Source organism: Amia ocellicauda, chromosome 13 (assembly GCF_036373705.1).
Source record: "Amia ocellicauda isolate fAmiCal2 chromosome 13, fAmiCal2.hap1, whole genome shotgun sequence".
Taxonomy (NCBI): Eukaryota; Metazoa; Chordata; class Actinopteri; order Amiiformes; family Amiidae; genus Amia; species Amia ocellicauda.
This window is the reverse complement of record NC_089862.1, coordinates 32,526,703-32,631,121: the sequence shown is the minus strand read 5'-3', so window position 1 is coordinate 32,631,121 and position 104,419 is coordinate 32,526,703. Positions and strand designations below refer to the sequence as shown.

The 104,419-nt window shown below is 45.8% G+C and overlaps 4 protein-coding genes across 7 annotated transcripts in view; 1 reads left to right on the top strand and 3 right to left on the bottom strand.

Annotated features, from left to right (window-relative positions):
* Window positions 1-11,055: 11,055 nt before the first annotated feature.
* On the bottom strand, window positions 11,056-21,605 carry LOC136766819 (myozenin-2). The gene is made up of 6 exons (XM_066720643.1): window positions 21,480-21,605; window positions 19,626-19,741; window positions 17,408-17,577; window positions 15,688-15,835; window positions 12,564-12,747; window positions 11,056-12,092 (listed from the first exon to the last, which is right to left on the bottom strand). The coding sequence occupies exons 2-6, from the start codon at window positions 19,702-19,704 to the stop codon at window positions 11,858-11,860; spliced, it is 816 nt and encodes a 271-aa protein (XP_066576740.1). The 5' UTR covers window positions 19,705-19,741; window positions 21,480-21,605; the 3' UTR covers window positions 11,056-11,857.
* Window positions 21,606-27,402: 5,797 nt separating this feature from the next.
* synpo2a (synaptopodin 2a) lies at window positions 27,403-67,616 on the bottom strand. Its single transcript, XM_066720642.1, has 5 exons — window positions 67,463-67,616; window positions 48,216-48,367; window positions 43,666-44,429; window positions 38,495-40,878; window positions 27,403-31,767 (listed from the first exon to the last, which is right to left on the bottom strand). Exons 1-5 carry the CDS (start codon window positions 67,580-67,582, stop codon window positions 31,210-31,212), a joined length of 3,978 nt encoding a protein of 1,325 aa, XP_066576739.1. The 5' UTR covers window positions 67,583-67,616; the 3' UTR covers window positions 27,403-31,209.
* A 1,710-nt stretch (window positions 67,617-69,326) lies between these two features.
* sec24d (SEC24 homolog D, COPII coat complex component) lies at window positions 69,327-94,822 on the top strand. Of its 2 annotated transcripts, none has more exons than XM_066720637.1 (23): window positions 69,327-69,397; window positions 71,226-71,429; window positions 71,940-72,039; window positions 72,237-72,379; window positions 72,659-72,937; window positions 75,801-75,922; window positions 77,519-77,630; window positions 78,815-78,942; window positions 81,174-81,312; window positions 82,298-82,413; window positions 83,850-83,974; window positions 87,189-87,380; window positions 87,867-87,960; window positions 88,368-88,484; window positions 88,946-89,116; window positions 89,335-89,431; window positions 89,706-89,851; window positions 90,008-90,146; window positions 90,436-90,554; window positions 91,664-91,843; window positions 92,088-92,279; window positions 92,514-92,603; window positions 92,985-94,822. In XM_066720637.1, exons 2-23 carry the CDS (start codon window positions 71,279-71,281, stop codon window positions 93,123-93,125), a joined length of 3,093 nt encoding a protein of 1,030 aa, XP_066576734.1. In that variant the 5' UTR covers window positions 69,327-69,397; window positions 71,226-71,278; the 3' UTR covers window positions 93,126-94,822. The 2 variants fall into 2 exon arrangements, with proteins under 2 accessions (XP_066576734.1, XP_066576735.1); XM_066720638.1 differs by lacking the exon at window positions 69,327-69,397 and adding an exon at window positions 69,746-69,808.
* A 6,408-nt stretch (window positions 94,823-101,230) lies between these two features.
* LOC136766817 (Kv channel-interacting protein 4) overlaps window positions 101,231-104,419 on the bottom strand; it is a 237,829-nt gene continuing 234,640 nt past the window's right edge. For all 3 annotated transcript variants that reach the window (XM_066720641.1, XM_066720639.1, XM_066720640.1), the window contains 2 exons: window positions 102,909-102,971; window positions 101,231-101,611 (listed from right to left, as the gene is read on the bottom strand). In XM_066720641.1, the coding sequence (XP_066576738.1) occupies window positions 101,564-101,611; window positions 102,909-102,971 (111 nt within the window). In that variant the 3' untranslated portion in view covers window positions 101,231-101,563. The remainder of the gene's footprint in view (window positions 101,612-102,908; window positions 102,972-104,419) is intronic.

Sequence of the window (104,419 nt, the reverse complement as noted above, 5' to 3'; positions counted from 1 at the left end):
AATAATTCACAGAAAAACTACTTAAAAGTTTTTTTTTTTAAGTTTCTTATCACAGGGAACTGTGTATCTCAGAAGATTTGAAGCATAAGTAGGTGAGACACTGAACCTGTCCTATGCTCCCTATACACACACACAGTGCCACAGAAAGTCTACACCCCTTGTATTCATGTCACATGTTGTTGAGTCAGTGCCTCAGAGTTTCATACATTTAAATGAGGATTGTTGTTACCTACACGCCAGACCACACTGTTCAGGGGGAAATTTATATACTGGTTAAAGCAGTCAGCCGTGCGATATTAGGGACGGCCACCTTTTCATGGAATCAATTTGAATTTGAATATGAATGACCTGGACCTGGTATTATTTTCAATGACCATGTCAGGGGGTTGTCTTTTTTTCTCCTCTTGGTTCTAGAACTCACCCGACCTCCGTTCACTCGGACGCTCCACTGCGTCCAGGGATCATGTCTCGCCTACCTGCTCCGCTTCTGTTATTTTACAGCCCAATAATCATCTCATTAGCGCATCTCCTCCATGTCCCGGGGATTGCGTACAGCGCAGATCCCCCCCTGCGTTGTGCACCTGGATAGGGCAGCATTCCTTCTGGAACAATGAGTCCACAGATCCAGGCCTTCGCTGCAGAGTTCACAGGGCCGGGCTTTGCTGGAGAGATGAGTAAGTCCTGGTTGAACCCTCTGGAGGAATGTTTATCCCTCAGGTTTACACAGCTAATGGGGTTTACAAGCTGTGAGGAATCTGCAGGACAGCATGAGGAATCGGTGAGATATTTATAAAGGGAAGTGAAATAGAGAAACAGAGTCACGGGATTCACAGGTTCTGAGTCCAGAGTAAACCAAGATCATGGTCATCAGTAGATTAGTAATTAATATTAATGTCAGTGGATTAATATGCAGGTCTAACAGTTTATATATTTTATGCAAAGGCAAGTCAGTTCAGCCTGTGTTTACTAAATAAACTGTAACGAAACATGAATGTTAAAGTTAATGATGATACAATTACAAATGCATATCACAAAATCTGTAGCCTCGCAGTGGTGGAGAAGAGTTTTGTGTTTGTTGTGCACACGGGGTTTAGTCCATGCATGCTTTTAAAATCCAACTGTCAATCTTTCTTTTCTTCTTCTTTTCCCTGTCTTGCTGGGGACCTGTAAACTGGCTTTCCCACCATCTGTTGCTGCTTAATGCCCGGCTTGCAAGTCCTTGAATTGTGTTTTAATTCTGCGGGCAGTGGGCAACGAAAGGAGGAACAGTGTGTTCAGCTCAAGTGGGGCTGTGACATCGTGCACGTGTGTCTCCTGTCCATTGAGGGACAATATCACGACTTGTGATTCTCTGCCTCCGTCAGGTTAGGTGCTTATGCAACGTAAGCAGGTGGCCTTGTGTTGCTGTTTTGATGGTTGTTTTTTCCATTTTTGAGTGAATCTGAATGTGGCGAGAGAGAGAGCAGTCAAGGTTTCCTGGAGAAAAGGGGTGTTGTGGTTTAGATGACAGCAGCTGTGCTGTGAGCTTGTGTGTTGGAGACAGAAACGATCTGACCCTGAAATGTAACGATTGTGACTCTCTTCTCCCAGTCAAACCTGACACATGTATTTATATAGCAGAACATTGTAATGAGAGACCTGTCTAGCTTTTTTGATTGCTTGCCAAGTCCAAGTCCGAGCACTTCTGAGATGAGACTTATCATACAGACATATTGTTCTGTTGTTGTTGTTGTCCTGATCTTCTCACCACTGGTTCATAAAGGTCTCCCAGCTCCCAGTCACTGGGGTCCATAACTCCCACTACAGATAGTGTGAGTATCTGGGACCAGACGGACATTGAACCCCTGAGCCATGATTCATTGGCTCTGTTCTCAAATTGAGCCCCTTGGCCTCTGTAAATCATTATTATTATTATTATTATTATTATTATTATTATTATTATTATTATGATGATGATGATGATGATGATGATGATGATGATGATGATGATGATTAATATGAACTTCCTATACTTAATTGTTTCATATTCTACCTGGTCAAAGGTCCAGGGGTCTTATCAGAGGAAAACATGTGTGTCTTTCGAATACACAAAGCTGACAGGGAAGCTGTGCCCCCGTAACAGCATGCAGAGCAAACCAAAGCAGAGTGTATCTCGGCATTTCAGGTTTTCCTCAGGAAGCATTTGTAGGAACTAAAGAAAATAAAGTGCTTGCTTCCCTCGGCCGGCCTTTCCTGCAGGGACACAGAATGACTTCACGCCAAACATGACTCAAACCATCGAAGGATATTCCTGATTGTATTGTGGGTTGTGGCAAACAGAAGGGTTCCAAAGACTATAGAACTGCCAGAACTGTTCCAGAAAGGTGACGCACATTCCATCGCTTTCCAACTTCCCAACGAGCGGTAAGACCTCTCGGGAAGTCAAGTGCGATCGCTTTCAGGCGGCCAGCGTCCATTGACTGGTCGCTGGGCCATGTCCCGCAGGCGGCTGTCTGTGCCCGTGTGTGTTTGTGTCTGACAACGCCTTCGTCCGAACCTCGCTCTGTGCAGCAGCTGCGGGCGACGTCACCCGGCCAGACAGCCAGACAGCTGACCCCCGCTGCACGAACGCGAGCTGACATCTTGAAAGAGCGTGCACGGGAGTTACAACTTATATAAGTGTTAAAAGCTCGTTGGGATGTAAACACAGTGAAGGAAATGACAGGCAAGGCGACATTTTCCTGTCCGATATTCCTCAATGCACCCTTTAATCCGTCAATGTCAACTGTTTATTTAAATGGAGCTGCCCAACTTTACATGAGACACATGTAAGTCCCCTGATCGTCGCCTCCTTCTCTGAAGCATTAATTACAGGTTTTACACAATCCTTTTAAACTGAGAGGCCGTCCGTTAGGCCGAGGAGAGGATTCACATCTCTTTCACCAAACCCCTTCTGCGAACTTCTCTTCATTACTTGAAGGATATGCTCAACTAGCTTCAGTGCATTCACTAATATTTAAATGAACACTTACATTTTTTTTTTTACACAGACCAGTTCTTGCTTGCATCTGAGAGTTGTTGAATTGGACGCTGCAGGTCTTTAGGTGTTTGGGCAAAGGTGACAGACAGACAGAGAGTCTATAGAGGCTGATGGCTTTTATTGTGCCATGAAAACCCGTCAGTATTGACTGTTTCTGTGTGGAATAAATCATCTCATGTTTGTTGGGGCTGAAAGCTCAGTGAGTCAGTGACCTGGGCCCCAGTTTGCAGTTTGTCAGACTCGGTCTCACCCTGATCACAGAAAGACATTTGAAGGACATATCAGTTCAGCATCAGTGTCTCTTTGCTGCTTTGGAGGCAAGTTAGATCTATATCACGTCTATAATTAGCCGTGACCAGATATTGTTCTCTGACTGATGAATTTATAGAGAGGAAACATGTGGGTCAATCTATTAATAATAATATAAAAATAGAACTGTGGACAGTAAAGAAAATAGACTTTTTTTAAATTAGGGCTTGTCTGATAATAATAATGTTTTATTTTAATCAATGTGCAGTTCAAGGCTATCCGGTATGTACTTTATTAACTACTGTACCATTCCACAGAAGCCAAACGCCTTGAATATGCATTGGTCATCTCAGTACCTTTATAAATTGAACTCGAGTATGAAGATGATCTGTTTTGTTACTTGATAAAATAAAACAGGTTTGGTTCCATTGCAGTTTCATCACACCACAAACCGTTTTGCCACATGGCTGCAGAATCTCCCGAGTGTCTGTTTGCAGACTTCAAACGGGATTCAGGGTGGGCTTTCTTGAGTAAAGTCTTCCTTGTTAGAAACCCTAACATATGAGCCAGATTTGTGGAGTGCCGGGATATTGCTGTCACATGCACACTTTGACCAGTCTTGTCCATAAAAGCCTGTAGCTCCTGCAAAGTTGTCATTGGCCTCTTAGTGCCTCTCTGATCTTCTCGCTCGGTCATCCAGTTTGGAGGGATCTGATCTAGGCAGGGTCTTGTTGGTGCCAAACACCTTCCACTTCTTAACAAAAGTCTTGCCCGTGCTCCAATGGATATTCAAGGCCTTTGATATTGTTTATACCCATCCCTCATCTGTCTTTTTCAAATACTTTGTCCTGGATTTATTTTGAAAGCCCCTTGGTGCTCATGGTTGCGTCTTTGCTTTGAAATGCACAACCCAACAGAGGAACCTACAGGCACTGCTGAAATTACCCTGGAATCATATGAATCACTACAGTTTAGCACAGGTGGAGCCACTTAACTGGGTGTGTGATTGTGCATGTGAAGAAAGGGGGTGCAGATGTTCTACAGGCACTGTATATATTTATTTTTATATATTTTTATGTCATCACATTTAACAATATAACAAAGCATCAGCTCATGGTAGTGAGATAAATAAAGAATATTAAACCAGACATATTAGATACTATTGCACTTTTAAAATATGGACTACTTAGTGGCCCAGTAGAGGCTGACAGTCTTTATTTTGACCTGAAAAACCCGTCAGTATTGACTGTTTCTGTGTGGAATAAATCATCTCATGTTAGTTGGGGCTGAAAGCTCAGTGAGTCAGTGACCTGGGCCCCAGTTTGCAGTTTGTCAGACTTGGTCTCACCCTGATCACAGAAAGACATTTGAAGGACATATCAGTTCAACATCAGTGTCGCTCTGGATCTATATCCCATCTATAATTAGCTGTGACCAGATATTGTTCTCTGACTGACGAATACGTAAAGGAAACATGTGGGTCACTAGAATTAAAGGGGGAAGCACTTCACTATAACACTACACAGCTATCTGCCACATCGAGGGCCAGATTGTATTAAATATCAGTAACATACGACCATAAGAGAAGACTTCAATCATCATTTTCTTTATTGGCTTCAGATAACAATGTGCATTTCTGTTTCATTCGTCTCGTATAAACCTGTGGTCTCTACCTCAACTACAGAGTAAAAAATGGTCTGTAAGGTAGACTTTGGTAGAAGGTCATGTGAGTAAAATGTAAAGCAAACCACTCCATGTTGTTTTAAACAAGCCGTGTCAGGCACTCAACCTATACTCCCAATGGAGGTGCAGTCTCTATGTCCCGGTGCAAAATTATGCAAGTTTCAGTGTTGTAAGCAGAATGCAATTAAGGCAGGTATCGTTTCAAAAAGCTCGTTTGACAGGTTCCTAAAGGTTTCTGATTAGAAATCCCTGTCAGTATTGCTAATCTTGTCTGAAGATATGCTGAACCCGTGTGTGATTGCAGAGAGAATGCTGGCGTGAGTCTGGAATTAAAAGAATGACACGGATTGCGCATCCCAACCTTATATCATACATGTGGCAGTGAAGCTTGCTTGTTCTGCTATGAAATACACCTGTGATCTGCTGAAAAACATTAGGCCACCAACACAATCACAATCACAATCACACAACAAGGAAAAGATGATCCAGGATTGTTTTCCGTGGAGATTGGAGGGTGTGAACTGCCTTTCAGTTTCAGTTTCAGTTCAACTGGAATGGCAAAGGCTCAGAATATTTATGACTTGAGATGTTACACTGCAGTTGATGAGACAAAGAGTGAGAGCAACAATTCGCAGTCACTGTGAGGGTGGGGAAAGTGGGGTGTAGAAAACCAGCTAATGTCAGCTACTCTGCAGCAAACACATCAGGGGAGAGGGACACGGCTGAAGAGACTGAAGGAGGACTTTAGCAATGGACGCCTGAAGGAAATAAACAAGATGCAGTCAGCAAGATTAGATTCAAACGTTGAAGCTGCATGGAACCAGACGCCAGACAGGAAGAGGAGGAAGACATGTCCGAGTGTGAAGAGGAGGCTGTGCTTTTAGGACTGGAAACAGGAGGTGTTTTCCGACACAAACGGATGTGAGGGACTAGACCAATATGCCCAGCAATGGTGCTGGAGCGGGGAAACTTCAATAAACAGGTAGAATAAGATCTTCAGATCAATGAGCCACCAGCAACCAAGCAAGCAAGACAGTCAGAAAGATCTCCTCTGATTTCATCTCACTCTGAGCTCAGACCAGGGAAGAACCATTGTTACGATTAATATGATTTGTAATCTTCTTGTTTCTTTAGATAAATATCAAACGGGCCAGCTTCAGATTGGGCTGTGTTTGCAAACCCCACTGGGCAAGAGTCAAGGACATGGAAAATCTTCTGTGACAGGAGAGCTTCATCATATCATATCCACACGGCGGCACAGCCACAATAAATCTGTTTCTGAAAAGCTGAACATCATTTTTTTCTATTCCTCTGCTCAACATTTCCTTATTATTACTGACTGAGGCCCCCAAACAGCCAGCTAGGGTGACGGACGGCCTGGCCGAAGAGGGGGATTTGCGGGGCGCTTTCAGGGATGGGGTGGTGTCATGGTGAAACCCTTTTCCCCAGACTCAGCAGTGAGTTTACCATTGACTTGATTGAACACTGTATCCCAGGCTTGGGTTATTAAGATATAAATCCCTGCGCACCAATGCCAGGCAGGACGATGGGTGGCACACATATACCAATCCAAAAAAGCCAGATCCAAGTCGACTAAGAGTGACATCATCACACAGCGAGACTGGCTACGTACGCAGTCTATGTGGGCCTGAATTTCCTCCCAGGGGAATGAACAGTACGTTGCCTTTCCCTTTGCTGTCCACATCTGTGGGTCAAGAACAGATGTTACATTCTGTTGCCAAAAAGGGCATTCCGAGATCCCGACCCCCCCGTGAAACAGCTTGGACCGATTTTGGCTCAGCTTGTCTTTCCGTAGGATTTCTCCTGCTCTGGAAATGGAAGCGTGTCTCAATGCTTTGGGAACAACAAGAAGATTCTTCAAAATTCATTATAAACAGTTATTATTGTTGTTTTAGTTCAGTTGTAGCAGTTTTTATCACTAGCCATGCATGTTATATGTGTTTGTCAATAATAAGTTCTACAGGCAATCACAGGGAAGAAATGTATTTGCAGAATCACTACATAGTATATTTTGCACATTCATAAAATTAGAAGGGTTGCTTTCATGCTAATAGTACATATGCATTACAGAAAGAGCAGTACAGTATTGATTTGTGTTGCATTCTGCAGAGCTGTCTGTTGTCTTCTATTCCGTACCGTATTGCAATGATACGGACGGCACGGTCTTCCCACCACTTGACCATGAAGTGCTCCATCCAAATAAACCTTTCTTATAGACAAAACTTTCAATTTTATGAGAGATTTCTCACAGAGCATTTCCACAAATAACCTTTGCTCAGATCTTTAAACATTGCGCTCTCAGCAGTAGTGGCTCTGTGCCTTCAAGACCCACACCTCTCGTGCTTTCAATTGCTTTTTGTCAGTGTTCCAACAAACACTAATCAATAAGCAAAAATCCCCAATTACAGGGTCTATAAATCTGTTCTTCTCTGTCTTTAAATCAATCCTATTTGTAAGACATTTAAATAAGGTCTATTACGTGTTTGAAGGCACAACAGTGGTGTATGAACAGTATGCATGTCTTAACATATCAATTTACAATAAAGTTGGAGAAAAAAATCTAACAATAATAATAATAAAGAGACTATGGGCAATTAGAGAACACAGAGAAGGAAATTCCAGTCCAGTAAGGACCCTGAAACCAGAGGCTGTTTGGTGTGACCGGTGTTAGACTTGGACTTTGACACCAAGCCGTTGACACGCCCTCGACTCCGCTTAATCGGTAACCCAATACAAAACCAGGGACCTCTGAGTTTTGTCAGTATATTTTGGGACTCTATAATCTGTCAAGTCTTCTTCCAGTGTCAGCTTTAACCGCACGTTACTGTTTGTATGCATGTCTGTCAAAGCAGCTGTTGTGTCCTTTTACTGCTGCTGAATTTGACTGTGAGAAATGGAGGGACAAGAACTCCGACAATCCAATAAAAGAGCCATATAACCAATAAACGAGCCTAAAGGCCTAGTCATTTAGTGACTGAGCTGAACACGATGGCACTGTTATTGGTTCAACAAACACCTGAAGCTGTCTCACCATCGCACAGGAACCCTTACACCGAGAGGGGGCACATTGAATCTTCTGGCCCAGGATGACTGGAGAGGTGTGGAGGGGATGTACGGAGGGATGAGGGTCTGAAGGTAAAGGTGCAGTCTGGACATGGAGAGATCAGCAGAAGGTGAGGAGGAGGAGGAGGAGGAGGAGGAGGAAGGAAGAGGAGATCAGATTTGGAGAGGTTGAGTTTGATGTGGTGTGAGAGCACCCAGGAGGAAAAAGCAGACAGACAGGAAGAGATGAAGGGGGTCAGAAGAGGGAAGAGACAGGAAGATCTGGGCATCATCTGCATACAAATGAATCCATGGGATGTGATGAGGGGGCACAAATGTCAAAAATATAATGACAAACACATAAAAACATACTTAGCTGACCTAGTTAAGATTGTACCAGTCATTCTCTCTCTTCTGTTTTGAAGTGATCCAGCCAATTGTAAACAACACAGTATTTTCTTCCCATACATGGATCGGTTCTGTGATTCCTAGCCAACAATCTTTTGCAAAATTATATATTATGTGTGTTATATAGCAGATACCAGCTTCACAATATAATAAACGATCCATATTAAAGTTCAGTCATGTGACGGATTATTGTTGATTAATCCTGCGACACCGAACTCCACTCTGAATGACAGTGAAGTAAGAGAGCACTTCAGAACTCAGATCTTACACATCAGTGGAAAAATACAGCTCATGAGCGGTTCTCGCAGTCACGGACACTGACAGGTAGTTTGTCATTTAAGGAAGCAGCCTACGGACAGAGGTGCTAAACAGAGGTGTTAGAGCAGTTTATAAAAGGGCTGGGAGCGGAACTCAGATGTCCACCCCCCTCACAGACGTCCGGTCATGAGTTTGAGTTGGACACGGGCACAGAAGACACACATACCTGCGCCCCCTGAGTGTGGTGTCATCCGTCTGTGAGCAGGAAACACAGAAACCAGACAGTGTTATTTAAGGAAGTCGCTCCTCATGCTGTTTAACATTTTTATTTCCATCGCAGTAACTCACTCTATAGAAGCACTGTGCGATGATTCAGCTTTTCATCTTTCTATTTAAAGGAATATATATATATAATTACTTGAATGAATATGCTTGATGTGACTTTGTTCAGTTCAGTTTCCTGGGTTTTGAAGAACTAATTAAAATACATTTTCACTTCTGGGGCATGAAACGATACTTATTACTTACAAACTAAGGCCTGAATTAAATCAAGACTTTGACACCGAGATGCTGACGGACTCTGAGGATGGAAACGTTCTGCTTACCTTATTTTGGCCACCCAACAGAAGGCTGCTTTCAAAAGTGTGAACCTGGAGTTTGTGTTGTCCAGTCTGCTAAAACCAAGCAGTTATATTTGCTAAAATGTTATTTGGAGTTGGGGTTGGCTTATAAATCCAATGGGAGATATATAAACACATACACAACATATTTCTTACGCCACATGTTATTTATGATCTATAAACTAATTCAATGAGGTTACGTCCATTTTCCCAAGGATACATTTACCCTTACAGCACAAACGCTGTGCCCAGTATACAAACAAACAAGGTTATCAGTCTCTTTTTCACTCACTTATTTATTAATTAGCAGATGCCCTTATTCAGGGTGACTTACAATTCACATGTAACAAAATTACCAGACGCTGTAATACAATCAGTACAAAATACAATAAGCACACATCACAGGACAACGAGCTAAGGGCAGATATAATACATTTAAGACCTAGATATGTGCTTAACTGATCCAGAAATGTGGTTTTAGAAAATAACATTGTTGGCCCTTTTGAGAGTCACGCTGTACAGCAATGAATGTGGTTTAATCAGCAACACAAAGTCACAGAGCTTTGGCCAAGTATTAAATCATTATTTTACCAAATTTGTACCAGATTTTACCACATTACCAAGTAACAGTGGGGGGGTAGAGGCGCTGGGTATTTGGGAACATAAACATTGTATGACTACACCTAAATTAGTTCCCAATTAATTCCCAATTTTCAGTTTAAGTTATTGGTGGGTCCCTCAGTGGCAAAGCAGTAACACCATTGTGCAATAAAGCAATTTTATTTAACCACTAGCAAAAAAGTCACTTCAAAAGGACAACCACACATTAACCATATATAACATAAACCTCAATAAATAATTCTTAAAACACTCCATATAAATTCTGGCTGAAGCATATAAAGAAACAATTTAAAAGACTTAAAAACCTCAAGCGACCTACTTGGTATCAGTTAGACTCTCTGTACGAAGTTGTGCAGCCCAAACACTGTCGGAGGAGCAGGAGTTCTGCATTTTCACACCATGCAGTATAATAACAACAACAACAGCCTTCAAACACAGTTTCCCAACGGCCTCTGCCCGCCGTTGTTTCCACGTCGGCCGCAGTGTGGGTCTGTCCCCGAGCCGGCAGTGTTTCCAGAGAGCCGGCAATGCGATCTGGTGCCGCTGCAGGAATCCTCTGATTGTGTAACACTAGACACCCAGCTACACTGCCATTGTGAGCTCATGTCATGGGCACACCTGTGTGGGGGAGTCACTGGGAGCTGTGTGGATCGGTGGGGGGTGTGGTGAGAGGCTGCGCTACTTGTAAATGTTAAGATGTAATGAATCTAAAGCTGCCATTTTCTTTGGTTCCATGTTGTCCTCTCTGTCATTTGTTATCATTGTGTCTTGCCAGTCTGTGTGAGACCAGTCTCTTCTGATATGTATTAATTCCCTCAGATGATCTAAAGCTGAAGATGTATCTGTATTTGTGTAATGGGGCTCATTGTGTGCATGGGCTCGTTGCGATGATGTAACCCCTCCGTGATGCCACATATTTATGTCTGTTCTCTCTCTCTCACACACACACACACACACACACACACACACAATGTAAGCTGCTGAGCCACAATATTGACCTGATGTCTTTGACTGTGCTTGCCATGAGGTGGAGACCACGTCTGTCATTTGACTCAATTGGTTTCAGAGGCACCAATAGAAGAATGAGGTTTATCAGTCTGTCAGCCGAGGTTTAAATACACATGATTCTGTTCATGGGTGTGACAGGAAACCATTTATTGCCAGGGATTCGTTCACAAGACACATCTAGTAGATAAAAAGGTAAACCTCGTTTATCAAACTCCCCTCTCTATATTTGTCATTCATGATCTCTGTCATGGTGCACATATTCAGTCTCCGATAGAAGTCTACTGGCTTAAACACTCAAATTTTCACTTTATTTCTCTTTTGTTCTCGTTGTTTAGCAATAGTTACCCAGAATGCAACCCGTGTCTTCCTCAGCTCGGCGGTCACCCATCTGTGTTCAGTAAAAGTGTTGCGTCTATCTGTACTGGTCAGTTGTGTTTAGTGAAATCACGACAGACACACCTGTACAAGTTTGTCGTATCTCGACTCTACTGACGAACACTTTAAACACCTGTCCTTCGCAACCGCAAATACACAACACACAGAGATCCTATTTGCTTGTCCTTTTCTTGTGTATAAAAAGCAAGTTGAAATCTTCTGTCGTTTTTTCAGTTTTCGTCTTTCACACACCCTGCCAGTTTTACAGGCACTTACATATTTACAAAGCATTTTAGCATGATGATTTAATGGTGTAGATTAGTAATTACAGGAGTTTAATAGCAGTACACAGTAAGCACAGTCGGACCCTTTGGATGCAGAATTTAAAAATGAAAGTGCGATACCCTCTACCCCTGTGTCAGCAGTCTGTCGTCGTACGTTTCAATTAGAGCGTTAATTCGAATCTCGCCGTGGGAGCCGCGCGTCACGAGCTTGTGACACCGCGTGTACGAGCCGTCCTACTCCTTGCCCCGGTTACGCGCGTCGTGTCAGTTCAAAGGTCATCCGACTCGGGGATGACGGGTTCCAGGGACACGAGGGGGATGACCAGCGCGCTCCCATCCGACACCCAGCCCTGGGCCGTCCTGTTGAAGGTGGGACGCTTGGCCACGGGGTCTTGGAGTTCAGGGTATCGGGGCATGGCACCGATGGGGTTCAGGTCCTTCTCGGGCAGCTTGAAGGTGATGACCCTGGACGCTTTCTCGAAGCCCCCGAATGGGGTGGCCACCCTGGGGGTCAGAGCAGAAAGGAGACAGGACCGTGACATCAGGAACAGGGATGCGAGGAAAGGCAAGTGGGGATGAGTCACAGTTGGGACCGCGGCCAGATTTCACAGCACAGGCCTGGCACAGAGACAGCACGGCAGGGGCTTTAGCAGATACACAGCTCATGAATGTGTGTGAGCTGAGACTGGTGCTTCAAGACTGAACGGGCTGATGTTTCTTCAATGGGCGGAGGATTCATTTTAGAAAACTGGTCATTTTAGCATCTCGCTGAGACCCCAAAAACCCCAGAGCAATAGACTTGAATTTCAGACACTTGTTTATCAAGACCAAAAGGTCTTACCAAGCTTAAAAGTACGCAAGTGGGCTGTGTGAGATAAACGAGGGCACTGAGATCTTAATAGTGATCATTGATTGACTTGTGAGCCGGTGGAAGGCGGTAGTAGAAGCCACCGCCCGTGAAGCAAGCACACATACCTGTTGAAGCTCTTGAAGTCCGGCCCATCGGTCCTGGGCTCTGGCAGGGGCATCTTGGCGTGCAGGGTCTCCATCAGGGCGGGGTCGTTGATGATGGCCTGTTCCCAGGGTGAGTGGTACGACCTGGGCACGGCGGTGCTGTTGAACCTCTCCGGAGGAATGTCCTTCAGAGGGACACCGTAGCCTGCGCCCAGGGGGCAGGGGAGACATGGCCGTTTCAGGGTCAGAGTCACGGCTTACAGGCTTACTGTCCTTGTCATAATAGTTATAATTTTAATGTTTTCTTTATCTCATCCATTTAAACCACTTAGGAAACAGATTCACAAGCCAACTTCAAATCTTTATTGACACAAAGCCTCGTCACTCAGCTCAGTCACAGAGCACTGAAAATAAATGGCCGGTAATGGACTTGTTTAATTACTATTACATTACTATGATCCGTACTCGAAAAATACTCCAGATGTGTGATTTGTGCAGAGGTTGGTGTCATGAGGGACAGATTTCCCAGATTCTCAGGTAAGTCCTGGGAAGCCCAGTGTCCTTTAACTGGGATTGCAGAGTTAACACTCATTTTATTATCACCGCACTTGCATTTGCTTTTCATTTGGGGCAGAGATGTCTAACCCTGGTCCTGGAGAGCAACAGGGCCTACAGGTTTTTGTTTTATCCAGATCATTAACTGCTTAATTGAGCCAATTGTGGGTCTTAATTAGGCAAAATGTCCCTGTGTTGCAGATATCTAGTAATTGGTGATTTAGAGAGAACTGGGAAACATGCAGGATTGTGTCTCTCCGGGAACAGGGTTGGCCGCCCCCTGATTTAGGGCCTAGTTTTGGCATTGCTTTAAATCATTGTGCGCCAAGATGAACAAAAAAAGGTTTTGAAACGCACTAATGAAACGCTCATTTGGTCAAACATGAGGGTCTCATCGTAGTCCTGGAAGAGCGGTCTTTACACACACGCTTCCAGAGAAACAGGGCATCCTGAGTGCCTGACCCTCTCGCTCAGATTACACAATTGTTTTCCTGAGCGTTTCATGCTAAAGGAAACAGGAAGGAACGGCCACCTCCCCTTTGGCCCGCAATCTCCACAATCTGCCCTAATGCGCTCGATACCGGAGACCCTCCCCCGAACCGCGGCGCTCATCTCACTGCACAGACGCTGCTCTGCATTATCAGCTGTGGGGGGGATACGTTGTGACGGCAGTAGCTGCAGGAAACAATGAGCATTCATAAAAAAAAATGCTGGGCTATTGACTTTATGAATAATAATAAGAAATACTCCAAAGATATATATTTATTACGCATAAAGGAATGCTAGTCTTGACATAGGAGAGAATTTATAACAAACTTAATACTATATCAACATAATCCTCTATTATTCATCTACTTATAGAGATTCAAACGACAATCTGTCTGCAAAAATTGCGGGATGTGTGAGATGAAACCGTGACACTGTCCTTAATTTGACAACGTAAATAAGACTACATACAGATTGAGTCCATAGTTTTCACATGGCTCGTACAAATACTTTGATTTGATGCAAATTTCTTTTATATATTAAAAACAACAACAACTACTACTAATAATGTTCTAATAGTTCCTTAAGCATTGTGTATTACATGTCCCTCATCCTGGATTATTTACTTAAAGTGAATCTTAAAAAAGGAACATGTCAAATAGAAATGAAGCCCTATACAAACAGTAGATATTTTTCCCGATAAGCCAAAATTGTATTATCCCTGGGAAACATACTACGACACGTCTGTGTTTTTAAGTCTTATTTCTATCCAGACATGGACCCTGTTTCTGTGTGAAGCTAATACCATGCATTCAGGACAGCTCCTGTTAGAAAAATGTTAACCCCCTCCTCCCTGTTTATGCCAGTTTCAGCCTTTTCGCACGAATGCAGAAATGTGTTATTGACCACAGACGACGTCAGCTGAACACTTGAAGACCAACCCACTGGGGGATTTTCCAGGAAAACTGCCATTATGTGAATGAACTTCCCACACGATCCTCCAGCCCTGCTGTCGATGACTGTGGTCTGAGCCATGTGTGAAGCGGCTCTGGGCACTTGTGGACTGCTTCTGTAAAAGTAGAGTTGAGGGACATGTTCTCTGTGAATTAAACCGGGTGGGTAGGTGTTTGGATGGGAAAGAGAAGGCTGCTGGGAGTGAAGCCCCCCAGCCCAGTGTCCCACCATGTCGTCCAAAGACGGCACCACTGAAACATCTGTGTCAGCTACAGCACAACTGCCTCCGTGAGGGTTAAAGGGTTTAAAGGGTAAAGTGCACTTCCTACTGGATGCCAACCCCCCCCCCACACTCCCTGGCTCCCGCTTGTAAACGAGATCTTAATCTCAGTGCGGATGGAGTTCCTGTTTAAATAATTACACCGATACAGGAATGAAGGAAGAAATATGTAAAAGAAGAAAGAAGAAAGGAGAAATAGACAGATAGAGAGAGAAGGAAAGAAGGGAAAGGACAGCCTGTCGACAATGCTGAGAGCTGGAGTCGTCGGGTCAGGCTGGGCCAGGAGGACGCCGCGTTCCCCATTGTCTCTGTCTACATAAGCGGCCGCAGATGACATAACAGATAGCGCGGCTGTTTGGATTGTGTGGGGACTGGGGAAATGCCTGGCATGCCTTCGGTACAAATAGCAGACCGTTACGCAACAGTTTCCATCGCCGCCTGAAGAGCACACCCCCCCTCTCCGCTCTTCCCCGGCTAATATTTAATTCAGACGAATCGCAGAGACACTGCTGCCCAGATGCTGCACTCGACTCCATCCGCTAACTTCTCCTCACATTTAAATAACGATCGCAGAAAAAAAGAGCAGTGTATATTATTATACGCAAGAAGAGCATATAAACACAAAAACACTCATATATACGTGTCTGAACACTTCTCCCTGGATCTGCTGATAATTAGTTGCGTAAAAATAAGGAAAATTGATTTAAATTGCGTCTGAAAGTGTGTGTGCTCTCAGCCTGAATCGTAAGAGCTGTGCGGCTGATTTAAGCCCTTTTCTCGGGTGGGATAAGGATATGTCACTGCGAGACCCCCCAATTCTCATGTTGATTGACAGTGTGGCCCCCAGTCTATTCCTCTGCGTTCACCCACCTGGGGCGATGCTGTCGGGGTTCGGGGGGTTCTTGGGGTCGGGCGTGTTTGGGGGTGTTTTCGGTGACTGTTCCACCTCCAGGCTGGTCCCGTCGGCTTTGTTTCTCTCTGCTGTTTCGCTGTCCTGAGGCTGAAGAGACACACAGTTCTGGCGGAAGGAACAAGAAGTAAATAAGGACCCCCAGATCGGTCAGAGCCCAGAGCTTCCTCACATCGTCTCTCTCAAGTGGGAAGCGGTCTGGGCCTTTGTTTCTGGGCTCACATGGGCACATTTAATAAGAATAAACCCCACAAGGTCCAAATAAATAGTGGTATTAGCAACACTTTCCACACAGCAGGGTTAATATGCACCAGTTCTGTTGGAGAAGGTCAGTAATTCTTCCACAATCAGATTATGTAAGAGACTTGAATTTGTCGCTTTATTCGAATGCTTGTTATATAATGACAATTAACTTTTCCTCCTGCTGTGTGTGTCGATACACAAATGTTGCACTGTTTTTATTTCATAGTTCAAGCACAAATCCACTTACAGGCTGTTACATAAGAATCATAATAGTGAGTGTAATATGATTTATTTTTGACCCTTAATCTGCAAAGACAAAAATAGATGGATAGGTCTGTTAATAATAATCTAAAAAAAGAAAAAACCTCCACAGGGAACAGGACTTTATTTTCAAAATGGTCCCCAACCAGACCGGCCCTCAGTGATCTGTGAAGCAACAGACTGTATTTTGTTATGACCATCGTTGCTAAGGTTTCATCCCTAAGAATAACAGCAGCAGCTGCTCACGGCCTTTTGCATCAATAGTGAAACTAGACATCGAGGAAAATAAACAAATCGAGATGCTTTTTGTCAAGTGAAGTTTGGTCAATGATATCCACACATTCTGCTCCTGCCCCCCAAGGCCAGTGAGGAAAAATACGTCATCCAGTCAGAATTGTATCAACTGTGAGGTTTGTCTGGTCCACTTGGATCCTACAAGTGTCAAAACATGTTGTACTTTTATTTCTTCTGCAGTATCAATCTCATCTTACTTTTCTTCCTATTCTCTCTTACTAGGGCAGTAGTGTGGACTAGTGGTCAGGGCTCTGGACTCCAGAGTTTGTGGGTTCAGTCCCTGATAGGGAGTATGGTACTTTACCTAGATTGCTCCAGCAAATGCCCAGCTGTATAAATGGGTAAAATGTAAAAATAATGTCATATATTGTAACACTTGTAAGTCAAGCTGGAGAAGGGTGTCTGCTAAGAAATCAAGTAGTACTGTGAGTCATTCTGAGACACACTGACAGATTAAAAGCTGAAACTCTATGCTGTCTCACAACGCCAAAAATGAATCGTAAATTTGCCACCATCCGGAGAACGCTGCCCCCCGCCCGTTTCCTCTCATCGCACTGCTGACACGCCGGGGACAGAAAACAACATTTTTCTGTCAAGCAAGCCCATAGTATAACCATAGTAATGTCAAGTTGAGAAAGGAATGTTCAAATCATGATAAGGCACTGTAAATGGCCAATGATGTTGACAAGAACAAGCATGTCGAATCTTGGGAAGAGGGTGGAGGAGAGGTCTCCAGTTACTGCACTAGTTCACTGCGGGATACTGTCCTACATTGTCTGTCCTCCCTGCCTTTCTGGGGCCACGCGAAGACAAGGAGGACCCGTTTCATATGCTCCCCCTCCGTCAGACGGCTCTGTGCCCCACGCAGCGCCCGACACTCACGTTCATCTGCACGTTGGCCTCGTTCTGGAAGTTCTCAAAGGTGTACTTCTCCGACCTCCGCTGGCGCATCTTGAAGAGGCGTGATCCCCGGTTGGACTGCAGGGACAGCTCCTCCAGCATGATGTCCTTGGGGATGCTGATCTTCTTGCCCAGGTCCATGGGGTCGGACTCTGTGGAAGAGGCAGAAGGGGTGTTACCGCTACCAGAGGGGGTCTCCTGAATTCAAAGATGATCTTCCTATTTGTGCAGTAAACTCTTTCAGATGTAATTTATGTAAAGAAGTGAACATACAGTTAGTAGATAATTGATGGCAGGTGAACACAGGGCTGTCCTGGAGGATCACAATCATCGCAAACCAACCAAATAATTACAATGAATGTGAAACTGCAGAGGAGGACAGAACAATACCTGGGAATGGAACCTCTAATATCCAGGATCTGTGAAAATGAAGATCCTATGAACAGTTAAAACTATTTTAATTATCAAACTTAATTCAGTACAGAAATGGCTTTTCCTTGATTTACTTAAATGTCAGTGTCTATTCCTGGTGAATTAATCTCATAACTATTGTTTTATGAAAGTTTGTCATTTAAACCTTAATTGAATAGTTCATTGTAAGCTTAATTATATATATATATATATATATATATATATATATATATATATATATATTTAAATCTCATGTTCAGGTGCTACAAATTAGCATAACATTTATTTACATCATTTGTGTAATTAAGCATAGTTCATTCATATTAAGGATCATTTATTTCAAGTGTAGTGAATAATCACTTGTCAAGATCAATCTTATTTGAGTCAATCAGTGTTATCTTAAATAGAAGACATTTAGTGGCCTAGCTTTCGGTTAACGAGGTGTGAAGAAGTTCTCACGGTGCCTTTGTTAAATTCAGTAGGTCCCACCTGAGAGAGAATTATTGAACAGGGAGGTAAGACTATAAACTGAGCTTTTAACCGAAACAGGCACTTTGGCATTGCCCTCCTCAGAGCTTGTATGTCTCGCTGCAGTTTCTGTGCAGACAATGGGGATTGTTATCCGACTGGGTCACAGAACAATACAGCGCATGACGCCTCGTGCCCTGACCTTTACTGCACTGCGTGGCTCTGCAGTATTTAATACCCCCCCTGAGAAACAGTGGGATCAAACCTAAACCAGCAGGCAGCTCTTCTTTCTCCTGTAGCTCTGCCTCGGCAGCACAAATAACACCTCCTTCCTGTGAGCATTGCTGAGTCTCGTTCGCGGGGGGGAGAACAGAGTAGCACTTTATATTCTACTAGAAATGCACTTGTTTTTTAAAGCAGAATTACGTGCATCTTGATTGATATTTGCATAGAGATATTCATCAAGTTCTCTGTATTCCCTTCCATCAAATCAATTTAAATAGATAACAATAGATACAAAATCTGTAAGAAGCTTAGTAGCTAAACTTCTGAGTTGGCTGGCAGTTGCGTGTCTTTAACAGTTTGCTTTCTTGACTCTGACCAGCCTGTTTTTGTCAAGTGGTTCATGAATTAAAACGATAAAGTACGCAACAGTTCCACAGACAAGGATATTGATGTTCGTACCCTTAGTGGCACGTAATGATTAGCTTTGATACTTCATGCTGGCATAGGTGTCGAATCTTTTGTAAAACAGCATAAGCAGTATGTTCACCTGTCTATTTATATCTCTATCAATACAGCGATCGCACAAAACACTGACAGTGGGACTCCACACGAGCACCATAACGAGAAATGGAGCAGCTGTCCCTGGGATCTGTGTAGCGCACGTTGTGGACACAGCTAACTTCAGCAGATCCATATGAATATCTAAGATATATTTTGTGTACAAAACAAGTTTTCTGGGTGCTTTTCTGCTGTGCTTGTTCACTTGTTGTTCGTGAGCCCAAAATGCAACCCGGCTCACGGAGATGTCAACCTCCAATCAAACACTGAAAGAATATCCAGCAGGAATGCTCCTCAGCTGTCAGGGATCTTCATTCCTTCCCAACAGCTACACACAGTTGTTCCCACCAGAAATAGCTTTCAAAAGGACAACTACAAAAGGCTTGGTTACCATAGGTAGTAAAACATCCCATTGACTTATTTATGGCCAGCCACACAGAGAGGCTGTGACTCTGGGGGCACGGAGCAGCAAACTCCATTTTTTATTTGTCACGGAGGTAGAGGTTGTGGTCCATGACAGGTTTGCTAAACTTCATACCATTGGATCCATGCATTTCCCTCAAGATGGCAGCCGCCTGCATCTTCCTCTCCTTGGTGGACATCATGGTGTGTGACATGGCGGTCTCGGGTTCCTGGCACGCTGACCCTCAGAAGCTGGGAGGGACACAAGCACAGGACACAATGTTGGAGGATCTCTGTGCCCCGATATGCCAGTGGGGGTCTCAAACAGACACACACACACACACACACACACACACACACACACGTTCTAGTTCAGCAGGGTGATGGGCTGTTTCATTGGTGAAAAGAATGACAAAGTTAGAAATCCCTCTTGAATAACCTTTTAGCAGCAGGTGCGTGCCCCAAGTGTGACACTGCGCTGCCACGGCCGCCTCATGTGATATGTCTGCTGTTGTTGTGTTGCGTGTGAAGAGGTGACATCATGAGTGACACCCCAAGCTCGCAGCGCCGCCACCCTGTTCTTAATTGTCTGCGTTGGCACTTTGAGTCACCAGGTGCGGCTTAATCCTCTCCAAGAACCCCACCAAGTGCCATTTCTTCCATACTTTGCTACACTTTGTGGCATATTTAATTAAACATGATCTTTAACCTGATGTTTAATATATATATATGTATATAATTGAATGACTTAATGAATATGTACATTAGTTAATTAGCAAATGTGATGAAAGGTATTTCTCACATCCGTAGGGACGTTCCGGATATCAATCCATACCGAGAAAGCGCGCGTCTCTGGGGTGTGAAGGTAATAAAGTCTGATGACCAGCCAAACCCAGAGGAAGACGCAGGCTGAGGAGGTAGAGACTTACACAGGAACCTCCTGTCCAAATAATATTATTAATGCTATCATTCCTGCATCTGCATTAATGCGGATACCAAGGAAAGGATATTACAGTTTCTGGTAACAGTTAAAAGAAAAAACAGACTTTCATTGGAATGTCTTTTTTTCATTCTGTAATGGAACATATAGGGTTTAACACAAATCACAGTCATAAAATATTCAGATTTTCACAATGCAGCAGATATACATATACGTATACATATATTAGCATTAACTTCAGGGCTATTAACTTCAGCATTATCGAAAGGTCAGAGGAGGGTTATTTAAATTGTTGGCTGGTAGGCTAATGAAGCAGACCAGAGCAGCTGTCTGTTGTTGTTACATTAATGAACAATAACTGCTGGCTGCAAGAAACCCTCAGCTGATATAAACCACAGAGAAACCATTAGACACAAAGCCCGATCAAGCACCGATGCCATTCTGCCTGGAAAGAATAAGACAGAGAAGTGACGTTAAAAAAGTCTACATAAAATCCCAGTGGCATTTGCCATCGATGAGAGCTGCAGTGTTTCTGAAGCAGATTTATTCAAACAAAGATAAATAAATACACATCTCTGAAGAGTGTACAGCACTGTTCTGCACATCGTGTTTTGTTTCAGATTGACTTGTTGAAGGTGAAAGAAATGATTTCGCTCAGTTCCCTGTTCTTGTGATACAGCTTCACACAGACAATACAATTTCACTGTAAAAGAAGCAATAGCATCTTAACTAGAGTGTGTGTAAAATTAGTATTAGAAACCAGTTAGACAGCAAACACCAATAGAATTGCTATTCAAATGGTATTTTTTTTTTTTAAACACGGCATTGGAAAGTGTCCTGCAGATCATTTATGGGACACGGCACCAAAACATCTCTTAATGTGAATCAATATCCAGAAACCACAGCTACTGTATTAGGATAAACAGAAAATAAAAAAATAAAATCCATTCTGAAGAATCCAAGCCTGCAGGTCAACACAATACCACACTGCAGCATTTTTCCCGAAACACATTCTAGCAGACACAGCTGGACGGGCGACAAGTTGCGTACCTGGGCGAAGGTCCCGGGCTCTGTGTCTGTGTGGAGGTGAGGCGCTCAGGGGCCAACCTGGCCGGGTCTATCTGTCCAGGTCTCCGCGATACCCAGGACTGAGGGGAGCTGGGGGGGTGTCTCTGTGTCTGTTTTCGCTGGTATGCAGCTTACATCAACCAGCTAAATATAGCGCCAATCACTCCAACCACTCACATTGCTCCGGCACAAGGGCAGGACATGGGGAGCGCTGGGCTGCAGCTCCATATCTGTCTTCAGAGGTGGGACTGCTCTCCGGCGATGCCCCGGGAACATTGGCCCCCCCAAGGGCCATGGGCTTCTCTCTGTGTCTCTGCCGCGAGAGGGAGAGCCCACCGTGGGGCTGGACACAGGCGTTGCACTCAAACCTGGTGGCTGACACACAACCTGTGGGTGTTCTACTAAGGTCACTCGGCTGCTGGACTGTTTCTGTGGTCTTGTACAGTGGCCCCTGTGCTGTGTTTCTGTGGCCTTTTACAGAGGCCCCTGTTCCGTTTCTGTGGTGTTTTACAGCGGCCCCTGTGCTGTGCTTTCTGTGTTGTTTTCTGCTCATCTACTGTCTTTGCTTTTCACTGAGCAGTAGTAGGTCCACTGCTGTAGTGAAGCGAGATGGCTCATGATTCGTCTTCATTGGAGAGGACAGAAACTGAAAGATGCCAGTCCTTTGTCATCAATCAAACAATAACCATTTCCCACAGATGCATTTAGTAAATAAGAACGGAGTCTGTAGGTGTATCACACACACATCAGATCTGAGGTGAAACTGTTGTAGCCTTGACTTTTTAATTTGATGAAGCTTTTACTGTCTGATGATTATATTCAGATATAAAAACTGTCAAACCCAACCTCTGACAGGACAATTGTTAAAGCTTTCTAACCCCTAACTCAACTGCAATGGTTAAAATCTGTGTTACGATGAAAATTACACTTATTATTATTTATTAATTAGCAGATGCCGGTACCCAGGGTGATTAATTGTGTATTTGTGTCCTCAAGAGCTTCCATCTCCTATTAATTCTTCTTCTGAGTCAGTTGCCATCACCTGAGATGTAACCCGGTGTCATCTTGGTCCAGCGGTGTTCCACTCTCCTGGGTGTCCTGAGACCAGTTTAGTCCACACACTCCTGCTCGTGTACTAACCCTGCTGGTTTGCTTTTCTCTCTCTTTCTGGGGGTTTATTTGAGCAGACGTGTATCCATGTTTTTAGAGGCCGTCTGTAGTATCTGTGTCCTTTTTTAATTCAGGGGTGAGGTTTTGCCTGTATGTGTTAATACTGGCAGAACATATTGTTCCGTCTTTCCTCATAATACGAGGTCCCCATTAGAATTAAACTCATTCTTCCAAAAGCACTCCAGGGCTCTTTACAGCTGATGCTATTACTGAGCCAATACATCTGATCCATGACTTCTCCTAGCCTGATGCCATTAACTTCAATAAACTTCGGAGGAAATGACATTTGTGAAACCTCGAGTTGGCTTACAGGCTTAAATATATTGATAAGGACCAGCTTCACTATAATGCCGAAACCTGGAAAAACACACACAGGTATATGTGGAAATTACATGGCATGTATTAATCGTAATCACAAACATAAACATACAAATATAAACCTAATCCCTCTCTGGGTCCTCAAATATACACAAATTAAATAAACGGACCAGGGACAGCAGCCATCACTGCTATTGAGGCAATTCTGAGGAGAGCAACCAGACTTATTCCAGGTCTGAAGGGGACGTCCTACTGAGAGACTGAGGACCTGAACCTTTTCACCCTGGAACAGTGGAGACTACATGGGGACTTGTTTCAAGTCTTCAAAATCATGAAAGGCATCGACCACATCAAACCAGAGGAGCTTTTCCAGATCAGCAGGGACACACGCACCCGGGACACAAATGGAAATTGGGCTTCAAGGCATTCAAGACAGAAAACAGGAGACACTTCTTCACACAGAGAGGCGTCACAATCTGAACAAATTCCCCAGCGATGTGTCTGAAGAGACAATTTGGGAACATTCAAAAACAGACTGGATAGGATCCTTGATGACTTAGTTATTAATGGACACCAAACAAGCATGATCCTCTCCTTTCTTATGTTTGTTTTAAAAAAGAAAACACCTTTGTTTCTTCCCAAAGCCACACTTTTTCATTTTTCTTTTTCCTCAGGTTCTCCCTTTTCTCTTTTCCTCCCCCACTCCCCACTTGCTTTTAAATAATTCTCACCAAGTATCTCCAATTATCCCATTAAGCCCATCCCACATCAACAAATTACACCCTGAAGAAGCCATACCAACATGGCCGCCCTCACTTCAACTTCCTTACCCAAGATGGAGTGCATCTTCCTCAACCCCCAGGGTCCTAGAGCCTCCTAATTCAACTCTAGGAATATACACGTGCAGATGAGTTGGTAAAAGGACCTGTAGTGCTGAAGGCCCTGACTTGACAAACAGGAAGGGTTTTCTGCCAAATCATATTAACTATAAGATAAAATATATAAAATATAGAAACTATAAGCAATCAGAGAAGTGGTCCATGTTTAATTATGAACTAAAGCACGTGTACAGAACCGGAGACATGAAACTTCTCTTTTTAAATGTTTTTTCTCCTGGTGTTCTCCACCGGCAGTTGAATATCCGAGCGCTTATGCAACGAGACGCCTGCGCAGCGGATCTGCTGAACACGGACAGATTGTCCGAACAGAAACTGACAACTAAGACAGGCTGCTGGGAAGAGGAGGCCGGGATGGCGTGCGTGGCTTTTCTCGGCATTAGTTGCTCTATTAATGGCTATTATTTAACCTAAGTATCTAAATAAATAATTTGGAATGAATGGTCCGCATTTAAAAGCCACCACTCTTGGTGCTTCTTCATTTTTTCTCCTTCTGTTTCTTGTTCTATTGATCCTCCTTTGATGTTTTTCTTTTCTCGACTGGCTGGACTGAGTGAGTCTTCCAGTCGGGGTTGTGACGGAGAATGATTGACAGGAACGTCTTTGTACAGAGACACCAGACACCAGACACACAACCCCTCACACAGGGTGTGACGGGAGACCTATAGCACAACTTCTGTTTAGATCTCAGGGCTACAGTCTGTGGGTCAGAGGTTTGCAAAAAGGGCTTATTTAACTTAAACAGCCCCAAATATCACAACAAAAATAACACTAAATAATAAAGATGTTTGAACATAATGTGTCATGATCTTGTTAAAGTACAGATCAATCTATTGTAGAAGAAAACACCTTATAGCAGATGTTTACACAAAATACATTGGTTATTAATTCTATTATTTGTTTGTTTGTTTATTTAAAGTTTAAAGATAGTTATTTTAATATATATATATATATATATATATATATATATATATATATATCAGTTTATTCTGTATCTTGGTCTTTGTGTTGCTTGAATCTCTCTTTTCCACGGGGAAGAAGGCCAGATCTCTTGGCCGGCGGGGGGGTCAGTGTTTTCATTTGTCGTTTGCCAAAGTCTCTAATAGAAATGCAGTCAGACAGCAGCCTAAATCAAGTGCAGTATAACTTAATCCTCAACCCCCCGTCCCGCTGAAGGCAACCAGCTGTTAACCCAGCTTTAATGGAAGTGACACGAGTACCTATAATCCTCGCTGTGAAAGATGCGATGCTCCGGGTCGGGGGTTGGTCACTGATTAGCAATATCTAGGCCCTGCAGGTCCAAGCGCATTGTACACGGAAACATATGCACTTCCTTTAGGGACGGACAGACACATGGTCAGCAGTGGTGACTACATTTCAGGCGACACCCAGAAGTAAAATGAGCCGTGGAATCGTATGGTTAGATGGGCTTGTGTTCTGGTTGTTCGGTTGATGTTGTTGTTGTCGGTTTCTCACATCATTATAGGCATTGACATTATAAATACGGTAATTCAATAAGGAAGTCATTTGTGCCGAGATCTTTTTTTCCCTTCGACAAGAAACAACCGCATTCTTAAAAGCAATGACAACAAACAAACAAAAACTTGAAGGATGGGTCATATTTTAGCTCCTCTCTTCCATTCGCTGCTGGTTGAGGTTTGTTTCACACACCAAAAGACTACCGATGAGAGGAGCTGAAATGTGATGTACGTTGTCTTTAGTATAAAGAAAAAGTTGTTTTGGTTTTTGAGTAAATTGTGACGGGCTTGTGTAGCGCTGCAATATTTTGCTCAATAATAACTAGTGGATGGAGATGCCCAACAGCACTGGAAGAACAATATCCGTGCAGAACTGGAACAATCAGCACTTCAGATATAACGCTGGCCTTTAAGACTTGTCAGTCACTGCCAATCAGACTCAATCCAAAATACATTAAAAAAGGACAATCGATTATAAAAAGCCATCTATCTGCAAACTCCTTGTGTGTTTTCTTAAACATCAGATTTGACGACTGTGCTGTATTTGTACTCTATTCTACAAATGCCATTATTTTGCTTGTTTGTTTGTTGTTTATCCACTGATAGCGGCAGATCAATTGAAAGAGATTAGAATCAATTTTTAATGAAACAGTTAAAACAAACTGCACAGAGAGCAGCGCACATCAGCTGAAGAATATGTGTCAGTAACCAGCTGTATAAAACCCTCATCCAAATTACTATAACACTTTTTATCTCGGTGTCTTTAATAAATGATTGGTAAATAGTTTATAAAACAGTTCGGGAACCATCAATAATTGCATTCATGAATGATCAATAAACCTTTATAACATATGATCAATCACTAATAAAGATTTGAAACACAATAGTGTTCTGGCAGCTCCCAAAGTTTAAATTAATGATAAATTGTATCTTATAAAGGTTTATTGATCATTTATCTATAAACAGATGTATAAACTATTTCATAATCCATGACGTATTTGAAAGTAAGTGTGGTGCTGAACCCTGAATGAGACCAATCTCCCGGAGAGTCACGTGGTCTGCTCCTTCACTTTCCCATCTGTGAGCGTGACGCCTCGAGTCGCCAGCGGAGGAGGGAGGCTGCGGACACAGAGGGTATCAATACGCAGCGACTGAAACAGCCCTGAAATAGATGACAGCAGACAAATGGCTTTTTAAATCAGGACCCTCACATCAGGATGACTTCATGCTGTGGAACTTCAGAGCCACTTCGCTCGGCTAAGAGTAGAGGGACTTTGTTTCCGTGAAATCTAATGGCAGATACGAATGTGTCCCATTATCCAGTGCTGCTTAAATCAAGGCAAGAAAGGTACATGGAGCCAATACCAGCAGCTGGGCCGTAGAGAGGGGCGGCCTGTCCCATTGTCAGTGCTACTTTATATACATTTCTCAATCACAGTGTTTTATTTTCAATATCAGACATCCTGAGCAAGTTCTCCTAGTGTTTTTAGTGTTAAGTAAGTAAGTAGGTGATCTCCCACAGGGACTTTGACCCGACCGATCCTCTAATCTGCGGGGGATGGGACTCCAGCCAACTTCTCGGGGGTGTTTTTAAACAGATTGCAGTTCCATCCCCCTGAAATAGGGTTAATTGGATGATGTGAAAACTTGACAAGGAAGAATGTGCAAGACTCATAGAAGTGGAGATATCTTAAGGATGCCTTCATCCAGCAGTGGATAGATAACGTATAGCATAAATAAACACAAATATAGTTGCTGTTCAGTTTGTGTTGTGGATATGCTGTGTTTATAGATGTTTTGTAAGCAGTGAGATCATGAACAAAACAATCCAATACAAAGCTAGAAACATCGACACCTCATGGCACGCTGAGCTGTTAGAATTAGTCATTTATGATCAAATCAAAACAATATCTCTGCATTACACCCTTATCCGTATTCATCCCATAACACTGCTTGATTTGAAACTGATTCAGAGCAAGACTTGGGTTCTCACTACAGTTCAGCCTGGCGCACCACCCGAAACAGAAACCACACAGAGACAAGTCAGTGGGTACATCTGTCACGCGTTTAATGACCAACAGTGAAAAAGTTTTCTTTATTGAGGTGATATTCCTTAACATGTAAAAACACCAGCTGTATAAATATTATAACAATACACATGTTCCAAATGCTTTCATTTCATATATATTTGACTTATTTTCATCTCCAAGTATTCATCATTAGTTATGACGCTGCAAACAGACATTTAGTGCGTTAGTGCATGTCTGTCATGCTTTCACAACCGGCACATCTCAAACAGGCACGAGCAAAACCGCAATAAGTGTTGAAAACTCTGAACCTCTCAATGGTGCCGCTGAAATCTCCAAATCCGGTGGCAGACAAACCTAAAGGAAGACCTGAGTACCGCAGTAATCAGGTGATAGACGTCCTAAAAATAGAGGCAGAGAATAAAAACAACAACACACAATGTCTGTTGCATAATCATGGACGCGGTACTGGAGACAGCAATTCAAATCAGATGTATCTTATAGGTGTTACAGCTCATGAGGATACTTTGTGCTCATTGTGTCTTTTAAAAGAGAAATACTAGGGTGAAGTGGTGTGTCAACAACATTTAGCAAAGATTATGGAAGAAGAGAAACAAAACCATCTAAAAACTCAACGTTTACTTACAACTTAAGCGATTTTAGTTTCTAAGCAACACGCTAAAACGTGTGAAAATCATTTTGTATTTAATTGACTCAAAAAAGAAGGCAGAAAATAAAATTTGCTATTTAAATGTGCACCTAAAGCCTTAATTATAGTCTAAATAGTCACCTCCCGTATATATAAAAATACAAACTACTGAAGTGTTTTATAACCTGCAATTTCACTCTCTGTATTTTCACCAGTTTACGAAACATGTCCCTTAAAAATAAACACAGATTCTCTGCAATATGAATCTCATCTAGAACTTTAGGAAGATCTTTCATTTTACAATTTCAATATATTATTAATTGAAATACAAAGCTTAAATCATGTACAACGTGAATCAGTGTGAGAGACAACCTACCAACCTGCAAAGTGTAGGATAAAAACATGTCGTTTTGGTTTAGTAGACTGGAAATTCACTGCAATAATGTGTTTAAAATTTTAGCTGACACACACACACACACACACACACACACACACACACACACACACAGGAAACTTGTCACACAATCTTAGAGGTCATACATTTGAAGCACACAAACTCCAACAACAGTTAATATATATAGTGTCCTATTCCCTCCTTTGTTAAATGTGATTTTGAAATGGGTATATTGTGTGACCTCTATGGGCAGCGCTGAGTAAAGGCTGTTTGCTAACAAATAAATAACAATGCAAACAATAAGAGTGAAGGCAATCATTTTGAATAGATGGCAACAGAATCGGAAATAGAAGAAAAGGGCTTTTTGCTGGAGTTCAGTTATAAATACAGTCTATCAGATACACACTGTCACAATAAATACAGCTTCTTAAGAACCATTCAATCTCTGTAAAAGAATTTAAGACAATAAGCGTAAATCATAATAAAGCACATTTTACGTGTTTGCTGATCTCACACCACATCTTAGTGCTCTGATACTCCGACTCACACCAACAGGATAAAAATAACACCCCTGTGTAACCAAATCCACTGCACTCTCACTTACCAAACTATCCTTCATTAATCACAGCAGCCGCAGTGACAAAACCCCTCCTATATATTGGAATAATCTTCCACACAAAGTCTTAACTACACATAGCATGTTGTGTACAGCAAAATCCACCCTGACAATGAAGTTACATGATTCCTACGTGTGTCAATCATACTCTTAAAAACAACAAAGTTTGCTCCCTGCATACAATATTTTCTGCTTTATTTAAATTATTAGAGAGAATTTCTGTGTAGATAAAACCGGTTCAGATTTGAATCTGAACATAATTATAGTTCTGAATCTCTAAATAATAACCTCCATAGTGTAGCCAAGACACAGCGGCCTAAGACGTCCTGCTCTGTGAAAGCACGTTGCGCAGCTTGTGTCTCACACGGACGCAGCGCTTGGCCGTGTCACATGTGATTTGGGTTTCTCTGGTGACCCATGACCCATGACCCAGGGTATTTATCACACTGTGTTTTTGTGGTGCAGTGTTGCCACAGAAAAGTTGTGCTTTTTATTAATTTAATATCACTTTTGTATTATTGTGTTACATTGTGTTGTAATCCAATGAAGCCACACATGTATAGCTGGCCTGTATCAACAGCACATTGGTGAAAACTTCGCTCTATTCCTATTCATTACTAACTTAAACATAAACATCTGATCACTGGCATGTTTCTTCCACCCTGACCACGGAGTGTAAACTAACATGTCCTCTGAAACACACTGCAGTCCTTAGACGCACAACTTCCTCTCCTTTTCTTTAACACAAAAACGGACATCAAAACCGAGAATACAGACTAGTGACATTTATTTAATAGCGTTGTCAGAGAAGATAGTGTAGCTGTCCTAAAAGCAACTGCCCCCCCTTCAAAAGCATCACAAATCAGCCCAGTGGAGCTCGCTGCTCCTCACTCTAGGGACTTGTGTTCACACTTCAGCTGAGGATACACACATGACACTTTACACATCTCTAACCAAACTACAAACACTGAATTATTCATGTACAGGAGATAACTGTCACTTGCATACCTTAAGCCAGTGTTTCTCGGTAGCCCTCTGTGGTCTGGTTTGCGTTCTGGTTTTCATTTGCTTATTCAAATCCTTTACCTTTACAATAATTTCAATTAAGCAATTATAGTTGATTTACACTTCCAATTGGTTATTCAGGGATCTGCTGGAATACACCCTGCAACCGTTGCTGAAAGCCGTTATTTTAGATGAAACATAACCAAACCAAAAAGTAACAAAGGGTTTATGCCAAACAGTTTACCTTTTGTAGACACAGTTATTCACGAGTAGAGATGAGACACTGGCAAGCCTTTCGTCTGTGTTACATCGAGTGGATTTTTAACATCAGTGTAATTTGAATTCTTACTGTGAACAGACAACATCTCAAAACACAACCAGGAAGGAACTGGAGTGATGCATATTCGATTTTATAATGTCTTACCCATGGACATTAGATTCTGCAGCTCGCAAATCTGCCGCGATGGTGCATGAGTGTGGTGTGTGTGTGTGTGTGTGTGTGTGTGTGTGTGTGTGACTACGTTTCATTAAACCCAACCCACTGTGCAGGAGGTGTGTTTCAGTCTGTGGAGTCTGATGACATCACTACCAGACATTATTCTACACACCAAGATGATGGGCATTTGGCTTCTACAACCTCTGAGTACTCAACACAACTGACAATGACAATCTATGTTCCTACAAGCCATAGAGTAATTACTTTACTAGGGAGAAGTTGTACGTCTCAAACCCAGCTCTATGAGTCCACATTTTGTTTTTCCCAAGGAAGCAGATCCGCGCTGAGCTTACGACCAAGTTTCACCCGAAAAGAATTCGTTCCCAGCAAGGGTGTGCCTGGCATCCTAGCTCTCTGTGAAGGAATGGGAATGCCAAGACCTTCCAGTGAAGACATACTCTCTGACTGTGTGTTTGTCTTCCTGTGGTGGTGCCATTTTAGGAGATCCTCAACAGCACAATACAACTAGCAACAACAACATCAACAACATCAAAACAACAGAAGATGGGTCCCTCCAGAGATTTTCTACACTTCCACTTTCTCTGTTTATACACATAGTTTTCCCAATCATAAACTACTGCCATAAACATGTTTTTCTCCTTGCGTTCAACTCAGAAATACAGGGCTGATGTTAACCATCTCAATATCGTAAACCACAGATAATTACCGTCTCCACGCCCGGGGATAGATGTTATAGTTTGGATCACTCACTGACCGCCCGTACGCCCCATAGTCAGGCCCCGCCCCCAAGCCCCGGATGTTGGAATCAGTCATTGACCTCTGAGGCTGATAGGCGTATCTGCAGGGGGAGCCGTACTGGACGGTGGATGCCGGGGCGGACATGGAGCTCTTGGAGGGCGATGTGTAGGATGAGGATCGCTGGTGCTGGAGTCGGCCTCTCTGTGACGACTCGTAGGACACCCTATCCTTCCACGCCGCCGGCGGCTCAGGCAGGGACTTCCTGTGGGCGGCGGAGATGACGTTGGAGGCAATGGACTGCTGGAGGTTCTGGTAGGAGAAGGCTGCGTCTACCAGACCCAGGGGGTTGCGGGCCGCGGCCTCCCAGGGCGAAGGCGGCTTGACGCTCTTATCCATCCAGGACGGCTGCCGGTCGAAGGGCCCCTTTGAGGGCATGAATACCGGGCTGTGCACCGGGGAGTCGTAGCCGGACATCGAGGGCATCCTCCGGGGCAGAGACAGGGAGTAGCGCCGGCTGATCTCCTGCAAGGACAGGGTTTAGACATGATGAAGGGAAACACGCAGACTGATGGATCATTACTCAGGACCGTGACACAGTGTGGGGTGTAGTCAGGGAGAGGAGGTACATGAGACGGGGTCCGGATCATACCTTATCCCATTGGAATCATTTACTGTCTAACCGACCCACTTCTGTTCAAGGACCCGATAACGAACCAACCAATTGGACAATCACTGCGGTGCTAACTCTAGTCCCCGCTCAAGCATCTGTTCTACTTGGCAAGCCTGAAAGCAGCCCGACCCGAGCTGGGCTTTCTTTCTTGCCTCACCTTTTTAAAGACGTCTCCAGTGATATGATGGTTCATTGTATGTATGTATGTATGTATGTATGTATGTATGTATGTATGTATGTATGTATGGATGGATGTATTTCTATGTTGACTATTCGATAAGGACAATTTCTGCACAGTACTGAGTATGATCTGTGTCTGACACCTGAGAGGAGGACATGGCACGAGGTATGAAGGTAGCACACAGCTGTGCGAAAAGCCAGCGAACATCTGTGAACCTGCACCCACAGAGGGAACACTTTCAACTTCCTGCTCTAACTTATACAGCCCTGGAACTAAACATAATGTAAATACAGAATGTATTTGAGCTGTCTGTCCTATAAACTAATTAAGGATAAGAATATTTATAGTATAATCCTGATTTGCCCCCCTGTAAAAGTTTTTAATTATAATAATTAGGTTAAAACACTGCTCTGCTCTTCAGACATGACTATTTCCACAGACGGGGTTTCACAGGGAGGCAGATAAAACCCTTTTACACAAATGTGCCTCTGTTATATAAGTCCATTTAGACACACGTCACTCTCATCATGTTAAAGGGCAGCCCCTGAAAGCTGCTGCAGCAGTTTGTGGGATTGATGTAGATTTAGAGAGGAAATAAAGCGCTGTCTCTTAATGGTTTAATTTATATCCCTCTGCCAGGCTGTATGTAACAGGAGGCGTCTGCTGCCACCGTCTGGCACTGCCCTGCCACTGCGCCCTCACTGGAGCTCACAGTGCACTGAGAGGGGGCACAATCCTCACGACGGCCGAGAATAGCGCACAGCGGCCACAGGTGGGCAGAGACAACGCCAAGCACACAACACACTCGTCACACACGAGAGACTAGAGTTATAAACACAAACACATGAGCTTGCTGGGCCCTACATGGCAGCTCTCAGGACCCGTGAAGAAAACTTCAGTTTGGATCGGTCCTTCACCATTGTGGCTCATCACATCATAAAACATGAGGTGGCTGCTGAATCCTGCTCTCCATTTAAAGGTGTCTGACACCTGCCCTCCGAACCACCTCCATGAGGAGGACATGGCACCAGGTATGAAGGTGGGCACACAGCTGTGTGCATTTAATGGATTCGGAGCCCGTCCGGTATGAACTCAAAGAGTCATTTTAAGGACACTTTAAAAAAAACTAAGGTTGTGGTACATACTTGACAGCACAGCCCCAAACTTGGAGGATTTGGGGAAACATAAGGAACTGGCATCTGAACTCAAGTACGATCAACACTGGTGTGGCTCAAATTCCTCACAGAAAATACTGCCTGCTTTGGCACCACGAGCGCTGGGGGCTTGTTATTAAATTGATATGAACGCACCCTGGAAGACATGAGGTCTTCACAGTAAATTACATACCTAAACAGAGCCGGTCGTGGTTACATAACGAACCGGTCCAAAGCCTGAGCTCAAAGAGATGTTATAAAGTAGGACACATCATTGCCCATTTAACACAGCTGGGTGTCCAAGTGCCTGCCTCTTTAACGAGCTTCACACGACACCTCAGAGGGAAAGCTGGATGATGTCTGGATGATGTGTGCGTGCCACGGTCAGCCAGTCGCACGGCTCTGCACATGTCCACCATCCTTGGTCTGTTCCGAAACCGCCTGCAGGTTCTCACATACTCGAAGTCCCTCCCCACCTTTAAATGCTAGACTCGAATGCTGTCAGTCGTTCCTGCCTTTTGATTTCCGCTTCGACGGAGGAATCGGCTGTCTCAGTCGGAGTCGCAGCTTAAACAAACCCAAATCAAAGCAGTCCATCACATTTCAGGAAAATCAAAACAACAGGAAGTGTTACCTCTGTGGTCGGGATGCGGATCCTCCCGCACTTGGTGTCCAATGCCCTTAGCCTTTGCCGCTTCTTAGACACTAATAGACATGTTTAAAGGACGTTGACTTACCCCAAAAAGGACCGCCAGTGTGGATCCAGTCACACGGCCTGGAGTGAACAGTCACCTCCGCCAAGTCCGACGACATTACTGAACGCTCACCGAATTACCGAGAAACCGTAGACCAGAGCTGCACAATTGTGGACCTCGTGACCCCAGTGTCCTCTGGTCTAGCCTACCAGCTAAGGTCTCAATCACTTCAATTAACCCTTAATTGAAATCAAAGTCTCCTATCCTACAGAGGGAAGGATTTTAATTCAACTGTGACGTTTCAGGAGGCAAGGCGAATCTCAGACTGTTCTAAAACAAGTGGAAAGGTCACTAAAGGATCGATCGAGTTATTCCGAGCTCAGCAGGGCTGGATGCCACCCAAGGACCGGGGCTGGAGACCGGACACCAGGAGGACGACCCCGTGAAATGTCATTCTAACTCCATCCCTTCAGGGCTAGAGGACAGGGTTTATTTAGACAAATAGACATAAGACAAGAGAAGGATAAAGCACGCTGTCCTCACAAGCACAACCAGCTTCACCCTTCGAAAACAAAGAACCTGTTTATCATTGGTAAATCATATTCATATGTGAGATGAGAGATGCTCTGCTTCCAATGCAAGATGAACACATGCTTTTCAGCAACTGCGGCCAGATGCCCTGTGAAGATTTTGGGAAGATAATGCACATGTGTGTTGAAATGAGATGGTCCAGAGGACGGCTGTGAATCTACCTCTGCGTGGTAAACGCTGGCATTACATATTCAGCTTTGACTGCATCCCCTTTTTAATGCACCTCTGCATCTGTCCATGATAATGTTGATAACACTATTTCACGCATGCCGTGGGTTCCCAGATAAGGTCCTAGCTGTTCCATAGCTTGTATTTGTATTTTTTGTTTCCTGAGCCGAGCTCTCGGTTTCTTTAATTGGTTTCATTTAACCTTTGAAATTTGCTGATTAAGAGTCGAAAGGGTGGAAGTAATCAAATGATTGCTTCTGATTGCTTCCCCAGCTTCTGAACAGAAACAATATGACTTCCTTATCCCTCACTACACACTTCCATGAAGTCAGCTTGGGGAAAGGATGTCAGAAGCTATATTTCCCTGGGATTTTCACCTTACAATCCGTGACATGTGTCAATCTTAGCAGGACGAACCCCGAACAAGATGGCATCACAAAATAGCGAGACAAATGAAATTATATAAAAAATACAACCGCTCTAAACTGCAGGTTGACATGTCCGCTCTCAGGGGCAGGTGGCACATTCCCCTGACACAGCACAGAGGTCAGAACTGGATGCAGGGCCGAGGGGCAGGCTGGGGTGGAAATGCAAATCACTCTGTAACTTCATCTCTCTTTAAAATAGAGCGAGCTCCAGGGCATGACGCAACGCCAGGGCGAGTATGTGGTGACGGTCATGGTCCAAACTTATCTCTGCCGTCCCAAGTGAGGTCTTTCCTCTAGAAATACACCAGTCACCCCCGGGGGCCTGACTCACCCTGCAGTACAGGAATAGGAGAGGCAGTACAGACACCTCAGCACTCACCTTCACTCCCGAGCCTCACACGACAGCTCGGCAGGTGTCGGTCCAAACCCGTTGCTGAGCAGAGACGGGTTTTGTGCGGGCGCTGCTGTGTTTTATAGATTGTTACCCATCCGCTATTAATAGACATGGGGCTGGCTGCTGTTGCTGTGAGGGCAGAGTAAAAGCTGCAGGTGGGAACGCTATCCTGTTTCAGCGCATGCTCCTCACCACGTGGAAACCAAGGCTTTCAGGACGAGGAAGGGGCTCGAAACTGTTCTCCCGAAGCCAGAGAGACTTCTCCTCTGGACTGACCCGGGGGAGGACACCGGCTGAAGGGTTTTGTGAATGACGAAGGGAAGGTTTTAAAGAAACGTCAGTTATCATTTTGAGACTCTGCTGGAGTGTGTTTTAAACATCTTGGAGGACAGAAGGGTTTTCCAGTTACGTGTCATTCTGAATAAACGCCCGAATTGGCACCCGATTCCTTCAGGAGATACATAAACCTGATTCACGGTGAAACAGGGGTGTCTGAACACCTTGCTGACTACTGACCTCTTCCCTTTCTGGGACACCAGGTTTCTAGTGAATGCAAACACCAGTGTAGATTTTCAAACCCTACTCTTCACTTTTGTGATGAAAAAGTTATTAATGATGAAAGATATCAGTAAATCCCACCTGGAAAAATAAATACTCATGAATGTAGTGGGAATACCCTGGGGGTCCTTAGTACATCGATAACATTTGTGTGAAGGAGAAAATGCATCTCAGCCATAACAAGACAAATGCCAATCAAAAATACTCGTGTCCCCAGCTTACCAACCTGACCGTGAGCAGCAAATGGAAAAAATAATACTTTAAAGTAACTCAGTTGCCCATTTTTACTATCCTTTTACATGTTGTGTTGGTCTTTTTGTTGTCAACCAAAGGTTAAACTGATTTTTTTGCCTTATGGTGCCTTATTATAGTATGCAAACACAACAAGCTGTGACAATGGGCTTCAAATAGATCAGGCGAGTTACTGGAAAGTAATATTGTGAAGTAAAGTGTAAAATAAATAAATAAACACAATGTGAAAGAGAAACATCATATACAAACAAAATATTGACAAAGGAAAGCGTGATGTCACAGAAACTGCATGCAAAAGCAAACCACAAAAGAAAACCCCAACAAAAATGGCTACAGGAGACCTTTAATAGTACAGTGAAGAAACTTACAGAAAGTGCACCATGGAGAGAAAACATCAATGAGAAACACAAGAGGAAGAAGACAACAGGTGACCAATTCACTGCCTAAGAACTAACACTGTGTTTTAAAAACCCTACCACAGTATTCGGGAGGGATTACTCTGTTTCAGCAAGACAAACGCCCAATGGACAGATGTCGATTTGTGCTGTTTTGAACACTCTGTTGTCTTGATCGTCTTACTTGTTTAAATTGAATGTAAATAAAGGTGAGACAACAAAAAAAAAAGAGGAAAGCATCAAAGAAGCTAAAAAAAGAATGAAGATTGTGATCGGTTTCTCGTTTTCCTTGATTTGTTTAGTTTTTTCTCTTTGTTGACTTGACACTGAAAATGTGACGGCTGTAGCTACGACAAGAGAAACCCATTCCCCCCACCCTGCCCTGATCATTCCCATAAACACAGAAGGCAAAAGCCAGCAAAAGTTCAAAGTAACACCACACTGCTCGAGAAGTGTCTTCGGCTGAGGCTGCGGACTAAACTGTACAGGATCGCACTGGATCAGACCCGTCCGAGGAATAATCTCCAGTTGCGACAGCCCTAACGTGAACTACTCGTAAGACATTGCTATTGTTCTTCACATCCTTCCGCAATAAGTAAATACGTTTAGCAAAAATGTAATTGCTTAAACCTCATCTCACGTATTCATACATTCGATCAGGCGTCTGAAGTCGGCCAACGAAAATGTGTTTGTCTCCGTCACAAACAAACACAACCGGACGAATAAAACACCGGACTGCTTTTCTTCTCTTTTTGTTAAAGGGGGTAAAGAAAATCCCCTTGGAGGCACTAAGGCATTCTCCTGAAAAACATTTGACTTTTTTTCCTTTTCCAGCATTTACTTTCTCAGTGTCTCTCATCTAAATCTTGCAAAATCACCTTTTCTCTGTCCGGTTAACAGAGGACATTTCTATTCCTGTGAATCGGCAATCAATTCAAAGGGTAATCTCGAGTGGACAACTGATACACATTGCATTTTTGCCCGTATTTGGCTTTAATTACTGCATAAGGGTCTACGTATGAAACACTGTGAATGTCTAGTTGTTTTCAGTAGCTTTACAACTGACTAACTACTGTATTTCCACATACAAACTTTATCGACACATTACTTTCACAATAAGGCACGGCTGCTGACGCTATAGAATTTGGCGAAATCTCGTGTTAGTGCAATGACCTACCGTAAAGACCATGAAGGAAAACGGGACGTTCTAGAGAAAGAGCAAAAATGTGTTCTGTTAAAAAGCAACGGCCATTTTGCTTGAAAGAAACAAAGCTTCCCTCCCAGAGAATAGTTACTTGGGACTGTTTCCTTATTGGGAGTTTGTCGTGTGTTCAAAAAAGTTAAAAATAGCAAGCTATGTATGGATTGTTGAGGTTAAAAAAGTATAGCTAAGTTTCTAATACTTGAGTACATTCCCTGTGACCTACGCTTGAATCTAACTGCATGTTTTCTGTTTATCAATGGAAATATACAGTGAGGGGGGTTTTCATACAGTTGGCGATCCAATGTAGTTTGGAAATTTGCATAGAGAAGTGAGTTAAAGCCAGAAAATAACTGAAGATTTTCTACTCTCTGTTACAAATAAAAAGATAAACAAGTTCTCTCAGTAGTAGTGTGGTGCACTGGTCGATAATAAGAACATATATTATGTTCTCACTGCACTCTCTGGGACTTTTCTTTCCTTTTGATTATTTCAAGCAAAGTGTGAATTGCTTTAGAGCAAAGACAAATCATTTCTGTTCCACTACGGCTGGCTTCCACACCTGTGCTGCTACTCCAGACTTTTTCGCGGAGAACCTCGGGCGTGGAGCCATATACACCCCGGCAATGGACTCGGCCTTCGGGGGCAACGTGAAGCTGGGGACTACGTAGGCGTTGGCGGCTGGTTTGAAGGAACCATCGTGTATCGCAGGCGAAGACGGCTCGAACCCGTAGTGGGGTGGCTGCGGCTGGGAGACCGGATACGCCGCGTTCATGTGCCCGGCGGGCTTCACGGCGGCGGAGGGCTCGTATTGGAGGGGCTGCTTGGCAGGGGCCGGGGTGGACTTGGGAGCCGGGCCCTTGGCATCAGTCGCTGGGCCGTAGGTGAAGAGGGAAGAGTTCAGCTGGTAGGGTTGGTGCTTCATGACGTCCAGGGCGTGCATGACTTTGGTGGTGGTTTTCCCTTTGGTCTTGGTCTTTCCGGCAGTGCTGGACTGCGGCTGGCTCTTCATGGCCCCGGGCGGGTAGGAGGGCGAGTGGATGGGGTTGTAGGCCAGCGGAGGGGGTGCCCGGACGTTGGGTGAAAACTTCCAAGAGTTGGGCAGCGACGGGGTCGGGGACGGCGAGCGCACTTTGTTGGCCTGCACCGTCTCGGAGTCCACCACGAACTTCTCCATCCGGGACTGCCGCTTGGCGAAGAGCTCGGCGCCTCTCCCCCGCAGAGCTGGCATCTCGAAGGCTGGCCCCATGCCCCCGGCCGAGGCCACATTGCTGATGGGAGTGGTGGGGGGCGTCTTCGCTCTCGGCATGTAGGCGGTGGCCACCGAGCGGGCGGGGAGCGGCGCGCTGGCGGGGGATTGCGGTTGGCTCCACGTGTTGGCGAGCTGCTGTGGTGGGGTGTATGTCTGAGCTGGGGCCCTCGCTGGTGGTTGTTGCTGCTGCTGTGGCTGAGCTGGGCTCCATACAGCTGCAATGGTTTGCTGGGGAGCTGCTGGTTGGGCCTGTGGCTGAGCTGGGCTCCATACGGCAGCAGCGGTTTGCTGGGGAGCTGCTGGTTGGGCCTGCTTTTGAGGTGGACTCCAAGTGTGCTCTGCTGGTTGGGCCTGCGTTTGAGATGGACTCCAGGTGTGCTCTGTTTGTTGTCGTTGTGGTGGGACGGCCGCAGCAGCAGTCACAGCAGTGTGAGCCTCGTTAAGTGTCGGCTGGGAGGACGCCTGGTTGGCAGCTTGAGGCTGAGGTGACCACGGTGGGGAGGCTGGGTTGATGGAGGGCTTCGGGGCAACAGGCGGAGGAGTCTTCTGCTTGACCGCCTGGGACTGCAGAAAGTTGCAGGCCTCGGCACCGAGACTGAGGTAGTCCTCTTCCGGGCCTGACTCGAAGCCGGTCTGGCGCTTGTCACCTTTGTGGAGCAGGTTCAGCAGATCAGGATTTGGAGACACTTTGGGGGGCTCCTTGAATGTGAACATAGGCTTTGACGTGCTCCTCTTCCTGGTGTCCTGGAGGATCCCCGTCTTGATGGCAGGCACAGAGATGCGCTCGTCCCGGGAGGCAATCTGCTCCCCGGAGCCCGTAGGCGACCAGATCTGGGCGTGCGTGTTGACCGCAACGGGGGGAAGGACCACCCTGTATCTGTTATCCGAGAAGCCTTGCGGCTCCGACACCGGGCTGTTGACACTCCGCGTGGACGAGAAGGGCGCAGGCACCCTGTTCTGAACCCCGCCAAAGGGCCGGGCCGTTTTGTTGGTGACGATGGACTTCTGCACCTCGCTGGTCTGGTGATGCACCACTCCATTCATACTGTGAGAGACGCTGTACTGCTGCTTCTGCTGCTGCGTCTGCTTCTGCACGTCTATGTAGGCTTGGCCCTGGTGCTCGGTCCGGGCCTGTGTGTACGTCGAGTTCTCCTGCACCTGGTAGGAGCTGTGCTGGGTGACCTGGATGCTCTCTATGTCCCGGTGGTCTTCCACGGGGATCCCCTGCCTCCTCATTTCCTCCTGTTCAGCGGTGATCTGATCCACCCGCTGCCGGCGCTTGGCGAACATCAGTGCCCCCTTGCCCTTGGTCTCCGGCAGACGCTCCATCTCCTCGCCGTCGCCGAGCTGCTTCTCGATCTCGAGTAGGCCGGTGTCCCAGTCAAACGTTACAATGCTGCCACGGCGCTGGACATCGGTGAAGAAATCCTCGTCAAGCTCCGACTCGCTGGTGGCCAGAAAGGTGACCTCGATGGCGTCTCCTTCGTCCTCCTCGTCCTCGTCCTTGGGCTCCTGCTCCCCGGTCCCGTAGCTGACTAGCGTGAACTTCTTGGCCCTTTGGCGGTGCCTCTTGAACATCAACACCCCCTTGTTGTTGGGATTGGGCGCCGCAGTCAGCAGCAGAGCGATGCGCTTACATTTAGACTTGGCCTCCTTCACCTGCTTCTCGGACAGGCTCTCGCTGCGCCTGAGCCCTGAAGGGAGAGAGAGAGAGAGAGAGAGAAGAAAAGACAATCAGACGACACGAGCAAAGCCCTGATAGCATTCCAACACTAGAAGGAGTATAAACACAGCGGCCATCTTGCGTTCATGATTTTCCATGACTTCTCTTTTCAGACATGAGCGCCGGGATGTCAGTTTTGTATGAGTGCAAAGTTAAAAAGCGTCTATTAATACATTTGGCACGAGCGACAGCCCCCCACAAATCACTTCATTAGGAGCTTGGAAGCCACCAGAATGATACGTAAGGAAACACAACCAATATGGGTAAAACAGCCTGAAAACTGAGAGCAAAACTGAATCATTAACTGTTAAAAAACACAAAAGAGCAGGACTACATTCAGCTAACAGATTGGAGAAAAGCAGTTTCAGATCAATTAAGTGTGGATTCATATTCACTCACTTCCAACTTCCTGTCAGCACTAATCATGAGCGAATGGAAACTTCGTCTCAGCCGTATTAATATCAGCCACGGAGCAAGAAGACAGGTATTCATTTACAAACTTTACTTTTATCAACACATATATTTCTTTGATACAGAGATCATGAGAAGTACTAATTGCATCCATTGCAACTGCTTTGAAGTATAACAGATATCAATAAATATATAATTATTATTATATTTAAAAATGAAATGGATGTTAAAATAATGTCAATATGCTTTACTATATAAACTCAGATGAACATGCAGCAGGTTGATGTTAACTCTGTATGGGGTTTATTTGCAATTATAGACGAATAACTCAAGCTCTCTCTTCTCATCGTTGCCGGTCAAAGGGATCTGCTTTAAGTGGTAGCTTTCTCATAAAACTATCTATCTAATCCATTTTACTTTAAAATATAATACAGTTTTCTACTGATTGAACTGTAAGTCGCATGAGTTTTATTTCGAGGCAAGGCACTGCGCCTTCAAAGGGCAGATTCTTAGAGATTCCCAAGTCAAATTGAGTTGAATCTCAGCGACAAAATGTATAATTTCTGATCATAAATATAATTTCATATCAATCTATATGTTTTGTTCCTAATTTTCTCAACTGCTATCAAACCCTTATATGGATGACAGTAAAATTCCCTTTCTGTATGCATGCATGCATGTCTGTATGTTTATTTATTTATATGTTTGTTTGTTTATTTATTATTTTTTCTACATTCCTGCAGGTGATGCAGATATGACATAAAACAGATGTGTCAAGTGATGGCAGGATATCTCTGCCAAACTGCCCCTGCCTCAGTGTAGGTGCTAATGCCCCCATATGGGACAATAATAAGATGTCTGCAGCACATTGACACTGCCCCCCCAGGGACATGAGCAGGAGATCCAGTGAAATGTAAAAAGAGCACAGATTTAATCTTTAGCGGCGAGAAGAATGAGCTGCAGATCCCCCCCATGCCCTCTGAAAAGCCAAGGTTATTAATAGCCAAATCAACTGCTTTAAAATGACTTCCTATGTGATTAGGTTAAGCCTCGGAGACAGCTAACGATGACGGCAGTTATTTATTGCCTTATCGACAAATTATTGATTTCAGACACTTATGATCTTGTCTCTAACCACTTTGAAATGCAAAGTACCCCCTATATTTATATATAATATATATGTACATATATAAATATACATACACACACACACACACACACACACACACACACATATATAAATTGCATTTTGCAGTTCTACAGTTTCTCCATGCAGCCTTTACCACTTTTCCATCAAAACAACTTTGCTGTAAATGCACAGCAGATTAACAGTTGCACGGCCGATCTCAGGCACAAGAACTGGAGCAAACGGCCCCGGGATAAAAACTTAAAAATAGCCCTGGAATCCAGAGTGCGTTCGCCCTGACGCTCCTATTCAAGCCCTTATCGGTAACGGCACGGTGTCTAAACTTAAAACCCCAGTGCTGGGCAATCACCGCACACACTTCTACAGCGGGGAAACCTCAACTGCACTGATGCCAAAGACTGTTTTCTGTTAATCTATGCTTTTATTTATTTATTCACTGGTTCTGCGAGAGTAACACCAACAACAGCACGAATAAGCAGCGCAATGTGACCGTTTTCAGACTAACCTCGAGGTCTCCAGGCAGCAGGAGTGGGGAGTTCACTTTTCACTGCAGTCAAGACTTGCAGTTTTAAAGGATCGGATTGCATGTGCATGTGCTGGTGTCTGTCAAACGCTCTTTGCAGGCATCATCAGCCTGCTTTATTCTTATCCACTACGACTCCAAGCACCCCCAGAATCCCCCTGCCCAGCACTGCCCAGCGAAGACCACCAAGGGGAGAGACCCAGAGAAAGTCCAGGGCCGTGCGACCACTGCTCTCCCCTCCGTCTGCTCGCGGTGTCGGGGTCTCCTCTGGCCCGTGAATGAAACCACACACTCACTGCATGGTTCATTGCATAAAAAAAGAAGACTTTCAACTGAGGCAAATCCAGTTCTAAGATTTAGGAGACACACTTCTAAGGCTGATAATGTCTAACTCCTGCCCCTGTCCACCCCCAGCTCCCTGCACCACTGACAGACACACCGCCCAAAAAAAGATGAAATATATTTGATTGTCAATACTTTGTTCTCAAAGCTATCAAGTAGGCAATATATATGCACAAGAGACTGCCATGAACCAGCCCCAGCGCTCAGTCACACACAGACACACGCAGAGACTCTTAAAGTCCTCCAGCTCCCACAGTAGTACAAAGGAGGGCAGATAAAAAGACAGAAACGCACTCCAGCCCTTGGTGGGAATGAATGGCTGTTGTTGTACTCACTTGAGTGCCGCGCGTGGTGCTTGTCAGGTCTGCTGAGATCCCTCTCCGACTCCGAGTCCCACTCCTCTGCCGGCCCCGCTCCCTCTGTTGAAATGCCAAAGGAGACAGAAGCAGGAGGTGCTTCTCTGGGCCCTCCTTCCTCTGGAGAGTCAACACACCCACTGAGGCTGGACTCGGTCCTGCAGAAGAACACCTCCTCCCGGCGCCGCGCCCGCCGGGGCGGCTGCAGCGTCACCTCCACCTGGCCCAGCGAGGACGAGGAGCTCAGCGGATCGCCCCCCCGCCCACTACCACGGCGCAACACGCTGAAGGACTGGGTGGAGGTGGCCGTGCTGGTGCTGGTCTGGAAGATCTCCGTGTGGAAGCCGGCGGGGGGCAGGTCCAGGCTGCCGTCTCTCTCTAGTGTGCCCCCCAAGGTGCTACCCCCTCTGCCGCGGGGGTCCTCCAGGCTGTGGTCTGATAGGGACAGCTGCAGCTCAACCACCTTGCCAGGTGTGAAACTCCCGCTCAGAGGGACCCCCGCGCTGCTCCTCTCCCTGGGGTGCTCCCTCTCCCGGCCCAGCCTGGCGCCCCCGGGCAGCTCAGTGTCGCTCTCCGTCTCGCCGTAGTAAGCTTCGTCCTGCGACTCTGACAGGTACAGCTGTCTGGCGGGGGCGCCCGGGGGCCAGATCTGCAGCGTAGTGCTCTCGAGACCCTCGCCGGGCCCGGCCTCCTTGGAATATGTCCTCTCTAATGGGGTGTCGGAGATCTCCAGGACGCCACACCTGCGTCAGGAGAGACAGAGTGAATTTTACAGCATGTGAAATTGGCATCCTTTCATTGGCATTTTTAGTGAGGTTTTGGGGGTTATACATAACTAGGTGGTCCTGCACAGCACCTGTCCTGAGTGTATCTATCATGACCGTGTTAATCCTGTCACTAATTTGTTCAATTATATAAATTAAATGACAGCTGGAATGCAACCCAGAGGTCCGTGTCACCAGTTTATCACTGGCTGAGCCTCGGTTTAGCATTGGTTTAGCAGTGAGAGGAACTCCCGGCGTAGGCCTTCCCCATTTCCAAAACATTTGAATGATCGAAAGGAGAAAGAGGGAGGGGAGGGGTCAGGTTTCACGCTGCGCACTCCAAAATACATCGACTCTGACCAGACAGGTGGCACAGAGGTTTGCTCAAGTTAATACTCTATCTGGGAAGAAAGGTGACGTATTTAGTTAGCTAGCCTTGTACTTTATTTCCTGGCTGTGAGTGTTTTTGATTGGTTAATTGATTGATTGGTTAATTAATTGAATTGACTAATTCAAAACATAAATATATCTCTGGGTAATTCAGTTTTGAAGGAAAGTGTTTTTATTTTGTATTTTCTTTAAACAACAGGAGAATAAAGTATCCAGGTCAGGGCAGGGGAAATCCTCCACATGTGCCCAATGGAAAAAAAGACGACCTACAAGGATATTACAACAGAAAAGCAGCTCATTCCCTGAATTTAATGGACAAGTCTCCGCTATTTGAAAAAGCAAACGCAGAATCGCTGGCAGCAGCTCGGGAAATATTTCAGATGCGTTTGCCAGCCAATAAAAGCACCAGCTGTTGCCTTTAAAAGTGTAAACCTGCCACTTGCATCAGTGTGAGGAGGGGGCAAAAATGGCAATGTTTATATGTGCGGGCCGTGTTTGTTTGGAGATGCTGTCCTGACACGGCAGCAGAGACCGAGCTGAGCCATGCTGGCGCTCTCCACACCAGATCTCCTCTTCAAGATCTCTGCAGAACTTTACTCCAGCCACAGAGGGAGAGAGAGAGAGATAGGGAGAGAGAGAGGGAGAGATGGGGACCTGGGTTTCCTTAAACATCTGGGTAAACAGGGCCTGAGTCCTTGGCTTTTTCTATTTTCATTTTGTCATTATTTTAACAAACATTGGTGGTTGCCACGTGGCTGGTGGAGCATCACTTCAGACGGGTGACAAATTAAAGGAAAAACCAACATAAAGTGTCTTAGTAAAGTGTTGGCCCCCACGAGCCCCAGAACAGCTTCAATGCTCTTGGCACAGATTGTACGAGTCTCTGGACTCTACTGGAGAGATGAACACCATTCTTCCAAAAGATATTCCCTCATTTGGGGTTTTGATAATGGTGGTGGACAGCGCTGTCTAACACGTCGGTCCAGAATCTCCCATAGGTGTTCAACTGGGTTGAGATCTGGTGACTGTGAAGGCCATAGCATATGATTCACATCATTTTCATACTCATCACACCATTCAGTGACCCTCGTGCCCTGTGGATGGGGCATTGTCATCCTGGAAGAGACACTCCCATCACGAGAGAAATGTGTCACCATAGGATAAAGGTGATCACTCAGAATAACCAGGAAAATGCCTCCCACAGCATAACAGAGCCTCCGGACCCCCTCACTGTAGGGGTCCAGCAGTCAGGCCTGTCCCGTTCTCTTGGTGTCCCACACAGGCACTCGCCCACTTGTCCAGAACACGAGCCAGTTGAGCGTCTGTGTGACTGAAGCTCCTGCCATTCCTGCCCCAATAATGACCCCTCTTTCAAAATTGCTTTTAATTGCTTAACTGTATCATGCAGTACACCTGTTCAGAGACGTCTGCATTCATTATGTTCCTCAACTTATTTATTCAGGTTTTTCCTTTAATTTGTCACCCGTCCGTGTGTGTGTGTGTGTGTGTGTGTGTGTGTGTGTGTGTGTGTGTGTGTGTGTGTGTGTGTGCTGTCAACCCCCCCAGCACGCTTTCAAACCTGAGGCCTAACCCATTGAGCAAAACATACATAAATAAGGGCAGGCAAAGGTCAGGAGGATCGCAGATGAACAATCTTGCTGCCCATCACCGCTCTTCCACTCCACACCCGGCCATAAACCAGGCCATCTAAATGCAAATCAGACGGGGGTGCGGAGACCTCGTGTTACCGGATGGGATTTGAGAGCTGCAGCAACCCCATCATCGTAATTTATGGAGCACTTTGCGTTCGTTTACTACAGAAATTAGTCATCCGCGTTGCCTTCTTCTGCTCCGTTGATGTTCATTTGACATCCCAGAACACTCAGAGAGTTCTTGGAACCATTTTATTCTTGGAAAACAAAATTCTGCCCCGTCAGCTTATCCCCAGAAGAGACACTGCAGGACTAACACTGATCCACCGAAAAGCACCACACATCTACAGAAGACCCACACATTTCTCCATCTGTGATTTACTCTTTTTAGTGATGTGAATTTGTGTCATCAGTTAAATACTTTGAAATAAATCAAAAGAGCACACCTTCTGAGAAATCTATACGTCTATAACTATCTAATCATCTAAACTGTGCTTATTCAGTTAGTAAGAAATCTGTTTTGTGAAAACCGTTGAGCAGTGAAATGAAGTGCACATGGGAAGGGTACGTTGGGGAACATGCTGCCCAACATCTGACCACCTGAACACTGTCCAGCTGTGGGCCACATCTCCTACACATGGACTGGGACACCAATGGCGGTGGCCCTCTGCTGATGTCATTGATGAGGCGAGCATCATTGCTGGTCACTGGTCCCTCATGTAGCTAGTCCAACAAACTAACTATATATGCACTCTTTCTCAAATGTATCATGCATAAACATTTACTTTCCCTTTATTATCCCTAAATACTCCGGTTGGTTGTCAGTGTCAGTTTACTACTTGAACACAACAACAACAAAAGTAAGACAAATATAACGGGTACAATAATAAGACGGTAGTTGCACCACAGACACAAGGCAATGTGTGGAACATTAACAATCTGGATTAGGTCCCTTTTTAAATCTGGAGGAGGTGAAGTTGAGGTCACAACCTTATTTAGGAAGGAAAGCCCTCATGGCACACGTGCAGGAGATGCTTATACGTCTCAATATGGTATAACGTTCATTATTCACTTGTGTTTCAGTCCCATTCCTCCAGCTGTGCTCCTGGAAGGTCCCAATCTACCAGGTTTTATGGATCTCCCTTAAAGCATTCATTAAGCACTGGGAGACATGTAGCTGCGGTCAGTTCAGCAGGTGTTCCAGTCATTTTTAGATGGTTTGGAGACAGAAAAGGCCTGCCTATCCTTCAGTTCATTGGGTTACCACACAATATAGACATGCGGTCACAGTTCAGCGTGATTCTTGTTAGTGATGCAGTTTTGTTGTTGTTGCTATTGTCTTGTAAATATAAAATAAAGTACTATGACTTAAAATGTCTTTGAACACTGTAAGATGAAAGTATAAACAGCTTAGATGAGTTGCAATGCAATGTTTATGATGGTTGATGTTGTCTGCGACGCATTTGGGGGTCACAGAAACATTCGCCGGTGTTTAAAGGGGTCTCGCCAACTAAAAGGCGGGTGAGCCCTGGTCTAGAGTTCACTAATCTGATTGATAGCTAGTGTTCCCAGTGTTTAGAAATTGCTTATTGAGGTTGACCTGTAAAACTCAGTCCAGGACCAGGGTTGGAGAGCAGGGAGTGGGACCAAGACTCCTGTTCATTTTCCATATCGAGATGGCGATTTCACAGAGACATCAGTCGGCCGCGGCGCAAGCTTTTACCTCTTGACGAGCATCTGGAGACTGTCAGCGGGGGCGTCGACCAGAGCCACAGCTTCGGCAAGGGACAGATCCGCGCAGGGCTCCCCATTCAACGACACCACCTCATCGCCCTGGCAGAGCCCGGCGGCCGCGGCCCGTCCTCCCTCGTCCACCTGCAGGAACACAGCGAGAGTCAGGGGACAGTGTGTCGTACAGGCGGCACTGTTTACCGTGTTTGTGTTTGGCTTCTTAACAGCTCTCGTGGGAGAAGGGAGCACCTTGCTTTCTCTGATCTATCTGACCCATACAGACTGTATATGGAAAGGCATGCACGCTCTGTTTGGATTTTCTTAGGAAACACGTCCAAGGAGACGAGTCAAACAATAGATCAGATGTTTTCCATTTTATTACTTCAGTGCCAGCACTTTTCCTTCCCCCCATGTCTAAACCGCTCTGCCAGAGAATAGTTTTACTTCCATGTTCCCATATAAGTCGTCTGGTTTAAACGCTTGCTGCACAACTCCAGCATGTGCAAATTGGGACAGCTCCTGAAATGAAGTTACACCACCGAGGCACAATCTCTATGTTTGTGAATTATTTCTGTAATTGTTGAATTACTTCTTTGCATGTGTGAGTTGAATTGCATTAGTAACCCTACATCTCAAACAATTCAACTGGAATGAAATCCTTCGCTTGACATATCCGTGAAAAACACCTGTGTCATCTAAACATCTTCACTGACAGACAGATATCTATAAAAATGCTACATAGACAATAATATTTGGTGTACAGCTAGCCACAATTTACCTCGTGCAGATTTTTTCAACAATCCCACTCCATTGCATTGTTTTTGCTGTAAGGTATCGCAGATTGATGCACAGACTTCTTTACACCAGAAATCACTAACATCCTGAAAAGTAACCGGGGTTCAGTTCAGGCTCCCGGGAGGATTATCAGTTTAGCATGGGTAAAATATACAGCTCTGCTCTCAAATACCGGAGGAAGCAAAACAACAGCAAACATCCAATAACAGCATATCCCACATCTGTCTCTCAATCTTGCGATGCTTTCATTTTTAAATCTAATACGGGGGAAAGATCCTAAGTTTATTACACTGGAGATGTAATCTTCTTTCAGCCTCATAAATCAAACATGCATATGTTTTAAAGATAGAAATAGTCTTTGGGGGCATTGAGAGCATCGAGGGCATTTTAGTTTAAACCGGGGGGCCTAGATCTCACCGAATCTTGATTTTATAGCTCAGTCTGCTCCCAGTTTAGAACCAAATTATTACTCTGGGATCTGGAACCTGTTCTACAATGATTCCTGACACCTGAGGAGGACAAGGACACACTCCCAGGGGATGTGAAAGTGAATACGATCTACAATCCACCTGAAAACATCGTAAGCAATAAAAACAACAGGCAACCTCCGTCACTGCGAAGCTGAACACAAGAGGAGAGAAATGGAGGAAGGGCCACCAAGGGAAGAAGCCAAGAGACCCTGTGCCCACAGTGCATGCCCCACTTCTCCAGGTGAGAGAGAGCTGGTCTCCTTTCCCGCCTGTGCCAACGCCAGGTTTGTCCAGGTGCTTGGTCTCATCCGGCCCCAAGGAGCACGGTGATCGGACGGGCTGAGCCGAGTTCAGTAGATGGCAATTCCAAAATGGGGTGGAAAATAAATTAAAAATAAAATGGGGGACAAAGCAGTCCTGAAGCGCAGCCCGCTCCACTGCTTTTAGGTGCCAGAATTACTGAGAGGAACCAGAAACCCGGGGATTAATATGAACTGACACACAGAGCCCTGAAGTCACGTAGAAGCAAAAGCGGACACCCAGACGTGTACAGCAGGGGGGGGGGCACACTGCACTTCAGAAAAACAGCATGTCACAGGTCTGCTCTTGCCTTTGGACACAATTGTACAGCTAATATTGGACAGGTAGGGCACAGGCAGATCAAACCCATCTTGCTGAAGCCCCGGCTAATTGACATGAGGTCACATGGCCAGTGATGGACCAGTCGGCCGTTGTACTGTATGTGATATAAGGAGACGCACAGTGCAGGTCAGATTAAATACTCCTTAAACACGGAAGCCTGCGGCGGGGGAGATGCAACTTGAGGAAAAGTGTGACTGTGTTTCCACCAGAGCTTAAGAAACAGCCCCCTCAGCTGGATGTGAGTGAAGTGACGCCAGGACTGGGGCATTTATAGTGCACTGCCGTCCGTCCGTACAGTAGAGAGGGACGGTGTGAAATAATACTGTGACACCAGAGCCGCTGTGAAAGGACAAGCCCTGGAGGGGCAGGAGAGTGAGTGACAGGTACACTGCAGCTCCAACATCTCATTGCAAACCTCCCTTCCCTTAAACACATAAATATATATCAACACCATATCTATATATTGAGAGCCAGAGAGAAAGTAAAACAAAAAATGGGTCACATTTACAATAACGGCTGCGGATTCCTAATTTATTTATAAATATCACATCATGCACTTCCTCTGAGCTCCGATATTCTCCTGCCCCCATACAGAACAAATATACATTTTCAATATACATTAAATAAATGGTATAAATGCATTTTCCATATACCAGAATTGGCCCCTTTTTGTATATTTTAAATATATGGGATATTTGTTTTAATGATCTGTAATTCATATATTTATTTAATATGTATATACAATATATTGTAGAAATAAACCTCACTACTTATTTTCAGCCTATAACATAAATATTTGCATCGCAGACTGAATTGTATTTAAAATACACCCCATATATGTCATATATAGCGCCATATATTAAAAACACATTAGTTCTGAATGGGCAAAGCAGTGGGAGCATCGATCTTCAATTCATGAGTTATTATTGATCAGTAGGGGCTGATTTTGATCTGGACAGAAGTCTTTAGCTGCGAATTGCCCAGTAATGAGAACCGGGTACATCACTGTGGCACCGAGTCGTCCACAGAGATGCACGTTTATCTGCCTATACTTTGCGGTTTGTCCCAACAGCAGCTGATAGCTCAGGTTCTGCGAGGGGACAGTGTATCTGTGGACCACCCAGATTCGTCAGGAGTCGCTTCAGCTGGCAGGGCATGTGGAGATGACAGTTGTGTTGGCACACAGGAGTCCAGCGCAACTCAAAGGAGAGACCAGGTTCTCCCAGTATCTCAGGAGCTGTGAGGGATAGCAGTCAGTCTCCAGTCTCCCACCGGCCCAGCGAATCAGACTGGAGAATCGTGGAGCCCAGTCAGGACAGAGGACAGCTGGGCATATGCTTGACTTTCCCCCTGGAAAGTGTCAGGGGGTCGTCAGGGCGTCTTCAGCCGCTCAGGAGTCTCGTGTGGTTCATGTAGTCGACTCGGTTGAGTTTGTGATTAAGTGTGCAAAGCAGCCTGAGAGAGAATCCTGCGCGTGGGACTCAAACACAGACCCTGGGAAGAGCAACGCTCTGGAGAGTTTGATTCACAGCCGGACAGATGGAGAGAAACACACTGAGACTGTAAACACAGCAGACACAAGAGTATAAACAGCCCCTAGAGACAGGAGAGTAAACCATTACAATACATTTTGATATTAAAACAAATAACACTTCTACAAATGGAATGTATCATAACTCACAGTAATCCATCCATCTATCTATCTATATATATATATACACTGATCAGCCATAACATTATGACCACTGAGAGGTGAAGTGAATAACACTGATAATCTCGTTATCATGGCACCTGTCAGTGGGTGGGATATATTAGGCAGCAAGTGAACATTTTGTCCTCAAAGTTGATGTGTTAGAAGCAGGAAAAATGGGCAGTGTAAGGATCTGAGCGACTTTGACACGGGCCACATTGTGATGGCTAGACGACTGGGTCAGAGCATCTCCAAAAGTGCAGCTCTTGTGGGGTGTTCCCAGTCTGCAGTGGTCAGTATCTATCAAAAGTGGTCCAAGGAAGGAAAAGCGGTGAACCGGCAACAGGGTCATGGGCAGCCAAGGCTCATTGATGCAGGTGGGGAGCGAAGGCTGGCCCGTGTGGTCCGATCCAACAGACGAGCTACTTTAGGTCAAATTGCTGAAAACGTTAATGCTGGTTCTGATAGAAAGGTGTCAGAACACACAGTGCATCGCAGTTTGTTGCGTATGGGGCTGCGCAGCCGCAGACCAGTCAGGGTGCCCATGCTGACCCCTGTCCACTGCCGAAAGCACCTACAATGGGCAGGTGAGCATCAGAACTGGACCACAGAGCAATGGAAGAAGGTGGCCTGGTCTGATGAATCACGAGTTCAAGGTGTTGACTTGGCCTCCAAATTCCCCAGATCTCAATCCAATCGAGCATCTGTGGGATGTGCTGGACAAACAAGTCCGATCCATGGAGGCCCCACTTCGCAGCTTACAGGACTTAAAGGATCTGCTAATGTCTTGGTGCCAGATACCACAGTACACCTTCAGAGGTCTAGCAAGATAGATAGATAGACAGAGAGATAGATTGATAGAATCAAATTATGATTTGTTTTGTGTTCTAGGTTGTATGGGATGTATGTGTCTCTGTGACCTTTCAGGAATGAGATCAACATCCCAACACCCTTTTCCTGTTTTTGAGAGGTTTTCAAACCCATTGAAGTCTGGACAAGGTGAGGAAGGGGCTTTGCTTTTTGTTTGTGTCTCTGTGTGTTCGAGAGTGTGAGTGTCGCTCCGTTCTCCTGCACTCTCCCTCCCTCTAGCTGCGATGCCGGGCGCTGCGGGATCATGTTGCCTCTCGTCCCAGAAGGACTATTAAGACTGAAATGTAGAGCTAAAATAAAACATCCCCTCCTGGACTAGCGGACAGCAGGTGTATCCACAGCCGTGCTCTTCCCTGTGTCACTCGATAGCAACAGGGTTCTCTAATCATTCACTGATGCCAGGGACGACATTTGCTCCGTTATACACACGCGACTGCGGGAACCCCCGGGATCAACTGTGCTTTCCTGGTGTGTCAGTCCAATCCTTCCTCTCAACAGCGGCTCACAACGCAGAATTAACAGCCTCAGTCTGTTCCTGAATCAGTCAAGGAACAGGTAGCCAATGTGCTGCTTCTCAGCATTTCCCGATGACAAAATAACATAAAATTATTTAATTAAGTTATTTAGTATGAAGAAGGAAGAACACATTCTATCAGAAATTAGTTCTTGACCAGGACACATATATCTGAATACACTGCTTTTGTTTTTACTAAAGACATACGCAGACAATTTTCACTGTGCTGGCAGTTGTTCAGTTGTCCATGACTGATGTTACTTTGTGTAGTCCTTGTTGTTGCTGCTGTTGTTGCTATGAAGACCACGTGCCTGACTTCTGCTGAAGGACACCAGATGGTTCGAGTACAAAAATAAATATTAAAAAAGGATTTCCACTCTTGGACAGATCTGACATCGTTCCTCACAATCGCTTGCCATCGATGCCTGGATTGCTGCTCCAGTGAGAGCCTGTTTTGAGGCTGGCACATCACCTCATCTGGCTCTGTCATGATGGACAATGTCAAACTGGGTGCACCATCATGGCAGTCTGCTGTGTGACTGTTGGTGACAACGCACCACAATGACAATACATCAATGCCTCACAGCACCCGACAAGGCGGCCCTGCAGGACGACACCAAGAGCAGTCTGACTGACGGTCACAATCGTCACCTCAAAAGTTTAAAGTGGTTGAAAAGAAGTTGAGCAGATCTCAGCGCTTTATGACTTCTGAAGGAGGTCAGTGATCCAGTGACCCACACAGCCCGGTTCTGCTGCACACAGCACTGCCGGGGACACCAGGGAGGCTCGGAGGTCCAGCTCGGCACAATACAGAACGGGGGGATCGATTTAGCGATCAATTCTTATTATTGAAGGAGCGTTTCAGACAGTGAGGGCAGGACAGTGAGGGGATCGATTGCAATATACTGTTGGCCTTTGATGTACTGGACAGAGAAAACATGCAACCTGGCTGTGGAGACGAGGCCATCAAACCCCCCTATCACACACACACACAAACATGCACACGCACACGCACATGCACACACACTCTCTCACTCTTGGTGGAGTGAGACAAGGAGCTTAGGGTGTTTGAGGTGGAGGAGCAAAGGAAAGTAGTGCAGGCTGCAAAGGCCAAGTTTGTTGTCTGTGTTTAGACTTCAGATGGATGTGGAGAATTTTGACTTTTGTTTAAAGCTGACAGCACTGTTAAACTTTTGACAGTCAGAATTAGACTTCAAGAAACAAATCAAATACTACAATTACTACTAACAACAACAACAACAACAACAACAACAACAACAACAACAAGATTGTGAATTTGATGGTTCTTTTACCGTTTTTTTCAGTTTAGGATACTTAAAATATAATTTTACAAGATGGACCACAAGGTGGCAGTATATAGTAAATAATTGTCTCAGGACTGTGTGAAATGTGTATAACTTTTTAGGACTTAAAAAGGGCATCCCAGAAATGAGTCAGATCATTGAAATTTACCATTTTATCTTTCTTGCTTTATTAAACAAACACAAAATAGTTTAAACATGCTGGTGTGTCATGGAGTACTGGGGTGAGTAATAAACATGAGTAACATAATAAGAGTTCAGATTCAGAGTTAAAACTTTTATTACTGACTTGCTCTTCAGTGGGTCTTATTCTTTATCTGACTATCTCTAGCATTTAGGAAGACAGTTGACGTGCGTTCAAAGTGGATGTTTCCCTAAAAAAACAGAAACATAAATAAATAAAACATTTCTTAATTACATCACATACTCTAGATGAGTTTCTTTCATATCATTCATAGGCTGCCGGGATCATTGAGATTCATTCAAACACGCAGCTTCGGGAGGAAGAAACCCAAACCGCCTGTGCAGCAGCTCTTTGACTCCATCTAGTGGGGGGTCTGATGGCCTCATCCTCCTGGCCAGGTCCAGAGAGTCCTGGCCCAAATAAACTCTATTTACCTTCTGCTACATAAATGCATTTATCGGCGTTGTCTGAACTCCTGAAATGCGTCTCAGTCTTGTTTACACACAGCAGGGTTTACACACGGCCCGGGGGAGTAAAGTGAGGGCAAGCCAACTGAGTCGTAGGAGTTATGACTCACTGATCACTGATCTCCCCAAAACAGTGTTAATGGGCACCTGTGAGTAAGACCAGCAGCTTTAATTACATCGATGAAAACTTTTGAGTCTTCAGCTTTTCCAGATCAGCAGGGACACACGCACCCGGGGACACAAATGGAAATTGGGCTTCAAGGCATTCTAGACAGAAAACAGGAGACACTTCTTCACACAGAGAGGCGTCACAAACTGGAATGAACGAAACGAGCACGATGGGGCGAATGGCCTCCTCTCGATTGGACACTTTCTCATGTCCTTATGTTCTTTTGCATAGTTTTAACATTTTCTTTTGTTTTTCCCCTTAAGGGCCTTTAGCTCATTTCCTGCAGTGAAGTTGATGTCTTATATAAGCGCCGTTATTACCATTCTGCATTTGAAGATTGCATATCAAAGCCGATTAGATTAAGACCAACCCAATCTGCTTGCAACGACAACAAGGCATTCAAGACAGAAAACAGGAGACACTTCTTCACACAGAGAGGCGTCACAATCTGAACAAACTCCCCAGCGATGTGGCTGAAGAGACAATTTGGGAACATTCAAAAACAGACTGGATAGGATCCTTGATCACTTAGTTATTAATGGACACCAAACGAGCACGATGGGGCGAATGGCCTCCTCTCGATTGGACATCCAGTTCCTCTGAGTTTCTCACAGAGTTTGCAGAGATTTCTGATTGGAAAATTTTCACTGGTCTGATGTGTTTGCCGAATTGCGCTGCTGTCATCTTCCTTCACCGTCATCAAACCACAAGATCTAAAAGAACCACAAAGCTCAGATATGTGGCAGATACAGCTCACCCTGCCCAGCCTCCACAGCCCTCTGATAAAGCACAGAGGGGCACAGGCTGCCAGCTCCGCCATGGCACAGCCCTATATGGTGTTTCTGACCGAGACACTGTCACTAATAATACGGCTCAGCCCTGCGAGCTAATGAAGCACTAAATCAAGTCACAACATTCGCTCGTTCCCAAAAAAGGAAGCGAAAATCTGGTGATTTTAGACAGAAAATGAAAATTAAAACCTCAGGGAGTCGCCTCGTTATGGTTCGACTAATTAAGGCTCTGTCCTCGAATCTCTTCAGCCTTTACACCTGGGAACTGAAAGGCAACCCTCTGCAGCATATAGACTGTGCATTTTGGAAAAGCAATACATTGTGTGTATGTGTGTGTGTGTAAAACATGATGCAATTTTGTAAACACATAAACAAAAGCTGCCGTTTATTTCGAGTACCATTGTAACCAGATAAAGCACATTTTTTTGCAGAATATTTGGTGTTGCGTTTCTGTTTAAAATCAGCACAACGTCCTGTGCTGTTGTTGATAACACACACACTGTACCCTCGCTTTATCCTGGAAAAATCATATCTCACATACCGCCAAGTGTGTCGGGAAACAGAATTCACACGCCCTGGGTTACACGCCAACTGGGGAGTGGTGTTGATACCAAATCACTAAGACTTTCAGACACGGTAATAAGAAACACAACAAAGGAGTTTGTTTTTAAGAGGCGAGATCTACACATCACGGGTGAGGGACGATGCCGCCGTTTACCTCAGATCAGTGACCGACGGACAGACGTGTTTTGGTTTCTTGCTGCTTCCAGATCATTGTCAGACACTGAAATGTGTTTCTCCAGAAACAGGACGTGTCGAGTCAGAGCAACGCATTTCTCCTGACAGACAGACTCGAAGTGAAGTGTGTAACCGGAGCCGAGGCCACAGGGACGCCAAACAGAGATATGATACAAAACTCAAGGAATATAGGTTACAGCAAAACCTAAAAGTATCCATCACTACTAGAACTGCTGCAACAAGAAGAAAAACAAGACCAACGAGAACAAGACGGACTCTTGACAGCGGCATTTCTCTCCCACACAGATGGAGAGGTAACTGCATGTGTCCCCACAGTGACACACCTTCTGTAATCATGTCCAATATAATCCCTGGCCCCCCGGGTCCTCCTTGGCATGCAGCTTTAAACAATTATGTTTTCTAATCCTGTGCAAACACTTCCAAGCTGCCAACCAGGGAACACATGTCATACTGATAATTTCCTCCAGATTCCTCCATCTCCGATCCAGATCCGCTGCCTGTTTATAACGTGTGAATCGAGAGATTTGATTTGATTAGTCTGTCCGTCGGGAGCCCCAGAACGGACTGTCACGAAAACAATGGGTTCGGGGGTCCTCAGGAGTAACGTCATTATGACTCATAATCACAGAACCTCATGATCTCAGCCGTATACGATTATACTTGGTGAATCTTGCTCTAAATATGTTCTTGTTTGCGGTCTTTCCAGCGCTGAGGGATGATTGGAAACACGCTGTTCGCCGCCCTGTTTGTGTGGCTCTGCATACACACGTTGGAATAAACAAATAAACCGATAAACAAATAACAAATGACTTCTCTGTCAGGACAAACTTTCCCAGAACAAAACAAACCAGAGATGTCAATTGATAAGGAGGATTAATACACGCCTCGTCTCTTCCATTCGTGTCTAAATTCAAACTGAAAACGGCTGCGTGGTTTACACTGCGACATTTCTCTGCGTTGTAGTTGGACATAAATCAAGCTGTACCTCGACAATCAAAGGTTTGGCCTGGTCTCTCCTGGACAGAGGCCCCTGTCTGATGTGCTGGTGACAGACACGTCTCAGAAAGGTGTCACAGACATCGGCTCTCCTGTGACCCCCTAGAGACCCCCGGGCTCGAGAGATGCTGGTTCAAAGAGGAGAGGGATTAGAGCAGAGATAGCCAGCCGAGAGATTAAGGTTAAGTCTGGGTGCAAACGTTCCCTGGTCCTCGGTTGGTTCTGCTGAGTGGGGTAAAGCTGGGAGGAGAATCAAACATCTTTCACTTAGAGAACGATCACTCACCAACTTTTGTGTGTGTGTGACTGTTTTCAAATAAACATTTAACACATTGAATAGAAAATGCTTGAAATGACACTAAGGAAGATAAACCAGTAACTCATAAAGAAATAAACATTATTTATTAGCTTAATTGTATAGAGAAATAACTTTGGTACAAATGAAAAGTGGCAGTGATTTATATCATAATAACTTATTAGTTTAATGAGCACCATCAGCAGGATTTAAAAGCAGTTGAATTATGTTGTTCTTTGTTGTTGTTGCCAGGAAATTCTTATCTACGAAAACACTGGCAAGACCCACTTGATCGTCATTGCAGGATTAACACGCGACGCTACGATCTCTGGTCTCCAGGAATATTGTTTTTCTTTTTCTTGTTTCAACAACATCATGTCCAATGTGGAACGAATTAGGCTGAAAGTGACGGGGTCTCCCGCAATGCCGAACAGCGGCCTGAACGACACGAAGGCCTCGATGGGGGGTTGGAGCTGGGGGACTGAACGCATTATGCTGCAAGGTCGGGGGGGGGGGTGGGTTCACAGAGGTCACACACTTGGAAGGTAGACAAGTTTTTAAATGAAACGCTGTAACGGTTCACAAAGTGTTAGTGAGTAAGAGGCACAGAAAACAGAATTCTGCCGGCAAATGGCTGCTCTCTGACTCAGTGACCTCACGCTTGTGCTGCCCTTATAAGGTCTGCAGGCTGGACACCGAGACCACCAGAGACTGGACACCGAGACCACGGACAGAGGGGACAGGAGAGAGGAGAGAGGAGAGAGGCTGTGATGGACTGGACACCGAGACCACCAGAGACTGGACACCGAGACCACGGATAGAGGGGAGAGAGGCTGTGGTAGACTGGACACCGAGACCACAGACGGAGGGGACAGGGAGAGAGGCTGTGACCGGCACGTGTTGCTACTAATTACACACGGGGTGGACAAACGCAGGTGCACACGGGACAACACAGTCACACCCCATTGTTGTAACTGACCAGGTGCTACACTGTTGGAGACCGTGTGGTTGGGGGTTTTATTCGAGCTACAGAGAGCTGATTGAAACACACATGAGATCAGAATCCAGTGACGGCACCAGAGAGGGTGGTTGGCACTGCAGTGGCACGATCTTCACCAGCCTGCGATTCCAAAACCAGATTATTCCACCTTCTACCAAACACTACCGCACCTCTCGCCACACCCTTTTGGCCATATCTTATGTCATATACATTTAGTCTTTTCCTTAGTTTGTTAGTGTGTTTATTTTGTGTTTAGGCACTATACATAGTTGCGTTTATTCCTACATCTCGTGTACTTTCTAAATCACAGGATGAGGTTGACCAGCCCAGAGCAGAATATGACTGCAAACCCAGTCAGTGTTGACTTCGATGGACATTGGCGATGCCATCCTGAGCAGCATGTCAGTAAAGGCCTCTTGGCTTACACTTTGTTCTCCCCCAGATTACCCCCTTCCTTTCTGCTGTTGCTGTTCTGCTCCACAGTGCGAAAAAATAAAGTTATCTGGCCATATAGCAGTGTCCCGACTCCCGGAGACAGTTTAGTTCTCCCTGACCAGTCTGTGAAAACAGCATAAAACAGGAAACCATAACTGCCAATTCTCATTTATAAACAAGGAACAATAATCTAGGAACAAGACAGATTATGAAACAAACCAGAAATGCAGCGGTACACAGCACTGCGAAGATATTATAACACACCTCTGTCAGACGGCCAGTATTAGTCTTTCAAATGCACCTTACAGTACCATGACAAAGGCTCGACTAGTGCCCGGGTAAGAAAAGTATCTAAATATGTCCTAGTTTTCTGCATTGTCAGAAAATAACGCACTTTGGCCCTTTTAGAAACGTGGTGAGTCACGACTTTACAATCCCAGCTCTGCAGCCAGCGCTTCGAAAAGGCATAATAAAAAACAACTGCCTTTTAAGGGAAGCAGCTCCCTGCGCTCCGAAAGCCTCCTCTGTCAGATCCCTTTGCCAACTTTCTCCTGAAAAGGAAAACTTGCACACATGAGATTTAAGAGCATTTTTGCGTGACCTGAACCTTTTTGCGGAATCGAATGCCCTCAGCGATACGAAGAGCCTCACGACTGTGCTGTACGCTGCCTTCTTCAATGATTGAGTCCAACACAGCAATGTCTTTCTCCTCCCCACCCCCACGTGAGGGCAGGTGGTCCGTGCGCATTCCTCGCTGACGTCCCGCGTCCTCAGCTACAGGGACGCACAGCACCAGCCTCCCAACAGCGCGGGGGTAAACAAAGCCAGGCAGATGCTTGACTGGGTCAGCTGAGGAAAACCATCCCCAGCTCATCGGTCACGGCAGGCAGACTTGGGATTCTTGGGATTCCTCGGCTCGGGGAGGAGACAGGTATGTGTGAATCTCTGGGATCAGTTTAGTTTTGTGTTAGAGCCCTTTTACACACCACAGAATCCCAAATAAAGTTCAGATTTACACCGGTCCAATTCCCTTTAATTCAATCCCCCCCCCCCGAGGGCAGGAGGAGACATTCTTGGTCTGACGGGCGAGTTCAGGGAGAGGTCGGCATGAGAAGACAACTCGAATCAATTCCAGTTATAATGGCCTGATTCAGTTCTACCCACATACCTTAGCGTTCACAGCGGGCAGGTCTGTGCTCTCAAAATGAACAGGGGACAAAATCACCATTGTGAAGGCCAGAATTGTAGTACCTTGTTTATCTGAGAAATTAAGTTAAGGTGATTGCCGGGATGTGGACAACAGAGACAGTCCTGATTGATTATTAAAGTAACCTCAACTCAGTACCAAGCTGGCAAAGTCTTACCCTATGAAATAACCAGATTTGCCTTTTTGTAATATAATGACACACACCTTACTATATTTACTTAAATAAGAGATGGCAATGACGAGGTTTAGGAGTATAGAAAAGAGCTCATTGATCCACGGCTGTGATTAAATACATAACGAGCCCAGAGTTTAAGTGTAAAACACTATAGAGATTCCAGTTGATTCAACACAGTCCTTGAGTCAACTTTGCCCTCCCTGAGAGTCACAAATTACAGAACTTGTACCGTGACTGTATTTATAAGATTAGAATACAAAAATAAATCAAACTGCGACAGGGTACAAGAATGTAAGTTGTGATTCGTGTTATATATATTTATGTATATATATTTATATATTGAGAGAGTGAGAGAGAGGCAGACTTATCTATTAGTGATGTTCTTTGTATCAGATACATATCTTTATTTATTTCAAGAACTATCTTTACAAATTGCAAGAAGACAAGGAGTTAATCACTCAGACGGCAGAGAGAGCAATTCTCTATGGGAGCAAAGCAGAATATCTCGGCCGTTGACTGTGCCATGGTCAGTTTGTTGACAGATTGTCGACAGTGGAAAATACAGACCCGGGGGTCACGGGTGGGAAGGCAGACTTGGAGTCCGAGGACAAAGTGATGCTGAGGGAACAACCCCCCTTTACAACCGACTCTCACAAACACGTGTGTTTAGGGATGTACTGCGCTGCGTGTTTCTGAATCATGCTGTCCTTGACATCTGCCCCGAATCTCACAGTCAATCTTTCTGTCACTCTCGGCCACCAAAGCAGGCTTCAAACTAGTCCACATAAGAGCTGTAGTGTAATATCATGATAATTAGAGTAACAAAACACACAGTATTGAGACTTTAAAGTTTCAGGACTCTTAGGTCGATGGCCTCTGAAGTGCTAATGATAAAAACAAGAAGTGCTTTTGTCAGGCATTGCCTAATTTGGACAACAATGTTTATATAGATATATAGATATATATATCTATAGATATTTATATAGATATATATATATATATATATCTATATATATATATATATCAGGGTACTGGCAGACCCTTGCAGAAGCAGCTTTTTATAGCCAACTCCACCAAAAGTCATAAATTTGACCAGATAATTGTGTCTTTATCAAGTGGTCTGGAGAGTGACTGTTATTCTTAGGATATTATGATCTAATCCATCTGAACTGTAACATCAGCCTATATATGTGTATAGATAGATATACTGACAACCAGATAGTTAGATACACAGATAGACAGACAGGATGTGTAGCCAGAACATACATATTTCTGTCATATATTGGCAAATATGAAAAATGCACCCGACACATACGAAACAGATTATCAATACATGCCTCTTCTGTTTGGGAGTCACTGAAATTGAGTCGTTTCTCAATGACTAAAGGCCTGTGACTGAGACTGTGATGTTTATACAACATGCTTTATTAGTGTCTTTCCACACACAAAGATCTAACTTACTAATTACACACATTCATAAGTAACTAAATTTGCATGTACATTAGACGTTACTCTAGTAGTCTGACCATGGCACAATGTCATAATCAACACACATGAACATCCACTGGCCTCCAATCGAGTCCGACTATAAAGAAACTGTGCAGAAGAAGTATTGGCTGTGAATCTATTATAATTTGCCAAAGGATTCCCATTTGCTTCTGAGGTAAAACAAACACTAGGCTACTGAGGTAACAGGCCATAAAGAGCTTTGTTATTCAAGTTTTGGACGAAAACACAAATATAAAATTGTGTCTGAATCAAGATTGTGAGCTGAGCTGAATGCTTCAAGTATTGGATCATGTTTATACAGCCGAGACACTCACAGCGTTGTTTTTCATCCGTATCGATTTCCCACAACTGATTAGAAATCGCACGGGCACTAATGAAGTTCATGACAATACGAAAGCCAACAACACGGGGCAGCAGTTGAAATGTGACTAGCTGGACAGGGTTTTTATCAATCTAGTAACGGCTGCCATTGTTCACACTGACTGAGAGCTCGAGATTTGGCACCCTGTTTATAATTACGATAAACAATCAAAGCACTCTCACATGAAACCGCAGAGAGGTTGTGTTTTTTCAGGACGTAGAAAATAAACACCATGACGGGCCTTGCGATAAAAGCGCAGATAACGTGTCTGATGAGGAGGGCAGGAAGTCCACAGGAAGTCACATTAAGTTCAGACTCGCACTGGAAATTAATAATAGTAAAAACCCTTCTCATGTCCGTGCCCTGAAAAGTGAAAAAATGAATACAAATGTATATTTGTTTTACACTTCTTTGTGATAGAAAGATCTTAAAGGCATATCCAGGCTGCAATAGTTTGGTGTAGTTTCCCTTTAAGACAAAACGGACAGATAACAAGTGGCGAGGTTGTCATATTAAGGAGAAGTAAATAAACTTGAGCATAATTTGTTCAACTGCATCAGTCTGAACTTGTGTGCAAAGATGTTAATTAAAGAACTGATGATATTGGACAAATATCAATAACTGGGTTTGAGGTGAAGGGATTAAGGACATTTAACAGTCAAATGGGGACCTGTTTCAAGATGTCCTGTTGGCTTGTGGTAGAAAATAATGCACGAATCATTCAGCCAAACAACAGAGTAAGGTGACTTGGACAGACAGTAGGGTTTGTCCAAACGTCCTCCACATTCCTTACGATAAGACAGATCTAAAGACTAAAAGTATACGCTGTGCATCTGGGCCACTTAGACCTACGCCACTGTGAACCTGAACAAGAGTCAATATAGACACACTCAGTTCCTACTGCCAAATACACAATCACAGGGAACCGGCACACGACCACCATTGTTTTATATAGGATACCAGGGACTGCCCGGTCACTGGAGGACTGAGCATTTCATTTGTGTTCAGTCATCGGGCGCACGGAGACACACACAAATGGTGACAAAGGCTGCGTGTGGATCGTGTGTGGGTTTTTTGACACCTGCTGGAGCTTCACAAGTTCAAGTCAAGTCACCCTTCCAGTTTATCTATAACTTCATAAAAACTAAACCAGAGCCCACACCTACAGTCCAGAACTTGCACATGCGATATGAGTTCACTGACACTGAGTATCTTCTACCGGAGGCTGTTTTCCAAGTCATGAACTCATAAAGTCTGTCTTACTTCGAAATAACAAGCTGGCCCGGGCCGAGTCGAGCTTTTCTTGGATGTAGGAATCGATGCGTGGAATCCACAAATTAGAGAGATGCCTTGGAGCAATTTTGTATTCACATAACTAATACACACCGAATGAACAGTTAACAGACGAAATCTGGAGCCCATTATGAAGTGGATGCTTCGCAGAGAGAATTCAGGATATGTCTTCTTGGTCCATACAATGATGCTCAATCTGCGGCTTATGTTTGAGTATTTCAATATCGATGAGCTGCTTCACAGAGGTCCTGGAAAAACTCCCGTTAGTTATCTGTCAAGTCAGCTGTCTGTCCAAAACCTGGGAGCCAAACTCATTCCACTATCTATATTTATCTCTGATTTATATAATTGTTACAGTTTATAAATCATAATTTGACGTAATGTCTAAAACTGAGAAAAGAAGATATTTTGCGATTGTGGAAAATTATCTTTCGTGATTCCGTCTGCTTCCATGAAAAATACAATTTGTATCATTCGGATATGACTATGAATTCTCATTTCTGTCCAACAATAAGTAAACTATAGAGAAAATGAAGAAGCGTGGTTAAATATGTATAGGTGCTGCTCCACATATGCTGAAAATGCTTCAGAATCCAGTCACGAGGCAAAGGAAAGGTAAAATAATGACATTATTTCTGTGTCCGGTCCCATATTTCACAACAAGAATGGGAAACCAAGAGAAACATCCTCACAGCTGAAACAAAGTATCCAAAGAGCAAGACATGGCACACAGACTGTTATGTGTAATTAGAAATCAAAGTGTATCATATGTTCGTTTGTTTGTTGTGGGATTTGTAAATGCTTCTGAATTGACACTGTTGTGCTCGTGTTTTTTTGTCCTGGTTGTATTACTGTACTTTGTTATGCTTCGAAATGCTTGTTATGTAAACTGGAAGTCGCCCTGGCTAAGGGTCAGGGTATAATGAGGCAGGAAAAGGCAGGGTGGACAGGTGAGCTTTGAGGAGGCTGTGGAAAGTGGTGGGAGTGGGTAGGTAGGTGCAGTGAGTCTTTATGCTGGGTCCACCACTGGGGGGCGAGGCAGGAGAGAGACGACAGGAGAGACTAGAAACGGGATCACAGAGCCTGTCGGCAAAGGAGGAGTGAAGAGAGTGAGAGGGGATGAAGGAAGGCACCAGGGACTGGAGGCAGGAGGCAATGTAGGTAGAGATGAGTCAAGACAAGGACCTAGAGAGCGCTGTTAAATGTCCTGGAGGGTCACGGTCCGCCAGATTTTACAGGTCTCTTCAAACATGCCGTAGATCTAGGAATCCTCACTTCTATTCACTTATTCAGGGAGAAATTATGACTGTGGCCCCGAAGGACCAGAGGTGCCATGTCTCTTTAAATATAATGAGGAATCTTCCCGACAGATATGTCAGATTCCCTCTGGAAGGACTTTTAAGAGGGTCTGTCCATTCCAATGCCCATTTGTCCAAAGAAGAGAGCCTGAGACCCCTCTCTCATGGCCGCCAACACAACACAAACATGGATACTGCAGCCCTGTCAGATTTGAACATCTACTTACAAATGCCAGGCCTCTGTAAACAGGCCACACAGTGCTGCTTCCTGTTTCACCGTCTCCCAGAAAGCAGATCTCACCACGTTCAGCGTGCCTGTCTGCAAGCTCTGCTTTCTCTTATCAGCCAGCATGAAATATGACCACTGCTCATCAGCACCGGCAACATCTGTACAGAGGTGTGTGGGTGTGTGTGTGTGTGTGTGTGTGTGTGTGCGCGTGTGTATTCTTCCCCAGATCAGTGTGAGAGCTTGCAGAGCACAGGGGCTCGGCAAGGCTGACAGCTCCACGGGACACAGCCGACCTCGAGATCTGCTGCCCTTACCATATAAGGCCTGATATTTGCCAGGATTCAGAACTCACTCAAACTGTTTTACTGCTGGAAGAGCATCTTAAAAAGACGAAGAGAGAGAACGGACAGAGCGAACACGAGCCCAGAGGCCACTCTCTGCCGAAGACGAGGTTTTCATCACACTGTGGCAGTTCTTGCCGGGGCGTGTATGCAGTGTGTGTGTTGTGTATCCAGATCTGAAGAATGAACTGAGCTGAAGTGGTTTGTGTTGACAAACTTAAGACTTAAGAAATGCATGAAATCTAAAGAATCCCATTGTGTATGTGTGTGTATTACATGTTTATAATTAAATCAATAATTAATATACATTATAAATAAATACAAAATGAATATTATTTGGTTATTGCTGCAAGCCCACATTATCAGGCATGCATTCTGCTTTTTCCTCACAAATGTATCCCATAAATAAACACACACACACACACACACACACACTCGAGCTAGATCAGATATTGGCTGACCCCGTGTACAGTAATGAAAACAGAATAAGTACATGGCACAGGGAAACCAAAGTTGGAAAAACACCAAATCAGAATTTCAAATCATGTTGCCTATTAACCCCCAATAGAGAAGTAACCGAAATTAAAACAAAGATGGTGCCACTTCTCCCAGCAGGGCAAGGAGCCAGTGACAGAATCTCTTCACCCCAGGTCCCACACTTGGGATCCATCCTGAGTCAGTGTTTGAGTAAACAGCTGAACTGACCGCAGATTCTCCCACTTTGTCCAACATTTTCCATAAGCTCACGATGAACTGAAACAGATGACTCTTCCATGAGCAGGACAACACATGCAAAACATGCTACCACTGATTTGAGGTGCGCATGTGGTCCCTCTGCCCACAGCAGTGCCGAGGGATGGACCTTCACTGGACCTTCACACGTTTTCTAAACTGAGCAAAGCCATGAAATATTGCGCCCGTCGATTTATCAGCCCGTCAAAATGCGACGTTATTAACTAATTGTGAGGATGATAGCAATGATTATTATATTCATAAGCAATAGGCTACCAGCTTTTACATGCGAGACGCTTAATTGTACCTAAACAACAATAATAATAATAACAACTGGTTATTATTATTATTATTATTATTATTATTATTATTATTATTATTATTATAGAAGAAGCAATTAAACTTAAATTATACAACTGCGGCTTTTACTAACAGTCCTACTACAACTACATATCACTATTATTATTATTATTATTATTATTATTATTATAGAAGAATAAGTTGCAGTTATTGATTAAACTGCGACTTTACCAACACGACTACACATTTTGATTATTATCATTGTCATTATTATCATTATAGAAGAATCAGTTGCAGCTATTGATTAAAGTTATACAAGTGCGACTTTTACCAACACTGCTACCACAGCCGCCTCTTATCGTGATCACCATCAGCACACAAAGCGCCGGCCTCACCTCCGAGACGCGCAGCGGGCAGTGCGGCTCCGGGCCCCGCCGCAGCTGGAAGCCCCAGGGCGGCGCTCCGCGCAGGGTGACGCACAGATAGTCCCCGGCGCCCATGCTGGCGCTGCTCATCCCGCACGCTGCCGGGCCGGAGTGCTGGCGCAGTGTGTGCGGAGCAGCGGAGCTCATAGACCCGCCCGCCGCAGCTCTGACACCGCCTCCTGCCCAAGACCCGCCCGGCCGCCTATAACCAGCAGCTGCGCTGGTCTTAGTGGACACGGTCTGGGATTAATACTAACAACATTGCATGGTAGTAGTGGTAGAAGTAGGCGTTCACAGTATGCATCAGTACTAGGCTGTTACAGTTAGCAGGTTAGTAAGTAACTAGTATAGTAGCAGGTATTGTAGGGATATGTGATGGTGTTTAGAGTCATAACTAAACTCTTCTACAGTATTGATTCATGAAATCCCCATTCAAACAATGTGGGGAAGCAATAAAAAAGGCAAACACAATGTTAGTGTATATTGTCAAAAGTGCAGAATTGAGAACAAGGGCAGTGATGTTCAGACTGTACAATGCACTAGTTAGAGCTCATCTGGATACTGTGGACAGTTCTGGGCTCCACACTTCAATCGAGAGGAGGCCATTCGCCCCATCGTGCTCGTTTGGTGTCCATTAATAACTAAGTGATCAAGGATCCTATCCAGTCTGTTTGTGAATGTTCCCAAATTGTCTCTTCAGCCACATCGCTGGGGAGTTTGTTCAGATTGTGATGCCTCTCTGTGTGAAGAAGTGTCTCCTGTTTTCTGTCTTGAATGCCTTGAAGCCCAATTTCCATTTGTGTCCCCGGGTGCGTGTGTCCCTGCTGATCTGGAAAAGCTCCTCTGGTTTGATGTGGTCGATGCCTTTCATGATTTTGAAGACTTGGATCAAGTCCCCACGTAGTCTCCTCTGTTCCAGGGTGAAAAGGTTCAGGTCCTCAGTCTCTCAGTAGGACGTTCCCTTCAGACCTGGAATAAGAATAAGAGTTGTTTATTTTTGGTAAAGGATATTCTCTGTTAAACAGGCCAAAGTGAGCGTGATTAATTGTCTTTTTGGACAGGTAAGAACTGGGCAGTGAGATCAGTTTTTTATATATTGGATATGGTTATTGAAGAATTATGTAAGCGATTGAAGATTTTTGATATAAAAGGGAGGTTAAAAAGTCAAAGTAAAGTCTCTCTCTCTTTTGCAGGCTTTTGCTCTGATCTTATGGTACAGATAAGATCCTTCAGCCTGGCAGACAGACCCGCCATGTCTGGGTGTGACCCGTACACTCTTTCATGGGTATTGAGTTGAAAAGTACAGAAGCCACTGATTCTGATATAACTGGTAGCTGGACAGATAGACGTACATACACATTATTATTATTATTATTATAACTGTGAACAATAATCATATTCCTAATACAACAGAAACAAATGTTGTTGTTGTTACAATAATAATTTGTATAAGACACTCTCTCTGTCTCAAAGACACAGACACACCTGAGGTAACTGAGTCATTTTTAACTACGCCATTCAATTGTTGAGTAGATGAGGAACATATGATTATTATTATTGGTAGTACTAGTAAAAGCTGAAGAGTTTAGCCACCACAGCTGCATCTCAGCAGACCGTTACTTCTGGCATCACGCATCTGCAACCGTTTGCCAGCAAGCTTCGGTCGCGTTGCGCATGTGTCTGCAGTTCTGCGCAGATCTCCGCGGCTCCGCCAATGGGAGCTCACGGACGCTGCAGCTGTGCGGACGTCTGCGCCGCAGGAACCCGGGCTGCGTGTAAACGCTGACGTGTTCGAGGAATCCCCCTGCCCCGCGCCTGCGCAGTGGCCACGGCGAGCCGGCGAGTTTGACGTGGCACTTCGCCGCACGGAGACTCATAGAAACGCGCCCGGACTGAGATCAGCAGGTAAACCTCTATACGCGTCTAATTGTCTTTATTAATACCTCTTACAGCGCACTGTCTCTCTCGGACCCGCTGCCAATAACGCGGGATGGAGAATAAAAAGCAAGGAAAGCGCAGAGCCGCTGTATGGTGATGTGGGTGCTAATCTGTTACTGCGTTGCACTGCGCGGGTGCAGGGGGTTTCATTGTAAATGCTCGCCTGGCACCCTGGTCTGCGTGTCTGCTCGCCGGGATGGGGTCTGCGTGGGTGCCTGGTCTCCGGGGCCGAGGACTGTAATTGACTTTATTGCTCCTTTGCTCTTTGACGGGTGGCGCTGCCCGTTTGACGTGGCAAGTGTCAAAGGTAGCCCGGCATCCGTGGCGCGGCGTTGCGGTCTCTTGGCCCGGCTGTGGAAACTGTCGGCGCATTTGCAGGTCTGCAGTAAAATTATGAATAATAACGCGAGTCGGAGAGGCTCCCCTGTGTTTCCAGTGCGGGGCTGGATGCGATTGCTGTCATTCCCTTACAAGTTCTGTTTATTTTTGTGTTTGTTTATTTAGAAATGTTAGTTACTAAGTGCTCTTGAGTCTAGTTTGTAACACCATGTGTGTGGTGTCAGCTTGCTGCTCAGTTCAATATGTATCTGCTGCTTTTGTTTCTGTTATGAGACGCAAATTGTTACTATTGTGGTGCAACAGCCTGGTCACTTCTTGGTTACTTTAGAGTTGGTGTGACGTCACTGTAAGGCCTTGAGGTTCCTCTGGACGTCATCACTGAGGTTGGTGTAGAGACGCACACCCACTGCAGCGCTGGCAGATTGGGGGTTTTAGGCCCAAGTGGGACATTTGGGGGCAACATCGGTATGGGGGGGGAGGAAATGTTGGGGGATCATTTCTGAACCGGGGAGAGATTTAGGGATGTGCACATTGGATAAGCAAAGCTGTCACCGTCTCCAGAGTGGGTCTTGTGTCCCTCTAGTCTGTTTATGTGCCCCCCCTTCGTTGACAATTAAGCCCACAGTAGCATTCAGATGAAGACTTTTCCTGTTATTACCAGTAACATTTTCTATCTTGTGTGTCTGTCTGATTTGTGTTTTTGTGCCTCTCCATTTCACTTGGCACCGATGCTGTTGTTGCCCACACAGCGTCTGGGCGCTCTGAGAAGCTGTTCAGCGGGCGTTTCACTCTCGCAAGCTGTAGCTAGCATGTCTGAACGAGCTCCACCGTTCAGAGAAACCTCTGCTCTTGCAAAACACACGTGACAGGGTGTGTGAGAAGTAATAAGATAGCCATGATTTAAATCGCATGTTTGCGAAAGGCATTGTGTAATGGTGTCAATCAGTGTGCATCACCCAGGTGTTAAGCTTGCCTGCAATATCTACAGCCATCTGTACTTTGGAGTGATCTGGCATTAAAATAATCAGGTGCCGGGCTAGGGGACGGTTTATACACAACTATATGTGGAAGAGAAATGTGCCGAGCCTCCTCTTTCACAGCTGGGACTAAATGTTATCGTTCTTCAGGCGGTGTCAAAGGTTCCTCGAGACGCTACATGATCTGGGCTTTCATGATAAAAGGCAGCTACTACCTGTCATTTCGCTGCAGAGAGAGAAGTGAAAACTCGACAGTTTACGGTCAGCTAGTGGCCCTCAGTTTGCGATGACCTACTTTTCTTGCGAACTGTGATCCTTTGTCTGATATCCAGTTTGGTGCCAGCTCTCTGTTCCTAAAGGTCACCTATGCGGTGGAACACACTCATCCAAACGCCCGTCTTTAAAAGCACAAGCTGTGTACCTGCAGACGTGACGGTAACGCCAAGCGCACGCGTGTCCTCTTGTCTCTCTGCACACAGATTGCCAGAAGCCGACCGACTGGAATGAGAAGACACTGAAGACAGAGTCAGAAATGAGTCACCAGGGCTATGTTGCAACACCCCCGTACTCCCAGGCCCAGCCAGGCATCGGAGGATACCCGTCCGGCTTCGGGTCATCGGCTTCCCAGCCCCTCTACGGACACTATGGCGGCCCGGCACAGTCCTTCCCTCCACCACAGCCAGGTGAGGAAAAACCTCCACTCGGGGCTGGTTTTGTATGTGGGTGCCCAGCGATGTGTGGCTCCTCTGCTCTCTCCTGTGAGCTGCCCGGGGCCTGTCTGCCCGGGGCCTGTCTGCCCGGGGCCTGTCTGCCCGGGGCCTGTCTGCCCGGGGCCTGTCTGCCCGGGGCCTGTCTGCCCGGGGCCTGTCTGCCCGGGGCCTGTCTGCCCGGGGCCTGTCTGCCCGGGGCCTGTTACGATAAGAGGTGCTTATTGTTATGATTATTTTTAGTGTATGATGTCCACACTCCAGGCTGAGAACAAGGGTCTGATTTAAAATATTTAAAACAAGTATATGTAAGAAAAAGCAATCAAACAAGCCACCTACGTATTAAAAATGCTCTTCTAATTAAATGCTTTGTGTTTCAGATGTATGCTTTCCTTTTCGAAATGACACTGTGTTACTTTTATTGATCTATAGCATAGCAGGTCAGATACGCTTGTGGTTATTAATGGAAAACTGCCTTTACTTTAGGGGGGCTAAAACCAACTGGACCTCCATCTTCAGGGATGCCTCCCCCAGGACCCAACCAGTACAGCCCCAATAACCTGCAGAACGGAGCGCACACCCAAAGGTGAGGCATATTTTTATTCTCATCTTTCTCATCCAAACCGAGGGAGGTGATATCTAGGCCTGGGTTGTGCATCGTCTCTGGCCCACTTCTGAAAATTATGATGGTTGTCTCTTCAAAGGAAAAAAGTATTGCTTTGTTTTTTGTTTCTGGGACTCAGATGTTGTCTTTGGTCTCTGTCTGTCCTCCTCCTCCTCCAGATTTCCTCCTCCAGTGGTTTCTGCTCCTTCCTCTTCTTCCCCGTTCGGACAGCCTCCCCAGCCCCCCTATCAGAACCCAGGCGCCGCGGCCCCCACGTCACAGCTGACGCACCAGATGAGCGCCATGCAGATTGGCGGATATGGTGCGTGCCACGCAAGTCTTCAGACTACAGAGAGTGTCAGACAGTTTCATGCGTCTTTGTGCATTGTGTTCATCTGGGTGATGCACTACAGCAACACGTAAAAACGCACACAAACATGACGTCTAGTCATTATTTTTGGGAAGCAATGTTTTAGCTTTCTGGTGCACCATCAAAGAAATGAAAACCAATCAAAGCAAACGTGTCAATAGACTGAGAAGATGTCTGTACAGCTCTACTTGATTCCTTCACCGTGCTTTTGTTGGTTTGTTTGTTTCTTAGGCCCGGGCTCCATGCAGGCCCCTCCCGGATCTTCTGCCCCGCAGGGTTTCCAGCCCGGCCCCCCGCACGCCATGTCCCGGACCTCCATGCCACTCGGCCCTCAGTCCCCCCAGATGGGGCCACCCTCCTTACCGGCCGGAGCCCTTCCGATGGGCGGCATGTCCGGAGCCCCTCCCATGGGCGGCATGTCTTTCTCCGGACCACCTCCTCCCTCAGGAAGTGTGGGATTCCAGCCACCAGCAGGACCACCAGGTCCCCACGGGTTCCCACCGCAACAAGGTGAACATCTGTGAACGTGTCTATGCCTTAAACTAGGGCTGGATAAACTGGCCAATACCAGGACCTGCTTGTTTGTTGTTCAGAGTTACTCGATGTCAGTGGCAGTCTGGAGCACATGGTAATTGTGACTAAATAAGCTCCATTAAGGTTTGGGATATAAGCGCAAAACTCACTGTAGCTCAGCAGGACCAGGTGGTCCCTCTCTGCTCAATTGCAGTAATGCTGGTAAACATGTCTCCCCAACACTGGTTGAAAGAGTAGTTTGTGTCCTGTTTTTGTGTTCCTACCTCATCCCTCTGCCATTGTGTGTCAGACAGCTCTGTGAGCTCTGCATTTGTGAAAGTGTGTTTATTTTTGCAATATAAATCTTCCATTATACGGATATACACCGATCAGCCATAACATTATGACCACTGACAGGTGAAGTGAATAACACTGATAATCTCGTTATCATGGCACCTGTCAGTGGGTGGGATATATTAGGCAGCAAGTGAACATTTTGTCCTCAAAGTTGATGTGTTAGAAGCAGGAAAAATGGGCAGCGTAAGGATCTGAGCGACTTTGACAAGGGCCAGATTGTGATGGCTAGACGACTGGGTCAGAGCATCTCCAAAACTGCAGCTCTTGTGGGGTGTTCCCGGTCTGCAGTGGTCAGTACCTATCAAAAGTGGTCCAAGGAAGGAAAAGGTGAACCGGTGACGTGGTCATGGGCGGCCAAGGCTCATTGATGCACGTGGGGAGCGAAGGCTGGCCCGTGTGGTCCGATCCAACAGACGAGCTACTGTAGCTCAAATTGCTGAAAAAGTGAATGCTGGTTCTGATAGAAAGGTGTCAGAACACACAGTGCATCGCAGTTTGTTGCGTATGGGGTTGCGCAGCCGCAGACCAGTCAGGGTGCCCATGCTGACCCCTGTCCACTGCCGAAAGCACCTACAATGGGCATGTGAACATCAGAACTGGACCACGGAGCAATGGAAGAAGGTGGCCTGGTTCAAGGTGTTGACTTGGCCTCCAAATTCCTCAGATCTCAATCCAATCGAGCATCTGTGGGATGTGCTGGACAAACAAGTCCGATCCATGGAGGCCCCACCTCGCAACTTACAGGACTTAAAGGATCTGCTGCTAATGTCTTGGTGCCAGATACCACAGCACACTTTCAGAGGTCTAGTGGAGTCCATGCCTCGATGGGTCAGGGCTGTTTTGGGACCTACATAATATTAGGCAGGTGGTCATAATGTTATGGCTGATCGATGTACACTCACCTAAAGGATTATTAGGAACACCTGCTCAATTTCTCATTAATGCAATTATCTAACCAACCAATCACATGGCAGTTGCTTCAATGCATTTAGGGGTGTGGTCCTGGTCAAGACAATCTCCTGAACTCCAAACTGAATGTCTGAATGGGAAAGAAAGGTGATTTAAGCAATTTTGAGCGTGGCATGGTTGTTGGTGCCAGACGGGCCGGTCTGAGTATTTCACAATCTGCTCAGTTACTGGGATTTTCACGCACAACCATTTCTAGGGTTTACAAAGAATGGTGTGAAAAGGGAAAAACATCCAGTATGCGGCAGTCCTGTGGGCGAAAATGCCTTGTTGATGCTAGAGGTCAGAGGAGAATGGGCCGACTGATTCAAGCTGATAGAAGAGCAACTTTGACTGAAATAACCACTCGTTACAACCGAGGTATGCAGCAAAGCATTTGTGAAGACACAACACGTACAACCTTGAGGCGGATGGGCTACAACAGCAGAAGACCACTCATCTCCACTACAAATAGGAAAAAGAGGCTACAATTTGCACAAGCTCACCAAAATTTGACAGTTGAAGACTGGAAAAATGTTCCCTGGTCTGATGAGTCTCGATTTCTGTTGAGACATTCAGATGGTAGAGTCAGAATTTTTAGCGTAAACAGAATGAGAACATGGATCCATCATGCCTTGTTACCACTGTGCAGGCTGGTGGTGGTGGTGTAATGGTGTGGGGGATGTTTTCTTGGCACACTTTAGCCCCTTATTGCCAATTGGGCAACGTTTAAATGCCACGGCCTACCTGAGCAATGTTTCTGACCATGTCCATCCCTTTATGACCACCATGTACCCATCCTCTGATGGCTACTTCCAGCAGGATAATGCACCATGTCACAAAGGTCGAATCATTTCAAATTGGTTTCTTGAACATGACAATGAGTTCACTGTACTAAACTGGCCCCCACAGTCACCAGATCTCAACCCAATAGAGCATCTTTGGGATGTGGTGGAACGGGAGCTTCGTGCCCTGGATGTGCATCCCACAAATCTCCATCAACTGCAAGATGCTATCCTATCAATATGGGCCAACATTTCTAAAGAATGCTTTCAGCACCTTGTTGAATCAATGCCACGTATAATTAAGGCAGTTCTGAAGGCGAAAGGGGGTCAAAGACAGTATTAGTATGGTGTTCCTAATAATCCTGTAGGTGAGTGTATATCTGCATTTACAGGTGACTTGACACCTTCTCCTTTACAGTATCGCTAAAAGATGACCAGCTGGGTCTGTTGCCAGTTGCAGGGGTTTCTGGCAAATATGCAGAGCTTGTGTTCCATTGGTTGGCAGCAGTGATGTCACGAGTAAAGGACAGCAGCTCCTCCTGATGACAAAACACTGACACAGCAAACCCTTACCACTATGAGGAGACCAGGGTCTTTCACAGGCTGACGAGAGAGATCAGTAAACTACCTTCTGACGTTTGCTCATCTCTCTCTCTCTCTGTATACTGTACAAAATAAAACAGGTTGCTTAGCTGCACCCTCCTCCAGTCTACTGGACGCACGACTGTATTCTGTCTGACTTTCTTCCGTTTTTCTTCTGTGGCTGTCGGCAGGTTCCTTTGGAGGGCAGATGGCACCAGCCCAGACGGGTTTTCCTGGATCCTTTCCAGCAGGAACCGCACAACTCGCCGGTCCTCCGCAGAAGAAGCTCGACCCCAACTCCATCCCCAGTGCTGTATGTTCTGCTTCACTCCTTTTACTGCCATTAGAACATAAGAACATAAGACAGTGTCCAATCGAGAGGAGCCCATTCGCCCCATCGTGCTCGTTTGGTGTCCATTAATAACTCAGTGATCAAGGATCCTATCCAGTCTGTTTTTGAATGTTCCCAAATTGTCTCTTCAGCCACATCGCTGGGGAGTTTGTTCAGATTGTGACGCCTCTCTGTGTGAAGAAGTGTCTCCTGTTTTCTGTCTTGAATGCCTTGAAGCCCAATTTCCATTTGTGTCCCCGGGTGCGTGTGTCCCTGCTGATCTGGAAAAGCTCCTCTGGTTTGATGTGGTCGATGCCCTTCGTGACTTTGAAGACTTGAATCAAGTCCCCACATAGTCTCCTCTGTTCCAGGGTGAAAAGGTTCAGGTCCCTCAGTCTCTCTGACCATTGCAGTGTATCTCTTCATGGTCTACGTTCTGCTGGTACAGAGATGGTGCCCTCAAACAACCGATATTGTCACTACCCAAAACAAGTCTGCGATCTCTGCAGTGACGACAGCTTCAAAGCTTGTCTGACACAGTTGCCCAGATCTCAGGAAGCCCGGCCTTTCTATGACTAATCTCCGTATGGCTCTGCATCTCATTTAAAGCTAATGAAGTGTTTTCCATGTTGTCGTTTGACCACTGGCAGATTGCGTTTCATAAATTCACCACTACAGACTTCTATTGCTCTTCTATCCGGAACTCTCTTTTCTGTGGTACAGTTTATAACGGCAGACAATAAAACGGGCCCCACTCTTGCTCTCGTGGACTTGTTTTATAACCTGGTTTATGGTCTGACCTGTTTGCCCGGCCTGTTGAGCAGCCATCGTCGTGAGTTTCCATTCTCTCTCTCTCTTTACTGGATTCATCTCTGAAGTCCACTTATTAGACGTCCCTTGGGAAACTACAGAGCCGTCCCGGGGGCAGGCGTGTCAGTTTAAGAGGGGCTTCCCGTCCGGGACCCTTTCTCTACTAGTTTGGGATTCTCTTGCTTATGCCAGGAAACCATGCGTGCCTTTGAGAGTTTTCTCCATTCTTTTCTTGTTGTTTTGTAAAGGGTTCTCCGGAGTTTAATCCAGTTGTCCGAGCAGAGGGTGTCTTTTATATAGATGTGTCACAATCGGCCCATATCGATCCACTGCTGGATGAAGGCCTCCCTGAGATGTTTGCTCTTGTTTTGATCTGAAGATTTTCTCTTCCACGTCACGCCTGCAAGGTTTATATTTAATCTCACCAAACTTGATGTGATCGTCTTCTAGATCTGTTTTCATCTCCTGGGATCCATTGGATGGCTTTCTTTGTCCGTCTCTGATTAGTTCTTGAGATGTGTCTCGGGCCCTTCACCATTTTCACTCTTTCAGTTATGTCACATATTTTTGTTTGTCCTCAGATCCATGACTTTTCTCTCCCTCGTTTCTCCAAGCACATCTCTTTCCTTGCTCCTTTGTGTGGTCCGTAGTTTTCTATAGTTTTTGGATTTAGTGACCATGTTTCAGAGCACTGGTAGTTCACCAGATGATCACGCTTAATGGCCTGACCGTAGCTAATTTTTTTTTTTTTTTCTTCTTGCCCTGCAGACACAGGTCATCGAGGACGATAAATCCAAAAGGGAAGGACAGCTCTACATCACAAACCTCAAGGGACAGGTGCCACCGCTGGTGACCACCAACTTCATGGTTCAGGATCAAGGTAAGCACTTCTTCTGCGTTCAGGTGTATCAAACTGCAATAATTGGTTTGGTTGGATGGCTCAATATTACAGTCAATCCTTATACAAAATCAAATCTGAAACGGTTAAGCCTATGCAATTTCCAGGGTGGAAACCCTGTCAGCTAAATGTCTAGACGTCTAGATGTGTGAATCAGGTGCCCAGGCTTATATCTGACAACCAGGAAGGCCAGAAGACGAGTCTGTGAAGTTTTATTTCAGACTCACAGTTGCATTTCATCTTTAAAGCGTGTGTGCTGTGTGTGTGAGATCCAATCCGTACTGGAGAGTGCACACTCCTGGCTGTGTGTTTCAAGGTCTTGCTCTCTGTAAGCAAAGCTTCACTGCCAGGCGGCCGTATCTCGCGCAGGTCGACCGGCTCCAGTTCCCGGACCACCCCTGTGCTGACGTGTGTGTGATTTCGTTTATACTAGTGTCCACGGATACTGAGCCGTCCTCAATTATAGATCGAGAGACTCTTCAGCGATTCCTCTCTCTCTCTCCACCGTCCCCGTCTCTCGTTACCTTCTCACAGGGTTTGAGTTTGTTCTTGGTTTTGTTTTAGTTATTCTGCTTGGGCAACCCAATACATATTTATCTCCACCTACTACTACTACTACTACTACTACTACTACTACTACTAAGGCTGCAGTGTTTTCTAAACCCTTAGTAGAACAGTCAAGAGAATGTCTTACCTTCTTCAGTGTAAACAGAAGTTAAATCATTACGCTATTAAACCCAGTATTGTTGGAAAGATTTGCTTGTAAAAAAATAAATAAATGCTTTTGCCAGATGTTTAAACACCGCAGCCCTGTTTATTATACAGTGTTTTATAGTATTTATGTTCTGCGTACCTGTTGGATACTCAGCCTGAACTGCACTGTTATTTACTACAAATACATTTCTGTTTTGTGGTTTTGGCAAAGGGGCTGGGTGGGTTTTCTAATTAAGCTCCTCCCTCTTTGCCTTCCTTTGCTTTTTAAACATCTCGAGGCCTATAAACGACCCGCAGCCATTTTGCCTCTGTCACGTGTCTCTCTATACGATCCAATTACCAAGTCTGAGTGTCACGGGTGTGTGGCCGTCCTGCGAGTTCTCAGACACCTTGTCTGTGTGTCTGCAGGCAACGCCGGCCCCCGTTTCACGATCTTGTCTGTGTGTTTGCAGGGAACGCCAGCCCTCGCTTCATGCGCTGCACAACCTACTCGTTCCCCACCACGTCGGAGCTGGCCAAGCAGTGTCAGGTCCCTCTGGCCGCCGTCATAAAGCCACTGGCCACCATCCCGAGGAATGAGGTAAGAGGACGCCAAGGGAGTCTCTATATGTATTGACGAATTAAATCTGATGCTTTTTATCAACAAAATGAAATGATTGGGACAGGGGGGCATGGTGTGTTTCCCCGGTCAGTGAGGCCAGATCTTTCTTTCCGAGAGCACATCTTCAACACAAAGACCCCCCCATCCATGCATTTAACAATGTGTTTCTCATGCATCTCTGTTTGTTTGATGACCCCTGTTTCACCAGCAGGAGGAATTTAGGAAAGTGTGTGTGTGGGCCAGAGATTGAACCCCCTGTAGAGTGGAGAGAGTAGCGTATAGCCTCTATAGGCATGGTTTAATTAAAACACGAGATTAGCATGTTGTTTTACAGCCTGTATTAATGGAGGGGGGCCCTACTGTACAATCTGTTTATGCATACGACAGGAGCCAGATTTAAGGTGACCAAAGTCTCATTCTGAAAATAAAAACTCAAAGCAGAAAAGAACGAGGGCTTTATTTCCACCCCAGTGATCGAAGCGGAGAAACGTTCGAAGCCGTGAGAACTTTCCACTCCTGTATGAAGTCGGTTTCATCGTTTTGTTTTCAAGCTGACCTGAACTGAATGAGGCGCAACGTTAATTAGACTGTGGAAATTAAATGGTTTTGAGTCTTAACTTCCTTTTGACACTGTAACTTTTTAACATGTCGAATCAGCAGAAGAAAGGTTTTAATTAAAGACCTCATTAGTCCAGTTAAGGAGCTCTCCTGGGACTGAGACGTACACGTGTGCTGAAGGCCGGGTCTGCGTGTCTCTCCAGCCGTCCACGTGAGTCTGGTAATCGTGGCGATGCCTGCTCGCCGCTCCAGCAGGATGCGATTATATATAATGTTAATAATTACGGCCATTTTTACTATAGGAGTTGAACTCGCACTAAACTCTGCAGATGCGTCCCACGGGAATTCTAAAAGCGCCGGATTTATTGCATGTCTTATATTGAAATCCACACACCGCGCCCCGGAGCTCCACCGAGGTCAGCACTCGAGCACATTAGTGGGGGCTTTTCACCGAGGCCGTCTCCGATTCCAGCCGCATTCACTCCGACGGGTCGCAGGACGGGCTCCGTGCCACCGTGCCACTCGTAGCCCACTGCACCGCACGGATACACAACTGCACTGCACCTAGGGTTCAGTCTCACAAAGTGAAAGGACACAATCATTCATTACACTGATAAGTGGATGACCAAAGTCTGTTTATTTAAAAACCGAAAGTAAACACTGGCTGTGTGTGCCGAGAGTTCTGCCTAGAACCTCAACAAGGATAGATTGACGTGACTCCAGAACTCTCGCAGGCCCGTCTTACAGAACCATCTTCTCTGAAGCGGGCTGGTACCTCAGTAGGGTCGAGTGACTGATCGGGCGCAACTGTGAAAAACAAACAAACTCCCTGAACAAACTCCCCAGCGATGTGGCTGAAGAGACAATTTGGGAACATTTAAAAACAGACTGGATAGGATCCTTGGATCACTTAGTTATTAATGGACACCAATAGAGCACGATGGGCGAATGGCCTCCTCTCGGTTGGACACCGTCTTATGTCCTTGTGTTCACGCTGAGATACGTGTGGCAGGATGATGTGCCTGAGCATAATAATTATAACGATACTGCAAAATTTCATCATAAAGATTTACTTTTCATCATTCAGACGGTTCAAGGTGCTTCACAGAACCGTACAGGGACATTGATACAATAAACCAAGTCCTATAATACAGTAAAAGACATTAAAAAAGGTTAAACTGCAGATTATACATGGTAACACTGCAGTAAATCAAACAGGATTAAAAAGATTCACATGGGAGTGTTTGCCGGTATATTTTGAATCCTCATTGTCAGCGGGGATTTGGCACAGAGTACCAGGGCTAAAAATAAGTGCCCCTGTGTGGGAGTGGGGGCCGTGTAGCGTCTCAGTGCGGTCTGAAAGAGTTGGATCCATTGTGCCCCGGTCTTAAAGGGATGCAGTTTAGTGGTTAACATTTAAAACCCCCTCAGACCTGAACAGTGTTTTTCCCTTCTATGGATTTCATAGTGACATTTTAGGTTACAGATTTTAGTGGCAGATATTTTCTGGTCGCCTCTGCAGTTTTTCTTCTCTATGGTCAGTCAAAGTGAGGGGTGAGAAACCCGTTCTTGCCGTGGTGTAGCCGCCTCTGTCGCCGTGATTGATGGTCCGGCGCCGTGTCCTCCATCTGACCCGCCTCTGTGTCCCGCAGGGCCAGCTGCACCTGGTCAACCACGGGGAGACCGGACCCCTCCGCTGCAACCGCTGCAAGGCCTACATGTGTCCCTTCATGCAGTTCATCGACGGTGGCCGGCGCTACCAGTGCAGCTTCTGCAGCTGTGTCAACGAAGGTCAGTGCCGGAGGGAGGGGAAAGGGGGTGGTTTGGGTGGTCCGGGGGTGTTGTGGCCTCAGTTACAGTGAAGTTTAGGTGCTGGGCGGTTAGATGAAGGGTAGGGTGTCTGGTATATGCTATCTTGGGTCTTAATTAATTAATTGAGCTACCCTGATTACTTAATTGAGGAGCTGTGAGTGGTCTCTCTCTCTCCTCCAGCTCCTAAAGTGCTCGTCAGTGGAAAGGTGGCTCTGAATCCCATGTGTTAAGCCAGAACTCTAGACAGGGAGGGTCCTGTGTACGGGTGTTTGATGTGATTGGGTCTTAGGGTGTCTGGAGTTAGACCGGAAGATTTTGGGTGGCAGGTGTTGTGGCCTGAATGAAGGTCAGGCGACCGACAGGACCCAGGGATCAGTGTACTCTCCAAAACCACTGCCCAGATCCGTCTCTGCAGCAACCCCTCAAATAAATAATACTTTTCTTTCCCTCCGATTGCGAAACCTGAATTCTAATTAGACCGCATTCCTCTAATTACTGGAGCGTCTGCCTCCCACCGAGCCCGCTTGGCACCGCTCGGCACCGCTCGGCACCGCTCAGCTCTTTAAAGCTCTCGTTAGCGTATGTCGAGCGAGAGGGAACCGGTCTGGTCTGACAGCAGGCAGCTCATTTTGTAACGTCCCTGATTGTTTCACAAATAAATAAAGATGTTCCTGGAATACGTCCCCACTGTGAGTGTGTGTTCCTTGGACTTTGAAAATAACAGATAAATAACTTCAGATTTTAAAATCAACTGATTTACAGGAATAAGCGATTCTGGATTGAGACTGGGAATTCTTGTGCATTTGGCTTCATGCCCTGCCTTTAAAATAGTTGATCTTAATTTTATAAAATGAATGTATTGAGTGTGGAAATCAAATGGAGAGTTTGGATCAACTTGTGCCCTGGAGAAACTGGAGCAGTCATCCTGGCACCCTCAGACAACTGTCCTCCTGTTTGCTTGCAGTGCCGCCATTTTACTTCCAACACCTGGACCACGTCGGCAGGAGGGTGGACTTCTACGAGCGGCCGGAGCTGTCGCTGGGGTCGTACGAGTTCGTCGCCACGCTGGACTACTGCAAGGTGAGTTGTGGTCCGTGTGAGTCGGCGCGGGGGCCGAACCGATGGCGTCAGCCCTGGCAGGAAGCCGGATGATCTGTGATTTTCTCCCCCGAATGTCTCAAAGTGGCGTCATTTCCGCGTTTCGGCAGTCTGAGTTACAGAATGAGAGAGACTCCTCTCCGAAAGAAGGATTTTCAAACCCGTCTGATGCCGGGAAGAGAGTCTGTTCTCCTTGAAGGTCACAGTGCCCTCCTGAGCCGTAGGATGTGTAAACTTGGCAGAATTGCTGCATTTTTCTTTCCAGCCGAGGCAGATTAAATTGCAGGATCGAGTGTGCGTTTATCATCGCATTACTAAGCTTTTCTAGTCTTTTTTGTTCTATAGAAAGCTAGTAAAGGGGAGAAATACATACACTTCAGCTGTGTAAAGAGCTTGTTTGCTTTGCTGGGTTTCAGAGTGACACAGTTTTTTGTTGTTGATGCTTTTCTTGGCGTTTTATGCGAAGGCGTGACGCTCTCTTTCAGTCCTCCGGCCAAACGTCATCTCCAGTTTGTTTATTCATGTTTACGAATCAGTTTTTAAACATTACTGAAAAGGCCTTTTGTGTAGCGGAGAGCTCGTGTCACGTTACTGTGAAAACAGTTAAAGATGTTCACTGTTAAACATATTCATCTTGTTTTGTTGTCTTTTATTTTATTTATTCATTTATTTTCAACAATCTGGCGACGAACAGAAATTCTTATCTACTGTTGTCTGTGAGCGATATCTGTGTACGGCTGCTTGGCTGTGGTTACACATGGCTTTTGTCAGCCGCCAAATACAATATTGGCTACAGCAATATCCCTGTTGGCTTCAGACCTGAAAGGAAGTCTGCGTCACCTCATTGTGTGCCGACTACACAACCAGCAACACAGTCAAACTTATAGCTCAACAAATTGGTAAAGGGAAATAGTCTTGTGTGTCATTTTTTGGGTCATGTTCATGAAACATTTATTGTCACGCTTAGTCGACCACCAGTTTGTTCCCCAATGAGGAAAATAAACACAAAGAAGTGGCACACCAGTCTTTCAGGAATTCAACTGACTTCACAGGCAACTGCTCGTGGGTTTGTGTTGGTTCATCCTGTTGGTGGTTTATTTCTGTTGTTACAAAGGGTTGATGAGCCGATAATGACACTGAAGTTTTCTCACAGTGGCCCAGTGTCTCAGCTGTTTTAAGTTTTTACTGTAAATATGTTTGAAAACAGTCAAGATTCTGTGCAAAATGGAAATCCTCTCTGTATTCAATTGCTCTGCAAAGTGAATTAGACTATAAATGACTAATTGGCCTAACGGGTTTATGTGCTGAATCTGGTTACACCGTTCTGCGCTGATGGAGAGAAAGACGGCGACACGTCTCTCCTTCGTTTGAGAGAGGACCTTGATCTTGATGTTCTGTCTTTCATCTCTTCTGCCAAGAACAACAAGACGCCGAATCCTCCGGCCTTCATCTTCATGATTGACGTGTCGTACGGCAACGTGAAGAGTGGGGTGGTGAGGCTGGTGTGCGAGGAGCTGCGCACGCTGCTGGACGCGCTTCCCAGGTGAGGACCGCGCCTGCGTAGGGAGAGAGCGACGTGCTGGGGAATACCGTTGCTGTGCTGTAACGCTGCTCCCTCACAATCCCAGGTCTTCAGTAAGTGTGGGACGTTAACGATCTAGAGCTTGAGCTGCTCTCTAACTGCCTGTGAGATGTGTTTAATGGTACGTCTCCCTGACGTGGCTACGGTGAGATTGGCCAGGTCTGTAGGATGTTGAACGCAGCCCGGAGATCTGAGGCTCTCGCAGGGGATTGTGCGATCACTGCTCTGGCTAATTTCTGTCTAAGTCTCTGAAAAGACGACGCTCAGTTTACTGACATCAGTCTCTCTGCGCTTCTGAAGTTGATCCAAGGAAGGAGCTTAGTGCCGAATCGCTAATGTTTAGGGCTAAAGCCTGGAGGAATGCAAACTGTTTAAATTAAAACCCTGGAGCTATGAAATGTCTTTTGATTGAGTGAGTGTGTGTCTCTGTGTGGGTGTAGATGTGTGTCTGTGAGTGGGTGTGTGTTAGTATGTGTGTCGGTGTGCATGTGTGGGGGGGGTGTGTGTGATTGTGAGGGTGTGAATGCATTTGAGAGTGTGTGTCAGTGTGTGTGTGCTTGTGAGCGTGTGAGTGCGTGTGTGCATACATGTGTGCATACATGTGTGTGAGATTGTGATGCGTGCGAGTGTGTATGTGTGAGAGAGAGTGTGTGTGTGAGAGGGAGTGTGTGTAGTGTGTCTGTGTGTGTGTGTGTGTGTGTGAGAGAGAGATTGTGTGTATAAACTGCATTGGAACTCATCAAACAGCTGTTTCTAGATGACATCACCAAAACTCCCCTTCTCCGGGAGATAGCGTTGCCTTATACAGACACGGGCCGGAACAATCGAACTGCAGCCCTAATTCCTCGCAATTAAAACTCATGCATTCCTGTGCCTACAGGCCCGGGGCCAGGAGGACCACAGGCACGTCCAGGGCTGCGGTCCCGACGGTGTTTCTCCCTAGACGCCTGGTTTGTGCCGGGGAGGGGTTTGAGTAACTGTGCAGTGAAGTCAACCCCCTGCAGCGATCCACACAGATGAAAAATGTGGCGTGCATTGTCATAATTCATATTATTATCATATTATTTTGATCCCCTGCTTATATATCAGCCTGTGAGAGCGGTACTGAGGTAGTGTTGCTCTGAAGCTGCTGTAGGCCACCGGGATACCTTGGGCAGGCTGGGCTATAAAAGTATTAGTGAGGCAGGTGATATCATCACAAAGGCAGTTTTATAGCTCTGTTCCACTAAATATTAAGCTTTAGATGAAAGGGGTTTGTTTTACTTCAGCGATGCTTCGTTTCATGGTGGGTCAGCTGATAAAAAACACATTTGCCGCCCTTGCTTTCTCTGCCACAAGTTACTGCGAGGTAACGGCTGAAAAAGGTATTTTTTGTTGAGTCTTTGTGTTACACTGGGAGCTACACACCATTCACTACACAATCCTCTGTCAGGGCAATCGAAAGTACGGGAAAAGTAATCATAACAGTGTTTTCTGTTGGAGATGAAGGACAGGAAAGAGGGAAGGGGAGAGAGACAGCCACAGAGGGAGAGACACAGATATTAGTTATGCTTTTGTTCAAACATTCAGTATGTAAGCAATGCGCTTCTGTTGTATTAAAATCCCATCTCTATTTCAGAAGGTAAACTGTGTTCAGCGCACTAGAGTGGGTCTGACGTGGTTAAGTCCTGCTTGGTTGATTCTCCCTGCTTTTGAAACGTTTGACTTTTGTGGTGAAAAGCTTTTATTTAGGATCTGAAACCCGGCGTTGGAAATGGGTGCATTTAAAAACATTCCCACGCATTAATGTGTTTACACAATCGGGGCAGAACTCAGGCCACACCGACTCGCACATAAAAGACGAACTCTGTTAATTGGCGAGTCGTATAATCCAAGTACCGATTGTGTTTATGAAGTAGAGTTAGTTTTACAAGCCCAGGCAGAGTTCGCTCTCCAAATGAACGAGTATCCACTGTGGTGTGTTTGGTTTGGCTCCGCAGCAGTGATCGATGCCAGGAGGGTCCCGTGACCCGCAGGATGAAGAGAGCATTAATTGAAACCATATGTCCCGACTTGTTCGGGGTTTTATTAGCGCAGTGCGTTCGACATTCTGTCCTTAGTTTTAAACCCCCATTTTCAGCTGGGAAAAGGAGTCTGGCCTCTCTGTGGAAGGATGTTTGTCCCCCCCCTCGTCCTTACTCCTGTGAGGAGTCGATGCTATGACAGCTGATAGATTCTGTCTGTGATCTGTGACCCGGATCACTGTGCAAGTTGTTCTCCGCTGCTTTTGTGTCTTATAATCGGCAATTGGATATAAAAACATTTGCTTTGAGTGACTCTTAAATTTCCCAGAGTTGTGTTGCGTTCAACAGTTTTCGTACCGAACTACTCGCACAAGAGTGTCTGTCAAGAGCAGGGCTGTCAGACTCCAGTCCTGATCCCAATTATTAATTGATGTCATTATTTACTGAGATGGGCTTATCTAAAACTCTCATATGTTACTTTTATTGCTGATCCCTTACAATTGGCTGATGACTCAAAACATTGAACTCATAGAACATTTCAGAGTATGGAGAGACGTGTTCAATTAATCCAGTTAATTGTTTAATTAGACCAATTAAGGAGCCAAACACTGGGCTGGAACAAAATCCAGCAGACATTGCGGCCCCCCAGGACTGGAGTCTGACACCCCAGGTTAGAGCAGCGGTTCTCAGTCCTGGTGGGACCCTGACCCTTCTGGTTTTTGTTTCAACCGTTCCTAATTGAACTAATCATTTCCTAAACTAGAGCCTTTAATTATTTTGAACAGTAGGGGTTTTAAGTTAAGTATTAAATTGTATAAGGAAATTATCTTATTAAAGAACCAACTTTTTATCAGTTACACAATTTAAAGATTCAAATGTAATCCAATTACTTCAATTAAGGGTTCAATTAATTAATCGAGAGCTCAGTTTGAACAAAAACCAGCAGGGTCAGTGTTCCTAGGACCAGGATTGAGAACCACTGCTGTAGAGTAACCCATCAACTTTAAAAACTGTACATCGGATGTGAAGGGTATGCAGTTACAGCATCCAGTAAATATGTATTTTGTATCTAAATCTACACACATCCTCTGTGATGAATCCATCATGGGACGCTGACTCTGTGCTCCGTGAGAGAGAAGGGATCAACCGCGTCTCGTTTGGTTTCTCTCCAGGGCAGAGAACGCAGAGAGGTCGGCGATCCGGGTAGGCTTCGTCACCTACCACAAAATCCTGCACTTCTACAACGTGAAGAGCAGCCTGGCGCAGCCGCAGATGATGGTGGTGTCGGACGTGACAGAGATGTTCGTCCCGCTGCTGGACGGCTTCCTCGTCGACTTCCAGGAGTCCAGATCGGTCATCCACAAGTACGAGGCGCAGACAATGGGCTCATTTCTTTCTTAGTGTGGAAATAGCTCCTTTTTCTTCCCTGCTTTATTTATTTGTCTTTGTCCATTTGTTTGAATAATTTAAATGTAAACAATCTCTACACAAGCCCACAGGGAAGGAGAAGAGAGAGGGAGAGAGAGAGAGAGAGAGAGAGAGAGAATAAAACTTAATTGATGTGAGAAAACCGCTGATAAATGTGCCAGCCACACATGGTATCTGCTTTTATACCTTTTGAAAGGTGGCACACGATACAGTCTCCTTAGAGGTTAAAGTGTTTTATGTGTTAGGTGCTTGCTAGGATACGGCCTCCCGAGCACCACTGTCATCAGCACCAGCTGTTGCTGCCTGATAACCCGGGCCGCGAAACCGTAGAGATACGAGCAACCGTGTCCCGCACAGACACGTGTGTGAGTCTCGTGTTTATCGCGGTCGGTTATTGATTGATCTCCACTCTGTCTCCGCAGCCTGTTGGACCAGATCCCAGAAATGTTTGCCGAAACCAACGAAAGCGAGACGGTCTTCGCCCCCGTCATCCAGGCCGGCATGGAAGCTCTGAAGGTCAGGGGTCGATCCGCCAGGCCGTGTTTCTGTCAGGCTTTTGAAGGGGAAGGTTTTTAAATGTCATAGTCGTGATTTCTATTATGAGCCCAAATACATTATCTAATATAAGTTGTAGTATGAGTTTTATTTGAGTTTGACACTAGGAGTATGGAGTCCAAAAGCAACATGTGGCCGTACTGATAATCTCAAAAAGCACATTAAGCCGGCACCACAGAGACAGTAGCAGGTATTCGTTGTGTGGATCTTGCCTGATTGTTGGCAACAGACAACGCCCTTCTTTGTCCAAAGACACACATCCGTGGACACCCAGCCTCCTCTCGGGACGTGTCTGATGGAGGCGAATACTCAGGACTGGGTCTCTGAGTCGCTGTGTGTAACCAGGGTGCGTGTCTCTCTCCCGACAGGCTGCCGAATGCAGCGGGAAGCTCTTCATCTTCCACTCCTCCCTGCCCACCGCCGAAGCGCCCGGCAAGCTGAAGAACCGGGACGACAGGAAGCTGCTGAACACGGAGAAGGAGAAGGTGCGTTTAAAGTTAGGGGCACGAAGGTCAGCTGGTATTCGGGGGGTTGTTTCCATTCGCAACCTGTCCATTCGATTACTTTAGTCAATATTAGAAACTTAAGAACATAAGAAAGTGTCCAATCGAGAGGAGGCCATTCGCCCCATCGTGCTCGTTTGGTGTCCATTAATAACTAAGTGATCAAGGATCCTATCCAGTCTGTTTTTGAATGTTCCCAAATTGTCTCTTCAGCCACATCGCTGGGGACTTTGTTCAGATTGTGACGCCTCTCTGTGTGAAGAAGTGTCTCCTGTTTTCTGTCTTGAATGCCTTGAAGCCCAATTTCCCTCTGTGTCCCCGGGTCCGTCTCTCTCTCACTAAGCTACTGCTGATGACGGGGTTTCGAGTGAACCATTCTCAAGGACTGATCTGGGTGAAGCGTTTTTAATAGCTCGGTGTTTCTCTCCCTTTGCGCTCCACAGACGCTGTTCCAGCCTCAGAAAGGTGTTTATGAATCTCTGGCCAAGGAGTGCGTGTCCAACAGCTGCTGTGTGGACCTCTTCCTCTTCCCCAACCAGTTTGTGGATGTGGCCACGATGGGAGACATCCCCCTGCACACCGGGGGGACGCTGTACAAATACAGCAACTTCCAGGTGAAGATGCTCGACCCCACAGCTTTTAACAGGGAGTCACATCTGTTCATGTCCTGCCATCAGGACTGCATGTGATTGAACAGCAGTGCTTGTGGATTGGAGTGGAAGGATTCAGTTTTGGTTATTTTTGTGTCTCTCGTGGTTGAACTGTAGTAAACTCGGCCTTAGCGACAGCACTGCCCTCTTGTGGACGTACTGAAATGTCTCCCCTCCTTCAGATCCAGGCGGACGGGGACCATTTCCTGAACGACCTCCGCAATGACGTGCAGAAGCCCATCGGATTCGACGCCATCATGCGTGTCCGGACGAGCACAGGTGAGGGTTCGGCTGCGCGCCGCGGTCTGGGGGCGTCCTGCAGAGCGTGGACAGGTCCCTCCCAGGACAGATAGCCACAGGAAACACACGTGACCCAGAGTAACACTGGGACAGCACTTACACATGCATTACTGGGGGAAATGGACAGGAGATGCACACTGAGTATCTGGCACCCCTCTGATACGATGCTGTGAAAGATTAGAGCTGTGGTGTGGCTCTGCTTTGGATAAGGGTCTGCCAAATAAGTTAATAATATTAATTGTACGATCTACAGGCTTCAGGGCCACAGACTTCTTCGGTGCCGTTTACATGAGCAACACGACGGACGTGGAGATGGCTGCGGTGGACTGCGACAAGGCCGTGACAGTGGAGTTCAAGCACGACGACACGCTCAGCGAAGACAACGGGGCCTTGATACAGGTGCGGCACCGATGCGGCACAGCACCGCGGTGTTGGCACTCTGGGGAACGCTGGGGCAATAAAAATTATCGTGTACTGTTACTGACATTTTTATAAATATATTAATGTCTCTAACATTTAAATATGTATCGTATAACTCGCTGTTGTGTGTTTCAGTGTGCGTTACTCTACACCACCGTGGGGGGGGAGCGGCGCCTGCGCGTCCACAACCTGAGCCTGGGCTGCAGCTCCCAGCTGGCCGACTTGTACAAGAGCTGCGAGACGGACGCCCTCGTCAACTTCTTCGCCAAATCAGGTAATCTCAGCCGGCAGTGCAATCTCTGACCCCTGACCCCTGACCCCTGGCCCTGCTCGACATCAGAGCTCAGAGGACATGCAGATTTCACACGTTCATCCATGAGGAATTTGTGGCCCTTATTGTAGTGTGTCCCCCACTGTGGATAGCTCTGATTGCATGCACACTGTGTCCCGTTTCCGGGGTCTCTGATTCTGGGGCTAGTGAGTCCAGTGCTGTACACGCATGACCCGGCAGAGTATTCTCACACGTGTGTAACATCCTCCCTCCATCCCTGCCCTGTCCCTAGCGTACCGGGCCATCCTGAACCAGCCGCTGAAGACGGTGCGAGACATCCTGGTCAGCCAGACCGCCCACATGCTGGCCTGTTACAGGAAATGTTGCGCCAGCCCATCGGCAGCCAGTCAGGTGAGCGGGAGAGACTGAGACACAGAGAGAGAGAGAGAGAGAGAGAGAGAGAGAGAGAGACGCTCCTCGGGCCTCTCCGGTCTGGAATGTGAAAATGGCATCACTCGTCTCAAAGCGAATCTTGGGTTTGAGACCCGAGCAGCACCATGTGAAGGAGGCGAGGCCTGTCCGTCTCTTGATGTTCAGAAAAACTACTGGTAGGAGAATATCGTCCACTAGAGAAGGATGTGTGCAAATTAATTTATTTTAGGTTTAGATTTAATGAACTCAGGACACAGCCTTTAGTAGAAGAGTAGTCCTGCTTTATTACATATAGTCTGCTCTTCGGCCTGGGTGGAGGGCCCTCCTGCAGTGCCTGTGATGAGTCAGATACTCAAACATTAGGCACTAATTACAGTGTGTAGATGTCATGTGCAGTTAATGAGGCTCACAGTCCTTTCCAGTCCTTCTCTAAAGAACGTTCACATGTTTTCAATCTGCTGCCGGCCGGCCTTATTAAAGCCAGATTCCCGGAGCCGCCGTGTCCTTACGTAGCGCTGAGGCACGAGGCGCGGCAGGACTGGCCGAGTCGCGGATACAAAATACATTAAAAAGAGCCACACGGGGTCGGAGCGGCCCAGACTGAACGGTTCCCTCTCTCGCTAGGTCCCGCAGTGGGAGGTGGAGTGTAGGAGTCGGGGTAGTTCAGCTCAGAGCAGCGTGGATTCCTGGATCCTCAGAGAGTTATTTTACCTGAAGGTTGGTTCAGGCAGACAGACAGGGCAGAAGAGCAGGAGGCCCGTGTCACAGCAAGAGAGAGAAGGGAGGTTTCGACAGGTTCGGTGCCGATCCGCTCTGTCCCACGTGGGGATATCAGGGGACAGGAATGCAGTCTGTCTGTGACCTTTATTGAGTTTAAGAGGAGAGAAAATGCTTCACTTATGTCTTGATCTCTCTTTGGGCTGCTTTAGTACAGTTTAATGTTCCCCAGTGGAGTTCAAATGTGTAACATATTTAGAAACACACCAACAACAACCAAAAAAATGAATTTGAGTTGCGTCCGCTGCTGTTGTCCAGTGATATCTCCACCTGGTCTTCAGCATCCCTGACTCCATTCCTGCCCCCCCCAGCTCATCCTGCCGGACGCCATGAAGGTCTTCCCCGTCTACATGAACGCCCTGATGAAGAGCTGCGCGCTGGTGGGCAGCCCCGACGTCCCCATCGATGACCGGGCCTTCCACAGGCAGCTGGTGCTGTCCATGGACGTGGCCGACTCCCAGGTCTACTTCTACCCCCGGCTCATGCCCCTGGTGAGTGCGGCCCCCCGTCCCACGCAGACCATGCAGACCATGCAAATCTTCAATTGCATGTCAAGATATCTTTACATATTTAAGATATCTTTAAATCATTTACAGATATCTCTGGAAGAATCTGAGATCTCATTTTACAGATATCTGAAATGTATTGAGAGAGACTTCCTGTATGTTGGCTGGGATGATCACTCCCTTTACTCCCGTTTATTTGTGTCCTTCACTGTCCGTCTCGTGTCGCCAGCACAACCTGGAGGCGACCGGCGCCGCGCTGCCCCCCGCGGTCCGCTGCTCCGAGGAGCGGCTGAACGACACCGGCGCCTTCCTGCTGGAGAACGGGCGCCTGCTGTTCCTGTGGCTCGGCCAGGCCTGCCCCCCCGACTTCATCCAGGGCGTCTTCAACGTGCCCTCCTTCGCCCACATCAGCACGGAGGCGGTAAGAGTCCAGAGGGGCACTGTGGGGATTGGGGGTTGGTGGCAGGATGTCTCCGAGACTCAACTCTGCCTGGACAGATGACAGGGTTGCGTTTGTGCTGAAGTACGGTATTTAAAAAGGCTTGTGCCTGCGTTGGGGTCGTCTCACTGAGGTCCGAAGAGAAGAGACTGTCTGAATGAATGTGCCGCAGTCCAGACAGCGGCTCCCGGTGCTGAATCTCACTTCCTTTTGCAGAATTCGCTACCAGAGCTGGACAACGCTCACTCGAAGAAGCTGCGCTCGGTCATCGACCACATCACCCAGCAGAGGGGGCACTCACTGAAGGTACAGAGCTCTCTCAATTAGTGCGGACTCTGAGCCCCTCAAAATCCTCATCATTAGTGAAGAACTCGACACATTAATACAATCTGACGACTTCTTTCACTCCCCCGCCGCTCAAAAAAATAATTAAGCATGGTCGTTGAAGAAGAGGGCATTTTGTGGTTCACTTTTTAGGCTGGAAACAAGCATACCACGAAGGCCGCAGCTTCTTTTATAAATCCTGACATGCTTTGTTTTGAATCATGTAGCGAACACATTAAGTCTTTATACATCAAGAGCGTCATATTGTGACTTTGACTATAAAGCCAACAGCCTGGGGTTTGACGGCCAGCAGGAGGCTCGGCTGCTCACCCGTTTCTCACGCCCTGCTCTCTCTCCCTGCAGCTCGTCATCGTCAAGCAGAAGGAGAAACTGGACATGGTCTTCCGGCAGTTCCTGGTCGAAGACAAGAGCCTCCACGGCGGAGCGTCCTACATGGACTTCCTGTGCTACGTCCACCGCGAGATCAGACAACTGCTCACCTAACCTCGCCTGAGCGCACAGACTCTGACCTCCAGCTCAGACCCGCGCTTCTCTCCTCCTCTCCTCTCCTCTCCTCTCCTCTCCTCTCCCCCGGCTTCGTCCCGCACGGCGGACCTGCTCCGCTGAGGATCCGGTGCCACGTTTCTACCCCACGCCCAGGATCTCGACTCCGATGTGCCTTGGTCGCCACCAGCTCGTCTCTCATTCGTGTCTTTATTTGAAGTGGATTATTTTACAGTAGCACCGATGTCAGCCCTAGGACTTAATCCTAGTGTCAACCGAATGTGCCGCTTATCCCATAACCACAGCTCTCAACAGCGACCTTTTTATTGGTATTGTTGTTATGCGAGGCCGATTTCTGAATGATTAAGCTGTGTGTCTGTCTGCTGAAGGGAAGAGACACCCAATCCTCCAGTCCGTGCATTTCCAGGTCACTTTATTAACGGTCTTGGTATTTCAATTTCTCTTATTATACAATCCCTCAAACTCCGCCCATTTCAGCTTTTCTTCCCCCCCTAAACTTGTATTTGTTTGTTTGTCTTGTTGTGGTTCGTGGCTGCCGGTGTTTGCTCTAGTATATTTGTGTCACATTGTGCCGAGCCCCCGGCAGGGGATCCGGATCAGCCTTCCCCTCATCTGTGTGCGGGACAGGGCTGCCCGTCCGTCTCCTGGCTCCTGTTCCCACCCGGCCCGGCGCCCCGTAGATGCGGTTAAACTCGTCAGCCGCACGCTTCACTGGTCCTCTGCGCCGGTGCCTCCTCGGATCAGAAGGGTGTCTTTGGCCACAGTGTAGAAGAACTCGAATCTGTGTTTAATGTCTTGATTGTGGTTGGGTCGGTGTACTGACCCCTGCAGCTGGAATGGAAGCTGGCCGAGAAGCCCGGTCTGCGGATGTTATCTCCCGTTTAAAGCGACCCCAGGCAGCCACTGACCCCTCCCACACATTCCCTATTGTGGCATTTTTTCATTTTATCAGTTTTGTGCGTTTGTGTTTCTTTACTTTCAAAACAAAACTAAACTAAAACAAGCAACGACATGCACACGTATGTAAAAAAAAAAAGCAAGCAGAACGTCTCTCTCGTTAACAGTTTAGTTTCTACTTATTTCTGTGTTAGTTTCTTTCGTTTTAATGGTTTCTGTTAATTGATTTGCGTTGTGTATACTTGACATTATAAAATGTAATCATTCCTTAGCGTAGTGGAAGAGTAATGGCCCGTCAGACTCCACGTGTCCGAGCGGCTTCATGTGAACACGTCCTACTGTGGGTGGAGTCCCGTAAGGGATGCCGTGTCATCAGACGAGCCATGTTTGTGCTGAAGAGCAGAATTTAAAAAGAGCTTCTGCTTGTATTCGTCTTCTTCTCCACACTGCCTTACTGAGGTACTTAAGTGCATATAAATATATTTTATTAAGGGCGTGATACTAAATTCATATTAATAATAACAATGTTTTGTATGCAACTCAGGTAATACTTGTGTATAACCTATCTTCAGTAAAAACACACACTTGCTCTCCATGAACATGAGCGGCCCTTTTGTAACAAGCCGAGACTCTGGGACGCAGTGCTCTGTGCGGGGGTCTCTGCGTGGCGTCTCGCTTGGAGGGGCGTGTGTAAAGCACATTCCAATATGCAACCTTTATAATAAAGTTACGTTTGGATGAAATTCTGGACTCTCCAATAAAGTCAGCTGTAGAAAACGCTTCTTGTGTCCCTGTCCTGTTGAAATGCAGCGTCTTGGCAAGCGATGGACTCCAGTCACTGTCCATAGAGGGACAGACTGATCGCTCTCGTCCCCAGCGACGCATTGATCCCGTCGCTAGATCAGCGGCAGGGAGTCAGGGGCGTGACGCAGTGTGTCGGACCGAGTGAGAAGATCAGTCCACGACTCTGAGCCCAAGTCTGGGTGAGTTTATTATTTTCACGGTGCTAAACATGGTCGGTTTTATAACTCCTCTGATGCTGCAGTTTGTAGAGGTAGCACTAGGGGGCGCTGAGGGCCTGGGCTCCTGGGCTGAGGCTCTTCATATCTTCACTAGCAGCACAACATGCCCTTGTGTGGAAGTCGAGACAGCGCCACACGCAGCCACGGCCCGAGTCGGACAGACGTGAAGCGCTAACATTTAGTATTTTGACAAAACTTGTAAGGGAGGCATTTCTGACTGACATACAATCATGATCTGTTTGATGTTAAATGAAATTTTGTATTTAATATTTACAGATTTCGATCTTTCTGCTGAGGTATCTTTATCACAGGACGATTCTTCCTCATCTTCTGAACCCGTCCAGCTCCGTGGGTCTGGTCTCGGCCCGGACAGGCTGTGTGGCTCCACTTTGGTGACTTCGTTTCTGTTGGTTGGGTTTCCTGAGGCAGCAGCGCAGTGCGTCACTGAAGCAAACAGTTATGATTTTGAAACGACCAGAACAAATACTGTGGACGAGTGTCTCCTGGCTGAGGCTTTATGGCATTTAAACTCACACCAAAACATCTGCAGCATTATCATTAAAGCCTAAGCGACAGATCAGTCAGTTTATGAGCATTTTGTGCTCAAAGGCAGTGGCACAGCGCCAGCAGACACCATGTGTGCAGAATGGGTTATAATGCATGTGTGTGTGTGTGTGTGTGTGTGTGTGTGTGAGAGATCGGGGGTCCTTGTGATGCCAGTAAACAGAAGCTTTTCTTAGAAATGTGTCGGATGAGCTCTGGGCAACACATTGCACAAGTTGTACAGAATATTTCAAAACAACTAAGTGATCTAGATCTACAGCTTTGTGAAACAAAATGCTGTGCAGTGAAAGGAGAGCAGGACAGAGCATCGCGAATCTCGCTGCCTGCTGCGTTTGTGCTGAGGGTGCGCTGTGGGCACGTTTCCAATCTCAGAGCGGCCCTGACCTGATTGCATTAGATTATTGCTTTGCTCTTTTGCTTTAATTGGATTGCAAGTATCAGATTCAAATGGTCAGAATATATAACGAGCAATATGTAAATATTAATTTTTCCCCTTACAGCGATGTAATAAGATCGCATTGTTTTCCTAATTTGCCTACGTTAGTTTTTTCTTTTCTTTCCAAGTTCTGACTTAAGCCGCTTTAAGAGTCAGTCAAGACACAGCGGCGATGGGGATGGATGGAGGCGTGTTTGTGCGTCTGTAGACCGACAGAGCTGATAATCATCACCACAAAACAGATAGAGGACAAGCGAGGCGTGATCAACATTCGGAGCTCTTTATTGAATAGTTTTTATATAAAATGTACACACCTAATTACACAAAGACAGGACTGTAAAGTTCAAATGTACAAGTACTGTACTACTCTGTAAATCCTACACTGGTGCTAGCAGAGCCGCGCACCGTGCCTCCACCGTCCCACCAACACACCAGAATAGATACCTGATTTAACACTTACAGACAACTCGTCTCTCTCTCTCTCCATGTGCATGTTTCTATGAATATATATATAGTTCTTGGCCGAGACCGAATCAAAACTGACCTTCCCACCAATCGCAAACTACAAACCTGTGCCCCAGCGTGGGTCATCTCAGTGTTAGAGACGACGTTCTACCGACACACGTGATCGGGGGACAGTTTTGTCATTGTCCAATTCACGGTCAGCTCAGTGTCGATTCGGTCGGGTCCCTCGTCTGTTCATGTTCACACACTTTAACACAAAGTTGGCATGTTTGCCCCGAATGCCCGACTCCTTCAGCGTCACTTATTTGTCCTCCATTTTTGAAGAAGCTGAATGAAGTAAAAGAATAGGCTGGTGTCTCTGAAGGCAAACCGCAGGTGAGGGGGGGTGAGGCAGGTTGCAGAGCGATGTGTTGTTTGTCTACATACATATTTACAAGAAGCATTCTGTGTCGTTAACACCAAAACGCTCGCGTCACAAAGATTTCATTTCGAGTTGATGGATGAAGAAATCATGAAACAAACGACATGAAGGTTCAGCCTCCGAGCGCAGCATTAACAAGAGCAGGTGAACTCATTTGTCTGCAACCGCATCCTTATTTTCATCTCCTACATCTGCACAATACAAACTAACACTCGAAACGAAGGCCGGATCTTCAAACCGACATCCCTGTCGCACACTGGGGCCGAGAGAAGTCGCGATGAACATCAGGAGCGCAGGAGACCCCGCGCGGATGGTTCTTGGTGTGGCTATCCTCAGATTTATACTCATTTTATTTCAATTTGGGCTGTTGTGCGGATTCAAGTAACAAAGTGCTGAGTTTGTGTTGATTCATCTTTATAATACAAGGAGTTATACAAGTGACAGTATGGGCAAAGAGACTGGAACACAATACACTAATAACATGAACATGTGAATAAGTCTGTGCATGTTAAACTAAACAAAGGCCTAGCGCTCACTGAAACATTCACCTGCCCGGGAATCATGAAGTATAAGGACAGAACCCTTTTCATTAAATCCGCTCAATTAAGCATCATGATTCTGTTCATCTTCAAGTTTTTTCAAGTAGCAATGAGTCTTTTCTCTCAGGCAGCTCTAGTGCCACCCGTTCAAAAGATCTAAGGCAAACCTGCCGATTTTACAGCTTGCGTTCCATCACAGTATCTGCCAATGAAATTAAACGGAAGGACTTTATAGAGGATATTTAAAGAGCTCTACCGGTGACATCCCAGTGGTTTTTGGGTGAAAATTGATGCGGCGAGAGTCAAAATGTCAATATTTTGTTTTTAAAGATGCCGTAAGATCAATAGAGAGAAGCACTTAGTGTGTAGTATTAACCGAATCATTTAATACAGTATTGAATAGGGAGGCGCTAAAACATTAAGACATCAAATATGAAGTACAACTAATAGACTACCTTTTACCACAGCCCTGAATTTCCCTGCAGTGTATGATAGTAGAAAAATGGTGCCCAGCGAGCAGAGTCCGTTAATGAACTGTAATGCTGTTAACGCAGCTGTTGATTGCTCGTTTAACACGATCTTGGGACAATATGTTAATTGCTTGTTTAACTCCACGATCACAGTGAAATATCTTTGTAGACTTTGACTCCCCTGGTAATTCTTCTCTTTTTCATATTGTTATTATTCTGAAGCCTCGATAAGGGGCCTGGGCCTTTCAGTGTTGCAGTGAGGTCACTGGGGGGTTCGAGTCTCGCTGTGGCCGGAACCCCCCAGATGCTTACATTGGTGTCAGCAGTGGGATTCCGAGTCTGCGTCAATTCAAAACTGTGATCCTACTCTGCTTCCTCAGCTGAGCTGCTCACAGGTCCGTCCGGGTGTGAACTCGGAGTGTGGAGCGGCTCGACTGACTGGAATACTCCGATCGCACGGCAGGGCGCTTTCAACATCAACACATGAGATGCCGAGATATGAACAACCGTGGAACAGGGAAACGGAGCTGAAATTACTCCATTAAAAGTAGCTTCTGCCAACCGAGAATGATATCCGGAAAAGCAGTGTGTGTGTCTCCTTCTGCTGCTACAAATAATGCTTCCACTAACATCTCTGTCACCCAACAGCAGCCACACACAACACAAGCCACGCAGGGTCAACCTGCACACAATCATGTCACCAGTGTCTGTATCCGTAAGGAGAACAGTCACCTTTCATTTTCATATTCTGCTTCCATTGTGTTTCTAAAAGTCAAGTAAATCTTCCAATTTAAGACAAACAAGAACAAACCAAAGCAGTGCTGTGCTTTTCAGAGCTCAATTAAAGCCCACAAACATCAAGTCCAACCAATCAGTGCAGACATGTAAACGGAGAAAAATTCAAAACACAAAATAAGAAAGTGCATTTGCATACTCACTCAAAGTAAATCCCCGCGGTCTCTGTAGGAAAATAAATAACTAACTATATATATATTGTTTTCCCAAGTTGACACGAGATTAGATATCGAATACATATGGAAACATGTTGTTTTAATTGGCAAACAAATGCTAATTTAGACTTCAAAGCTTGTAGAACCCTCTCAGACATTACAGACACACCCGCTCTCGGTCACATCTTTGAGGGAGGGAGTCTGAATCCTTGTGGTTTCACTAAACCCTGCACTGTGGTCGTGAGGTCCTGTTCATTCAGAGCTAGGATGGATTTAGAGGGGACAGGGGCGGTAAACCTTATTCCAAATAAACAAGCTCATGCATAAACCACCATTTCCCACGGGTCGTTAGATCTGTGCTGTACTTCCGAATGATCTCAGGATCTGTGTTAAAATATTATGCAGCAGAAGCAGCAAAACCGCATCGTCTCCGGGGTGAGAGAGCCTGCCCGGAGGCCGAGCCGGGGGAGAGAGTGACAGTGGAGGTGGCGCCGGGGGGAGGGGGACATTTGTCAAATCTGAGAGTCTGTTTCCAACACACAATGCCTTTAGATCAGCTCTTCTCCACTCTGCGTGCGATATGAAAAGTATTACAAGTTGAAAAGAGATTATAACCTTGGGGTAGGTCTTGAAAAGTTTGTTAAAGGATGATAGATGACGTCTGCTGTTGAAGGTGCGCACTCTGTGACATCACAAACGGGCAGCATCTGACATGAAACTAACAGTTCAATTTGATCAACCAGCTCTCTGGGATGTGAGGCTTGAAAAAGAAAAACAATATATTTGACTTATCATTGGTATCAGCAGTAACAGTAGGTTGGCGTAGATGGGCTCTCTCTTCCTTGGGTAGACATGGAAAGCAGTGAGAGGGGATCGATCTGGCATCTGCTGACGGTACAGAGAGCTATAAACCACACAAAAACACTCAAAAGAAACCCTCTCCACGTCCGGCCCATCATGGCCCGGCAGGCTTTTGTAGGAAACTAATTAATCAAAACGGACGAATCCTCAGTGACTCGAGACTGGGAAACCTTGCACATTTAGTCCAGTTTACTGTAGGAGAGGGGGAGTGAGTTAAGGATCTCTGTGGTGAGATGTTACACAGCGGACCGGGAGTCCAGTCCAGTCCACAGGCCACAGCGCCTTTGTGCAGATTAAACCTGAGCACCTGAAGGACCCAGGTGAACTTCTTCTCTTTCAACGAGCCTCGTAGGAAACGTAGAGGGGCCAGTCGGAGTTCAGCACGGCCCTCATACCGAAAACACAGCCTGCGCGTCGTGCAGAATCGATAAGGGCCCTCGACTGCTTTTGCCATTTGATGTTTGGTTCTTGGGAGCCAATTCATGTCAGAATCCCTGCCAGTGCTTTCCAGACAGAAACGCACCGTCTTGGGCGAGATCTGAAGGCTTTTCTGACAGGATGTAGTTTTCCTGTGTCCAGAGAGATCACTTCATCATGGCTGTAAACATTATCGAAACAGTTCAGCTGGCCGAAATAATTCCATTCATGCATCCATGCAGCTGCCGTTTAATTGCCGCAGTTAATTTCTTGCTAATTGCAGAGTGGTTATGACAGAGCGTCAAGTTTCAGCTCCCGTATAATTGCTGGATCGCCGCGGTTCGATTTCTGTCCAAACGGAGACATTAATAGCTGTTACCAGTGCAGGCGCACGACCGGAATCTCAACAGGGCCGCTTTCCTTGACCTGTGGCCCCGATTGAACAAAACAAGATTCTGATCTCAAGGAAAATATCTCGCTGAACTGGATCTGCTTTTTGTTTCATCTTCAATTATGGCCTTATCTGTCTGTGGTGGCTCAGTTTAAATGAATTGTAATGGGGAGGCAGCATAGTTGCCTTTCAGAGTGAATTACTGAGGGGGAGAAAGAGCTGAGGCTGTAATTATTTTCGTGCTTACAGTGAGTTTCTACTCTATAGCGAAGTCACTGCTGCATTGCTCCCCTGGCGTTGTTAGAAGCACAGAGGACAGGAGGAAACTGAAGCGTTGGTTGTTTGTCCTCTCGCGTGTGTCAACATACGCAATACAGTCTTCAGGGGTGTTTATACAAGTCATTTTGAGAGAGCCTGGTGCTTTGGGCGATGACGAATCCACTGCCACTGCTTTTGTTTTCACAGTTGGAGTTGTTTATCAAATGGAAGATCTCCCTCGAGTCGTACGAAGCTCCAGTTTCGGGGGTCAATGCCGAGACACGGACAAGTGTGGGACACAAAGCCCAAAACACTGGAGACGAGCAGCTGGTCTCTCACAGAGCTGCGGCTGATCAAATCGAGACCCAAATCACTGACGATGCCGTCCTCACATCCACTTTATGCCAGACTTTATTTATGCACATATCTTTCTAGGTCATCGTATATAATTCTTTTAAATAAATAAATACAGACATAAATAAATCCTAAAAAAGGGTCAAAGTTGGGATTAAGGGCCGATGCATCACTGCACGAAGAAGAATAAATAAATTAAAGGACAAATGAAAGCTTACAGCTGAAGAAGCTTATTTGCATAATATATATAGAGATATATATTTCGCAGCATATTGCTGCTCTTTTGAAGTACGTATGAAGTGTCAGTCCTGCGAAGAGACTGCAGACGAGTCCTGGGACGCCTCTGTGCCGGGACTCCTGGCGCCTCGGGTGCTAGATGACGTTTTCAAACAGCTGCATCGATCTCATGATGTTTTCATCCTGTGGGGGGGGAGAAAGACATGTCAGCAGCAGCAGGGATGAGCAGAAGAGCCCGACCCACGCCTGGGATCCATCGCCCACAGACCGGGACGGCAACACGTTGTCCGCAGTCTGGTAGCTTCACTAGCTTGGGTAAAACGCACCGATTTGCACAGCCTGCATCGGCAACATTGTATCCCTAGAGACAAATTATTGATACAATTAACGATTAAGAAGCAAAGACAATTTAATGATGTGCAATTAATTTGATACACCATTATTTATTCCATGTAACCACAAGGGACACATCATAGCTAATTCATATTATTATTGTTCATACTTCATTAAATATTTCTATATAAAGCAAAAGGAATATCATCTGTGTTTCAAGATCTGTAGTTTGAACAAATATATTCTTAAAACATTGTGTGTTATATATATATTAATACCCCCTTTATTGATTGATTGTCACAACACAGTTAATCTAGGAAAAGCCATCTTTACTTGAAGATGACCAGGACATTGCATGTTGTGGATGACGGTCGACCCAGTTCGATATTTCTTCCCCTGGTGGTTCTGCCTCGACACTCAGGGCTGATTCTGATTGGGTCATTTTCATGAGTATGTGTTAGGGGTAGTTTGGGTTTCATTCTGCCACCGCTGAGAGATAAACGTGTGATGAATGGAAAGCCGATGGCGGTGGCTTGAGGAAATCGCTTATAAGACTGGATAATTATTGATCCCCGGGGGGGCACTGACCCTGCTCATATTTCATACCGTCCTCCGTGACTGAGAGCATCATTGTGTCACAGCAGAAACTTCTGAGCGATCATCGTGGGAGATAAACTTCTTTGTGAAAACAACTAGGAGAAACAGTCCGTGCTTTGCAGTGCAACATATATTATAAATGTATACACACACGTTCACTGGTGCGTACTAGAATGTATTTTTCATTCTCGCCGAAGTGATGAATACATTCAGACCGCCTGTGACTCTCCTGGGGATCTTGCAACATATGGGGCATTTGCATATCCTCATGTATAAAACTCTAGTCACCTGCCTGCGCTGAAGTCTCACAGTTGTCCAAGTGAAGATAGAAAATCCCATCGTTGCACGAGCAGGAATGCTCCGCTGAGTCAACATGCACCCCTGCGCTTCACCCCCGACAGTGAGAGGTACAGTGTTGCAATTGTGCTAGTCATGAGCATATAGGCATGAAAGATGCCCAGGTCTGTTTAGGGGTAAAATACAACCTCCTCATGTGATCTGGGAGCGGTTACTGGTCTCGGGAGAGGTGGGGGGGGGTGCCGGCACTTACCTTTTGACAGCAGTCAATGAACTCATCGATGGTGACGACGCCATCTTTATTTTTGTCCATTTTCTAGTGGAAGGAAAAGTGCCATTAGAAACACTGTAAAACAATGACAATAATACTTAAACATTAGACTGTTTTTAAAAGGACGCAGAGATAATTCACAATAACAATATATATACAGTGGGGGAAAAAAGTATTTGATCCCCTGCTGATTTTGTACGTTTGCCCACTGACAAAGAAATGATCAGTCTATCATTTTAATGTTATTCTGTCTCTCACTGTTAAAATACACCTACCAACAAAAAAATCCAGAAAAACGCATTTCAGAAAAGTTATGAATTGATTTGCATGTTAATGAGGGAAATAAGTATTTGACCCCTTCGACTTAGTACTTGGTGGCAAAACCCTTGTTGGCAATCACAGAGGTCAGACGTTTCTTGTAGTTGGCCACCAGGTTTGCACACATCTCAGGAGGGATTTTGTCCCACTCCTCTTTGCAGATCCTCTCCAAGTCATTAAGGTTTCGAGGCTGACGTTTGGCAACTCGAACCTTCAGCTCCCTCCACAGATTTTCTATGGGATTAAGGTCTGGAGACTGGCTAGGCCACTCCAGGACCTTAATGTGCTTCTTCTTGAGCCACTCCTTTGTTGTCTTGGCTGTGTGTTTTGGGTCATTGTCATGCTGGAATACCCATCCACGACCCATTTTCAATGCCCTGGCTGAGGGAAGGAGGTTCTCACCCAAGATTTGACGGACGATGGACGGGGCCATGTACCCTTTGATGCGGCACAGTTGTCCTGTCCCCTTAGCAGAAAAACACCCCCAATGCATAATGTTTCCACCTCCGTGTTTGACGGTGGGGATGGTGTTCTTGGGGTCATTCCTCCTCCTCCAAACACGGCGAGTTGAGTTGATGCCAAAAGAGCTCAATTTTGGTCTCATCTGACCACAACACTTTCACCCAGTTCTCCTCTGAATCATTCAGATGTTCATTGGTAAACTTCAGACGGGCCTGTACATGTGCTTTCTTGAGCAGGGGGACCTTGCGGGCGCTGCAGGATTTCAGTCCTTCACGGCGTAGTGCGTTACCAATTGTTTTCTTGGCGACTATGGTCCCAGCTGCCTTGAGATCATTAACAAGATCCTCCCGTGTAGTTCTGGGCTGATTCCTCACCGTTCTCATGATCATTGAAACTCCACGAGGTGAGATCTTGCATGGAGCCCCAGACCGAGGGAGACTGACAGTTATTTTGTGTTTCTTCCATTTGCGAATAATCGCACCAACTGTTGTCACCTTCTCACAAGCTGCTTGGCGATGGTCTTGTAGCCCATTCCAGCCTTGTGTAGGTCTACAATCTTGTCCCTGACATCCTTGGTCAGCTCGTTGGTCTTGGCCATGGTGGAGAGTTTGGAATCTGATTGATTGATTGCTTCTGTGGACAGGTGTCTTTTATACAGGTAACGCGCTGAGATTAGGAGAGTCCCTTTAAGAGAGTGCTCCTAATCTCAGTTC

Excerpts from the sequence above, each read along its gene's own strand:
- synpo2a (XM_066720642.1), bottom strand. The coding sequence starts at position 67,582 with ATGAGCAGCGCCAGCATGGGCGCCGGGGACTATCTGTGCGTCACCCTG. Across the intron at positions 48,368-67,462 it reads GCCCGCTGCGCGTCTCGGAG|GTGGACGAGGGAGGACGGGC; the intron begins GTGAGGCCGGCG and ends GTGTTCCTGCAG. Across the intron at positions 40,879-43,665 it reads GCACCACGCGCGGCACTCAA|GGCTCAGGCGCAGCGAGAGC; the intron begins GTGAGTACAACA and ends CTCTCCCTTCAG.
- LOC136766819 (XM_066720643.1), bottom strand. The coding sequence starts at position 19,704 with ATGTCACACACCATGATGTCCACCAAGGAGAGGAAGATGCAGGCGGCT. Across the intron at positions 15,836-17,407 it reads AGGCCAACGTGCAGATGAAC|AACTGTGTGTCTCTTCAGCC; the intron begins GTGAGTGTCGGG and ends TCCTTCCGCCAG. Across the intron at positions 12,093-12,563 it reads GACTTCAAGAGCTTCAACAG|GGTGGCCACCCCATTCGGGG; the intron begins GTATGTGTGCTT and ends TCTGACCCCCAG.
- sec24d (XM_066720637.1), top strand. The coding sequence starts at position 71,279 with ATGAGTCACCAGGGCTATGTTGCAACACCCCCGTACTCCCAGGCCCAG. Across the intron at positions 78,943-81,173 it reads CCACCATCCCGAGGAATGAG|GGCCAGCTGCACCTGGTCAA; the intron begins GTAAGAGGACGC and ends TGTGTCCCGCAG. Across the intron at positions 92,604-92,984 it reads AGAGGGGGCACTCACTGAAG|CTCGTCATCGTCAAGCAGAA; the intron begins GTACAGAGCTCT and ends CTCTCCCTGCAG.